This window comes from Saccostrea echinata, unplaced genomic scaffold (genome assembly GCF_033153115.1).
Source record: "Saccostrea echinata isolate AGI-Se365-2 ecotype Australia unplaced genomic scaffold, CSIRO_AGI_Sech_v1 ptg000023l, whole genome shotgun sequence".
Taxonomy (NCBI): domain Eukaryota; kingdom Metazoa; phylum Mollusca; class Bivalvia; order Ostreida; family Ostreidae; genus Saccostrea; species Saccostrea echinata.
Window position 1 is genome coordinate 919,172 of NW_026889772.1, and position 144,179 is coordinate 1,063,350.

The following is a 144,179-nucleotide window of genomic DNA, read 5'->3' on the forward strand; positions in this document are numbered from 1 at the left end:
AGATTGCTTGACTTGATCTCAAAAGACTGCATAGATATTGTCAATCAAAAACTAAAGCATCTTTTTTTAATATCAACCTCGCATTACTTGTGTGTTCAATCAGAATGTTTTAACAAAATAATTCTTGAAAAGGACCAATGACAAGGTAAGTAAATTTACGAGTTCCATTTTTAGTGAAAAAGCAGCTGTCTATGATGTCAAAAAACGTAGACTTTATTTTATCTTGGGGAATGGTTGTATACGGAAGCCGGTTGGTGCCAGGTAGAAAAAATATTTTATCTGGCGGCAGCCAGATAACTTTCTGGCGGCCGCCAAATAATTATCTGGCGGCCGCCAGAAACTTATCTGGCGGCCGCCAAATAATTATCTGGCGGCCGCCAGATAACTTTCTGGCGGCCGCCAAATATTTATCTGGCGGCCGCCAGATAAGTTATCTGGCGGCCGCCAGATCTTTTTATCTGGCGGCCGCCAGAAAATTATTTGGCGGCCGCCAGATAAGTTTCTGGCGGCCGCCAGATAATTATTTGGCGGCCGCCAGAAAGTTATCTGGCGGCCGCCAGATAAAATATTTTTCTACCTGGCACCTACCGGCTTCCGTAGTTGTATAACGTTGAAAAGTCGTATTTTTTTAATGTTAAATATTTTGTTAAAATTTTGTGTTTTCCAATTTTTAATTTGAAATGGAATAAGAAGTGATCTGTGATATCTTGCAATGATATCACATGCTTTTTACACTATGTGCCTTTAGTTATGTGTCTGAAGTTAATTGAAAAATCAAAATACTGCATAGGCATTAAAACCATGAAATTTTTCGAACGCCTACATACCGTCACGGTAGCTTAGTCGGTAGAGCGCTCGCTCCGTGATCGGAAGGTCGTGTGTTCGAATCACGGCCGCGACTGACCCAAGTCAAAAAAGGTAGCAACTGTTACTTCGCCAAGCGCTCGGCACTTGAGGGTCTTTCAGATGAGACCTTAAAAACCGACACCCCCTTGTCACGGTAGGCGTTTGAAGGATAAAGATCCCTCACTGCTCAATGGCCGAGTAAATGTCAAAATTTGAAGACCTTCACCGGTATATGGTATCGTCTCTATATGAGTGAAAAATTCTCGAACGTGACGTAAAACAACATATCTCAATCGAATGCCTAGATATCGATGTTTTTATATCCTAGAATTGATGCATTAATCCATGTTTCCTGAAAATATATTTGGGATTTTGTAATATTTCGAATATAATATGATTTACTATAATTATGAACTTTGAAGAAAAAGCATGGGTATATAAACATTTACTTTGTGAATTTAGTGACATATTTTGAGTATTCTCAATTCACTGCCGATTTTCTGATCTTGGGGAACGGACCATCTTAACTCGGATTATTCCGTAACGGTCGAACATCAACGAATGCAGATATAGCTCATCCCGCTTACATTGAAAAATATAGTGTGACTAAAAACGTTCATTTCATTCATCCTGTGTCAGTCAACAGCAAGAGAGGCCTGTGAGGCCTGCACAGCTCACCTCACACTAGATTATCTACCTGTTATACCGACAGTCGCTGTAGGGCTCACCGAGACCCTTCTTCATCAGAGAACCACCGTAGCTTTTCAGACTGGAGTTCGCCCTATTTCCTTTGGAACGATTTACAACAACATGCTTCAACACTGCATTTTACATCTGCTTCAGTCTTTGGGAATACTGGGGGTGGGGGGGGGGGGGGGGTTCCCAGTGTTGAACGAGTTACAAAACATGGCAACCTTCTGTCTTGTCCTTCACATCCTGGTCTGGCTTCTGCCCAACCTACTACGCTATACACTACTTCCACAACCACACCTTACCATGACCCTTCGCCTTACACTCCCATACTAGGGGTGAACACGTCCAACCCCCACAGCTTGACCACACCAAATCTGTGTTGTTCCGATGTGAGTGTGCGCCTACCACACACTCCAGTATGATATGCCTAGTGTATTACAGCATCCTGGAGTCCCCGTGTTATTGACTTGTAGTTACGTCTATCTCAGTACTACGGCCTGCCTTTTGGGAAGGAATGGGGAAGGGATAGCACAATTGTAGCCAAATGTTATGAACCTGCTCAAATGGGACACTACGCTTGTCAGTTAGTCCCGACCAATAAGGCTACCCACTTCAGCTCGCCAACACATTACGGCTCACTTGGTTACCTAATACCTAGATACTTCAGAGAACAGCGGCGGGGGAATAGTTGGGATCAAACCTAGTTTTAAGGACCTCAGGTATGATAGGAAGTCAAGCTGAAAAGCATTCCTTCACAGGTTTGTGAGGTTGTCTAGATGCCTGCAGTGGACCGAGGAAAAGCAGCTTGACCAGTTTTGTGTCTCCCTTGAAGGAGTAGCAAGTGAACACTATGCCCTGTTGTTAGAAACAAGCAGTCACTTCCACCTTGACAATATTCTGCAGAGGTTTGAGAAGCGCTTTTGTTTCTCTGCACCAGACCTCACCCGTCAGCTGAATTTCCAGTCTGCCGCCCAGAACCCGGGAAGTTGCACGGGCCTCTTTCACTAACAGGTGCTGAGGTGTAAAGACGTGCTGGGACAGCAGAGGAGACGAGAGTCGGTCCATGACCAGAAGCTAAGGATTTAGTGTATTTCTTGTACTAATACTAAATACTGTAAATAAATAGCTGTTATACCAGACGGATATTTTGAAATTAAATGTTGTGAAAATGACACTTGTCAAAAACTCCAGGGGGGATCCGACCCCAAACCAACCCACCTTCTTCCTAAATCTATCACTGGAAACAATATGATAGTCTTTATTTAGAGTGGGGCTCATAACAATTACATTTGCTCTATGAGCTATTTGCCGATTATTATATTATATTAGTAATATTAGCATATAGATATTTTTTATCTTTTCATTTTGCAGAAAAAAAGTAGCAATTAATGGAATAGTGTTCTAAGCATTTCATAAATTTCTTTGAACTCCATTAGAAATATTCTCTTTTTGCGAAAATGAAAATAATTATTTTAGGATAAAAGACAAAATCTTTTGTGTACAACGGTAAGATTTTGAAATGTGTGAAAAATTGAGTATAAACACGTTGCTACAAATGAAACATTTTCATCAGAAAGGTTTAATAGTTCATGTAAATTCACTTTCACAAAGTCGTTAACAGACACAAGGTTTGGATCATGATAGAGACAATGGCTAGTAAACAAAATTGTATTGGGAAAACCGCTTCTCAACAACAACGTGTGGGCGTCTACGTGCCTTTACTGGCAAAACAAAATTTTGATATTGTGTGTTCAATACTAAATATAGACATTACCAACGCTCAAATTATTTGACTACAGTCATGTTACAGCTTGTGTAATGAAATTCTCTCAATGGTAAAAATACACACTGGCAAGAATTGTCAAAGATATTTCCTCTGAAAAAGAAAAAATTGCAGCAATATGTCAAATACTTCTTTTTGCAGGATAAGAAAAAAAAAACATGATACGACAGGCATAATTCCTTCTATTTATTCATAGTAATTCTTCCTGTAAAACAGCATTCCCTTGTTTATTGAATTAAATTCTAATTGGAAGCTTAACATGCTTGTCGAATGCAAATTTTTTCAGCTAGGTAATATATAGCATTAGTGTAACTCCAATCAAATACTGCCCTCTCCAGAAAACTGTCATCTCTAGCTATATGTGAAGTTATAAACAATCTGTGAAAAAAACCATCTTGATATATTATCCGGAATGGGAGACGTTTTAATGGACTTTTGAGCTTGAATACTGTTCGTTATCTCCATATATTTCATTTTTTGAAAATTATTTTCACAATAATGATATGAGCTCTCGTGGGAAAATAAGATCTTGTACATTTGGTAAATGTTATCACGACATTCATCCCTAGAATTAGCACAAGTTTAGTTTCTTGCAACATATTTAGACATGTTAGAAGTACATTGTTTAAACAAGAAATTAAAGGATGCTCATGTAAAAATAAGGCTAAAGACATGGAGTAGGTGAATCTTGATAATGATTAATCACGATGCAATTATTTGTTAAGAATGTATTTTGTTTTAATAATTGTTATATTTCTATTATATTCTTTAAAAGTAAAAATTAAGATTTTTCAATTATGATTAAATTAAATAAAAAATTTATCTCTAATGAACTTGATGAAGTATCAAATTTTAAGGCTACAATAAAACAACAGTCAAAACAAGTATAGACTTTTATTGACATTAAGAAAGTAAGACAAAATTGTAATTGCGTGACCTAGTAAAGCGATACATCAAGTATGACAAAGCTAACATCGAACACATTATGATTAACGAAAGACTGCTGAAAATTCTTGGGGTATCCATATCATTATTGTCATCATAAAGTAAAAGAATTTCATTATCTGATTTTAAATCGCCCTCTATACACTAGGAGATACACAGTTAAATTTTATTATGTCCTTTAAATGTCATTCAATATTTGCTGATTCCCCACAATCGTGAAGTCTTGAATTTCCAATATCCTGAATCATTTCTATTTTAGTAAAGCTTTTTAGTTCACCTGAGCCGAAGGCTCAAGTGAGCTTTATCTCTTGTCTGTCGTTGTAAACTTTTCACAATTTAATCTTCTTCTCAAGGATCACCGGGCCAATTTTAACCAAACTTGGGTGTAGAAAATTCAAGATTATTCAAATGAAAGGCCATGCATGTCATCTTTCGAGAGGAAATATTTAGAAATTATGAAAATTAAAAGGCTTCGAAGTCTTTCAAAAATATTTTTCTCAAAAACCACCAGACCAGAAAAGATAAAATTTAAGTGAAAGATTATCTACATAATGTAATAATAATAATAATAATAATAATACTTTATTTATTTATTTATTTAAAGAAGGTAACCTGATTAGTGCAAGCACTATTCTTCCCCAGGGCCTTCTGTCAATAAACATTATAAGGTTAACATAGTTATACACATACAAACATATAATAAATATATACATAAATACACAAAGACAAATATGAATCACAAATTATTCTGATATTGTTTTACATAATGTTTTACTTGTTTCTTGAAAGCATTAAGAGTTGGTGACATTTTTATATGTACAGGTAAATCATTCCATAACACGGCACCAGAGTACTGGAAGGAATTTTCAAAAAGTTTACATTTATGAATTGGCACACACAAGTCAACATTAGATTCAGATCGGAGATTGTATTGGTTATTACTTTGAAATTGGAACATGTCATTTAAATAAGTAGGGCAAGAATTAAAGAGGGATTTATATAGTAATACATATTTATTTACAGTAAGTTGTTCATAGACAGTTAGCCAATCAAGTTCATCAAAAAGAGGTCGTGAGGGTGCATCAGGGGGAGCATCTAAAATATACCTTGCAGCACGTTTTTGAAGCTTATGAACTCTGTCAAGATTTGATTGGGATGTATTGCCCCAAATTGTAAGGTAGTAATCAATAGTAGGCATGATATATGCATTATAAAACAGCTTGCGTGTTTGAGTGGGAAGATACTTTTTAATTCTTCGGAGGGTAGAAATTTTATGTGACAGGGACTTACACACATGGTCGATATGTACATTGTACTGTAGAGAGTTATCTAAATATACTCCAAGAATCTTCTGATGTGTTACGTTGTCTAGCTTCTGATTTGATATGTAAAAAGAAAATTCATGCTCTGAGAATTTTTATCTCTTCTGATGTGTGCCTATTAACATGCTTTTAGTTTTTGAAGCATTAAGTACCATTTGATTCTGAGAGCACCATTTTTCTATACAAGCAATGTCCATTGATAATGCATTTACAATAAATTGGGAATCTTTGCCGGGGACATGTAGAGTGGCATCATCTGCAAACAAATCTATGTTTGAATTTTTAATATTAAGTGGAAGATCGTTTATGTAAAGTAAAAACAGAAGAGGCCCTAGTATAGATCCTTGTGGAACTCCCGCTGTGACTTGCTGATAAGATGATTGTTTGTTAGACAGATGGACACTTTGAAGTCTGTCACTTAAATATGATCAAAACCACTGTAAAGTTATTTCATTAAAATTATAACACTGTAGCTTTTTAAGAAGAATTTCATGATTTACTAGGTCAAATGCCTTACTGAAGTCAAGAAAGACAGTACCAACAAGCTTGCCTTGATCCATTTTATATAACCATTCATCTTTAATTTTTGTTAGGGCTGTTTGACATGAGTGCAGTTCTCTGAAACCTGATTGAGATTCTATTAAAAGATCAAAGTTTGAAAATAGAGATTGGATATGTTTTTCTATAATTTTTGATAATGTCGGTAAAATAGAAATGGGTCTGTAGTTATTTGGATCTAGTTTGTTTCCCTTCTTAAAAACTGGTGTAACTTTGGCAAGTTTAAAACTCTTAGGAAAAATACCAGTTGTAATACTAGTATTTATTATGTGGGTCACAGGTTTATGTATTATTTGTGCAGTAAGTTTTAATAGACGTGGACCAGTGGTATCTACACCTGATGATTTACTAACGTCTAGCTTATTAAGTAAGTAAAGCACTATACTGTAAGTAAAGCACTATAATGTATATTCCAATTTGTTCCAATACACACACACACACACCTACACACACACCCTCACACACACACACACACCCTCACACACACACACACACACACACACACATATATATATATATGTATATATATATATATATATATATATATATATATATATATATATATATATATATATATATGAAAAGAACAACAAGATCATAGTAACCCAGGTGAGCATTGCTGCCCATGGACCTCTTGTTTTACACCGATTCCCTCATGTTTGTATATACAGCATGTGGTATGTAGTGCTAATTTTAGAAATTACAATACAAACGTCAAGACTATCCACAGTATTTTCTCAGATTAGATATTTTTTTTTTCTCTACAAATTACATCTTATCGATAGCAAATGTATAGCTTGATTTCCCTCTATTTTCATTATCTCACCTGAGCTAAAGGCTTTACTGAGCTTTTGAGCTATTTTCTGTCGTCCCTTTTATACTCATAGTTCCACACTTAAGACCTTCTCTAGAACCACTTGACCAAATTCAACCAAACGTGGTACAAAGCATTCTTGGGTAAGGGGAATTCAACTTGTTCATAAAAAAGATATATGTTTTCTTGGAAAAGGAGATAATCAAAAGCAAAGATACGTCGCCTGTCTTCACAAATCTTTTTTTCAACAATCACTGGGCCTAGAAATATGAAACTTACACTGTACGTAAAAGACTCCTGACGTAATGTAGATTCAAGTTTTTTAACCCCCCCCCCCCCCCCAGGGTGATTAAAATTTTAAATGCAAAAATGTAGGGAAAATGTTTCAAAATCTTGTTCTCAAGAACAGCAGGGTGACTATAAGAGGAGTTAATGTGCAAGCATCCTCAGACTTTAGATTGTTCAAATCTTTGTCCCCAGGGATAGCATCCTCAGACTTTAGATTGTTCAAATCTTTGTCCCCGAGGATAGCTTCCTCAGACTTTAGATTGTTCAAATCTTTGTCCCCAGGGATAGCATCCTCAGTCTTAAGATTGTTCAAATCTTTGTCCCCAAGGATAGCATCCTCAGACTTAAGATTGTTCAAATCTTTGTCCCCAAGGATAGCATCCACAGACTTAAGATTGTTCAAATCTTTGTCCCCAAGGATAGCATCCTCAGACTTTAGATTGTTCAAATCTTTGTCCCCAAGGATAGGGTATTAAATGTTTTCATGTGAAAATAAAGGGGAAACAATCTTTAAAAATCATCTTTTCAAAAAAGGTAAAGTCATGATAAGTAATATTAATGTGCAGATATTCTCAGGTAGTACAGATTTAAATGTTCAAATCATTGTTTCTGGAGGTAAGGTGGATAAAACAGAGAATCAGGTTTTTACGTGAAAATTCATTGGGAAATCTTTTTTAAAAAAATCTAACGTAGCAAGGCCACACTGAACCATGTTCATATGCGAATATTAAAAGTTGTGAGGATACTTTTTTCCCCAATTCATTGATCCTGGAGCTAGTGTCGTGCTTTAATCTGGTATCAAATTTTAATACATGAATAGAGGAATAAAAACATTTTAGAATTTGCTTTAAACTAGAACAGAAAGGCCATTTAAGTGATATTGACATCGAATCATCCCGATGTTGTGTGGGGTCACTATGCGGGATCAAAATTGTTCGTGGGAATAAAATGGACACTTTTTTCATCTTCTGCAGAACAACAGGACCAATGTGACTCAGGCGAACGTTGTAGCCTATGGGTCTCTTGTTTATTTTTTGTTTTATTTTTATCTATAAATATGCTTTTACATTAAAAAGATTTCCTTCATTTATGAACATGTTCTATAGCAAGTGTCATTGAGAGGAATTCTTTATGATAAAGCTTAGTTCTCTCCCCTGAATCACACATTTTCTACTTAAACATCAGTAATAACTTACTCTTAAAATTTCAAAACTTTATTGTTGAATAATATTTAAATAATTAAAGTGAGTAATATGAAGTTCATAGTCTTCAATTTTTCGTTGTTTTATACTTTGAAGAATTTGAATTCAAAGTTTAGGGAACGAGAACCGTTAGTTATAAATTTAGCTATGCCTCTAAAGTACTGACATACGATAACAAGATACCAAAATCAGAAATATAGCATGACATAAACAGAAAGTAAACCCAGGAAAGAATTTCAAATTTGGATTTCATTGTGTTTATCTTCAACCATGCAATTCGCAGTTTTATTTTTTTTTTCTTTCCGGTTATGACTTTGAAAGAGTTCTTTAAATTATTATAACCAGTCACACAAGAAATTCCTCGCATGTAAAGAAAAAAATCATCTAATGATACCTTTAAATGCAGAAATATTAAGGAGATGTTTAATATTTTAATCAGTTATTTATTTTCTATTTTTTTTTTTAATTCTTTATCAATTAATTAATTTATTTATTTTCCCCCATTTTAATGACTCCTGACTAAATATTAAAGTATTGAAGTACGACCGCAAACACTGTTTGTATGATAGAAATAGTCGCATGTTGTTTTTATTTATTGGTTATTTCATGCGAAATTGGTATTTTTATCATATCCAATTTCATGGCAGTTATTGACACTTTCGAAGTTCTCTATGTACATAAACAACGTCGCGCAATCTGTCGCCATGGAATCTTTAGAATTGGAATATCATAGAATTTGTAATTGATACCAAATGAATTGTTTGTAAATGTGACAATTCTCATCAGCTCTTGTCTTTTGTTTTTTCTTATGTATTAAATTTTAATCATTGTTCTAGGACACAAAATAGTGTTTGGAATAGTTGATGCCTAAATATAGTGTTCGGTATTTAAATTTTTATGCAGACAAGTTCAACAAAAGAAAGTGTAATCTGCGTAGCTTGGCAAAATACTAAATATAAAAAATTGATGAAAAAAGCTTTTCATAAATCTGAAACATTTTTTCTCGAAATAAGGACAGGAGAATTTGGTTACGTTTAAGTCAACACAATAAAATTATTTGCCAATCAAAATAATTACATGGAATCTTTTTGTTGTTTCTTAAATTTTTTCCCCCTAACTTTATTCATAGGCACAGATTCGGATGTTTAGGCATTAATTCTAGCTAGGACAACAAACGAAAGTCTGATTTTCTTGGTAAAGGGACTACTGAATTAACTGCACTGAGTATTAGACATCATGCGTATTGATTGAAATAAGCGCTATTTATCTATTCACTGCTGTTTTAAATAGTGATAAAAAGCATCTGAATTTAAATCAAATATGGGAAAGAACAGGTGCCCGCCTTATCCGCGCGCTATGCCTGATACGCGGTTATCTTTGCTATGAATCAATATATAAGTACATGGGAGAATTCCATCCGTATACATGTATGTTACAGTAGATGGTGAGGTGTAAGGTGGATAAGGACAAGTTTTAACCCCGTTTTGGATGTCATTCACAACTACTGTAAAAATTCAAATCAAACACTAGTTATCATTTGAATCCAGAATTTTTATAGAAAATCTAGGATTTGCCTTGCACCGTGTGTTTTTTTAAAGAAAAAGAATCACAATTTTCCTTAATTTATTTCATTCGTTCTGAATTATTACCTGATTGACTAGTTATTGAATGCAAGGCTGTAGCAATATTTGTTTCAGTTTCAGCGATGTTGTGTGTTGTTTAAATTCTCTTAAATGACCCTGAAATCGTGACAAGGTCGAGCAAGCAGGTTTTCAGGTGTGCTCTGCTGCTTTATTTGGGGAGATCACAAGACTAAATTATGGGGAAAAAAATTATGTTATTTCTGAGCCTAGGTACAATTCACAGACATGATAACTCATCATAATAGGATCAAAATACATGATATGATCGAAAAATATTTCATAGCGCTATTTCAAAATTGCAAATTATTTATTCCTTTTTTAATTGGTAAACGATTTCGTTTTTACTGTTAAAGTTCCTCATAATCGTGAAAACGATCCATTTAATAGACAAAAGATAAAAAAATGTTTTTTTGTCAGCATGTTTCTGGTTTGCTCAGTTCTGCTCCCCGGTCATTAACAATGACATAGGAGGAGAATGCTACTCTTTAAACGTATGCACCGGGCACGTTAAGTTTGTATTGATTTCATTGGACAGCGCCTCTATGTGAAAAAGATCACTGAGTAATTATTTTTGTGAATCAATTTAACTTTGTGCTAGAGGAGTTATTTCAGTTTCATGTTGTATATTCAGATCGCTGGTTTTTGTCATGGGAAAATAAGGTAAGCAATTATACAGAAATCCCAAAGGATCGAGAAGGGGAAGGGGTGCTTTATAAATAATAGTAACAATATAAGATCTAGAGATAGATAAATAAGGATGATAGAAAAATCCAGATTTCTCAGATTTATATCTAACCTGATGTAAACGGTAAGCAGTTCAAAACGAGAATCCAATAGTTTTTTTTTCTTTTCTAAACATGTACAAGAATTCCTTTCATTTCTCTTTGATCCTTGAGGTTTCCAGTACAGGTATGATTTTAGCCGATAAAATGAATTTACTCATTTGAATGAAATTTGCAGTTTATCTGCAAAAGTGCATTTTCAGTATGTTCATACATACCCCCCCCCCTCCCCTTCATACAGTGATGACTTAGAATTCAAATATTCTACCTCTCTGTTCTTGTTTACGTTTAATTAAGGAATAAATATAGGATCTCCCATGATTTGTAGTTGGATATGATTTTTATCCAACGAGTTGTGTGTTTTTTTTATCCCCGAGCCTTGGCGAGGGGATAAAAACGGTTGAGGCTATCTGGTACCGCTTGCAGGGTGGCTGGCAGGAGTTATCTCTCCGTAAGTGCGTACGAGTTATCTCGCCTTACAACGGTGATAACCATGGATTTGTACCCTTATCAAAAAGTTCCACATCAATCGTTTTCTAGAAAGATTAATGTTTATTTATATGTAAAAAGTAATAATTAAGAGAGAGAAAGGGAAAGAGAAATTTATGTTTTCAAATTGTTGATCTTAAGATCTTATGAACTGGGGGTGGCAAGGGGGAAGGGATGGGTCGTCACAATAATTTTAACATTTATGATTATAAAATGAAAACAAAGGTGTTTAACAGAGCTGTGCCCCCCCCCCCCCCCCAAACATATATACACGACGAAGTTTATTTACTTAAATATTTAATTATTTAATTTATTTATTTATTTACAATGTATTTAATTCATATATTTTGGCTTCTAACAGGAATTTCTCTTTGGTTGTGTCCACAAACTTTTTAATTAATATTGCCTAGAGAGCACAGTCCTGGATCAATGGAGAGCCGCGATTCCCAGACCAATAAATATCTAACCTCCCTCCCCTCCCCCCCCCCCCCCACACACACAGAAACACCCGCCTGATGCATGATGTGAAATTTTATGAACAGGATGCGTCTTGATATAAAATAAAGCATTACCAAAAAAATGTACATAGTTTAACGGGATAATTCTATGTATGATATTCCTATTTTAGAATTTATATATTTTTGCTGATACAAACAAAAACTTTTCATTCTAACTGATCGATATTTTTCAGTGAATAATTCTTCATTTCTTTTTTTATGCTTTGGCACCATTAGTCATTATCAAATGCATATAAAAAAAACCTAAGAGACATATAGACAAAAACATCGATTTATTTCATATCATTCGATATATTGGTGGTAAAGAGTGCTTGTGAAAGCAGAGAATGATTTAATGGTCAGAGAGCGACAACTATCGATTACATTCCCGCATCAATATATTCAAACTTTTGCACGCAGTAACTGGGTTAATGATATACTATATCCAAATAATTTAAATGCTTCAACTATTTATATTAAAGTTTATATGAATTTGGCACTCTGAGAAATGTGGCCAAACATGAGATGATTGTTTTGAAAAATTCAGACATAACTGAGCAATCAACCCCTCATGCATTCTACTGAAATTAAAACAAAACATTAAGTAGGAAAAAAGTATCGAGAACTGAATAATTTTGAGGGTAATTTGGAAACAAATATTCGAACGGTATAATAAATATGCAAAAAACAAAAATAGGATAAGACATTTACGCAATATGATACAAAGATAAAAGACTCTACCACTAAGTGATAGCAGAATATGATGCTACCTATCTCTAACAGGTACCAGTTTTTAAAGCTACCTTCCTCTAACCGGTACCAGATTTCAAAGCTACCTACCTCTAACAGGTACCAGATTTTAAAGCTACCTACCTCTAACAGGTACCAGATTTCAAAGCTACCTACCTCTAACAGGTACCAGATTTCAAAGCTACCTACCTCTAACAGGTACCAGATTTCAAAGCTACCTACCGCTTACAGGTACCAGATTTTAAAGCTACCTACCCCTAACAGGTACCAGATTTCAAACCTACCTACCTCTAACAGGTACCATATTTCAAAGCTACCTACCTCTAACAGGTACCAGATTTTCAATCTACCTATCTCTTACCGGAACCAGATTTCAAAGATACCTACCTCTAACAGGTACCAGATTTTAAAGTTACCTACCGCTAACCGGTACCAGATTTCAAAGCTACCTACCGCTAACAGGTACCAGATTTTAAAGTTACCTACCTCTAATAGGTACCAGATTTCAAAGCTACCAACCTCTAACAGGTACCCGATTTTAAAGTTACCTACCTCTAACAGGTACCAGATTTCAAAGCTACCTACCTCTAACAGGTACCAGATATTAAAGCTACCTACCGCTAACAGGTACCAGTTTTCAAAGCTACCTACCTCTAACAGGTACCAGATTTCAAAGCTACCTATCTCTAACAGGTACCAGATTTCAAAGCTAGTCAACAAATAGACTTGTAATAAACCAATCTCTGATGATTAGAAGTATTATTTTTTGCTCAAATGAAAGGCTACGCTATCTTTCAAGGGGAAATAATTCAGAAATAGTGGAAACATGGTTGGATTTCTCAAAAGTTATTGTGCCAAAAAAGTTAAAACTTATATGTAAGGTTAGACAGTGTTGATTCAAGGTTATTTAAAGTTTGATAATTAGGGATAGGTTTGAAAACCAATACAGAATCAAATTTATACTACGAATTTGTACTTTTTTTTCTTTTTTTTTTTTTGTGTGCAAAATCTTGCTTAAAAGACCAGCAGAACTATGAATAGACATATAATATGCAAACATCTTCAAGTAGTGCATATTCCACTTGTTCATAGCATGGCACTCAGGAGTAGGTATGGGGCTGCAATAAGATCCAAAAGAAAAGGTTTCAATAAAGCTGTATTTTGGCCCATGGTTTTTTGCCAAAAATGAAATTGGATTATCCACAAGTTTACATATTTTCATTATTTTCAACATGTCTAATTTTGTGCTGTATATTTTTTGCGAGAAAAAGTTAGGATAATATTGGAATAACCGATGGAAGCATGGTACCCTCAACCACTTTAACATTGAGTATAAGGGAAAATGTTGGGGGGTTATGTTGTTTAACATTCTAGTACACCACGTGTTGCATTGAGAAACAAAACCATATTTTGATAATTGATTACTTATATGTACAGGAATATTATACAGGAATATGGTTGTGGTTTGCAATGCAACACACACTAAGATACATGTACTAATGACTTTGCTAATTTTGCAATTTGTTGAGTTGTGGTTAAATCATTTAAATATTTAAAGTGATTGGTACATATCCATAACATGGTCCAATTAATCAAACAGATTAATTGTACCCCCGCTACGAATGCGAGGGGGGGGGGGGGTAAACTGTTTCACCCTTATGTATCTGTCTGTTTGTCAGTCTACATAGCTGTGTGTCTGTCCGTAACAAATTTTCGTCGCAGTTTTCTCGGCAACTACTCATAATAGATGTTTGATACTTTTAGCACACTCTTCGTTTAGGCATGTCATACGGTGGGATTCATTTTTATATGAATCCAATGTCAACTTCCTGTGCGTCTGTCTGTACCAAATTTCCGTTGCAGTTTTCTCAGCAAATAGTCATTGCAGATGCTTGAAATTTAAGCACAATCTTTGTTTAGGCATGTCATGTAGTGGGATTCATGAAAGCCCGTCAGAGCGGGGTATTACTAGTAAGCATTGGCTTACAGACGTCTTGTTATGCGTTATGATGTCAAACGTGGAAGAGAAATTTATCCTATTTATCATAACATGCCTGTGTCTGTCTGTGAGAAAAACCACAACTTTGACATTAGAGACGGTAGGTGCCATATGTAAAGATGAAGCTCAGACTTATAGTTTCACAGTAAACAAAATAATTGTTTAATGAAAATCCAGCTCAGTTTCATGATTTGGGTACGTTCATCACAGATTTAACGTACGTCTTTTTTCTGTAACGAAAACCAAATGCAATCAGTAGCCGGCTCTTTTCAACTTAATGTGAATTTGAATTTTGTAAACAAGATGTTGTTTATGATGTAGTTTTTACCTCGATCAGTCTAAAAGCTATTGCTCATATGACCAGTGGTCTTATCTATGCTTGAGTCAGTTGTATTTTTGAAAAAAGAATTGCTGAAAGCCCCTACTATAAGCTGTTTGTCTCTCCCTGGTGGTGAATTCGCAAGAAAGAAATATTTTCTGTACATTTTACACCTGGTGTGCAATCCAACGCGTATCTTGAGTGTTGCAAAGAGTTTTGTGATCTGCGACTGGAGGAGCACCTCAGATGTCAGGGGAGATTTTCTGAATGGTCATCCCTGGGACGTTGGTTTTGCAAATAAATTATGAAATATAACAGAGGAAACATTACTAGACATTACTAATCAAATTAATTTAGAATTCATTATAGGCCAAAAAATAGCCTTATGGAAACCTGTCCTTTTACACGAGAATAAAACTGAAAAATCTTCAATATTCTCAGAATCAACAGGAGTAACATAATCGGCATTATTGCGCATTTATCATCACCCCTTTGTGTAGGATGGGGGGAAGAGAGGGGAATAACATTTTCATGGGAATATACAGAAAATTTGTACAAAAAAGTGTAATTGGAAGAATAGCAAGAAGGATTTATATCTTATTTATATGCCAACAATCCATTACTTTGTAAATTAAAGATTTTATTAGATCATTGGGTCCCCTGAGTCATCATTTGTTTTATGTCCGTTACCTTCTGTCTTGCATCGGTCAAAAATTTAAACATTCTCATGCTGCTTCTTCTCATGAATGGCTGAATGAATTGCAATTTCAGTATAGAACATCTAGGGCAAAGAAAAACAAAACTTTAATAATTCATGGTTTGTTCTCCCTGGGGCCTAAGAGGTGGGGTCAAAAGAATAAAAAGGAATACAATCTTTAAAATCTTACTCTTGAACATCAAACAGTCAAACTGTTGGTATGATTATATCAAGCAATAAGATCAAGGCCGTAACTAGGCTCAAATTTTAGTGAGGTAATGGTTCGGGTAGGGGGGACACCCTATTCCTAAGCGGGTCCAGGGTAGTGTCCTGACCGGGAGGGGGGTCCAAACCAGGATTTTAGCAAATTAAAGACTTTAATCTTCGAAAGTTTTCAGATGCATTGAATTCTTTTTGTTACATTCCTCTTAAACTATAATGAAGCACCTGATGTACAGGAATTGAAACAAAAATTGAAAGTATTAATTTAGTACAAAGACAAACATTATTACAGTTCAAAGTAAGCTTATTCACTTCTCAGAAAACTCTAAAGTCTTAGTGAGGCATTTGGCTCACTGGCCTAAATGGTACATGTAGTTACGGCCTTGAGATCTCAAGTAAAACTGTGGAAATCACGTCCCTAGGATCAGGGGTTCTGTCTACTCTTGGGTCTATATAATACATACTAAGTGCTTAGTTATGATAAGCAAGGGTACCTCTTCCTAAATTGTGAAATATATGGCCTCTGGATCAGGGTTTCCGGTATTAGGGTTAGGCTCTATTGACTATTTGCTGGTTCAGTTGATTATTTAAAGTGACTCTATTGATTATACATGTATAGTGAACCTATAGTAAATCTCCTTCTCTACTCCTGTGCATCTAGGGTCAAACAAAGTACAAAGTTGTGATGAGTAACGGTGTTTTGTGAAGATTTGTGAAATTCTTGGCCACTGGGTCAAGCTTTATATTGCTAGACAGGACTGTGATGGTCAGGGACGTAGCATCGTTTTTAAAAGGGGGGGGGGCAGCCAAAGAAAAAAAACTTATCTGAAAAAGCTTGACAAGCAAAAAAAAGGAATTTAAATTGACAAAACTCGAAAATCCTAGGGGGGAGGTAAGGTTCTTTCAGTACCAATTTTTATTCATACCAATACTACATTACCCTTAACTGACTTAACTACAACAAAAAGGGCGGGGGGCAACCAGCCTTTTCATAAAAATTTCAATAGTTATGCTGGGAAAAAAGTGGGGGACTAGGCCCCCTCTGTCCCTTCCTGTTGCTACGTGCCTGGTGACGGCACATATTGTCATTCTGTACATATTGTCGTCAGCGACAATATGTACCTACCCTCACTTGACGTATTATCGACTATCGGTACATATTGATGCGACAATATTTACCGAGCCTTTTTCCATCCTGCATAATAGACGACAAAATGTACAGTCGAGCATCGGCACATTTTGTCGTCGGCGACAATATGTACTAGTTGTGAACATTTGCACATTTTGTGGCCGATATATTGTGTTGAGGAATATTTACTTAGGTTTTAGAGAGAGAGAGATTAACAAACACACACAGACAGAAGGATAGACTAAATGTACGCAAGTTAAAAAAGTTAACAATTTTCATAACTCGCAATACAGTTAAGGGAGAAAATGTTTTGTTCAGAAAAATTGTGTCCAGGATTGATGTACATTATGTACATCACTATATGTCAAGATACCGTAATTCTTGAGATATTTGATATCTGATAAACAGCCTATTCTTTTTTCCTTGCTATATATACTTGGAAATTGAAAAAAAGTTTAAGTTCATTAGTAATGTTTATCCGGAAATTATTTTTTGCGTTATTCTTATACAGATGTTCTGAAGTTATTGGTGTTTGGAGTCGACACTTTTTATACATCAGTGAGGCAAAAGTGATGTAAATTCTTTTTTGACAGAAAGCGTTATTTGATTGAAGTTTCGGAGAGAGAGAGATTCCTGGTCTTTTTTGATGAATTTATATAATATCATGTTATTTGCACTCGTCACAATAATACAAGTAGTTTGTGTCGCCGGCGACAATATGAACTGGACGACAATATGTACCTTGACAATCGCACTGCATAAAATAGGCTTTGACAGATATTCTTGTGTGATTTACACAACAATTACATTAAAAAAAAACTACAAAACACTCTTACAGGTAGGTAGCTTCATAATCTGCTACCTGTTAAAGGTAATGAGCTTCATAATATGGTACCTCTTACAGGTAGGTAGCTTCATAATCTGCTACCTGTTAAAGGTAATGAGCTTCATAATATGGTACCTCTTACAGGTAGGTAGCTTCATAATCTGCTACCTGTTAAAAGTAATGAGCTTCATAATATGGTACCTTTTATAGGTAGGTAGCTTCATAATCTGCTACCTGTTAAAGAGCTTCATTATATGATACCTCTTACAAGTAGGTAGCTTCATAATCTAATATTAGAGGTAGATTCATTATCTGGTACATAATAGAGATTAGTGGCAGTAGTAATAAAAGATAGTTTTGCAATCTGGTACTTGTAAGAGATAGGTTGTCCTGTAATCTAGTACCTGTAAGAGGTAGGTTGTCCTGTAATCTGGTACCTGTTAGAGATAGGTTGTCCTGTAATCTGGTACCTGTTAGAGATAGGTTGTCCTGTAATCTGGTACCTGTTAGAGATAGGTTGTCCTGTAATCTGGTACCTGTTAGAGGTAGGTTGTCCTGTAATCTGGTACCTGTTAGAGATAGATTGTCCTGTAATCTGGTACCTGTTAGAGATAGGTTGTCCTGTAATCTGGTACCTGTTAGAGGTAGGTAGCTTTGTAATCTGGTACCTGTTACAGGGAGGTAGCTTTAAAATCTGGTACCTGTTAGAGGTAGGTATCTTTGAAATCTGGTTCCGGTTAGAGGTAGGTAGCTTGAAAATCTGGTACCTGTTAGAGGTAGGTAGCTTTGAAATCTGGTACCTGTTAGAGGTAGGTAGCTTTGAAATCTGGTACCTGTTAGAGGTAGGTAGCTTTTAAATCTGGTACCTGTTAGAGGTAGGTAGCTTTTAAATCTGGTACCTGTTAGAGGTCGGTAGCTTTGAAATCTGGTACATGTAAGGGGTAGGTAGCTTTAAAATCTTTGAAATCTGGTACCTGTTAGAGGTAGGTAGCTTTGAAATCTGGTACTTGTTCGAGGTAGGTAACTTTGAACACTGATACTGTTAGAGGTAGGAAGTATCATCACTTGATATCTGTACATGCTACAGGTACAAGCTACGTTATGTAGTACCTGTTAGAGGTGGCCAGTTTCATTTTCTGGGGGTCGTAACATAAAGGGTACTTAAGTCTAACACCATGCTTAATGTACAGTGTTTAACTTAATACCGTAATTAAAAGCGTGCTAAGACTTGACAATCTTAACAAAACTTAGGCGATTAGAATATGATGACTAGAAAGCTAACAAAGAGTGTCTGAAAATTAGATTAAATGTAGAACACAGCAAGCACAGATTGAGGCAGGGGTTCACTACCGTCAGAGAGAGAGAGAGAGAGAGAGAGAGAGAGAGAGAGAGAGAGAGAGAGAGATGGAGAGATATAGACACAGAGAGAGAGAGAGAGACAGAGAGAAAGAGAGAGAGAGAGACAGAGAGAACTGTTAATAACTTGGAGACATTCAAAAACAAAAACACTTCCTTTCGACCCTTGATTAAATTGTAAATAAGTATATAATAAAAGGTCTATGTAGAGTCTTTGCATACCGGAATTTGCTGATACATGGAGGGGGATTCAAAATTCTCTAATTTTTTGTTCTTTAATTTATGAGTTTCAATTTCAAGAAGAAAGACGTTCAGTTATCGTGCGATGTCTGCGAAAATGAAAAAGTGAGTGAACATTTGTCAAAAGAAAAGAATAATAACAAAAGGTAACTGAAAACATCGCAGTCTCGAGTGATAAACAAAAGGTGTGTATTTACAAAAATAAATAAATAAATAAAAATAAATATGTACATAAAATAATATAAATATATATAAATAATTAAATAATTTAAAAAATAAACATAATCATACATTGGGGGAGGGGGGGGGAGAGAGAGCTCCGTAAGACATCTTTCTTTTCAAGTGAATATGATATAATATTTGATAGAATGTTGTTGCCAATGTTTATAAAACTGTGACGATACCCCCCCCCCCCCCGCCCTCCACCCCCAAGTTCGAATGCACTATATGCTCCCAAATCAACAATTAGAGGACTTTAATTGTCTATCTCCCTTTCTTTTTCTTAATTATCAAGTTTTACATATTATAAACATTAACTTTCTAGAGAACGATTGATGTGGAACTTTTTAATAAGGGTATAAATTCATGGTTATCACCGTTGTAATGCGAGATAACTCGTACGCACTTATGGAGAGATAACTCCTGCTAGCCACCCTGCAAGCGGTACCAGATAGCCACGACCGATAAAAACACACAACGAGTTGGATAAAAGTCATATCCAACTACAAATCATGGGAGATTCTTTTTATCCCTTGTTTAATACTTCACAACCAATGTTTTACACTGTTTTATATAGGACTCCACTTTATTTTACTTCATCACGCTAACGCAAAAACCATTGTGACGTCACAACTGCACTTAACTGTGGATTATGAAAAATTTATCCAATGAGTCATATCCACGGGATAAAGGGGTAAACATGGGATAAAATAAGGTTCGGTACACCGAACCTTTATCACTTTCAATACATCAATACATTTCAGTATCGGAGAAAATAATTACAATCTTAATTCAAAAATAATAAGCGCTAATATCAATTAAGCAGTTTCTATTTATATTAGAAATTAGATGGAGAATATACCTCTGTCAACGTTAAATCCTATTATTGACTGGGTCTTTATTGTAGAAACACGAGTCTTATTTCGCAATTCTTTAGTTATTGCTTCATTTTAGGTCTGAGTGAAGCATAAATGGACAATTCTTAAAGTGACCTAACAATATATATATTAATTATAGTACATTGTTCCTAATTTTCACCAAAGAACAGTAAAAAACGGGAGAACCCCCGGAAAAGTTTCTTGTGTTTCTTACTTCAGTCAATTTTTAGGAGATATGTCTTCACTTTTATCAATAAAATCCACTTAATTTTTTTTAATAAAACAAATTCTAATCGCACATCAACTAATGATTTAATACAACATAATAATGCCTGCAAGTTCGAGCAGATTCGTGAGAAAACTTGAAAGTGATGAAGTAAAAATTGATAAATTGTCTGATTTAAATAAATAGTACACAGAATCCACGGCCATTCTCGTATACGCTTATTGAGCGTATAAGCGTATCCGAGATTGGCCGTGGGTTTTCGACGATGACTTCACAGACGTTTTTTTTAATAAATTAAACCTTCAAACATTTGCTTTAGTTAAACCTCATAAAAACCTGAACTCGCCCAAAAAGGGATAAAATTCGTCGTTTTTTTTTTGTTTTGTTTTATTATGTTTGCCTTTTTTTTTTTAATTTATTTATTAAAAAAAATGAAAAGCACCTTATTACCAAGAATTTGTACTTATAATTTATATTACCTATCAAAAATATCAAAAAGTCTTTGATTTGGTTGTGTACACAGTTTTTTTTCCTTACTTATTTCATTCTTCTTTTGTCTGATTTTAGAATTAAGGTAGTACACAATGGATAGGCCAAATTTTCCTACAAATTCAATTTTTTTGAAACTTTGCAATTTTGATCTAGGATACAAAATCCCTTTTTATATGTATATGAAGGAAATTTAATCACTTATTTTTTGCCCACATATTTTGAAATATGGCCTATCGGACCCCTGTAAGAAAAATCTGAAATCAGACATTTCACTTGAGTTTGTGCTATATTCAAAAATTACCAATCTGTCTATTGCGAATTTGTGTGATGCTGTTTTTAAATACAACCTTTTCTGTTACTAAATTTCAGTAAATTATATTGATACCGGTATATTTGAGTAAAATATGATGAAAAATAAAATATATACATAGCCCAGGAATTGGAAATTAAAACTCAGATGAAAATGTGTCAAAACGAGGAAAATTGAATCGACAGTTTTAGATATTTTGGCGATTAAAAAAATATTCAATGCAAAAAAATTAAAAGAATCACTAGATGATGTCACAATATTTGACCTTTGACCTTTTAATATGACATCGACCTTTACTATTTATAAAAGATGGAGACTCCTTATGAATATTTCCAAATATGAGGTCTCTACTGTATATGGATCAAAAGTTACTTTGCATTCAATAACAGTCGCCCGCTGGCGCAGTGGTTAGAGCGTCTGCTGTAGATCGAGTCGCGGAGTAAGGAGTTGATCAATACGTCGCGTGTTCGAGTTCCACTGCGGGACGTTGAGAGTTGTCCTTCGGATGAGACCGTAAAAAGCGAGGTCCCGTGTCGCAGTAGGTGCTGGCACAAAAAAGATCCCTCGCTGCGCAATGGCCCTCAGAGCCGAGTATAGGTCAAAATTTGTAGCCCTCCACCGGCAAATGGTGGCGTCTCCATATGAGTGAAAATTCTCGAGAGGGACGTTAAACAACAAACAAACAAACAAAAAAAAAAGCATTCGATAACAGACTGTCATATCTCATGTAGATGGCATAAACACTTCTAAAATGTAGGCTCCCGAATGACCAATATATAAAATATCTCTAATTTTTACAAAATATGGCAAAAACATATCACAGCTTTTTATTTTTCTAACAAAGATCATTGATTATTGACATTATAGTGATATTATTCTTTTTTCCTGGTGTACTTAATAAGAAATGAGTTAAAACAGATTTTATGGGTGTTTTGTACTACCTTAAATGCTTACTTTTCCTAATAAACTACAAAAGGGTCAAAATGTACAGGCCCGTAGAACGCGGGGGGAGGGCGCACATTTTTCTGAGTACTGTATTCTGCTATAGTAAATGTTCATTTAGATGATGGTTGTGCCTCCCCCCCTCCCCCCACTTTTGTAACTGTAAGGTCGAGCACTGTCAAAATTCAGGATTTGGACAGTTAAGGAGGGTTTTTTTTTATTGTGTCAGATTTCCCTCCACTTTTGAAACTGTTGCTACGGGCCTGATGTCATTGAACATATTATTAAAAATTGTCAAAATGTAATACATTATCATGAAGGATTGTTTATGCTGTGTATCATGATCTTCTAAATGATTTTTTTTTTTAAATTTCCTAATTAATTATATTTTCTTGTAGAGATGGGTCCTCTGTTTGTTCTGATATTCCTCAAATTCGCCCTGTTCGGTGAGTAGTTATTTAATGCTGTTTTAATCCGGAAATACACTTGATTTAGCGTATGAACTAATAAAAATCAAATGTAGGCTATATTAAGTTTGAACAGTTAGGTGTTTTAAAATACAACTGAGTCCATAAGGTTGGGCAGTTATCAAAGTAATTATTTCAAGGAATTTTTGCATTGTAACATTTTATTTATAACATTTCTTTGTGTTGAAGTATTACCGTTTCTGCAATAATACAACTTTTTTTTTACATTAAAAAATCGTTGAATACTTAAAAAGGTACAAAATAGATGTATTGAAATAACTATGACATTTAACTTCTAATAAATTTTAAAAGTGACACAAAATTGAATAGGTTTCATAATCAATTTTTGATTTTAAAATTTTTCATTACACAATACGATAATGTTAAATATAGCTACAGGACTTGTCTTTCATGTGTTAAAAAATTATACCTACTGAAATATTTAAAAAAAAGAGGAAAAATAGGAAGATAGGAAAACATTGGTCGCAAACTAATTTTTCTTTCCATACCTTTAAGCTTTTTTTTTGTTTGTTTCTTTCTTTCCATTTTTTCTTTTTTTTTCAACTGGAAATGTTTAAAAAAGAAGTAAATATATTCTTATGAAATAAAAGATATCATTTAAACTTAAAACCATTAACCTGTATAAATCTCTTGTCTTACTAGCAACCATCCTTAATTTTTAATTATACTCTTTTATCTTACTATGTTTGAATCTTTTTGATAATATGGTAGCCTAGAATAAAGTTGTAATGTGTTCTTAACAATGAAAAATATGCATATTTGCGAAGGTTTAAAAAAGACAACTCAAAGTTTAAAGGGATTTGAAGCTCATATTTTCTAAAACTTTCCAAATAATATCATGACTTATAAGTTGTTAGAACATTTCATACCGAGATATATTAAAAGAGTGTTAAAAAAAATTCTTTTATCTTGAAATTATTAAAAACTACGATTTTCGGGACGCGTTTGATTGACACATATCCTTGCTCTTTTACAAAATAAATTTAATTCGTAATACTTAAGAAAGGTAGAAATCCTGTTGTGTATCAATGAAAAATATGAAAACTTTAATCTACAAAGTTCACAGTAGAAATACTAGAAAGCAAAACCAACCAATTTACCAGTATTTTCAATCCGTGCTCAGTGATGTGTGCAAACTAAACAAATTGAACACACCCGGTTAAACATAAACACTAACAATAACAGAGCTAGTGCCCAATGTACAAACACATGTGTTTGACGTAATGCTATGAAGAAAGCCGTTGTCATTGAATTCCTATAATATTCATGAAAGTTCAAATCATTAAACTGAAGTTATTTTTGAATAAAATTAGACATTTAAAATTGTAAACAATGCAGCTGTGTCCAGGCCCCTTTAAAAAAGAAAACCGTTTCATAGAAAAAAAAATGATTAAGAACAACATTTTCAAATTGAAAAACTTTATTTGTAGCACAAGCACAGATATCATCAAGCTACAGTGAAAGTACAGGTGGATTATACACGGGAAGCAGTGATTACAGTACAGAACAACAAGGATATTACACCTACAGTAGTCAATACTATCACACAACATCGAGTAGCTGTACTTATTACACAGACCACTTTGGATCCACTTTCTCTGGAGGATCTTATTCTGTAGGACCATGTACCGATACAACCTGGTACCCAAGCAGTTCCTATCCCTATACCGATAGCAACGGGTTCACACAATGGACAACCACCAACGGCGTATATACAGATACCAATCATTATCCATACACCTCAAGTAGTAGCTGTACTTATTACACAGACCACTTTGGATCCAGTTTCTATGGAGGATCTTATTCTGTAGGACCATGTACCGATACAACCTGGTACCCAAGTAGTTCCTATCCCTATACCGATAGCAACGGGTTTACACACTGGACAACCACCAACAGCTTTTATACAGATACCAATCATTATCCATACACCTCAAGTAGTAGCTGTACTTATTACACAGACCACTTTGGATCCAGTTTCTCTGGAGGATCTTATTCTGTAGGACTATGTACCGATACAACCAGGTACCCAAGCAGTTCGTATCCTTATACCGATAGCAACGGGTTCACACACTGGACAACCACCAACAGCTTTTATACAGATACCAATCATTATCCATACACCTCAAGTAGTAGCTGTACTTATTACACAGACCACTTTGGATCCAGTTTCTATGGAGGATCTTATTCTGTAGGACCATGTACCGATACAACCTGGTACCCAAGCAGTTCGTATCCTTATACCGATAGCAACGGGTTCATACACTGGACAACCACCAACAGCTTTTATACAGATACCAATCATTATCCATACACCTCAAGCAGTAGCTGTACGTATTACACAGACCACTTTGGATCCAGTTTCTCTGGAGGATCTTATTTTGTAGGACCATGTACCGATACAACCTGGTACCCAAGCAGTTCGTATCCTTATACCGATAGCAACGGGTTCACACACTGGACAACCACCAACAGCTTTTATACAGATACCAATCATTATCCATACACCTCAAGCAGTAGCTGTACTTATTACACAGACCACTTTGGATCCAGTTTCTCTGGAGGATCTTATTCTGTAGGACCATGTACCGATACAACCTGGTACCCAAGCAGTTCGTATCCTTATACCGATAGCAACGGGTTCACACACTGGACAACCACCAACAGCTTTTATACAGATACCAATCATTATCCATACACCTCAAGCAGTAGCTGTACTTATTACACAGACCACTTTGGATCCAGTTTCTCTGGAGGATCTTATTCTGTAGGACCATGTACCGATACAACCTGGTACCCAAGCAGTTCGTATCCTTATACCGATAACAACGGGTTCACACAATGGACAACCACCAACAGCTTTTATACAGATACCAATCATTATCCATACACCTCAAGCAGTAGCTGTACGTATTACACAGACCACTTTGGATCCAGTTTCTATGGAGGATCTTATTCTGTAGGACCATGTACCGATACAACCTGGTACCCAAGCAGTTCGTATCCTTATACCGATAGCAACGGGTTCACACACTGGACAACCACCAACAGCATTTATACAGATACCAATCATTATCCATACACCTCAAGCAGTAGCTGTACTTATTACACAGACCACTTTGGATCCAGTTTCTATGGAGGATCTTATTCTGTAGGACCATGTACCGATACAACCTGGTACCCAAGCAGTTCGTATCCTTATACCGATAGCAACTGGTTCACACACTGGACAACCACCAACAGCTTTTATACAGATACCAATCATTATCCATACACCTCAAGCAGTAGCTGTACTTATTACACAGACCACTTTGGATCCAGTTTCTATGGAGGATCTTATTCTGTAGGACCATGTACCGATACAACCTGGTACCCAAGCAGTTCGTATCCTTATACCGATAGCAACGGGTTCACACACTGGACAACCACCAACAGCTTTTATACAGATACCAATCATTATCCATACACCTCAAGTAGTAGCTGTACTTATTACACAGACCACTTTGGATCCAGTTTCTATGGAGGATCTTATTCTGTAGGACCATGTACCGATACAACCTGGTACCCAAGCAGTTCGTATCCTTATACCGATAGCAACGGGTTCACACACTGGACAACCACCAACAGCTTTTATACAGATACCAATCATTATCCATACACCTCAAGTAGTAGCTGTACTTATTACACAGACCACTTTGGATCCAGTTTCTCTGGAGGATCTTATTCTGTAGGACCATGTACCGATACAACCTGGTACCCAAGCAGTTCGTATCCTTATACCGATAGCAACGGGTTCACACACTGGACAACCACCAACAGCTTTTATACAGATACCAATCATTATCCATACACCTCAAGCAGTAGCTGTACGTATTACACAGACCACTTTGGATCCAGTTTCTCTGGAGGATCTTATTTTGTAGGACCATGTACCGATACAACCTGGTACCCAAGCAGTTCGTATCCTTATACCGATAGCAACGGGTTCACACACTGGACAACCACCAACAGCTTTTATACAGATACCAATCATTATCCATACACCTCAAGCAGTAGCTGTACTTATTACACAGACCACTTTGGATCCAGTTTCTATGGAGGATCTTATTCTGTAGGACTATGTACCGATACAACCTGGTACCCAAGCAGTTCGTATCCTTATACCGATAGCAACGGGTTCACACACTGGACAACCACCAACAGCTTTTATACAGATACCAATCATTATCCATACACCTCAAGCAGTAGCTGTACTTATTACACAGACCACTTTGGATCCAGTTTCTCTGGAGGATCTTATTCTGTAGGACCATGTACCGATACAACCTGGTACCCAAGCAGTTCGTATCCTTATACCGATAACAACGGGTTCACACAATGGACAACCACCAACAGCTTTTATACAGATACCAATCATTATCCATACACCTCAAGCAGTAGCTGTACGTATTACACAGACCACTTTGGATCCAGTTTCTATGGAGGATCTTATTCTGTAGGACCATGTACCGATACAACCTGGTACCCAAGCAGTTCGTATCCTTATACCGATAGCAACGGGTTCACACACTGGACAACCACCAACAGCATTTATACAGATACCAATCATTATCCATACACCTCAAGCAGTAGCTGTACGTATTACACAGACCACTTTGGATCCAGTTTCTATGGAGGATCTTATTCTGTAGGACCATGTACCGATACAACCTGGTACCCAAGCAGTTCGTATCCTTATACCGATAGCAACGGGTTCACACACTGGACAACCACCAACAGCATTTATACAGATACCAATCATTATCCATACACCTCAAGCAGTAGCTGTACTTATTACACAGACCACTTTGGATCCAGTTTCTATGGAGGATCTTATTCTGTAGGACCATGTATCGATACAACCTGGTACCCAAGCAGTTCGTATCCTTATACCGATAGCAACGGGTTCACACACTGGACAACCACCAACAGCTTTTATACAGATACCAATCATTATCCATACACCTCAAGCAGTAGCTGTACTTATTACACAGACCACTTTGGATCCAGTTTCTATGGAGGATCTTATTCTGTAGGACCATGTACCGATACAACCTGGTACCCAAGCAGTTCGTATCCTTATACCGATAGCAACGGGTTCACACACTGGACAACCACCAACAGCTTTTATACAGATACCAATCATTATCCATACACCTCAAGTAGTAGCTGTACTTATTACACAGACCACTTTGGATCCAGTTTCTATGGAGGATCTTATTCTGTAGGACCATGTACCGATACAACCTGGTACCCAAGCAGTTCGTATCCTTATACCGATAGCAACGGGTTCACACACTGGACAACCACCAACAGCTTTTATACAGATACCAATCATTATCCATACACCTCAAGTAGTAGCTGTACTTATTACACAGACCACTTTGGATCCAGTTTCTCTGGAGGATCTTATTCTGTAGGACCATGTACCGATACAACCTGGTACCCAAGCAGTTCGTATCCTTATACCGATAGCAACGGGTTCACACACTGGACAACCACCAACAGCTTTTATACAGATACCAATCATTATCCATACACCTCAAGCAGTAGTTGTACGTATTACACAGACCACTTTGGATCCAGTTTCTCTGGAGGATCTTATTCTGTAGGACCATGTACCGATACAACCTGGTACCCAAGCAGTTCGTATCCTTATACCGATAGCAACGGGTTCACACACTGGACAACCACCAACAGCTTTTATACAGATACCAATCATTATCCATACACCTCAAGCAGTAGCTGTACGTATTACACAGACCACTTTGGATCCAGTTTCTATGGAGGATCTTATTCTGTAGGACCATGTACCGATACAACCTGGTACCCAAGCAGTTCGTATCCTTATACCGATAGCAACGGGTTCACACACTGGACAACCACCAACAGCTTTTATACAGATACCAATCATTATCCATACACCTCAAGCAGTAGCTGTACGTATTACACAGACCACTTTGGATCCAGTTTCTCTGGAGGATCTTATTCTGTAGGACCATGTACCGATACAACCTGGTACCCAAGCAGTTCGTATCCTTATACCGATAGCAACGGGTTCACACACTGGACAACCACCAACAGCTTTTATACAGATACCAATCATTATCCATACACCTCAAGCAGTAGCTGTACTTATTACACAGACCACTTTGGATCCAGTTTCTCTGGAGGATCTTATTCTGTAGGACCATGTACCGATACAACCTGGTACCCAAGCAGTTCGAATCCTTATACCGATAGCAACGGGTTCACACAATGGACAACCACCAATAGCTTTTATACAGACACCGATCATTATCCATACACCTCAAGTAGTAGCTGTACTTATTACACAGACCACTTTGGATCCAGTTTCTATGGAGGATCTTATTCTGTAGGACCATGTACCGATACAACCTGGTACCCAAGCAGTTCGTATCCTTATACCGATAGCAACGGGTTCACACACTGGACAACCACCAACAGCTTTTATACAGATACCAATCATTATCCATACACCTCAAGTAGTAGCTGTACTTATTACACAGACCACTTTGGATCCAGTTTCTATGGAGGATCTTATTCTGTAGGACCATGTACCGATACAACCTGGTACCCAAGCAGTTCGTATCCTTATACCGATAGCAACGGGTTCACACAATGGACAACCACCAACAGCTTTTATACAGATACCAATCATTATCCATACACCTCAAGCAGTAGCTGTACGTATTACACAGACCACTTTGGATCCAGTTTCTCTGGAGGATCTTATTCTGTAGGACCATGTACCGATACAACCTGGTACCCAAGCAGTTCGTATCCTTATACCGATAGCAACGGGTTCACACACTGGACAACCACCAACAGCTTTTATACAGATACCAATCATTATCCATACACCTCAAGCAGTAGCTGTACTTATTACACAGACCACTTTGGATCCAGTTTCTCTGGAGGATCTTATTCTGTAGGACCATGTACCGATACAACCTGGTACCCAAGCAGTTCGAATCCTTATACCGATAGCAACGGGTTCACACAATGGACAACCACCAATAGCTTTTATACAGACACCGATCATTATCCATACACCTCAAGTAGTAGCTGTACTTATTACACAGACCACTTTGGATCCAGTTTCTATGGAGGATCTTATTCTGTAGGACCATGTACCGATACAACCTGGTACCCAAGCAGTTCGTATCCTTATACCGATAGCAACGGGTTCACACACTGGACAACCACCAACAGCTTTTATACAGATACCAATCATTATCCAGATACCTCAAGTGGTTTCTCCAATGTATTGTTTTCCTCACATGCACAGTCATCTACGTATCTTACAACTATGGGGTCATTTATATCTTCTTTTTTCGACCAATCATATTTGACCACGTCTTTGTATAAGTCATCCATTTCCTCCTTTAACATTCATTCATCGATGACCTCTGATTCTAGTTTGAGTCTCATATCTGGGACTTCTTCTCAATATTTCTTGTCTAGTTCTAGCTTTCAATATTTAACGTCAGCAGCTCACTTGTCTTCTTTTTACACTTCTAATGTTCATTCACTCGTAGCCACATCTTCTATAGACTTTGTTCAGACATCCATTCAATCATCTTTAAATGTTCAATCAATACTACCCACAACATCTCCACAGTCATCCACAATATCTACTCCCCAGTCAATCTCATCCTTTATCCAATCATCTACAATGTCCTCTGCTATCCAGCCGTACACGACTTCTTCTATTATGCAATCATCTACACTGTCATCTGATATCCATTCTTCCATGCCTTCTATTATGCAATCATCTTCAATATCCTCTGCTTTCCATTCATCAACGACTTTTTCTCTTCAATCGTCCATTATTTCTGCTATCCAATCATCGGTACCCACTTCCATTCAATCAACCATGTCTTCTTCATCTGTTCTATCTGTTGTAACATCTACGACCCAGTCACCTATCCAGTCAACAAGTTTTCTCCAATCAACGATGTCTTTATCTCCATTCTCAACAGCAACATCAAGCTCTATGATTCCAACATCATTTATGCTTTTATCCTCACCGTCCACGGCTCCGACTAGTTCATCACCTTCTTTGATGTCAACCACCACGGCAAATATAGTGGTAAGTACACAGAGTCTTACACTTCTGTTTCATATTTCAATATTTTACTAGAAAAAGACCTTTATGATAACCTAACAACCAAGCTTTATGACAATATACCCTTATCACCTGCATATGGGGTTCATGTCTCTCAGCTGATTCGATAATAAAGAGCATGCTCAACGTACAAACAATTTCTAAAACGAGGCAAGCTATTGACAAACAAGTTGATGAAACAAGAACATAAACAATCTAGTTGAAAGTCATAATTTCGAATTTTATGGTCGATACAATAATCTTCTCAGCAAATACAATATATTATTAAGTCAAATGGTGACTGACGTTATTCATACTAATTGTTAGGCCATTCTTTACACACTGAATTGTCTATGGATTTTTCCGTTTTTCCCGATCATGACAAGGAGCAAGCGGGGAATGTGACCGGTCGGCAGGGGATGCTCTCTCCTCTATGGCACCTAATGGACTTTTGAGCTTGAATATTTCACTTGACACCTTACCTATATATTATTTCAAGGTTTTTATATATCATTTCATACCGGGCAAAACTTTTGAAATACTTACTTTATATGACATTTTACAAAAGTGGAGCTTGATAAGCTAACCCTAGCCCAATCGTCCAATAATTATTATCATCATTTTACGAATTAGTACAGAGATATAATACTTCAGTCAATAAAGATGAATTTGATTTTAGAATTGGTTATAAAAAAGCAAAATCTTTTGATACTATGTTTTACATTTTTGTTGTTGTTAATTTTGATTTTTTTTCTTTATAGACATCAACACCTGCGATAGGTATGTAGTGTTTTTACTTTATTTTTTTACTAGTAAATATGCTTTACCCCATGTAAATGCTTTTGAGAAATACGTTTAAGTAATTACTATTATATTTTTTCATGTTACGTTTGAGTTCACGTATTCCTTTTTGGATGGAAAAAGGAATTTTTTCTAATGTTGTTATCTACTTTTTCTCATTACCATGAAAATGAAAGAGTAAATTCATATATGCTAGATATAACTCATTCAATGAAATTTTTATCCAGTTATAAAGAGATCAAAAACGAAGTGTGGAAATTTAACTAAATATGTGAAAAAGAACACCATGTCTGTAAAAATAATCATGTTTTTACGGGGACATGCTTTTCAATATCTGTATTCTACTTGATTTAATTAATTAACATAAGGATAATTGTAAACATTCCTATTTTAGCTTGCTTTGAGGTATTATATTTCTGTTTTCAAAACAGTTGCTTGTCGCGTAACTACCAACACATCTTGTATTCAAGCTATTAAATATTCAAATGGAGGAGATTTAGATATCAGAGTGATCTTTATAATTGATCAAAATATAGAATGAGATAAAATGAACAGTGGAAACCAAGCAGGTTTTCCATATTTGTTATTCATTGTCTAAAATATTTAAAAACTTTTCTCGATAATTCAGATTGTTGAAGCTATTGCTTGACTGTTAATATTGTCTTGATGTAAAGGATTCTGTAAAGGATAATAACATTTAAATCGTCAAACATTGTCTGATGACGAGAGCTCAAATTTCACATAGGCACGCTTTAAATCTCTAAGTCTTCCACCGATTGCAAAATAATTTTTGAAATGCTTCGCTACCTAATTGAGAAGCAGTGAAATATGAGAATTAATCAAGCTATTCCTGTAAAATATTGAGAAAATTGTGCTTTTCCATTCATAGACCTCGATTATCAAATACATACATGAAAAACAGTGCATGAAAATAAAAATAAATATTTAATAGAAGGTGCGTTAAAAATTTTAAATGTTTGGATGTGTACATTGAAAATTATTCATTTCACTTGATATATATTTAGGACTAAACATGACACAGATTTAAATACCATAGCCACCATTAATCGTTTACTTGGGGATTTAAACAGTTTAACCGATATTTCTTAAAATCAATATGTTAATTGACGATGCAACCCTTGGGGCGTTTACAAATGTGAATTTAAAAAAAGAATAACATTTACTTTTAACTTACTCTTTAACTGCTCTTTAAAAAGCACGAGGCATTTGGGAGTACTTGACTGTGACGTTGCATGTCACTTGAATTTCCATAAAACAAGCTAACTTTCTTTTTTTTATTTGTGAACTTTTGTTTGGTTATCACGAGAACGAAGTTTGGGCAGCCATATGCAATTTATTGAGTATTGTGGGTATCGAATTTCATGAAAAAAAAATATCAATGTGCAGACAGTCCGAATATTCTCTTTTCTCAGACGTTGCTTAAAGAGCTCGAAATGCATCTATTCACCAGGAGCATCACAGATTCAATTGAAGTAATCTTATTAAAGTAAAACTAGTGTTTACATGTCTTTGAGTCTGTAATTATCCTTTTCGCAATTTCTCCAAGAATGTCTTAATTTAACCCAACATTTTAGTCAAATACATTTTATGCCTCCGCCATAAAATTTTCCTTTAAAAATTGACTAGTTTTTATGACTTTTGGGGCACTTTTCGTTAGCTTGGGTTTTACAAAGGTCGATCCTTTAAATTGGGCGACCCCCACGGTTCTGAGATTAGAAACAAAAGTACCGACCTATACCTCGTAAATTACGGTATGTTTGAGGTTGGAATTGCATATGCAGATATTTTACCAGAAAATACAGGTCAGGTTCGAATTTGGTCACGGTCCGATGATTGTTGACAGAGTTATCCCTCTTGAACTTGGATAAAAATAAGAAATTTTCAGTTTCCAGTCTCTAACTTTTACAGTGATGTATGTATAAGATTGAAATTGGATATGCAGGTATTTTACCAGATAATACAAGTCAAGTTTGAATTTCGTCCTGGTGCAAACAAATTTAAAACTTAAAAATGGCATTTGAAATTTTGGCTGCCTGCGGGGACATTAGTGGCGTTACGACACATCTAGTTATGTCAGGGGGTATTCATAGTTGTCACAGAAGGATCAGTGAAAGGATATTCAGTTTGATGACAGTTGGTCGCCTAGATAGAGCTCACAAGGAGTCATTCATCAGTTGAATTTCCTTTTGACTATTAATTACCTGCGTGGTCTCTAATTTTTTCCCTTGCTTTCATTGTAAATTCTTGGAACATCTGCTTAAATGCTAAATTAATATGTTGACGGTGCGGCAGTTGGGGCGACCGCAGTTGACCACTTTATTTTTACTCGGAGCTCCTCGCACACTAACCTCGGACGTGAACAGTGTTTTACAATTTTGATAATTCATCATATGATCTAATCCGAAATTCCTCCAAATATTATTCCTTTGAAATCTGAGTTACTTTCTGGCAAGCCCAACACTATGTTTTTGCTTTCAAGGATTAATAACACAATGTTGTAATCAAAGCCAATATACATGAAGAATTAGCTAAGACAGGAAACTCTTTTTTTGTGAACTTATGCAGTGCAAAACATGAAATGGGTTAAAAGGCTGCAGAGAAATGTATCGATTTGATGCAAATTCCTGCACCAATCACATCCAAGGTTTAAATGGAGCGTAGTGGAGACAATCCGAGGATTGCCGATTGCTCAATTTTAAGATCCGCCTCTTCAAACCGCACGAGGCATTTGGAACGTCTAGTCTGTGAAGTCACATGACGTCGTATGTTATCTGCATTTCTATAAAAGCGAAGTTTGAAAAGTGCAAAAAAAATCTCAAAGAACGTTTAATCTACTATTTGTATGCATTATCCATTAAATCAAGATATTTTGTTGTTACCGAAAAACGAAGTTAACAGCGAGATCCATAGCGCTGCATTTTGGTCTCGGGGTAACTGCGGAAAAAATAATTTGGATCAATGTTCAAAGTCCGAATTTTCTCTTCGCCCAATCGTTGTCGATGGAGCTCGCTGTGCTCGATATAATATAAAATACAATGGAATACAAACAAATAATGTGTTGACGGTATGACCGTTAGGGCGAGCGCAGATACCTCTTCAGTTTAATATAGATCAGGCTCTTCAAACCTCACGTGACATTTGGTACTTCTAGACTCTGACGTCACTTGACGTCGTATGTAATTTGCATTACCAAAACAAAGTCTGAACAGTGCTAATTAATAAAAAAAGTAATCTACTATTAATCTGTTATTTGTTTATTAAATCAAGGTTAGTTTATTTTGTTCTTGGAACTTCTGGGTACCACGAGAACGTAGTTTGCGGCGAGATGCAATTCGCAAAGCATTATGGGACCACAGGTTACTGCGGAAAAAATTCATTAAGATCAGTGTGCAAATTCCGAATTTTCTCTTTGCCCAGGCGTTGCTTTAAAAGCTCGCAGGAACGAGCGGCACTTCGTAATGTTCTCTGCGCTCGCTTTAAGTCATTTATAAAAAATGAAAGAAGAAAGGTGATTATTTTTCTATGGAGAAAAAATAAAGTGCAAGAAAATTCATGTGATTTTGATTTGAGAAGAACAAGAAAATATGTGTGATTTTGAATTGATAAGTGCATAAGATTTTTACTGGATTATTTTTCAGTAACAGTGGACCCGCCAACCCTTAGTTTGACCCCGCAAGTTGTGGCCACCAGAGATTCCTCAACAAGTGGGACCAGCTTGGAACCTGTGATGAGATGTCAGTTTCCGCAACCGGCAGATGGCTCTCTACTTTATAACATACAGTGGTACATAAACAACAACCCCCTGGCTAATGCCACATTTACTAAAATAGAATACAACAATTTGAACATCAGCACGGCCTTAAGACCCAACCACTGGACAGGAACTTACAGACTGAACATGAATGTAAGTAGGAAAAACTTCAATGATGTCATCCATTGTAATTAGTTTACTTATAATTCAACTATTCAATCAGTACTAATTGGAAATTCAAATATCTGAACTGTGCATAAAACACATACTATTACATTGTGGTTGGGAAATAGGCTGGAAAAGTACAGAAATAGGGATGACCTTCGAATTGGACCCATGAAATAATATTCTGCGGCAGGAAGCGAGTGACATTGTAGAAAATGTGCTAATAGTTTTAAAAGTGATGTGTATGATTTCAAATTTATCATAGTAAAGCGAGAGAAACAGAGAATGGGTGCATTTCTGTTGAAATACCATTGGATACGTATTGAATATTTTGAGTAACGGCAAGATTATAATGGATTTTTTTAAAGTATTCATAAAAGCATCTGAACACGCATCCGTATCGAAAAAAACTGGTATATATCGATCCCTGTAGCTTAGATAGACGCAAGTTCATAACACGTTTTTATTTAATATTATTGGTTATGAATTAATACGACAAGATTATGATGATAAAAAAAAAAAAGAAAAAAAAGAAATCATAATCTCTTGGATATTTTATTCATTATTTTTTGATACCGTAAATAGAATCCGGAGATTCAGAACAATTTCTTTTACAAATTCAGAGACCACTAAATAATTATTATAATCATGTTTACACTTCTTTTCTTTCAGTCTCTCATAAAATTTAAACATATATTCATAAAAAAATACAATGAAAAACGCCCTAATTCACATGAAACAGCACGATTTGATGCCTTTCTATGTAAACTCCCCCCCCCCCCTACCGTCACGGTAGCTCAGTGGTAGAGCGCTAGCTCCGTGATCGGTCGTGAGTTCGTATCTCGGCCGCGACTGACCTAAGTCGATAAAAAATATGTGGCAAGGTTCCTTCGCCAAGCGCTCGGCACTTTGAACTGAAAGTTGCGGGTCCTTCGGATGAGACCTTAAAAACCGAGGCCCCGTGTCAGGGCAGACGTTGGCACGATAAATATTCCTCACTGCTCAATGGCCCTGAGTGCCGAGTAAAGGTCGAAATTTGAAGCCCTTCACCGGTATATGATGATCATGACGTCTCTATATTAGTGAAAAATTCTCATATGGGACGTAAAACAACATAAAATCAATCAATCAATCAATCAATCTATGTACCTTTAGTATTTCCTTATATAACATGTTTTACGGTGTAACCGTTGGGGAGAATGCAGTTGTACCATCAAAAACCTATACACAGCTTATATTGTAACGTTGATCCACCTCTTCAAACTTCAAACCGCACGAGACACAGTCTAGACTGTGACGTCATATGACGTCGGAATTTACACAAAAAGCCGAGCGTCTGGTTGAACGAGAATACATATCTTGTGCAATATTAAACGAAATACGTTGTAGAGTAGATGCAATTATTTTTTGTTTCTTTTAAACTTTCTGCAAAGAAAGAAAAGTAAACGTATCTCTTAGTAAGAAACATTTGTATGTTTTGTAATACTTTCGCATGGAATACTGGTTATTCTGGGAATGTTTCACAAGAAAATTTGCCTGACGAATGTACAGATTTCATTCCGAATTTCCTCTTTTCTTAGACATTAGTCTATTGAGCTCACTCGCTGCGCTGGCTATTAAGGAAATTCTAAAGAAGTTTGTTCTGAAGACATGAAATTAAATTGAATCACATTTTATTGTATGAAGATACTCGTTTACAAGTGTTATCAGTACAAATATATTGTCGGTTGTTCTATGATTTTTTCCGTCGCCCGCGTGGCGCAGTGGTTAGAGTTTCTGCTCTAGAGTCGCGAAATAAGTAGACCGGTCCTTCGGATGAGACCGTATAAACCGAGGTCCCGTGTCACAGTAGGTGCTGGCACAAAAAAGATCCCTCACTGCTCAATGCCCGTAAGTGCCGACTATAGGACAAAATTTGCAGCTCTCCACCGGCAAGTGGTGGCGTCTCCATATGAGTGAAAAATTCTCAAGAGGGACGTTAAACAAAATACAATCAATAAATCAATCATCTATGATTTTTCCTAAGCCCAGATTGATACTGACAGTAGGTTATTCGACTCAAGATAATTATCTTAAGAGGTTTTATAATTATTTAAGGCCTGTAAATGGTTTTCCTGAACAACGTGTAACACTGAGACCTCTATAACTGTATTGATATGGTCATTATATTTATACAATGATGTAATAAGTGAATAGCCCTATTCTTTGGTAATTTTTCCATTTTTAAGTAAAATATTAAACAGTTTTGTAAGAACTTCTTAAATGGTATTGTTGTTTGCTTTAATAAACTCATTTAAATTAAGTCAGGCCCAGCACTTTTACCATTTTTCAGTTTCAAAATGCTTTGTTTTATTTCATCTTGAGTAAACAAGAAGTCTATAGGATTTAGTACCTTATTTTGGTCAGTATACTTGTATTTTGAGGTCTTTGATTTATTTTCTTTCATCTTATTCAAGAAGGCTTTTGGGTTTTATGGTGAAAGTGATTCAATTTCTTCCCCAGTACGGTGATTATTTTAAAATTAAATAAATATTAATGAATATTAACTAAATAAAATTATAATACATGTAAATTATAATAAATTCTACATGCAAACAGAAGTAGAATGCATGGTAGCAAAATGATGGATCATATTAAAGGAAATAAATGCCATCAGCAATTTCTTTAAATTTACTCTGACTTTGACCTTTGACGATCAACTTTCCTGATCAAAGGTCAAGAGTTCCTTCACAGGTGCTTTCATGTTTCTTCGACTCTTCGTTTAGAAGTGAAGAAAGCCTTTCAAAGAACTTGAATCTACCTCTTAAAGCTTCTGCCATAAATTGTCTCGAATCACTCTTGGAGGAACGTCAGTGATTAGCGTTATTAGCACTTTTATTGCGTTCACCCCAAAGGTGGGCTAGAAAAAATTTCTTGTCATGAGATAGCATTTATAAGTATTCTCTATTTCTAGATAATTACTGAACTGAACCATAAGACATGTATAATGAAACGCAAAAGAAACGCAACATCCTATTTTAGGGGGAAATATTATATAATGGATATAATTTTGCATCTAAAAAGTAAGGACATGTTCAACTTTGCAAATATCGGTAATTTAACGGTTGAATGATTTTCAAACCATTACCGGAAGTTAAGTTTGAGTCCGCTAAACAGAAATAAAAAATTACATGTTTAACAAAACATTTGGCAATAATATGGGGTTTTAAGGGTTTGTGTCTGTCTATCATAAGTAATGCAGCAATATTCCGATAAATAAATTCCCCTGTCTTTTCCGTAAGCGATGCCAAGGCTTCCTGAAAATGACTTAAGTACGCATTTCCATTGCTCTAGCTGGAAAATCTTAAAATAAAGGCGATGGAGAGTTGCAGATGCAAATATGCACTACATCACGCCTCAACAGGCTCTTACGTATCATTAGCATGAATGACAGTCCTTGGACCGGAAGTCCAATTGTTACCACCTGCTCTAGGCTAGAGAAAATTCGACCTTATCATCTGAAAAATATGCATTTAAGGACATACGCAACGTAGTTTGAACTTTATTGTCTTTTCCCCTGGAGTTGAAGAGTTCCAATACTTAAAGGAATTGTGTGCTACATTTGTATGTCTATATATGCTGTTGTACACTTCTTCTAAACAAGTTTGGACAAACAAAACATCTAGAATATGTGTTTAGTAATTTTTGTGTATTTTTCTTTGAATTATACAAGAATTTTCATCAATTTATATCTTTTCAAAACCCCTGGTAATGCATGCTGATTTTTTGTCGACGAACATCTGATGGCACTATAACCTTAAAGTAAGAATATCTTGAAAAATTATCAGTAGGTAAGGTACGTTGCGTATGTCCTTAAAAATGGCGAAGAATATTCCTTCTCTCAGATCTCGAGGTTGATGAACCTATTGCATCGTAGAAATCAAGCTGCAATTGTTGTGCATGGCAGTCTTGCACGCTGTAATTGAATGGCCGGGGCGGGGGATGTTTTAACGTCATGAGTTACTTTCTAAAGTTAAATGATAATCATTTAACATTTTTATCAAATCTCTGATGTTTTTAAATCGAGTTTTAACTTACTGCATTCATTTTTGAAAATCATAAGATAAAAAATTCAAATATTTGTAGATTACTGCTTGTTGCGTTTCTTTTGCGTTTCAGTATATAATCATATAAATAAATAATGTTTTAAAATCAATATTTATGTATCGAATACTACAAGATATAAAATATTACAAAATAGAATGAAATGTAGTAAGAAAAAATTTATAACTACCAGAATTATGTAATATTTGCCGTGAAAACAATTTGAAGGATGTAAACTATTGAAAATCAATGAAACTGCTTATAAATAAATCACTAGAAAGAGGCTTGCATTTATTGAATAGGAGATGATAGTAACATCGTGCTTGTTGGCTTTAGATAAACAAAAGGGAAACGTTTATTAATAAAGAAAATTGATATGAAATGTGCCTCTGTTCAAACATATTCAGGGTGTATTCAACTCGATAAAATCGGTAATTCTGCGTATTTTCTGAAAGGTTTTGTACGTTAAAAAATAACATTTTATTTTAAATGACTTTCTCGAGAAAATTCTCATTAATTTGAACACATTTCCACGCTTTGTTTTGGTTCTCGTGTAGGTAGTCCAATCTTCAAATCCTGAAAATCAGGAGTTGGGTAATTGAAAATGACCAAAAAATATGTCTTCGAATTTTCAAAGTAATATATATTAAACATGGTATTTCAACAAAATTCATCATTTACATATTATCATACCATGTATGGAAAATTATCAAATCTCAAATATATTTTCAGGAAATGCGAATAAAAGCACCCACTATGTATTTTCTAATTGAAAATTCATCAACAAATATATTTAAGGATAAAAAACTATAGGCATTTGGAGAAAATTGCATGTTTTTTTAATACTTATACGGTACTTTAGTTCTTCTGTTTACTACAATTGTTATATTATATATATATTGTGTAAAACGTTTGTGCTATCATTGTGAGACTTCAAAGAACACTTCTAATTTCATATCAAGTAATACACATTGGTATATAAGGCTAGATTCAAGGAAATTCAATTTCTCTTAAATGTATTTATTTTTGTACTTTTATGGGGTTTAAATATCAACATTTTACAATATTGTTTCCAAGGCTTCAAAGAACCTTGGATCTATTGAGATGCATAAAATGAAAATTGTTGCACGAGACGATTTCAATTTCAAGCTTCATTTTGAGACTTTGTTAATTACATACTAATTTTAAGAGTTATCCTTCCTGGCTGAGGAGCGATATCCTTAAATTATTTTCTTAATTTTTCATTCCATTCACCATACCATTATAGCTTTGACTTAGAGAAAATGCATCTAGATGCCAAATATATTTTACCTTTCAAATGCTCGGAAGGATATTACGTACGTATCACTTATCTCAGAAAACGTGTAAATAATTAAAACATGAATTTAATTTCCCGTCAAATACTAATGATGTACACGGAAACTTGATTGACAATTTTCTTGGTTTCACTTTATTTTCACTTTCTTCTCCTTAGGAATAGACTTTGTAATAGATATGATTAAATTTCGACAGTCTATTTGTACGTTAAACAGGAATTTGTTTACCTGCACCGAATAAAGATTTTGATCTAAACTAGAGATGGATTCTTTTTAAATTGGTAAAGTGGTAATTGGAGCTGATATAGACTTGTCATCAGAAAATGTTTTCTGTTGGTTTAAGCAGCTTATCTTAATTAAATGCTAATCATACAGGAATTTTTTAATCTATATATTTTATTAATTAGTTTATTTTCTTTTTTGTTGGACAGGTGAATTGCAGCGTTAGCGCCCAGTATTCTAACAGTGTACCTGGTTCAACATTTACAAGCCCTAAGTTCTTTGCTGGTGTCAAGGTATTCATAAAATCCATCCGCTTAATATGTTTATTTTCTCGAGATTTTACAATGCAAGTTTTAGCTTTTAAGGATTCTTATCATAATTTGTACCGGAGTTTATTCATTTAAATTCGTAATAATTGAGAATGACTTTCAAAATTTGGTGTTGCTGGTTATTTTATATACTATGGAATCATTAATGTTCGGGGGGGGGGGGGCAATGTTTGTGGATTTCGTGGGTCATCCTTATCCACGAATTTACATCCCCACGAACAATTATTTTGTTAACATATTTATTTATTGAATCTTCTGTATATACAAGTTACCCACGATATATTACGTCCCCACGAACCAACAAAATTTTGCTTGCCCACGAACATTGACCCCCCACGAATTAAAATAATTCCACATTACCTTTAAGCTCTGAAATTTTAATACCACGATAGAAGTTCTTTAAATATAAGTAATTATTACATGTATACACATCTACAATGAACTTAAATTTATGTATTGTACATCTTTTTCATATTTTTGTGAAAATCTGTTCTACAGAATATGCTCAAATTTTAATCTTATCTCCTAAGCAAAAGTTGAATTGAAGTTTCTCTTGTTATTAGGTAAACCAGACATTTGTAGATGTAGACGAAGGTCAAACAGTAGCCATAGAGGTCACTAGCACACTTCCGGTTGGTTGTAGTGTATCATTATCTGAGTCTGAGAAGGAAACTAATTGTAAGGGGACTTTGTACATAAGAACTACGGAGTATTGGCCGTGGTGCTGGAACGGAGTTAAATATCTGTCGGCAGCATTTCCCGACAATGGATGCCAGCTACATTTCTCGTACAAATATTGGTACGAACCTGTCCAATTAAACATTACAGGATATATGGACGGAATGCGAAACTGGTGGTACAAGTCGACTGACATTAAGCTTGAGCCTGGCACTGACAGCAATCACCTCGCATGGGGGAACATGCAGTTTGATGATACCATTGCTGTACGAATCTTATGTTAAAATATGATAAACTAGAGAATAAAAACATATACAAATAGGTTGATTTTAAAGGTTATCGACAGCAGCAAACTCTATCAGTTAAGAATTTAGTACTGGATCTTCCTATTTTTTGTACTTGTTTTTTCTCTAAAATATTACAGTTTGAAACATAGAAATGTGTCAATCCCTTAATTGTTCTGAATTACTATAAGGATTTCTTGATTTCATTTTAATTGAAATTTATCATTTCTTCAGGTCAGAGTGCATGACAAAGACACGAGTGGGGGAGGTATATGTAGCTCCTATAACGATCCTCATATGCAGACATTTGACGGAATATACTGGGAAAATCAACGCGTGGGAGAATTCGTCATGTATAGACACAAGTCTAAGCCTTTCTCGGTACGTACATGTAACTAGAGCTTCTGTTTGAGGGATTTAAATTTGAGATTAATTAACTTTACCTTAATTAACCAGTATATTCTACTCATAATCTTGTTACTTTACTTTTCTTTATAGTCTTGGAGTGTGAGTTTTAAAAAAATCACATTCTGATGTCAATGGGGGGTCGTGGTAAAATAACACACCCGAGTTTATATCTATTTTCTATTTTAAAGACATATTGCATTTTTTTAAGATGATATAGATAATATGTGCCCCCCCCCCCCCCAATAAAACAAATAGATTTTTTTCGGCATATGTATGTTCTATAATAGACGTTTTTCAACACAGCCCCAACATGGACGTCTGAATACGAATTTTAATACCCATATTCAAAGGCGATATAGGGTTGTTTAGACTCGTTGAAAGGTAAATAAAGTAACAAAATTATGAGTAAAACGTATGGTTTATTAATGGATACCATGCTTTTCACAGGGGAACGCATATAATACAAGAAATAATACCTGAAGCGAGCGTAAATCGAAGGTTTTTACAATGCTTGTATCTGTAGCTCTCCAGTTTTTCTGTCTGAGTTTTCTCAACCAGAGAGCTACAGTTCTGCAACTAAAAAATTATGTATAATAATATATTCATCAAGAATGTCATCTTTAGGCCAATATTTCTTTTTAATGATTTCTGAATGTTGAAATTCAACCGATCAGTGAACTAAGAATCATTCTTGAAAATTACAATAGACTGTTTCGAACATAATGACTACAGTATCACAGGGCAAATTGATTAGGGCTGTCACGAGTACCCGAAATAACCGAGAACCGCGGTCCAAGTTGTTCGGTTCGGTTCCGGTTCCATTTTTCCGGATTTCGGTTCGGGTCTGGTTTATATATTAGAGTCTGTTCAATACAAAAAATGGCGTCGAAATCAAAGGAATGATGACGATAACAGTGAAAAATAAACATCACAACTGAAATCTACTTCATTACATGACAAAACACTTGTCACGGAAGTATTAGATAATTATCAAAACGAGCAGGAATGGTCAGGTTGTGGCTAATAGTAGGCCAAGTCACCGATGTCTAGACGTTCGCATGGTTAAGACTTGTTTTCAATGTAAATTTAATGTAACAAATAAAGATTTTTCAAGTTAAATTCCTGAAATTAAGGTTTAAAATAAATGTAAATACACGACCCGAAAAACCCGAAACCGAACCGAAAATTTACAGAACCGACCCGACCCGAAAAATTTTGGAACCGTGACAGCCCTAAAATTGATACAATAGTTGTTTGGCACATTTTTGTAGGCAGATAATTAAATGACTTTTATTAAACAATCTACATGTATATTGGTTTGAATTGGGTTTTTCATCCTCAATACTATATAAATTTTAGGTCCATGCCTTATTTTCTGCCTGTGTCCCCGGATTTGCAACCTGTAACTGCGGAGTAGCTGTCAAAAGTGGGAATTCACTGTATGTCGTTAGAACCTGCACTAGAGTGTCCGCCAGTCGGGTCCAACTCCTAAGTGTTCCGTATGAACTAATGGATGGATGCGATCCCGACGCCATTGCTGTGCAGAAAACCGGAAGTAGATACCGGGTTGGTTCCATTATTATTAATTATGATTTCTTATCATTTAATTACGAGGGATAGAAAATATGTTATATTGTCTTCAAGATATTTTTTATAATAACATCCTAAGAAGCATCGAAAAAGGCACTAACACGATATTTTCTAAGCATGTAATGCTAAAAGAAGACTTTTTTTGATTGAGAAGAAAGATTTTGGGTTACATATTCATTTATTTTTTGCCACGAAATAAACTTTTTCGTCCAAAATGATTGACAGGTTACTCTCCCTAATGGTGTAGAAGTGACATTCGCCTTGAGTGGTTGGGATAACTGGATCTCGTACGTCCAGATTGTGGCGCCTTCGTCTGATTTTGATAAAACAGAGGGATTGTGTGGTACCTATAACGGGGATACCTCTGATGATTTCATTCCTAAAGGTCAACAAAGCCCTGTAGCTGACGAGAAAACTTTCGCCGTGTCTTGGAGGTAACTTGTATATAAAAATACAGATGATAACAAAGAAATAATAATTTGTTTACTTATATACAATTATTCTTTATTTCATATTATTTGGATTTAACCAGATATCCCAGGGCCTTACAGTCAGTTGAGTATAATACAACACAGTAATGGACCCATAGAAGTATAACATAAAACAGGGATGGGCACGATTACTGACAAATGTAATCGATTAATAATCGATTACTCAGAGAAATTTTGTGTAATCGATTAATAATCGATTACACTCATTTTTGTCCTGTAATCGATTGTAATCGATTACTTTGGAAGATGTAATCGATTAATAATCGATTACTTTCAAGTTTTTATCCCTTCAAATATCGAAGCAATATTTTAATGGTATATATGTTGATGATATCCACTGAAGTTTGATGTGTTCCTGCAGTTTCATTTCAGATTCTTTTAAGGTTTTTTTCTGGTTTGGTTTCATATTTTAGACCTAGCATTCTCACTAAATGCCCAAATGAGGAATTCTCTACCATGGAAGGTGGAGAAATGATTCCTACAATAAAATATGCCAAGGAATTAATTATTCCTTTCAACCTTGGATCTGAACCTCCATATTTATTGACTTGTTGCAAAAAATATTTAATATTTTATTGTGAATTACTTCATAAGAAGTATTTGGGCTGTCTGTATGTTGACAATATACATTAAACATTCCTGTACGTGTCTTTTTCCAAAAAATAATTAAATTAGAACTCTTAGTAATAAACATGTAAATGAAATGTGTCTTAAGTAATTAAACTAATAGCACAATTTCATTCTGTATTGAAGTAAGTGTTTTGAGAGCTTTTAATTGTTTTAATAATATTGTTCGTCTTCAATGGAATGAAAGTTAAACACTAGCCAGGTAGTTCACAGTTTACACCTCATTATCTGCAAATCAGGGATGTCTCTGTCAATTAATTAGCCAAGATAAGCAAACACAGTGACACTTACTCCCTCTCTTACAGACACTTATATAACCTCTCACTGATATAAAAGCAACCTTACAATTTTGAATGAAAACATGAGAATGATTTTGCAAATTTTAAAGTTACTAAAACACAAGTTTGAAGTTTTTAAAACCTTTTCAGATATGAATAAGTGTTTCCATCTTCTTTTTTTTTTTTGGAGTACAATGTAGTTTACTTACCAAATTATTTATATTTAATACAGCACTTAAATCTGTTTTTGCTATTTATAATTTTTATTTTCTAATACAAGACAAAGTTTTTCAACATTTGCAATGTGAAAAAGGATATATGCAGCAAGAGGACAGTGGGTCAGATGAAAAATCTGTATATTTTATTAATAAATGGTTGAAATACACTTCTGAATTATTTAATACTAGACCAGATGGTCTATAATGCAAATTTTATTGAGAACATTATTAAACTTATGATAATAAAAGTTAGGAAATATAAACATTACACCAGCTGGTTTATATTTGATATTTATGTGTGACTAGCTGGAAATAATTCTCCAAAATAACATCCATTTATGTATAAAATAATCGAAAGTAATCGAAAAAGAAATTATAATTACATTGGAAATTTTAGCTGTAATCGATTAAATTACGATTACAAGTAATCGAAAATCTCTTCGATTACAGATTACTGTCGATTACTTGAAAAAAAGTAATCATTACAATCGATTACGATTACTCGATTACGATTACCCCATCCCTGACATAAAACAAAATAAACTGATAGATGAAGATATGCTACCCAAAAGCAAGTGTAATAGGATGATCGGGGACTAACAATATAGTCTAGTACTCAGTTGTAAATCATAAAGTAGATCTAACTGTATAATACAGAGGTACAGAGAAAAAGATTATCAAAGAAATATTGCATTTTCACTATATACTCAATAGAGCTCCGTCCGGAGTACAGCAAGAATAAAATCATTTTAACCCCATATCCAACTCCAGTTAGATTCTACCCTATTTACATCCAAAAATCATGCAACTTGTTAATACTTCAAACAGAAACATTGCAAAGATGCACATTATCTGAGAATCATTGGACATAAATGAGGACTATGATCATGTTTCAGTAATTATTCTCCGAAGAATACTAATGAGAACTACCAAAACGATTTGCTGGTCAACGTATTACAAAAATTAAAGTTGACTTTGAAAAAGTTTCAGATCTTGTTTCAGGTGATAGGTTTCCTCAAGAAAACATTACCTTTTTTGCTGTTTCTAGATACTGTTAGATTCATTCGTTGTAAACAGCCTTGTACAATGAAATACAAGCAGACGAAATCCTTCTGGAAGGCTGGTAGGAATTTGAATATTATTATTCCATAACATTTATTTATATTTTATGGGCGGACCAAGGTCTATAGGAGATGAAGAGGGACTGATCAAAAAGAAATTTCTTATGCTAAATTTTGCAGTACCTAACGAAACAATTTTGAAGAACTTTTCGTTTCCCAAAGCGAATAAATACAGGGTGCTTTTCACACATTCAGTGAGTCATATCAGTTGTGTGCAGATGTCAAGAGGGTGACTTCCGGGCTAGACAAACAAGGAGACGTAGATGTGTAATATTGGATATGAGAATGGAGAATGGAGAAATCCTTCGTTCGAAACAGGAACCTTTTACAATAGAAATTAGATGATGTAGAAGTTGTGAAAGGTTTGTGCTTCGATGATGAAGGCATTGCGAAGAAAACTGAATTTAGTACCAAGCTAAATGAGGTTATTGTATGTCTTAGGATGAATATTCGTAGGATGAGGGAATACAAGAAGGTGATATCTATACACGAGTATGGATTGCAGAAATTTTTATCCCTTGGTGAAATTGATTGGAGGAACTCTAACCATGCATATGCCATAAGTTGCTTACGTACAAACATATTTGATTCAACTGTAGCAGCAAATCAAAAACAACATCGTGAAGTCTTTATCCTTTGTCGGGAAATAAATAGTATTTAGAATCCCCTTTGTATCTTCACGAAGAAAAAGTGATAGTGACAATCAATACAAAATTTAGTTCGACTTACAGAGTGGACCGACGATTCTGATCCAAAAGAAACTAGGTTCATAAAGCAAAGATCATCTCTGTTGCATACACATTTTACTTGTGTTACAAGTAGTTCATACTCAATCCATTATGACTTCGAGGTCTGCAAGAACAGAAGAATATAGAGAAAAGAATATAGAGGGAAGTTCATGTCCAATTTCCTCTGATTTAGAGAAAAGGTTTACACATGATACAGAAACCTACAAAATAAAAATAAAATAATAATAATAATTATAATAAAAAAACAAAAACAAAACCAAAAAAAAAAAAAAAAAAACCCAAAAAAAACAAAAAAACAACCCCCCCCCCAAAAAAACAACAACAACAACAAAAAAACAACAACAAAAAACAAGCTATAGCTACTTTGATTGGCAAAATATTATCGATGTAGTTTCTATCTGCAAGCTTTGTTTAAAAGGGATGTTACCTTGTGAAAAGTAAATATGTAACACTTCTTGAATTGTCGCCTAATGGTAACATCCGAGAAATCGAACAAAAGAGCCCTTATTACATAGAAAATGTATTGCCGCTGTTGAGATAAAGTATCCTTCTCCAAACCAAGGAGAGACCTACACTCATTATTTTTATGCTTTTACCAGTCGACTTTGGGATTAAAATGAGGTAGAAAATTCTCTTCGGAGTTGGAAATGGGGATGAAATTATTTTATTCTTGCTGTACTTTTTTTCTTTTAGCAGTTCTATTGTCAATTTTTGCCTTTTTCTTGACTATTTGGTATTCCTTGATAAAAAGTAAGCAACAAATAATTTTATTGCCCACTTTAATTATGTTTTAATTATCCAACAAAGTGGCTAAAGATACGATAGATAAAGATTAGTTGCATTATGTTACTGATAATGGGAGTCGTTGTATCATACGTTACCCCTAAAAACCCTAATTAAAAGCGATAAAATAAATAACTTCATTACAATTCTAGGGTGAAAGGGGAAAATAATGAATTTTCATCACGGTGAACGTGAGTCAAATGCTGACTGACGTTTTTCATACTAATTGTTAGGCCATTATTTACACACTGAATTGTCGACGGATTTTTCCGTTATTTCCCGATCATGACAAGGAGCACACGGCGGGTGTGACCGGTCGGCAGGGGATGCTCACTCCTCCATGGCACCTGATCCCACCTCTGATGTTTGGAGGTCCGTGTTTGCTCTGCTCCTATTTTGTATTGTTTGATGGACTTTTGAGCCTGAATACTGTTCCTTATCTTCATATATTTCTTCTGAACTTGTAACTTGATTGGGAAAAAGCTATATGAATAAACTTCTAAGCCTTTTTATCATGAAAGTGAAAAGAGTTTAAGAAAACACTAGACATTGTATTTTGTATCAACAGATGTCTGTGGCATTCCTATAATGCAACTTCTAACACATTTAGGGCTAATTTGCCTTAAAGAAAAACAAATACAACATTAACTTACCTTGGTCAAATTTTCAAACAAAACCCCCGTAAGGAATCGTTTGATCATACGTTTCGGAATAGGTGCATCACAGTAATGCAATGGCACTGTGATTTTTATCATGAAAAAAAAGGTGGAGAAAACGATAAGTGGTCGAACTCGATAAAAAGTACAAGTAAAAATCTCTGAATAGGGCTTTAAAAAGAACCCCGGGAATTCCAGAGATGGGATCAGGTCCCTAAGAGAAATAAGCATCCCCTGTCGTCCTATGATCAATAGAACCCTATCCTATCTACAGAACCCCTGATCCCGAGGCCAAGAATTTCATAATATTGGTAGAGGACTCAATGATTATAACAATTATCAATAACTGTTTGATGTCCAGGAGTAAAGGAAAAGACTTTTAAAGACTGCATTAATTTTGATGGTTTTAGTTCCACCCCTCCGACCCGGTTCCATGAAATTCATATTTTTAGGTGCTATGTAACAAAATTGGTTAAAACGGGTTCCAGAGAAACTGAAAATATTCAAATGTAAACACGACGCACGACGACGGACAAAAACAGATTGGATAGGTCACCTGAGTCACCCAGGTGACCTAGAAAATGTATTTAATTTGTATACCATAACTCGTCGTGAAGAGAACACAACTGTAATTAATGAAAAGTGTCAGAACATGTCAAATGAGCTTTTGAAACTAAAATGCATTACTTACATTTTCCTTTTTGAGACACATGGCATTGTCAACTTTCATATAAGCTTGAGATGGTGCCTTCTGACTGCAATTATATTACTCCTCGTCGGTTGTAGTTCATAATTACATTTTCAAAGCATTTTGTTGAAAAAAAAATATGCTTGCATTTTACGTAAATATTTTATGATGGAAATTGCCCAAAGTTCAGTTGTCTCATTAGTCATGAAAATGTTAAAGATATTTAAATTTTATAATCAAATATTATGTATTGTATTATCAATGTAGCTTTCTATAGAAGATACTTTTTTCATCGAACTTGATAAAATCAGTACATAATATGGATTTAACGGAAATTACTATTTAATCAATGTAATGAAATTACTTACAGAGTGGCTCAGGGCTCATCGGACAGTCTCTTCATAAACAGTCCAACCCTCAGCAGCTATTCATTGCCGTAAGTAAAAGTAACGTTTTGGCAGAAACTCGGATTTAAACATTTTGTCTTTACTAGATACATACTAGATGTTTTACTCCTCTCTGTAGATCTACCCCTACCACCACTCCTGCTACCCTCTATTGTACATGCTCCTCCTACCAATCTGCCAATCAAAATCCTGGTTACGCCCACTGCCAGCTGGAGTCTCCAACGGAACCATGTTCTGAGTATAAGAGCCAAACTGTTAGTGTGTGCACACAGAGTAGAAGAAAGAGGAGTACTTCCGGGACAGATGACGTCATAGATACACCAAGTTTCTCTTACGATCCCGACTATGATCAGGAACTACAGGTTTGGTTTTCATAAATATTCACAGTCCATTACCACTACTTGTGTAAGAAAGCTCAACATTCCTGTAATATGGAAAAAAGAACTAAAATTCCCACTCTGTTTAAAGTTCACAATGAATCATTATTATGACACAATTCCTCACAGATAATAAATATCTTTACTCATGATTATGAATGATGCTTTTGGATAAGGTGGCTACCTGGCGAAATGGTTGGAATGAGAGTGCTGCCACGGATTATTGCAGCAATGCGTTCACTAAGGACCCTGCTGTCACAGTCTGCATAGAGAAAGTCAATACCAGCGTAGCAGAATACACAAACAGTTGTATTACTGATATCAAGGTAACTCAACCTACAACCAAATTTGTTTTTTTTTTGTTGTTGTTGTTTTTGACAGTTAGACCTGTATAATAGATTCAGAATAAACAGCAGCTTAAATTCTCTCAAAGAAAGAATTTATCATGCTGAAGAGCATACTGTAAACCAACTTTTATGCGAGAAATATTCGCGACTTTCGCGATCTATTTTAACTCGCGAATATCAATCGCCGCGAACTATTTAATCTGCTTTGTATTTGTAGAGAATGTTTCCTTAGTCACGAAAATTAATCGTCGCGGATTGATTTCAAACCGACTTATCGCGAATAAAAGTTGACGCGAATAATAGTTGGTTTACAGTATATTTGAGTACTTTTTGGGATATGTAATTTCGCCGAAGTAAAATTAGCGGTTGAAAATATAGAGCCATTTTATGTTGTGCTACCCTAGCACTGATTTTTTAATGTTAGAGATGACTTCTCAAATGGTCACTGCATTATATTTTTTTATTTATTCTTTTTTTTATTATCTGAACAGCTCCAAGGTGACACTGACTTCTTGAAAGCGACACTCGATACTCTAAAGAAGAAATGCATAACAACAGCATCACGTGACGAAAGTTTCCAGCAGACGAATACAACATCTAATGGCGTCAGCGTTTTAGATACTCTTTCCAGTTTAACTTGTCCAAATAACTGCTCAGGTCACGGGACGTGCGCTAACGGTGAGTACAAGTAACTGCCAACAAAACACCTAAGAGAGTCAAATCTCATTCATAATGAACATACACATCAAGAGATTAATAGCGTACTTCGATCGGACAACCCACGTTAACGCTTGTAGGCCAGATTTCTATTATTTTTTGTCCCTTAATACAGGTAGTTTAATCCAATGACAAAAAAGCACATGCACTAGAATGCAACAAGAGTTACTCTATTCAACCTTGATTCAAGGCAGGCTAAATCAACTAAGGATTAAATGTCAAATTCAACCTTGATTCAAGGCAGACTAAATCAACTAAGGATTAAATGTCAAATTCAAGACTGAGTGTGTTCTATTTTTCTGTAAATTATTTGACTTTGATTGGGAAGTGTAATCCAGGAAAGACTTTGACCGCGATTATTTAAAGAAACTGGTTTCATCTCTGTTTAATGATTAATATGGAATAAATGTTTTTGAAAGTCTCTGTCTAATCATGAATGATGTTGCAACCTCGGATAATTGATAAGATATGTACACCAATGATCCTATTCCTTAGAAAACTGTATAGTTATAGTTCACCACCAAAGTGCAAAAATATGGCTTGTTTGTCTTAAATTACACCTCCTGCTTCTATAAGTATGATGCCTGATGTCCAGTCTAATTATTTAAAGAGCGTTTCACATGATAAAACATTGTTTTAGAGACCTGTAGTTGTGATTCCAGTCACATTGGCGAGGATTGCTCACATGACTTACAGACTCCCCCAGCAGAAATCAGCGTCCCTAGCCACGGGTTATGTGACACGAGAAACCGGCCTTGTCTGACACAAAACATCGTGGGCGTTTTCCATATAGCACCCTATGCCCTGGCTCAACATTTTAAGGTAAGAGGGGTTTTTTTTTATCCCATAGTATCTTATTCTAAACATGACCAAAAACCAAACAGATGAATTTCTTTCCTAAGGATGCTGATTGTACGGGGCAAAAATCATTCATTTTATTGATATTGGTTCTAAATACTATGATTGAAACACATTGCTAAACACTATGTTAAATAACCCAGATATTTTTTTACACAAAAGTTTTATCAATATATAACATGTCAAATAAATGGTAGAGAACCTAGCAGATCAAAATATAGACCAAATAAGATCTTTTTTCATCATTTCAATATATTGTTGCCAAGTGACTCTCATATTTGGTATATAGCCTTATGGAAATGTAGTGAGGCACGGGGGAGTCATCAACAAAAATAAAAATTAATAAATGTCAATGATTCCAGGGTTTTTACCTGAACATCATTTCACTTCTTCATTGTCCCTGACCTTTGCAATCTGACCTTTTGTTAGGGCATTGTTTTCACACTTACTATGACTACGGCTTACTACGTTTACATGATCAATACAGAAATCTTACGGCGGATGTGACTGGTCGACAGGGGATGCTTACTCCTCCCAGGCACCTGATCCCACCTCAGGCATGCTTACGATTCTTACTGTTTACAAGATTTAAGAGATCGATCTCATCTTCACCTTTTTAACCTCAGACATTTACACACGTACAATTAAACCAACTATCATTCACGGTTAACTTTTATATGCAATTTATCAGTTTGAAATCCATCGGCTATTATTTATTTATTTCTACTAAGGAAACATTCTACACAAATCACAATTAGATAGTTTTTTTTTACCAGCGATAATTATTAGCAGTAAAAGAAGGTCATGAATCTCCTGGATGTTTCTCGCAATAAAATGAAAGTCAAACCCCGGTCGATATACAGAGAATTATGACAAAACCAATATATATAACTTAACCGTGTTTGAGAGTTATAATAAATATAAATAAAGTGAAATAAGGGAATTTATACAATAACTCAATCTTCTACAGGCAACAGAAAGTGGTAAAGAGTACAGTAATTACAGCGTAATGGCGAACGTGACGTTACGCCAGCTGAACCTTCTGACTGTTACCATACCAACCTATCCCACGTCGTCAAGGAGACGACGCTCCACAGACGGTTCAATACATGGTTGGGATTTAAGCTTTAGTTACGACAATTCTACCTTCAGCAACTCTACTTCCGTTGTTGTGTACAATGGCGCCTCCGAATCGTGCGACTACACAACCTATACATGTACCAAGGTATAATTACAATCATTTAGTGTGGAGCTACACGTATTCACTTGATGCTATTAATTTTCAAGGTTCTTTTATTTTATCACTTTTGGGACAATTTCTACTTAATTTGTACAGAAGAAAATTGTTCAAAAGAGATTGACATTTATTTGATTTAAGAACCTATAAGATTCTAAAACTTAACGAAGTCTAAACATAGCATTGAACTATAGTTGGTTATTCATATCAAATAATATATGTATGTGTGCATGAATTTGGACTATATGCTTTGAATAAATATGAAAAAGCATGCAGATCTCTACATCATAGTATTTTTTCATTGTATTTTGTTCATATTTCAGTTCACATCCGTTCAGGAGGAGTCAGGTAAATTCCACTAAATTCAATATATAATGTATATAATGGTACTATTAATTATTTTCATTTTCAAAATGTATACCTTTTAAGAACTTTAAGAACACTGAGTGATTGAATTCAGGAAGCTTGAGTTCTCAATATTGAATATATCATTTTTTTTTTACAATTTTAATCCACCTTAATTCAAAAAAGGTTTATCCATTGTGGATTTCGACTCTTCCTATGAAATCAGTACAAGTTCAAGCGTGAGTATATACTAGTATTCATTGTGTTATCAAAAGCAGTCCTTTGAATCGCAAAAAAAAACTTTTTGTATTTCCAGGCGACAATTCAGTTGCGGCGGCAGCAGCAGGTGGCGCTGTAGGTGTTGTGGTTGTCTTGGTGATCGTGGGAGTTATTGTTTATTATTTTAAAGTCATCAAAAAGTAAGACTTGAATATAATATTTATAATTATTATCATTATTGATTATTATTAATATTGGCTCATCGGTTGTTAGTGCCTGTTTCCAGTTAAAATAAGAACTGGACTAGCATTATTCATTAATCAAAAACTCCGCGCCTTTTTGACTGTTGAACTGATATGGCCCAGAATTTTGTAAATACAATGTATTTGAAACTATAGTTGATGTATGTTGTAGTTGAAATTTCGAAAAAACAATAATTTATTTAGAAATCTGCATAAATTTATCACTCACACAAACATATTTTTGTATACAAATATTACATAGATATGTTTTATTGAATTTGAATGTCCACACTTGATAAGGAATAAGTAAAACTTTAGCATGACATCTGTTTTACAGTTTGTTCAAACCTGATCTTTTTCAGTAAAAAGTTATCCCTTTATAACTAGAGTTGTTGACACCGCTCACATTTAAGTAACTTTATTTCATTTTTTCCCTTTGAGGCACGAGTTTCTTTTAAGCTTGTAATTATCAAAATTATGTTTGATAAGTTTGGTGAAGATAATAATATAAATACGTTGTATGCCTAGTAATTTTTTCTGTCAGTGAATGAACCGAGTGTTACAATGAAAAATCAACTGGGATAAATTCTATTAACTATTTCCAGCAAAAGACCATCATCAGCTAAGGTTGGTAGCAGTGACAGGGAACTACTAAACTTAAAACAAGACGAGGAGGAGCCTCCCCGACCACCGACCGTCAACTCGTGGGTTTCAAATATGAAGAAATAGCTTATGATGGATATAAAAGAAATAGCTAGAGATGGATATTTAAGAAATAGCTAGAGATGATTATTAATGAAATACCTAGAGATTTAAGAAATAGAGATGGATATGAAATTACCGTGTGCTCAAACAAGATATTCAAACTAAGCACTTAAATCATATATATGTTATTCTGTCCCTATTATTCGAATTATTTACTTTAAGATGTTTCTTTTTAATGTTCAATGTATTCTAATTATTAAACTCTCCCTCTCTCTCTCTCTCTCTCTCTCTCTCTCTCTCACACACACACACACACACACACACACACACAATTACAAAATGGTATCAATAAAAAAATTATCATTCAATGTAACTGCACCATGAACTGCAAAAACAAGGTTTAAACAATCATAGGAACGTTTAAACAAGAACATGTAAATGTTTCATCTAAGGTCCATGAAAGAAAAAAAGATCTTGAATCTCCCCTCCCGATTTGTTCTTTTCTGAATTGGATGTGGACTGAAATGAGAAACTATATGTAAACTTTCTAATTTTAACAGATTCTTTAAAATTTTGGCCGTGCTGATTTTTTATGAGATGTATTTGAAGGGTGGGGAGTTGATGATTATGTCATACGCTTTATTTTCGAGCACCTGGTTGACTTCAACGAAAAAAAAAAAGCTTGCATGCATTGTTGAATGGCTGTGTGTTTCTTTATCTCTTGTTTCTTCTAAGATTCAAGAACTGTTTTACAAGATCTGAAAAGTCGTAGTAATTAATATCCACTAACTACAGGTGAGCAATTTTAGTGAGAATATAAAGTAAAATTCAATACTGTACTGGCACCCGTGACCTTAGTTACTTTTTCTGTATGCTTCTAGTTAATATTTTTTTCTTCTAAAATTCATCTGGATGCATCATTGTAAAAAGTGTCAATCTCTGATTTTGTGTAGCGACTCGGTAAACACTTACCTCGATAGCCTTAAGATTTTCATTCAGTGGTGTAAAGCGTTAATCATTTTTGTGGTTTTTTTTTTTTTTTTTTTTTTTTTTTTTTTTTTTTTAGAAATGCACGATTGGATGTAATCATCATTTTCATATCTTGGTAAAATATACACATTTGGTAACATGATACTCTTACTTATCTGCATTGTAGGTAGTTTTATGACAATTTGTAAAGGAGGGATTTTTTTTAAATTAAAATGCATTTGTTTTTGTACAACGTTAATTTTTGTTTTTGAACCGTCTTTCTCTTTCCAATGAATGACGGTAATATTTTAACTAAATGACGTCTGAAAAAGACATTTGTTGATAACTAAATTACGTCTGAAAAAGACAGTTGTTGATAGATCTAATATAATTGTATTATATTTCAAATGCAATGTTAATAAAATGATATCAAATTTTACGGTGCTGCTACCGGTGAATTGTCACATCGGGACATCCGTCCTTTGTTGGTTGTTACTCAAATTAAAGGCTGAACATTTCTGTTGTTAATGTAATTTGATGCATCATTATTAGACAAATAATTTCTGATGTTATGTTTGTTTTATTGACATAATTTAAATATATGCATTATATGTGACAAAGCAACTATTTAATACCTTTATCCGTCCTTTTTTTAACTGTATATATGGGAAAAGAGTATTATTTTATATTTGTTACTGTTTCTCTTAAAACGTTTGAAACGTTTATTTTATTTTAGATTTATTTTTATTTGAAACTGTTTATGAATAAACTTCTAATATATATTATAAATACTTCGTACAGCTGGTCTGTAATGATCACATTCCTAGTGTTGTGCTTGATTTTTATCTTATGTAAAATATAAAGGCACCGTGAAGGAGATAGGCAATACTGTTATCTTTTTAAATCTAACTCTCCGTGAAAATGCTAGTATTAGGAAGTATAAAATTGTGTATTTTATAAAATATAAGAAAATTTATTAATTGTCGAGTCTTTTGTATTTATTCATTTTGTCAATTTGTTTTAAGAGTTTTATATATGTTAATACTTCCTTACAAATAAAAATTTTCTATCAAAAAGAAAACTAATAAATGAAACAGCTGGAACTTGTTAAAGCCTTTGCGATTGGTTATCAATAGAGTATCAAACTTATGAGAAAAATAATGGATTAAAGAGAACTACTGCTGAAAGAAAGAGTTAAATTCCATAAAAAGTGGCGTTTCAGTGAAAGTCTTGCAATATCCCGATATTACAGAAAAAAAAAATTAAAGAGAGAGATTTAGCAGAAGACTGAATGACGTGAAGATAAAAAAAATAGTTATGCTCAATTGCTCAACGCCCAGTGAAACAATAAAGTTGTGAGCAGAGCAAAAACAGCACTCTGAAAATTTTCAGATTTGGGATCAGGTGCCATGGAGGAGTAAGCATCCCCTGTCATCCGGTCACTTTGCCGTGTGCTTTTGGAATGATCGAGTACACAGAAAAATCTGAAGACAATTCAGTATGAAAATTAATATGAAAGACATCATTCAACGTTCAGCCTATTGACAGATCCATCCAGTAATTTGTCAATTTCCTGCCTCTTTTTAGAAATTGTTCATAAGAAGAACAATCAACTTGGAGACAAAAACTTCATGTGCAGGTAATAATGATATATTGCTACATGATAAATAAGGGAAGTTGACGAAAGAAGAGTTAAAGTTGGTTTTAGTATGGTTATATATCTGTCCGTCAGTTTGTCGTAAAAAATGCGTATAGTTCACAGCTCAAACTCCCGTAATTAGAACACTTCAAGTATTCTATAAATGGAATATTTATGCATTTTTGATCTTCTACACAACTTTTGCGAGGTTTTCATCAATTAAAAACCCCTTTTTTCGAATTACTTATATTTTTGCCTTGCAAGTGCTTTTTATACAAGATGATATGTAATTAAGCTACCTATGGACATGTATTTGTTCTCCGGCACTCAATGGATGCAATCTACTGTTTGATAACAATAACAGCTGAATAAAATCGCTTACTTTCTAATTAAATAATGTTAGAATATCATGACAAAGTTGGAGATAACGAACAGTGATCGATCTAAAAAAAAAATACAAACAATACAAATCTGTGAACAGGGCATATAAAACACGGAGCTCGGAAAATCTAGAGGTGGGATCAGGTGCCTAGAATGAGTAAGCATCCCCTGTCAACCGGTCACACCTTCCGTGAGCCCATTGCATTGATCAGATAAACGGAATGTCCGTAGTCAAAGGATGATTGCACTTAAGGACATGAAAATGTGTAAAAAAAAAAAAAAAAAAAAAAAAGTAAACTTTCAAAGCAAGCATTTTTCCTTTAATTGCAGGAGTGAACCAATATACAACTTTACGTAACTTCATTAAACAGTAATATATCTGTTTTCGTAAAAGGGGTCACGATTTACGATTTCTTTACTGACATTAAAACACATAGCGCATTTTTGTCTATTGTTCTCTGTATAATTGAAGTTGTATAGTTGCATCAAAAGGAGTTTGATAGACAATCATGAGCTCTTAGTTTACAAGAGAAGAACTGCTTCTTCTTACAATTCCTAGCTCTTTGTTGTAATGAAGGGTTGTGACATGTTGAAAATTATAATTTACCAATTGATCTCGTACTTCAGGAAACTTTGTGAATACTAAATTACGTCACGTGACTTGTGAGGTGGCATGTTTTGGACTAACGATGGCATTGTGTTTGAACAGTCAGTATTGATTTAAAGTAGTCTGTACTTACATGTACGTGGCCATATTGTCATTTTCGTCTAAAAACCTTTGTACAAAAAGAAAGAGTAGAAAGGGATCGAGGAAAGCGTGATCACGTATTTTTATACATTTCATTGTTATTTATGCTATTCTAAATTAGACCCATTCTTATAATGTAAACTCCATCTCTCATGCATACTTTTATCAAGCTGATGTTCAATAAAGGTCAGGTAAATGTCATTTTTCTGTATTTGGAAGCAGTGAGGACAAAAAAAAAAAAAAAACAGAATTTATTTATTGTATCACAGTCTAAAATCATTTTACATTTGAATTTGGTTTCAAATTGAAAAGATTCTTTGATAAATAAACAAAACTGAAATTAGCTTATGATATAAAAGCAAAATAAGCAACACCAAAAAACAACAAAAAAACAACAAAAAAACAAACAAACAAACAAAACAAAACCCGGCGTTAAGAGCAGTCATCCTTTAGTATAAAAACAAAAGTCTTACAATTGGTATAAAATATGTCAGACAAAATATGTCACAATGATAGATTATATTTACTAACAAGGTCATAATCATGACCATAGAATTTACTGACTTTAAACGAGGTTGTTGAAATCCCCTAAATCAACTTATTTGTCAATAGCCTGCCTCTGATTTAAAATTGATCGCACTCAGAACATGCTATTGAGTATCGAATAAGTTGAGAGACATAAACACCATATGCAGGTGATAGCGGAAATTACTTCATAAATAAGTGAAGTTGGCGATAGAAAAGTTAAAATCATCTCGTTTATAGTCAGTAAAACATCCAAATAAGAAACAGATGTGACAGACTATGTGGTGTCTTTTATTTCGAGTTCACTGGGATATATCGAGTCGACATATAAATGGAAGTAACTATTGGTAATTGATAACACGTCGTCGACATATCTGAATGTAAAGTTGAAGACCACAACAAGTTTTTTTTCTTCTCATGTAAAAGTTTCTGAATAAATTTCTGCTTCATAGCAATATAAAACATGTCGGCTAATAAAAGAACACAACTACTGGTCGTCGTTATTCCAACAGTTTTTTGGAAGACCTCTCCAAAGACTAAATAGAACTACAGCATTCTTTTAATATCAACTTCAGAGTACTTGTGTGTAGAATCACTGATTTTTAACCACGTAATTTTGTTGATGATCAATCACAAGATATGAAAATTTCGAGTTCCGTTTTTATTAAAGTCTTTGATATCAAACAGACATTTGGAAAATTTGGTGATTTTAAATTTTCTTAAAATTCTTTGAAGTTTTGAAGAATCCACATCTGATTTATATCACTTCTAGAATACACTGTAGCACAGGACATTAACATATGAAGTTTCTCCAAAACAGCAGTTAATATTTTTGTAAGGAGAAAAAGTAGGGGCTAGGTAGAGCATTTGTTAGATCGACAATGTATCTTTATTTGTTGGAATTTTAATGAAATTAGAAATCCTGTATAGGTAGGATAATTCGAACTCATATTTGTTGTCTGGAATGTTAAAAGTATTAAACACTGTATCGTGATTTTGAAGAATATCATCCTTAGAAAGTAAACTGTGGGTAAAGTTTGATTTCAAAACGTAGAATTAAAAACCAAGTTTGTCTAAAATACAGTTATAATAAAGAAAATATTGTTGCAAGACTTGTTTGCTGGAACCATAACATATTGTTCATATAGTCTTTTTAATTCTTTTATGACCTCCGATTTAATGAAAACGGAAGGATAGGCCTTTTAACTTTTAACACGATTCTTTAACATATTCCTGAACATCTAATCAATTCTGACAAAGTATTCAGGTCTTCTCCTTATTATATTGAGCCCCAACGTCTTGCATAATCTTCGACAGAATTCAAAACAGAAATGAAGTTCTGTCGCCAGTTAAAAGAACGAGGCTCCCTGAATTTAGGACCTTTAAGGTTATTTCTTTTAGGTCTTCATTTTCAAGTGCATGTATATTAAATCCCCGTTAATTATATGTCCAGCGGGACTGTAGTTGAAAGAAGAAGAAGAGCAAGGGCACTTAAGAGGATTTTGTTTTATATGTTCAATATCAAGGAATTGTAATTTTTTTCTTAATAATTGAAAAGTTTGAAAGCAAGAGTTTGGGAATATCTGTAGGAATTGCAGGGTGTAGATTTCGACTTGAAATGTGGTGGAATGCAAGATTGAACTTTTTTTATGATTAAGAATGTTACTAATATTCATAGCATCTATTCCTTAGTTGGCAAATTTAAGTTTAAAGAGCCGATGGGTTGAATCAGAATTCGGCGAAATATATATATATATCTCGTCTTTGTCGACTAACCAAGGAGTGCACCCGTATCTTAAATTCTAGTTGGTCTGCAGTTACGTAGACTTTAAAAAGAATTTCAATAAACTCATCTTGAGTTTCAATATTCAGAAAACACAAATAAATTCTTCATTATTCAATCAGGTAATCGCGATCCAACAGGGAGATTGGATCAACTCCCAGACGTTATGTTGTTCGGAAATTAAATGGTCAAGGTAAACATTTCAAATTACTGAATTTAATTTTGTTTTCCAAAACAGACTTATTTTATTTGATTTCCCACTAATGTACATAAATTTGTCGTGCTTTCCTTACTCCCATTGTAATTTAAGAATTCTCTAATTCACTCTTCTTCAATGAACTTTTGTATCAGAATTTTGGAAACTGATAATTTCTAAAATCCAGATTAACTTAATTTTGAAAATATCTACAAAATATCTACGAGTAAGATGAAGTTGTATGAGCCTTACTAATTGCTTCTCACTATTCGTTGACCATGAATTGACAGTGTGACTGTCTAGTCTGTTAAAAAGCATTAAAGCTCATGTTTCTTATTATTTGAAAATTGTGCGACTATAAATAAAAATTATTTGTAAACTTACTTACTGTGTAGAAGTTTGACGAACAATTATGTCTTTTAAGAAAATAATTGGGAAACCACACATAATTATGGAAATGATACTTATATCAGGGTACAGAGATTTTTACTTTCAGCAAGTTTTCCTATCCATGAAGAGTATAGTAAAACTCCTTCAGTACGAACTTGGATGTAGAGAAGTTTTTTTTTTTGGCATTCCTCGGCAAAATTCTAACAATTTCTTGTAAAATTTTACGGATATAACGTATTCGGATATAGCGAATTTTCGGTTATAACGAGCTGATTTTTTGTCCCCGATAAGATGAAATTAACGAAATTTACATTTCAATGGCGAAATTTCATAGATCTAAATTTTTTTTTAATAAATATTGAACTGACACATTAATTTTGTAAATTTTGATATTTGAAACTCAATTCATCTGAAAACTTTTGAACTCCAAGGCGCATTTTGTATTTTATTTTTCCCTAAATACATTTGGTAGTCATACTTGAATGAAAAATCTATATTGCGAATTCGCTATGTATGCTTTAATAATTCGTTATACGGATATAACGATTTACGGATATACCAAAGTAAATTCGCAGGCCCCCTCTCAATCTACATTCATTAAGTTAAAATTTCTTTAAATTAATTTGTTGTCGTGAGTTCTTTGTTTTGAAACATATTAGATATATATTTGATACATATTTGTCAAATTTCCTATGCCTGTAGATGAGCATAACGTGATTTATAGATATTAAATGTATGCTCCTATGATAAATAGTATTAAACATTATTGCTTATCCTAATTAGAGCTGTAAATTTACAACAAAGTCTTAAACATTTCAACTAAAATATTTTTTATTTTGTGTCTGATTGTGATCTTTTCCTCCGCGTGAAATCATAAGGTCAGTACAGTATATGTATTCATTTTATTTAAAACCTGTTAAATTTAAAGTTACAATAGAGAAGAATAAACACTCAAACAAAATAATCCATCTCCTTTTCCTGTCTTTTTAGTTAATTTGGATTGGGCTTATTTATGTATTTTCCCATTCAATACCAGGTTTTTAATTCCAGATAACATGTTTACCATAAGATGGTTGGTCGTTGTCTGTCTGTGCCTTTTGAGTTGTTGCCAATTCACAGGTAATTAACGCAGAGAATATAAGCAATTGATACCATGTCATTATTATCATTCAAAAAAAGAAATAAGTTCTTAAGAAGAACGACTACATTTTGAATACACATTAATAAAGAAGTCACAATGCACGGCATAAGGCGGGTTCTTAGATAACATTCTTTTATGTATTGTTTATCCTATATCAAGCAGTACAAGGAATTTATTATTATCAATGATATAATTCCAACATCATGGCACCTACATATCACAGAAAAGCTGCAGAGACAATTCAACATAAACAGAATTTTTAAAGAATTTTTGATTTTTAAAAAATATATATAATGACCTTATTAGCAAATATAATCTGTCATTAAGTCGAATGCTGACTGATTTTTTCATACTAATTGTTAGGCCATTTTTTAAACACTGAGTTATATACGGATTTCTCCGTTTGCCCGATCATGATAATGAGCAAATGGTGCGTGTGATCGGTTGACAGGGGATGCTTACTCCCCCATGGCACCTGATCCCACCTCTGATCTTTTTTAGAGGTCCTTGTTTGGCCTGTTCCTGAATTTTTTCTTTCAATGGACTTTGGAGCTTGATAACTGTACTTGATAACTCTCCATATTTCCTATGAGAATATAACAGGAGAACCTAGCGTACAATAACCAAGGAGTAAAACAGTATCTAATGTTAACTCAAAGTGATAGATTCTACATGTTTCTGCATTTTTTCATTGTCTTCTGACCGGTTAATTTTTGGTCATATTTTATTACATTCTTCAAAAACAAAGTATTTTCACCTTAAATAGACGTGGACTACAGTATTTCTAACTGAACCCGTATCTAATTTATTTTTACAGAAACATCATCAACGATAGATTACTTTACAGTTACAAATGCAACAAGTCAAGAAAACACAACAGAGATAATTTTAGATTCTACAAAATCAGATTACGCAACAAAAACGCCTGATATAGAAACAGAACAAACGGCATTTAAAGATGAATTATCTAGTATAGACTCTGTTACCACAGATGGAATGACAAAGATGACTAATCAGTCTGATAGTTCCACAGTGACTGAATATACGTCAACTGAATTTACGCAACGTATAGCTACAAATGCCTTATCATCATCTGTCACAGAGAACTCGAACACAAATATCAGTCCCTCAGCTTATGAATATACAACAGAAACGCCTACTCAAACTGACGATGAGTCAACGAAACATTCTACAGACTATGCAACGATGGAAGAATCAACTACTGTCGACCAAGCAACATCAGAGGTTTCAATCGTTACCAGTGAGGTAACAACGAAAACTTCAACAACTTATGGCCATGCAACAATAGAGGATTCACCAACTACTAATAACCACGCAGCAACAGAATATTTATCATCTAAAGACCACACAACAACAGAATATTTATCAACTACAGATCACGCAACAACAGAATATTTATCATCTACAGACCACGCAACAACAGAAAACTCAGCTACTACTGATCATGTATCAATAAAATACCCCATCAATACTGAACAAGCAACGACAGAATATTCACCCAATATTGATCATGCAACAAGAGAATATTCAACCGCTACTGATCATGCAACGACAGAATATTCAACCAATACTGATCATGCAACAAGTGAATATCCAACCACTACTGATCATGTAACAACAGAATATTCAACCACTACTGATCATGTAACAACAGAATATTCATCCAATACTGATCATGCAACAAGAGAATATTCAACCGATACTGACCACGCAACAACAGAATATTCATCCAATACTAATCATCAGACAACAGAATATCCAACCACTACTGACCATGTAACAACAGAATATTCAACCAATACTGATCATGCAACAAGTGAATATCCAACCACTACTGATCATGTAACAACAGAATATTCATCCAATACTAATCATCAAACAACAGAATATTTAACCAATACTGATTATCCAACAACAGAATATTCATCCAATACTGATCATCCAACAACAGAAAACTACAATCAAACGGACAGCACTAGAGGAGATCATAAAACCACGGACTACACACCGACGGAAAATAACGAAACAACGGAACACAATACAGCTGAAAACACAACCAAGGAAGATAATCCCACTGACTTTACAATGACAGAAGAATATAACTTAACTGACTACACAACAACGGAAAACTATAAAATCACAAACTACAAACTGTCAGAAGATTATAACACCACAGATAACAAAACCACGGAAGAATATAACACATTAGGTTACACAACGAGGGAGGATTTCAACGTTACAGATTACATAACTGCAAAATATAACAAAACAGACTACACAAGCACGGAAGATTATCAAACAATGGACGATACAACGACTGAAGATAATAACATAAATCATCCAACAACGGAAAATTATATCGTAACGGACAATACAACTGACGATTACAACGTCACTGACTACAGAACCACGGTAGAATATACCACAATTGACAACACAACAACAGATTATCACGATACCAACCACACAAAGGAAGGATATAACACAACGCACTTTACAACAACGGAAGATTTCAATACAACGAACCTGACATCGACGGAAGAGTATAACACAACAGATTACACAAAAACGGAAGATTACAATACAACAGATTACATGTTAACGCAAGGAAATAATTCCACTCAATACACATTGGACGAATTATACAACATTACGGACGACACAACCAGGGAAGATTATGGAACAACAGACTATACATCGAAAGAAGTTTACATCTCATCGGACTACACATCGACGGAAGATTATAACACAACAGTCTACACATCCACGGAAGATTTTAACACAACGGACAACACATCAACGCCAAAATATAACAGCACAGACTACACATCAATTGAAAATAGTAACACAAATGACTACACAACGACGGAAGTTTATAATACAACAGACTACACAGCAACGGAAGATTATAACACAACGGACTACACATCGATGAAAGATTATAACACAACTGATCACACAATGACGGAGCATTATAACACATCGGACTATACAGCCACGGAAGATTTTAACACAACTGACTTCATATCGACGGAAGTTTATAATACAACAGACTACACAGCGACGGAAAAATTTTACATAACAGAATACACAACAACAGAAGATTACAACACAAGTGATTTCACATCGACGGAAGTTTATAACACAACGGAATACACAACAACGGATGTGTTAAATGCAACTGAATACACATCGACGGAAGTTTATAACATTACAGAATACACAACGACAGAAGATTACAACACAACTGATTTCACATCGACGGACGTTTATAACACAACGGAATACACAACAACGGATGTGTTTAATGCAACTGACTACACATCGACGGAAGTTTATAACACAACGGACTTCACAACGACGGAAGAATTTAACACAACGCAATACACAATGACAGAAGATTACAACACAACTGACTACACAGCGACGGAAGATTTTAACACAACGGAATACACAACGCCAGAAGATTACAACACAACTGACTACACATCGACGGACGTTTATAACACAACGGAATACACAACAACGAATGTGTTTAATGCAATTGACTACCCATCGACGGAAGTTTATAACACAACGGACTTCACAACGACGGAAGATTTTAACACAACGGAATACACAACGACAGAAGATTACAATATAACTGACTACACATCGACGGAAGTTTATAACACAACGGACAACCCAACGACGGAAGAATTTAACACAACGGAATACACAACGACAGAAGATTACAACACAACTGACTACACAGCGACGGAATTTTATAACACAACGGACTACACAGCGACGGGAATTTATAACACAACGGACTACACAGCGACGGAAGGATTTAACACAACAGAATACACAACGACAGAAGATTACAACACAACCGGCTTCACATCGACGGAAGTTTATAACACAACGGACTACACAGCGACGGAAGAATTTAACACAACGGAATACACAACGACAGAAGATTTCAACACAACTGACTACACATCAACGGATGTTTATAACACAACGGTATACACAACGAGAGAAGATTACAACACAAATGACTACACATCGACGGACGTTTATAACACAACGGACTACACAGCGACGGAAGAATTTAACACAACGGAATACACAGCGACAGAAGATTACAACACAGCTGACTACACATCGACGGACGTTTATAACGCAACGGAATACACAGCCACGGAGGAATATAATGTCACGGACTTTACAACACATGACAACACAACAAACATTCAATATTCAACAACGGAAGACTCTGCCGGAAATTATACTACATCAGGCAAATTGTCTACTACTCTTGATGCACAAGGTATATGTATCTTCGGTATCTTAATTGAGCATCTTACGTTTTGCCAAATAATACAGTTCATAAGATTAACAACCTTTTTACCTTGATAATTAAGCAAACAAACGTTTGCATTTTAAGTGAATATTTTTTTTACATAGAACAAAATGACAACACATGAAAATCCTTATCAATAATTTTTTTATTCGTATCAATCTTTTATGTATCGCATTTATCCATGGATCTTTTACTGAATATTTCCGGTAAAGGATGATCGCAAGTTTTTACTGCCTTCACAAAGATATTTCATTTTATAACCACAGCAATGGTTGGGATACCATCAGTCATTCTATCACCTGAGGTTGTTGCCGAGCGACAGCTATCTGTAGACGGTACGAGATTCGAGCCAGTGATGCTCTGTCTTTTCCCGAAGCCCATGTCCGGCCTTTTTTACAACTTTAAATGGTTTATCAACAATAATCTATTAGAAAAAGCCTTATTTGATGACGTGGCAGAGGCAGACATCAACACCACTGTACTCCGCCCTTGGCACTGGGCATCACGATATAGCATGAACATGAATGTAAGTGATGAGAAAATTAAAACTTAAGATAGCATGGCTTCAATTCCCAGAAATTATTCATTTCTAGTAATCTTTAATTTCACAAATAATTCTTGGATTTATTTTTATTTTTAACGTGTTTCAGTTGTTTCTGATAATTTATTTACCCCTAAGTTAGGATGGATATTTATTTTTAAGGTAAGATGTTCAGTGAGTGCCCAGTACGTGAAATGCAGCACTGCTGGTGAATCATTCAAAAGTCCAGCCTTTTTTGCAGGCATAAAGGTAAGCTACATCATTTAGCAAAAAATACACTAACTCATTTTTTATCGACCTAACTTTCTAAACATTCGATTTTATATGGAAAAGACTGATTTACCTTAAACAAATTAAATGTTTGGCGTGCATTTTATCGATTTTAAGTTTGGAACAACATGGACCTCTGTTGAAGAAGGAGAAACCGTTTCGGTGTCGGTTACCAGTACGCTTCCGGTTGGCTGTTCTGCCTCTTTGACCGATTCTGATAAAGAGGCGAAATGTAAGGGAAATCTACACATCCGCTCCCTGGATTGGCGTTGGTGTTGGAATGGCATCAGCAATTTGAATGTAGCATTTCCTGATAATGGATGCATGTTGTCCTTTCCGTTCAAGTATTGGAGGGAACCAGTACTCCTTAACATCACTGGATACGTAGATGGAAGACGCAACCGGTGGCGGAGATACGGAAGAATAAGGCTCGAATCTTCCACAAACCCGACAGATGCCTCTAACGCTTGGAAGAATATCAATGTTCCGCAGACCTTATGGGTACAACCATGATCTCTGTATAAAGCATTTAGTTTATATTTTGAAATTGCAAGCACTTGTTCAAAGCAGATAACAGTTTCAATTTTTTTTCTTGAATATGAATGAAGAGAAATTGCATTTGGTAAATGTATAAATTCATTCCGCAGGTCTCTGTCTATGATAAATCTGACTGGGGAGGACACTACTGCTACTCCTTCAGTGATCCCTATCTCTACACCTTCGATCGTCGTTTTTATTCCAACCAGAGAATTGGCGAATTCGTCATGTATCAGCATAAAAAGTTGCCTTATTCTGTAAGAGTCAATTTAGAAGTTCCAGATAACTCTCAAAATGGACATTCATTGATTTGATTAGCAATCATGGTTTTTCTCTATTGTATAGGTCCATGTTTTGTACTCTTCATGTTTTCCTTGGAGGAGAGCTTCCTGTGCATGCGGTGTTGCAATTAGAAGCGGAAGTAGCTTGTATGTTGTTCGCACATGCGTAGAAATATCATACCGACGCAAAAAACTCCTGAGTATTCCTTTTGAAATGTACAGCGGCTGCAATGAGGACGAATTGGTTGTCCGGAAGAGATATTCCTGGTACAGGGTAAGTTTACGTTATATTTCATTTTATTCAGATATATAATTTTCTGTTGCAAAACTTTGGCAAAAAAAAAAAAAAAACGCTATAATGAGATGAACCAACCAAGTCCATACTGACAGATATAAAAATGAGTACGTTTCATCTGCGAGCTAGCACGTTTACTAGGGGCATTTACCCGTGACGATACAAATCCCCGTGGCTTGTTCTGATTCTAAACAGGTTACAAAGAGGTTAATCGCATAATAAATGAAGTCAGCGAAAAGATTCAAAGTCACAACAATTCTAATTAGAAAACAAAGAGCATAAAGTGTTCAGCAGAAATATTTTCACTCAACCTTTATACATATGATATACACATTTTATTTCGAACTCGACTCAGAACAAACCTGTGCTCGGTGTTTACGAAAGCTTTGAAGTGTGCACCTGTCACTGATTTCTTTTGTTATTCATGACCAAGGGACCACACCTTCAAAACACAGCTTCGTAAGTTGTCCATTAATTTTGTTTGTTTGTATGTTGTTTAACGTCCCTCTCGAGAAATTTTCACTCATATGGAGACGCCACCACTTGCCGATGGAGAGCTGCAAATTTTGTCCTATACTCGGCACTTACGGCCATTGAGCAGTGAGGGGTCTTTTTCGTGCCAGCACTTACTGCGACACGGGGCCTCGGTTTATACGGTCTCATCCGAAGGACAGGTCTCCACGTCCCACAGTGGGATTCGAACCCGCGACGTAAGGATCAACTCCTTACTTCGCGACTCTAGAGCAGACGCTCTAACCACTGCGCCACGCGGGTGACCGTAAGTTGTCCATATCTATTGTTTGACATTTTCAGATGTTGACTCAAATAATAAAGACATCAGTTAATAATATAATTTAACTCTTAAGGATTTTAATAGAGGTTCAAAGTTTGACGAGTAAGCTTTAGACCACAGATAAAACTTATCGATGCTGCAATGAATTTTTCGCCATATTTTCATTAAATATGTCCTGTTTTTGCTTTGATACGTCCTGTATTTCGGCATCTTCCCAAGTCAAGGGTTTCTGATCCACTCTGCTCCACATAAATATTTGACCGAATAGACTGACTTTGATGGAGTTTACAATCGCGCCATCTAGTGAGATTACACATTTTGAACTCTATTGACCTCTGCTATTGACCAATCAGAGTAAGCGATTTAAATAGAGAATGCGAGGCAATATTGAAAGTCGGTTAAAAAATTCAGCTTAACTTTAAATCCTTGACTTGGGAAGATGGTGTTTCGGGCAATAATATATTTATTGGCTTCAACACGTGAAGTAATTCTTCTTTTTGGGGATCAACAAACTTTCCTTTCCTTGGCGCGATGAAAAGGTACATATTTTTATTACAATGTATTTGATTTTATTTGGGGGCGCTACAGTTTTCTACTTTATTCTAGAATCTTCTCCGTTGATGTTCATTATATGACATGAGTATGATTAACTAAAGGATAATGAAATCATTGATGTGTATTCTTTTAACATATGTCGACATTAAGAACCACTACAGAGAGGCTAGGAAATCAAAGTACCATCGTAATTATACTTCTAGAATTTTTTAAAGATCTAAATGAACTTTTGTTACGAATTCGATGTGTTTGCTCCGGACCATGTATACATGTATTTTAGGATTATCTAGGTAACACTGGGAAGTGGAACTGAAATAGGCTTCTACGTCAGTAGATGGTCCAAATGGATCACGACTATTCAGATTGTGTCCTCCACCCTGGATGCCCAGAATGTAGAGGGGCTGTGTGGGAACTATAACGGCGACTGGTACGACGATTTTATTCCAAGAGGAGAATCCAGCTCAACTTGGAACAAGAATAAATTCACTCTGTCCTGGAGGTACGAGCAAATGTCAGTCTAAATTCGAATCTCCTATGGGTTGTGGTTTGATATGATTTTTTATTACATTTTCAACAGTGAAATATTATAATCTATTATTAAGTAAAACTGATATTCTGTCACAGAGTGAATAAATATCAAAGTGATATACTTTCACGGTGTGACAGAATTTAAGAGGTGCGTCAAAACTCTCTGTTTTCCTTCCCTTCATGAAGAATGTAAAATAAAATACTCCTTGTAATAAGAGTGAATAACCCATGCTGACAGCGATGATATATGGAGATAACAAACAGTAATCAAGCTCAAAAGTCCATTGAAACAATAAAAATAGAGAGCAGAGCAAACACGGACCTCTAAAAAATACCAGAAGTGGGATCAGGTGCCATGGAGGAGTAAGCATCTCCTGTCGACCGGTCAAAACCGCCATGTGTTCCTTCTCATGATGGGGCAAACAGTTCAGTATGTAAATAATGGCCTAAAAATTAGTGTAAAAACGTCAGTTAGGATTCGACTTAATGCTAGATTGTACTTGCTGACAAGGTTATCGTATCCACCATAGAACATACGAAATGTCGACTTTAAACGAGACTGTTGATATCCTTGTTTCATCACCTTGTTTGTCAACAGCTTGCATCGTTTTAGAAATTGTTCGTACCTGGAGCATGATCTTGTGTATCAAATCAACTGGAAGATATAAACCCCATAATTAGGTGAAAAGAGACTAAATCAGCCAAAGTTTTTTTTTATTCCAAATACACGTTGTAGAAATCCATTTTTACAATTCTTTCAATCTCACAATCGTTAAACTATGGCTTCTCAAACCCTCTTCTATGACGTCACACCTATATATGACACTGTGCTACAAAAAGACAGAGGCAAAGGGAAAATCAAAGATATGTAATAAACAGAACATTCAATGTTTTGTACTTGAATATAGAATTTATTGCACTCGTGAGACGAGATTATTTAATATTTTCATTCGTGCTTCGCACTTGTAAAATTATCAAATAACCTTGTTTCTCTTGTGAAATAAATTCCACATCCAGCTTCAAGACATTGAATATCCTCTATTATCCAACGAGTTGTGTTTTTATCCCCAGGCCTTGGCGAGGAATAAAAACACACAGAGAAGCCACATGCTTCACATATAGCTATTTTATGTTTTACACTGTTTTATATATGTTAATCCACAACATTTGACTTTATCAAATTCACATAAAAAACATTGTGACGTCATCACCGTGGATATGAAAACGATACCCTGTGAGGTATATCTACTGTACAAAGAAGTAAACATGTGACAAATAAAGCTTATTTAATGCTTTAAGCCAAAATTATCCGCTTCCGCTAGTATGATGCTACTTCCGGACGCATTGATCTGATTTTGAAACAGCAAAGGTGGAATCACGATAAGGATCCGGATAACTAGCAAACCAGTGTTGGGAATTTGGTATTTCTTAGCTCCTCATGTCTCTTTACGATGAAGCAATAAATGTATAATATGTATATACATTCTAATGCTATTTCAGAGTACCTTGGAGAGACAGTCTTTTTGCAAAGAACCCAAAGGCTCTTTCTGGAGATGGATCGTATGTGTCTTTTTTTTTATTTTAACAAATGAAAATTTTTGCATAAATATTAAACAGAAATACATTATATGTTATTTTACCGCAAACTACTCTTTATTTTAGAGTAATTAAGACTGATCCTGTTTACCATACAAAATTTTGTACATGTGCATCGTACTGGAGCGTTCGAAGTTCTTATTACCGAAACTATGCCAAATGTAACCTGGAGGCTCCTACAGAACCCTGCTCCAGTCGCGTCAGTCAAACTGTTAACGTCTGCTCACAAAACAGGCGAAAGCGAGACACGGTAGACTCTGATGACGTCATGGATGACGAGGAATTTGGCTACGACCCAGAATATAACGACACAATAGAACTACCTGTGTGTCATTTTGTTTTTTATGTTTAGACATAGCAAGTTGGCCATAACCTTAAATGTTAATCACATCAATTCTATAAGTAAAATTTTTTATAGAAGTTTCCAAAATATCATCAATAAAACCACTTTCAGAATACATGTAATTTAGTAAAATTCTGTAAGAATCACCTTTTTTTATCTGTGCACTGCGTGAAACCGACTTTGTATAACAGGAGGCCACGTGGACAAACGGTTGGAACGAGACAGCAGCCACGGACTACTGTAACAAGACTTTTGCCCTGGACCCAGTGGTATCCTTCTGTATAGAACAAGTAAACACCAGCATCACCAAGTATGTCAATGGCTGTATAAGTGATATTGAGGTAAGCAATTAAAGAAAAGGAAAGTATATCAATGGCTGTATAAGTGATATTGAGGTAAGCAATTAAAGAAAAGGAAAGTATATTAATGACTGTATAAGTGATATTAAGGTAAGTAATTAAAGAAAAGGAAAGTATATCAATGGCTGTATAAGTGATTTTAAGGTAAGTAATTAAAGAAAAGGAAAGTATATCAATGGCTGTATAAGTGATATTAAGGTAAGCAATTAAAAAAAAGGAATTTGTATATTGGAGGGTGGTATTTTAAGTTTCATTTGTAGACATATGTATATTATTACAAAGTTTAAGCAGGTGTGTTAAAAGATGTGTATCCTAAAGTTTATCAGATAAATAAAAGGTCTGAGACCTTTTGTGTCTGTATCTGTGATATGTAATAAATTATTTTTATCACTAATTGAATTATCTTGTGTATTGTACAATACAGTGTAGGAACTTATTAAACATAATATAACATATTGATTATCATTATTAAACATGTCCAGAAAATAGGAAACACAGACTTTGTGGAGGCAACACTGGATACTCTGAAAAAGGAATGTGTAACGACTGCGTCACGTGACGAGAGTTTCCAAAAGTCTGATAACTCTAGCTCTAACAGTACAGATGGCGAGAGTGTTAGTATCCTGGATGTGTTATCAACCATGGTTTGCCCAAAGAACTGTTCACAGAAAGGGGCCTGTGTCAATGGTAGGACTGCAAATGTCTGATGATTTACTTGCATTATGTATCAAAAAATGACCAACCTTTTATGGCAGGTGGTCATAAAATAAAACGATGATTCTTGTTAATTGCACACTGAAATAATATTTCTCCTAGAACGTTTGAGAATGTATTACTGCTATATGACTGATAATAAAAGAAAGGTACGAAGGATAAACAATGTAACCATAAAAGACAAGTTATAATTCACATTACGTATTTGATTTTTCCTGACAGAGACGTGTCTGTGTAATGAGGGGTACATAGGGGATGACTGTTCCTCCCAGCTGTCGGTCCCTCCCTCAGACCTCTCCGTCCCCGAGCACGGGCTCTGTGACACCAGTAAACGGGCATGTAAGAAAACAAACGTGGTGGGAACCTTTAATTCCGAACAAATTATTGCCAATTTGATATACTTTCAGGTAAAAAAAATATGAATAATATTTATATGCAGGAAGCACGTGGAATAAGTTGACATAAATAATTCAATTGTTTTATGAGTTAAAGACACATATTTCTTTAATTTCAATATGAAAACCATGTAGTTAAGGTATTGTGTATTTTTTGAAACTAAATTTTTTTCGTTTTTGTTTCATTCATTGAATAAAGTTTAGAATTATGCTTTTTAATTGAACAATCAGTTTTTATTTGCATCATTTTACATTCGTATGCTTTGGTAATGAATTCGAAAGTAGTGTTAAAACATATTTATTCGCTCTCTAAATTTCATTGTTGTTTACTATAATTTTAAACACAGTTATACAAAATTGTAAAAAAAAAAAAAAAAAAAAAAAAAAAAAAAAAAAAAAAAAAAAAAAAATTAATGAGATGTGTTAATAATAGTTTTGAAAAAATACATAATAAAGGAATTCAATTTTCTACAAAGTCAACTAGAAATGGTATGGAAAGACAGGACTACTCCGTGTCTACAAATGTCACATATCGACATATGAACCTTGTTACTGTTTCACTTCCGGATTCCCCATCTTCACGCAGGCGCAAACGATCTGCTGGAAGTAACATATATGGTTGGATAATCCAGCTAAGTTATGACGGAACTTCGTTTGGAAACTCGACCACAATTCTTCTATTTAACAGTTTGACCGAAAGTTGTGAAGCGACTACTCTGATATGTACAGTAAAGGTTAGAAAAACAAAACGTGTGTATCCCAACATGTATGGCAAAAGAAAGAAAATTATTATAAGGCATCTATTCTGATATGTATACGATAAAGGTAAGAAGGTCCTAAACCGTCCAGTATAAGTAAAAAAAGATAAGGCGTCTACACTCTACGTACGGTAAAAGAATGCTCGTATAAGAGTCTCTTCTTAAATGCTTGGTTAACATAAGAACGCTATTATAAGGCATGCATCTACTCTGATACGTGCGGAAAAGGTATAAAGATATAATAGAGAGAATATTCTTACATGACAAGGAGCACACGGCGGGTGTGACAGGTCGGCAGGGGATGCTCACTCCTCCATGTCACCTGATCCCACTTCTAACTTTTGAGGTCCGTGTTTGCTCTGCTCCAAATTTGTATCGTTTCATTGGGCTTCCGAGATTGAATACTGTTCGTTATCTTCATATTTCATGTAAGGTAAACGTAAAAAAGTTGTGAGGCGACTCAGTTTGTAACGTAATCGTTAGAAAGCTGTGGGGTTCTATATTTATTTATTTCAGATGTTGGTCACTTGTTATCGCTAAATCTGATTTTGTTGGAGAAGAAAGTTTCGTTTATATTTGATTTTGGATTAAATATGTGTATTTTTTTCTTCATTTTTTAGCCTGCTTCAGCAAATGATACAAGTTTGCCACAGACAGGTAATTATCTTATCAAGCTTGTTTTTAATACTACAACCATAGAGGAAATCGATTGGACTGTATGTTGTCAATGTTAGAATCGAAATTTTGAATTATATTCATCTCTCTTTTTTGTCCTTTGTAAACTTTTCTTTGAGGATGATGTTGATCTTTTTTTCAAAAGATTAATTTTCAAAAGATAGTGTAGTAATATAAATCATTTTTTTTAGTATTTAAAATATTTTTTTATCTTATAACACTTCTCACTCTTGGTTACAGAGGCAGACAATCTGTTGCTATACACCGGTATATCTGTAGGAGGCGTGGTTTTCCTGATCATTATAGCCTTCATATTGTATATTAAAACACGGAAAAAGTAAGTTTTTATCTCAAAGCGCAAAAATGTCTAACAGTTCTTATAACTAACAAATTTGAAAAATTAATGTATCTCACATGTGATATTTCTATTCCTGTATACTAGGTCGTAGGAACCGGGAAGACGTTGGGCCATATCTCCCAATAATTTTGCCAGAGTATAAGGGTCCATATAGTAAACTAAATAGTAAACTAAATCTAATTTACGAATGCGCTCCTCACTAAAAGCTTGATGACATTTTTTTTCTGTCAGAGAATTTCAATCCCCCGCCACCCCCTTAGAGTTCATATTCACCTGTGATTAGAAATTATTGTGTTCATATTGTATTTAGACTGATAATGTTCGTATTTTGTCATATATAAAATTAAAAAAATCATTACAATGAAAAAAATTAAAATGAATTGTTTTCAGAGAGCTGCATCATAAGAGAATTAGTAGAGTTTATCCGGAGGAAGGTTCCGGTCTTGTGTTTGAAAGAAGAAAGCCTCCTGAAACAGACCCAAGACCATTCGACTTCTCTTGAAACAGAAAACATCAGGAAAGAGACAATTGGTTTCAAAATAAATGTTTGACAGCAAAAGCGTGATTTTATAAACCAACGCAGCCTATTTTTGGCTAAGAATTGAGTTTTAATGTCAAAATGCTCTGACGTTAAGAAAGTTAATTGCTTTTTACTTTTTTAAATATTTTTTACCAATCAGATTTGTTAGATTTTGAAACTGTTTTTATGTTATCAAGGTAAAAATATGAGTGATTAAAGATTTGTTGAAGTTGGAAATGTGAATTCTTGCTCGTCTGAATATCAGACTTTCAACAGCAAAACATGTCAATTTAACAACACAAAATAATACCGTAAAATATCTTCTTTTTTCCTTCTAAAAGTTTCAGCTACATTAGATATGTAAAAATAAGCACGAAAAACAGCTATATAAGCAAGCATTTTAAGCAATGTCATCAAATAGATATTTGTATACAATTAATGTGATTTTCGATCGAAGCCTCCGGTGTTAGCCCTATAATGTATGAAGTTCAAGTCAATCACGGAATAAGTATAAAATAAAACAATGGTATAAGAATTAGTATGAGACATGTCAGTCAAAACAGGTTTTAGTTTTAAACAGTCATGTTGATAAACAGAGAATTTGAAAAATGCTGACTTTAGAAAAGACTGATGAAGATCATAAGACAGCTACTCAGAAGCCTGCCTCTGTTAAGGTATGTCACTCGTGAAATTTGTTATATCAAGGATTTTTTGAGAAGTATATTTTGGATAAGTACTCATATAGTATGACTCAAAATCGCAGAGAAAATGGGGGGTCAGTGTGCATCTAACTGAGCTACGGTACAATTAAGTTGACCTTTTTGCACTTAAATTGTAACTCTTTGGTTAATCACTTTAACCGTTATCATATTTTATAAGATGTAACCATGGCAATAAACATAATCTCATTTTACGTAAAATAGATTGAATAATATTTATCATTGAACAAATCATGCAAATTAATGCGCGTAAATTATTGTGTGACCTTTTTGCACTAAAAAAGTCTCATATTTGGGGTATTAAAAATCTAAATAGGCAATAGAATATTTTTATGTATCAAACTTTTTACGACTTAAGTGCTGATCGGTCAAAAGTATCAAGTAGTTTAAAATAATGAAAGAAAAAGTTGGGGTCAGTGATGTAAATTTTGAAATATTGGTCAAAATATGAGATTTTCAGGCAAAAAACTGCGTAAATTTTATCTTGACTTCCCTGATATATCTTCATTTCTTGGCAATGTTTGTTGAGCCAAGGTGTAAATTTTGTTATAAAAATATAAATTGAGACCTATATTTAATATTCCAGGCATATCATAATGGAAAATATTCTCTGAGTAAAAGTTTGTGAGGCTAAAGTGCCAAGACATTAAATTTAATAAATGTGTAGATTTGCAGAATTTTCTGCTAAATATCTTTCCGCCACAAGAAATAGTCCCTTATAAATCTTGCTTCCTTGTGAATTTTTGAGCAGTTTTTTAATTGAATGTTGAACATTTTACATTGTTTAATTTAAATATGTTATAAAGATTGAATTGTAATAAATAGTTTTTAAGTAAGAGGTTCTGACTGAAATTTTCTAAAAGGCTGACGAGTGACATACCTTAAGGTATAAATTATACTCATTACCTCGCTATTGCCGAAACGATTGAGAGACAACTTTATGCAGGTGATAGTAAAAATTACAACATAAATAGGGAATAGAAAAGCCTATGTCATTCCGTTTCTCATATAGTTTAGTCGTTGGTTGGCCATTTACATCTATCATCAGTAATTCATCCAAATATGAATCAAAAGTGACTCAATGGTATTTTTAGTTGACCTGCCCTTCCATTCAACATTTAGATATATATCGACGACGTTTTATAAATTAGCAATATTCATTTTTATTCTTACGTTGATTCGATAAATCCCTTTGAACTCGAAATAAGAAGTTATCACAGACTATTGACACACTTGGATATTTTACTAGAAAAAGACGTTAATGGTAACCTAACAACAAAACTTTATGATAAAGGTGATGACTTCAAACATTTCTATCGTCAACTTCCTTCATTTGTTTAGCAACTAACCCTTTTCACCTGTATATGGGGTTTATGTCTCCTGCTCTACGTATGAAGAATTTCTAAAACGAGGCAAGCTATTGACAAACAAGTTGATGAAAAAAAGATACCAACAGTCTCGTTTATCCCAAGTTCTATGGTCGATATCATATCCCAAGTTCTATGGTCGATACAATTACCTTTTCAGCAAATACAATCTATCATTAAGTCAAATACTGACTAACGTTTTTCATACTAATTGTTAGGCCATTATTTACCCATGAATTGTCTACGGATTTTTCCTTTTGCCCGGTCGTGACAAGGATCACATCCCGGATGTGACTGATCGACATGGGATGCTTACTCTTTCACCTGATCCCACCTCTGCTGTTTGATCTGCTCCTCATTTGTATTGTTTCATTGGACTTGTGAGCTTAATTTTTGTTCGTTATCTTCATATTTCATATACCGAGTGGACATAAGAATGTAAAAAAATTGCTAATTTATAAAACGTCGTAGATATATCCAATTGTCGAATTGAAGGCTACAGCAAGATTTTTTCTCCTTCAAATTTAGAAGTTTTTAAATAAATTCTGATTCAACAAAATAAAAAAAAAAAAGATAGGCCTGCCGGCAAAGGAGCACAAAAGTTGCCCATCAGAATTGTTTGAAGACATGATTTTCTAAAGACTTCATATATATTGTCAGTGAAGAACTCCAGCATCTTTAAAATGTCAATTTCATTGTACTTGTGGGTAGAATTGGAATGATTTTAACAAAATAACTTTGTAGATGACCAATTACAAGATCTGAAAATGTCCGAGTTCCATTTATATTGAAAAAAAGCAGTTTTTCATGATGTTCAAAATCTTAAGCTTAGTCTTTAACTGATCGCCAAGAGTGGTTGTAAATAGCATTGAAAAGTCATAACTTTATAGATCATTAATTCGGGGGGGGGGGGGATTTTGAATTTAAATTTTCTAAAACGAGCTTTGGATTTTTTGAGAATCCACATTTGATCTTTCCCGAACAAAAATACTACAGCTAAAGATAGTTTACTAAACTACAGTAAAACCCGGATATAGCTAAGTTCTGGGGACCTACGAATTTACTTTGCTCTATCAGTAACTCGTTAAATTCCGTAAAACGTATTCTTTAAAGTACATGTATGTATCGCGAATTGTAATATAGTTTTTTTTTTCTTCAAGTGTGTCTATCAAATGCATTAAGGAAAGTATTAAATACAAAATCTACTTTGGAGTTCAAAATGTTTTGGAAGAATTGAGTTTCAAATAAAATTCTTTAAAAAATTATGTCAGTTCAATATTTTAAAAAATTTAGATCATTGAAAATTCGCTATAAAATATGTATCTTTCGTTATTTTTAACTTCTAGGGTACACAAATTCAGTTTGCTATAACCATAAATTCGCTATATCCGAGTCCGTTATATCCGTAAATTTGCTATATCCGTGTTTGTACTAAACGAGTGTTATTGTATAGTCTAAAGTTAACTTTAGTTCACTATAGCATTCACGTTTTTACTGAAGTAAATCAAAGTTTTTACCATAGTAAATCAAAGTTATTTTTCTAACGAACAGTATCCAAGCTCAAAAGTCCATTTAAACAGTACAAATCAGGAGCAGAGCAAACACGAATCTCTAAAACATCAGAGGTGGAATCGAGTGCCATGGAGCGTCCCCTGCCGACAGGTCACCCCCACCCCGTGCTCCTTTTCATGGTCGGAAAATAACGGAAAAATCTTTAGACAATTCAGTGTGTAAATAATGATCTAACAATTAGTATTAAAAAGGTTAGTCAGCATTTGACTTAATAATAGATTGTATTTGCTTATAAGGTCATTTTATCGACCATAGAACTTACGAAATGATGACTTTGAACGAGACTGTTGATATCTTTGTTTCATCAACTTGTTTGTCAAAAACTTACCTCGTTTTAGAAATTGTTCATACCTATATAATGCTCTTATTTATCGAATTAACTGAAAACCCCGAATGCAGTTGATAATGGTTTATTGCTACATAAGTAAGGGAAGTTGACAATTAAAAAGTTAAAATCACCACGTTTATCATTAATCTTAGGTCTTAGGTTACCATTAACTTCTTTTTCTAGTAAAATATCCAAATATGAAACAAATGCATCTGACTCTGTGGTATCTTTTATTTCAAGCTCATTGGGATATATCTTGTCGACAAATGAATGGAAATGACTATTGTTAATTGATAATACGTCGTCGATATATCTAAATGTCGAGTTGAGGGCCATCGCAGGTATTTTCTTCTTCTCATGTATAAGATTTTGAATAAATTCTGCTTCATATGAATAGAAAAGTAGGTCTGCTAATAGCAGGGTACCAATGGTACCCATGGGAATTCCAACAGATTGTTGGAAGACCAGATCTCCAAAACCACATAAATATTGTCAATTTCAGTTTGTTATATTTTATATTTTAAAGTTCATTCATGCACATTTTTATATCAAATGGAACTATTACTAGTATATTTAAATATTATTTCCAAATTGTCCGTTACAATGATTAAATTAATCAGATTTTAAACTTTGAAATCTCTAAAAGAGTTTTATAGTAAAGTTTTATGGTGAATCAGAGTATTTTCTTTAGTTAATATAACTATAGTAAACTTAAGTTTACTTTCGCAAATTATTGTTAAAGATATACCCATTCTTGTATATGTTGTAGCACAATGCGCCTGTGTTTTGGATGTTTTGATAAATGCGCAATATACAGGATAGAAGGGTATGAGTATTAGGAGTAGATGGTAGTAGGCATATTTCCACTGCCTTTTGAATACCACAGCTAGAGTTATCTTTCTCTGTCCGCCTCTGCAAAATTAGCTGCGTCGGGCAATATTTCATACATTATGAGCAGAGCAAACATGGATCAGGAGTCATGATACTACGCATAGTATGGGACATAGCATGAAAATTTAATTGCGTGCACGTTAAATTGATTTGCTAAGTTGGATATGTTCAGAAGGTCCAGGACATATATCAATATCATATATACATTTGTTTTTATTTTAATGCTAATATCACCGTGTGAAATTGACTGTTTTATTCATAATTCATTTTGGACTCTAAATGTTATATTTAATTTTTGTTTTAATGTGATATTTATGTCCTGAAATTATTTGGTTTTAAAATTTGCATTTTAGAAATCTTTCTCATGTTAAGTTATTATGATTCATATGATTGCTGAGTGACACTTGTCGGCTGACAAAGGGGCAGAGTGTTAATGCCCAAGGACCTTTTAATCCCTTATACAAACATTATGTAATTATTTAATTATCGGTGTTCTTTATGTCCATGCTATCAAAGCATTTCATTTATTGTTACCTGTATCACTTTTACTCATTGTCAACACCTGTCATTTTTAACTCCCATTGTCAAATTTTACTTAACAGTTCGGAGGCCGGGTGTACTACCGGCCACGTCCGAATCGTTCCCCATCATGTTCTAACTATTTCTACTTTTAACAGTTTGGAGGCTACCATGGCCATATCCAACTAGTTACTGTTTATTGTTGTTCCATGTTAATCATTTCCATCGTTGGGACTTGTTAATAAATTCGGAAACCAATTCCTCGTTACTTTGGACTTTTATATGTGTTTTCGGGAAGAGCCCTAGGAATACGGCTTTACTACTTCCGGCCCATAGCGCCACTCATTTCCCTGCCAACATTCCCTCTTGCCCGATCAGCAACACATCTTTTTATACCCAAACTACGCGGTAAGCAAACGGCGCAGGGATTCAAGAAGAATAAAGGAATATTATGACAGACTGCAGCTAGTGAAATTGTTACCATTTCAAGACCTTGATTCTGAGGACGTCCGCAATTTATTTAAATCAACGGGCCTCAGCAACCAACTAGCTGCAATGCAGACTCAGAATAAAGCCCTTAAGACAAAAGTCAGTGGACTAATACGGAAATGTGATAATCTTCAGACCGTGGTATCCACTCTTGATCACAAACAAATCTTAAAGTTACAGAACAGACCAAACGAACTAAGACCATACGACTCAATTAGACGTGTCGACAAACAACACCTTTTCCTCCCGCTACCAACCCCAACCAAGTGTTACTGGTACCAACTACTCATTGTTCCACAAACCAATCCACGGTGATTCCTGAGACGAGGACGTCTCATTTTTCAAAGCGAGAGGGAATTATCACGGTGTAAATTTTGATAAAAACAATTTTAGTGGCATGTTTTAACTGTCTTTGAAATATACTTTTAATCTATCATAATTACTTAAAACAACATGAAAGACTTTAATTATGCTAATTACCATGTAACTCAAAATGTGCCAATTTAATCAATTTACTCAACATGTCATGAGTTATTCTATCTAAGCCATCTGTCACTCATGCTCAGAATTGTGCTAATTATCATTGTTATATTTTATTATTTATATGTTACATGCATCATTGTTAATCAGTTAAGTCCTAGGCTTCCGATTATTCGGGTGCAATTTTTGGATTTTCAGAATTCGCCCTACCGACCTAAGTTATAATAAAGTGCTATTCCATCGTTAGCATTTTTATGTTTCATTGTTGCCGGAAAGTTTTTACACTTATTTTCCCCGGTGATACTAACTTGAATAAAAATTGAACGATGGATACAACAATTAGTTAGATGTATCAGTATTATACACAACTTCAAAAATACTCTTAGAAAACGCAGAGCGTCAAATAAATTTCAAAGCTTTTGCAAAATAAATGAAAAACATGTTTCATACTGAAAATGTGTTAGATAACAAATATTACTTAGAAGATTGATAAATAGTTACATGGCAATTAGTGCGTATGGGGATTCATATAGGATACTGAAAACTTTTTGTGCTTTCTCTGTTTATGGGCTAGATTAGGACACTTTGAGTTATGTTTAAGAGGCGCAGTAACGAACTTAATATGCACATGCTTCAAATATCTGATATTTCTTCTATTTATTTTTGTTTAAAAAATATATTAAGCAGAATACAAAAATATCTCGTATTTAGAATCTTATACAACTTTTATGTTTTGGCAAATAACTCTAAGGACCTTTCAATCTGAGAAATCACCTCAACATGAACGTGTTCTGGGAGATGAGGCATGACATTGTTTTAAAGATTATATCAGATGTGTTTATTCATGCATTAAGTATATTTTCACTATTCGATAATTTTGATATGCAATTGATGTGTTAGAACAGGTCATGCTTCTAAATATTCATTTATCGAGCTTGTTAAATTTCCATTTTAACACTAGTAAAGCTCTATCTATTCTTAAATCTTTATGCTTATTTGACAATCAGTTTTAATTATAACCCACAATCTATCCTGTATTAATAAGTTACATATTTTTAATGCTGGTATGCATATTTTTACTCTTTGGAGATGCCATAAAGGTTGAAACTTATTGTTGCGTAATGGTATCGATATTCCAGCACTTGACTGACAATAAGACAAAAAGGGAAATCATCTGTTAAAATGTTTCCGAATGCAGAATTCTATGAAAATAGTCACCCTCATTTTCTCGGGTTTAGTCAAAATAAACATCGATAACGGTTCTTTAAAAAAAAAAACGATTCTTTTGTTACACAAATGAAAACCAAAATTAAAATCAATCTATTTTATCTTTCAAATTCATTATATTTTAATTATGTTCAATGAAACCCATTATCATATTTTGAAGGATATGCTATTTTGTGTTTTTGGCTAAATCCTTGTAGTGCCGCTCCTCCTAGAAACTAATGAATAATTAAATTCAAATATTCCAACTGTTTGAAGAAGCCATCTAAAGTTGAAACAGTAAATGATGTTGCGTAAAATTATTGGTATTACAACACTTGATTGATAATAACACGGAAAGGGAAATGTCCTTTTATGAGCGCAGTGTGATTAGAAATTGATACCATTTATATTCATTGGCTTAATTTAAATTGTCAAATCAATTGTAAAAGGATCCGTTAAATACATCATGCTTTCAGTTTCTTTTCAATCCATGTTTTTATCTAGCGTTGATGTGTTGTTACAGGAAATAAATAAATGATATTTTATTTGATACAGCAGCAGGGAAAAGTAATTTAGTCATACATTATGATCTGTTTATCAACACAATATCTGTCTGAACTGTGCAATATGCTATCCCTCACACTGGAATTAATTAGTAGGTATAAATGTTGTCAATGCAGGTTTCAAGGGGTATATTGATACATTTTTTTCTCATAGTTTTAATATTTTATTTTGTTGACAATGAATGACATTGTCAAAGCAAATCATAAATTTGCATAAAGATAGAAACATGATCCTCCATTTCTTATTTCATCTATTTTTTTCAGACTATCTTCCCTTAAATCTTTAAAGTTTCTAATAACTAATGTCAATTAATACCTGCAGATATTCACAAAATTAGCATCAAAGGCAATTTATTTGATAAGGTTTTTGAAAAATTACCAAAGACATAAATGTTATTTATACCTCTGATTTTATTTAACCTAAAAGAAGTTTGATTACATCATTTGTATGCACCCCCCGTTACAAATTTTACATATATATTTAAATCTTCTAGAAAAATATACACAAATTTCAGATTGCTTCAAAAAAAGGAATCGAAAGACATGGGGATTTAATAAGATGGAAAATATTTAAGCAGTCTTTGAAAAATATTTTCATTTTTTTCTAAAATCATATCGGGCCAAAACCATATTTTATTTAAAATTTAAAAAAAAAAAACTAATTTAAAAGCCATGGTCCCATGGTCAGAATTGATCCGAGGAAAAAGGCCCTTGCTTCTTTACGTAAATTTCTCAGGCTATGACCAATCTCAGACTAGAATTGTGGACGAAAGTGACATAAATTTTCATTTATCACATTGCATGAAGTTTGTTTTGTTGTTTAACGTCCCTCTCGAGAATTTTTCACTCACGCGCCACCACTTGCCGGTGGAGAGCTGCAAATTTTGACCTATACTCGGCACTCAGAGCCATTGAGCAATGAGGGATCTTTTTCGTGCCAACACCTACTGCGACACGGGATGTCGGTTTATACGGTTTCATCCGAAGGACCGGTCTCCATGTCCCACATTGGGGATTCGAACCCACGACGTAAGGATCAACTCCTTACTCCGCGACTCTAGAGCAGACGCTTTAACCACTGCGCCACGCGGGCGACCATTGCATGAAGTAAGTTTGATTGTTAAATGTTCAGGCTAAGAAGATGTATAAAACATATGATGCAATTCTATGTATGTACAAGGTAGTTCCACCTTTTGATCCTTGTTGTTAAAAATAATTTATGAAAGGTTCTCACCATCAGGTAGCTTTTAATTTCAAGGAAAAGAGAAAGGCAACATGAATTTTATTAATCATACATACTAAGATGTCATTGATGGAAGACTCTTAAACTTTACTGGGTTTTCAAATTGTTTTAAATCTTCTGTAAGAATAACCTTGCCACAAAATTTTTGACTTAAGTCTAAGATTGTTTCACGATCCTAGGAACTGTAGGTCAAAGGTTATGAATTTCACATTTTAAATAGACTGATCAATATCCCAGTAGAAAACATTTTGCCTGCTTAATTTTCAAGCGTAATAAAAATTTTCAAAGGTTTTACTTTCAGCATATTACTAACCTATGAAAGCACAGCATATCACCAACTTATAAAAGCAAAGCATATCACCAACTTATAAAAGCACAGCATATCACTAATTTATAAAATCACAAGGACCTACAGCAAAGAAAATGTCTAATACATTAAAAACATTATATCCTTAAGAACGATAGCAGTCTCTCCCTTGGTTTTTCTTGTCACAATATGTTTTGTTACGTTTTAATTAAGGTTTTAAATTCAATTCCTTATATTGATTTTATCATACATTGTGTGGATCTCTCCTTCAGGGTGACGTGTCCTGTTTCCCTACTTACTTTTCCGGTTCACCAAGCGTCTAAACACATTTATCGTAATAGACTGTTTAAAATCAAGGCAAATCATTTCTTCAAATTAATCACATCAGTAAGGCTTTATATTATATCAATTCTTCATTAAGATGTCAAGCATGCAGAAAAAAATATTTGTCTTTAGACTAAATGTTGACGAAGAATTGGTCTTAAAGGTGAATTGAAACCAGGTTCAAATAATAGATATGTATGTATATCTTAAGTATGAAATCATGATCTACCGATAATGTCGGAATTTGAAATATTCATCGTCACCCAGTGTTGCAGTGGTTAGACCTGTTGCTCTAGACTATCGGTGTAAGGAGATTTTCCTTACGTCACGGGTTCGAATCCATTGTGAGACGTGGAGACGGTGCTTCGGATGAGACCGTATTAGCCAAATTCCCGTGTCGCAGAAAGTGCTGCCACGAAAAAGATCCCTCACTGTGCAATGGCCCTGAGTGCCGAGTAAAGGTCTAAAATTTGCAGTGAAATTATAAAAGTGGTGGCGCCTCAATATGACGTTCTACAGTTTGATAAACTGAATATTGAAGCAGTAAACTGTATTGGTTTATCAAGGTAATGCTTTCGAATTTTGAGGAATTGTATAATAATATATTACCAACAATTTCAAAATTTTATTGAATGTATTTTAATAAATAATAAGAACAAAAAAACACGACCAATCTTAAAGAAATACAATCACATGTTATAGAAATATATGGAGATAACGAACAGTATTCAAGCTCAAAAGTTCATGAAACATTACAAAATTGGAGCAGAGCAAACACGGACCTCCAAACATCAGAGGTGGGATCAGGTGCCATGGAGGAGTGAGCATCCTCTGCCGACCTGTTACACCCGCCGAGTCCTCCTTGTCATGATCGGGAAATAACGGGAAAATCCGTCGACAATTCAGTTTGTAAATAATGACCTAACAATTAGTATGGACAACGTCAGTCAGCATTTGACTCAATGATAAATTGTATTTGCTGACAAGGTCATTGTATCGACCATAGAACGTATGAAATGATGACTTTAAACGAGACTGCTGATATTCTTGTTTCATCAACTTGTTTGTCAATAATTTACCTCGTTTTAGAAATTGTACATACACGTACGTAGAGCATGCTCTTGCGTATCGAATCAACTGAGAGATATAAACCCCGTATGCAGGTGACGAAGGTATATTGCTGCATAAGTAAGGGAAGCTGAGGATTGAAAAATTAAAGTCATCACGTTTATCATAAAGCTTGGTTGTTAGATTACCATTAACGTCTTTTTCAAGTAAAATATCCAAATATGAAACAGATGTATCAGACTTTGTGGTATCATTTATCTCAAGCTCACAAGGATATATCGTATCGACATAAGAATGGAAATAACCATTGTTAATTGACAACACGTCGTCGATATATCTAAATGTCGAGTTGAAGGCCACAGCAAGTGTTTTCTTCTTTTCACGTGTAAAATTTTGGACAAATTCAGCTTCATACGAGATTGTTTTCTTCTACAAAAAATAAAATGATAAAATAATTGTGACAGCCCAGTCCAAAACCTAACTTGAATAATTACCTGATAGTTATAAAGATTCAGTAATCAATTTAGACTTGTAAAAACTCTAAATATTCTGAATGGAGGACTGATTCATACTGGGGAAACAAAAGGTTCACTCAATAAGAGAATGTCGGAGCATAGGTTTCAAATAAATTATTAGGGGCAACAACATCTTTATAAACATTTCTATTCGGCTGGCCTCTGTATTCTTTCGACCAGGATTAGAATTTTAGAAAAAAATATATCATATTGATTCATTACTACCTTATGAAAATAAACAGTTAGGTCTCCATCACATTTGCACCAAACGTTACTCTGTCCCTTTGAAAGTTCTATATGGTCTATTTGAAAAGGTCAAGGGAAGTCCATATTTGGATTTTTCGACACCAGAATACACGCAGGTATGTTAAGGCTACACCCAGATATCCTACTTGCCTACACAATATGACGTCATAGTAAGCTGTATGACGTAAACTTTAGAGGTAATGATTTCTTAATGTCTATATTTAAAGTCTATTTTCAGGTCCAAGAAATTAATGGAATAATTCAAAAACATAATATAAACTAAATCCTGTCATTTTTTTTGGTGGTATAAATAGCTAAGAATTTATCACGAGGGTTAAATACCAAACCCATGACGTCATAACTATTGATCAAATATTTGCCGAGTGAAATTTAAACGTGACAAGAATTCATGTAAACAAATATATGAAATGAAAGTTTTAAAGCATATACCGTGAATGTTATGTGTGATTCATAAGGAATAAAAGATAAAAAATCAGATACGCTGATTTATGCTTATCATATTTTCTTCTAATGAACACAGGCAGTGCTTTTAAATCCTGATCAGCCTTTTCTCTATCGTTCTAACAACAAAGATGCAAAAGTTCAACAAAACGCCGCATACTTTGCAATATAAGTTTTGTTTGTATCGAAAACTTGTATTCTATAGTACTTGGAAAGTGCTGCTAGAATCGTACAGTTAACATTAATTGATGACAATTCCTTGATCGTATGTACAAAATGTAAAAAATTTGGTAAGGATTCATGCGAAATTTTGGAGTATTTTTTTCTGTGTCAGGAGAGTAGGATTCTAGCAGCACTTTTCATGACCCAGTGATGTTTTTACATAATTATTTTCACAAAAAGAAATAAAATATCCCCGGGGTAGTGTTGAACTTTTCACTTTTTCATTAAGGCAATATTTCTATCTATAGACGTCACGTGATGACGTCGTAGTGGAGTGCTTCTTTTAGCCTAAGACTCAGTGACGTCTATACAATGGATAATAATATATAAATAGTGCACGTTTTTGAGGGTAACAGTTGAAATTGTCACCCCTCGGAAAACCATTGTCAACCTCCGCTGACGCGTCGGTTGACAATGGTTTTCCTTGGGGCGTCAATTTCAACTGTTACCCTCAAAAACGTGCACTATTTATTTTATTATACTGAATGTCTTATTGATTTCGGATGTCATAAAAAAAATTCGGAGATCGTCGTTAAGTTCACGCTTAGAAAGCTTTCAAACTCCTCGCTTCTATTTTTCTCAATAAGAAAGCTTCGGAAAAGATTTACCAACCTCTCTATTGTTTGTTTGCTACTCAAAAAGTCCTTTATCATCTAAAGTTTGCACTCGCAAGGATGTTTCGTCTGTCGTTTGTTGTTTTCAAGTAAACTATATCGGACGCAAGCTTTTATTGACGTCGTTTATTCGGCTTCTTTCAAACGCACAACCGACGTTTTGAGAATTCTACGGTGAACCGTACGCGCATGATTTGAACGCATGTGATATTTTCGTAATGTTACCCGTTGTCAAGTGTGTTGCTAACGCTGAGGGTAACATTACGGATTGTTAAATGCGTTTAAACCAATCAGATTTTAGTATTAAACATGAAAGTATAATAATTGTAAATGTTTTATCTATGGCTTTCCCGATTTATCAATGTTACATTTTACGAAAAAAGTCTAAATTCGCCGAAATATGATCTGGGTACTGCCTTAACATACCTGCGCAGCCTTGGATCTGTGATTATGGATATTGCAAATCATAGGCTTTTTAAACCGCCACGTTTTACGGAAGATAATACTGCTCAAACAACCCGTTTGTTCCTTAAACATCAATTTGCAAACAAAGGAATCGACGCAGTTAATATGAGTAATATTCTTAATCACAAAAGGGTCCAGTATTGTATTCCACCAAATTTCAAGTTGAAGCCCACACCCTGTATTTCTTAAAAATTATACATCGACTATTGCTTCCAAACTTTTTAATTACAAAAAAATCTACAATGTATAGATATCGAACATCTGATGCATAGTCCTCCTACGTGTTCATGTTTTTCTTCACCCTACAACTATAGTCCTGCTGGACACGTCATTACTAGTGATGTAAACATAGTTAATAATGAGAACCTTAAATCACTTATTTTAAAAGGGCCAAAATTTAGGGAACCCCGTTCTTTCAACTAGCGTCATAATTTTAAAAATATGAATTCTGTGGAAGATTACGCCAGGCGATGGGCCAAACACGCAAAAGAAGACCATGACACTTTGTCAGAATGGATTAAGTACATCAGATGGATGTTGAAATCTCGCATTAAGCGATTGAGGAGCTGTATGAAAACTCTTTATCCTTCTGTCTTTAATAATTCAGAAGTGAAAAAGGAATTAGACTACACGATCAGTATGTACTGATCCCAGCTGACAAAGCTGTTAACAACATTGTCTTTGTTTGTAAGGCTCATCATTTGAATTGTATTTTAGAGAGCTAGGATTTAATTCTGCAGGTTGAAATCCAACTTACACCCGTAGCTCCCCTTGTAAGGAGGAAATTCTTCACAATCATATGTCCGTTTTAGATATTTTAAATATTCCCAACAATCAAAATGAATTTGATTTACCATATCTTTACTGGATTCCTAAACTTCATAAAAATCCTTACAAACAAAGATATATAGTGTGTTCAAGTAAATGTTCTACCGAGTCTCTTTCTTTATTCCTAAATAAAATATTAACAGAAGTGAAGGAGAAACTTCAGGAGTACTGTATACAACAGTATATTTGAGAAGTGGTGTAAATCAGATGTAGATAATTAAAAACTCCAAAGAACTTTTAGAAAATTTGAAATCAAAATTTTACCAAAATTAATATCAAAACATACGACTTTTCAACACTTTATACAACAATTCCTCACGATAAATTGAAGTCCAGGCTTTTTGAGATCATAGATAGCTGGTTTTTCAATAAAAATGGAACTCGTAAATATACTTACCTTGTTGTTGGTCATTTGCAAAATTATTTTGTTAAAAAGTATTCTGATTGTACACACAAGTACTCTAAAGTTGATAGTAAAAAGATGCTTAAGTTTCTGATTGACAATATCTTTGTAGTTTTTGGAGATCAGTCTTCCAACAATCTGTTGGGATTACCGTGGGTACCAATGCGCCCCCTATTAGAAGACCTATTTTGTATTCATATGAAGCAGAATTTATTCAAAAACTTCTACATGAGAAGAAGAAAACACTTCAGCGGCCTTCAACTCGACATTTCGTTATATCGACGACGCATTATCTATTAACAATAGTTACTTTCATTCATATGTCGACTCAATATATCCCAATGGGTTTAAAATAAAAGATACCACAGAGTCTGACACGTCTATTTCATATTTAGATATTTTACTAGAAAAAGACGTTAATGGTAACCTTACAACAAATCTTTATGATAAACGTGATGATTTCAACTTTTCAATCGTCAACTTCCCTTACTTATGTTGCTATATACCCTTATCACCTGCATACAGGGTTTATATCTCTCAGTTGATTCGATACGCAAGAGCATGTATGATCTACATATGAACAATTTCTAAAATGAGGCAAACTATTGACAAACAAGTTGATGTAACAAGGATATCAACAGTCTCGTTTGAAGTCATCTTTTCGCAAGTTTTACGGTCTATACAATGACCTTGTCAGCACATACATGTACAACCTATCATTAAGTCAAATGCTGTCTGATGTTTTACATACTAATTTTTTAGCCATTACTTATGCACTGAACTGTCTACGGGTTTTTCCGGGGGTTTTTTATCATGCCAAGGAGCTCACTGCACGTGTGACCGGTCGGCAGGGGATGCTCACTCCTCCATGGCATCTGATCCAACCTCTAAATTTTGAGGTCTGTTTTTGCTCTGCTCCAAATTTGTATCGTTTTATTGGACTCTCGAGATTGAATATTCTTCGTTATCTTCATATTTCATCATCCAACTAATAGTCCTCCATTTCGTAGATAACGAGAAGAATACTGGATCTAGAAACTAGGCACAACCTTTCCGTATTGTGTGCAACGACCACATTTTTCTACATTTCAAGTTGAAGTCTACACTCAGCATTTCCTATAATTTCACGACATTATAGTTGAAAATACAGACCTAAAAGCAATTAACCTAAATACAGGGAGCCTCGATCTTTCAGTGGGCGACAAAACTTCATTTCTTTTATGAATTCTGTCGAAGATTATGTCAGACATTGGGCTTAATATGAAAATGAAGACTTGAACAGTTTGTCAGAACGGATTAAGTGTTTTAGAAATATATTAAAGAATCGTGTTAGAAAGTTAGAAGGCAAAGTGCGAACTATGATAGTCTATCCTTCTGTTCTCACAAAATCGGAGGTGATAAAAGAATTAGAAAGACTACATGAACATGAAACCAAAATTTTCAAAAGTTAGCAGCATGAAAACTTCCGACTTATCTAGAATTTATACAACCGATCCTCACGATAAATTAAACTTAGGCTTTTGACATCATACACAATGGAACTCGGAAATTTTTGTATATTTTGTGCTTGGTCATCAGCAAAACTACCTTGTTAATAGTCATCCTTAGTCTAGACACAAGTACTCTAGTTGATAATAAAAGAATGCTGGAGTTCTTCACTGACAACATTTATGTAGTCGTCAGAGACCAGGACGTCAAAAAAATTGTTGGAATTTTGATGGGAACTAAATGTGCTCTTCTACATGTATTAGCAGAATTTATTCAAAAACTTCTTCATAAGAAGAAGAAAACATTTCCTGTGGCCTTCCACTCGACAATCAGATACATCGACGACGTTTTATCAACAATAGTTACTTTCATTCATACGTTGACTCGATATATCCAAGTGAACTCGAAAAAGACACCACAGGGTCTGCTACATCTGTTTCATGTGTGGATGTTTTACTGGCTATAGACGATAATGACCAACTACAACTACATTGTAGGACAAAGGAGATGATTATAGCTTTTCCATCGTCAATTTTCCTTATCTATATGTAGTAATATTCCGGTATCACCTGCATTTGATGTGTACATCCCCCAGCTTATTATTCACAGCATGTTCTCTCTACGATTGATTTTTAAACCAAGGCAGGCTACAGACAGATAGGTTTATGTTACAGAAATTTCAACAACCTCGTTAAAAGTCAGCATTTCATAACTTCTTTGGTAATTATAATGACCTTGTTAGCAAATATAATCTATCAATGGGTCGTATTTTGGCTGAAATATTTCATACCAACTGTTTGGCCTTTGTTTTTATACTGAATTTGACTACGGAATGTTCCGTTTACCTGATCAATACATAGTGCTCACGGCGGGTGTAACCAGTCACACCAGTCACAGTGGATGCTTACTCCTCCTGGGCACATTATCCCACCTCTGATATTTTCGGGGGTGCGTGTTTTATGCCCTGTTTACAGATTTGCATTGTTTGCAGATTTTTTTATATCGATCACTGTTGATTATTTTCACCTTTTCATGTTTATGAGCTAGTCTGCACTCTATTTGTCAGAAGGTGATTTAATAAAGGACCTATGTGTTCAGGGTCTTCTGTTGTTTTTTTTTAATCGTGGTAGAAATTCTGCGCCTTGTTTGGCCTGATTATCCAAAAAAGTAAAGAGGTGAGGAACTGTACTCAGTATAGTATTTAAAGGATATGGCTTTGTTTATTTATTTACAATAATTTTAAGTAAAGATGGTCTTTTTAATCAATAAAATACTACAAATCAGTTTAACTATGTTTGGAATACAAAAGGACAAAAAGCATGTATAACGAATTTTATATTGACGGTTTTGCAGGTGTGAAAAGTACAGGTGAAAGTGGTGGAGCGTGACAGGCAGAGGTGCGAAACATAGATGGAGAGAGCTGCAGAATTAGGCAGGCGCAAGTGTCAGAAGTACAGGGGATAGCTGAAGGCTGTGGTAGATATAGGCGTGAGAGGTACAGGGAAAGACACAGGATGTGGCAGACGCAGTGTAAGAAATACAGGGGATAACTGCAGGATGTGGTAGACACAGGTGTAAGAAGCACGGGTTGAAAGCTGTAGGGCATGACAGACGAGATGTTACAAGTACAGGGGGTAACTGCAGGGTGTGTTGAAAGCTGTAGGATGTGGCAAGCGCAGGTGTGAGAAGTTGGAAAGCTAAATGGTGTGGTAGACACAGATGTGAGTAGTACAGATAAAAAGTAGGGCATGACAGACACAGGTATTAGATATACAGGTGGAAAGCTTTAGGGTATTGTAGACGCAGGTGTGAAACGTACAGGGATAATCTGGGGTGTTGCGAGATTAGATAATTTAAGAGGCCTTTTCATTGATAACTAACCCTGATAGAATGTCAAGCTCTATCTATGGCATGCAAATATTCATTGCATTGTCAGTAGAATTTGCAATATACAGACTTTTAATGAGATTGTTGAAAGCCTATAAAATCAATTTATTTCAGTAGTCTGCCTCAATTCAGTAAGTGATCGTATCTTGCGTACCTGAATAGTCGGGAGACGTAAACTTCATTGGCAGATGGTACTGGAATATTACTTCATAAATAGGTAGTGGAAGATGGGAAAGCTGAAGTCATTACCATTAATACAATTTCAAAATTAGTAAACTATGTTTAACAACTCTTAACAATACTAAATGAAACTAAAAAATATAGATTCATGAAAAGTTAAACATCAATTAATAACTCTTTACTTTTGTAAACAAATGTTAAACGAATGTTAGTTATAGTTTAAAACTAAGAATCTACATATATATCAATAAAAATATTGTTAACGTTTATTCACAGGCAGAAAAACTTCGTTTAGCAATTGTAAAAAATAGCTTTACATTTAATAAAGTGTTACATATCAAAATTGTAGTTAACAAATCCTTTTCTTTTTTATATGTTTCGTAAACTTAAGTTTACAATGGTTAAACCTAGTTTACCCCATTATCAACTTATTTATTCTTATTCTTTGAACTTTTTCCCCATGTATATTTCATTTCAACAGTTTATCGAGTAATATCTTAATTGTATGTTAAAGCAACTTCTTCAGAGTCATGTTCATTTCACCAAAATAACACACAGGTCCATAACTAGTGCTCGTTAGTGACAGGTTTTTCTCAAACTCGTTCCTTAATTTTTCTTGATTTCCCTCGGCATCCCTCGTGTCTCTTGAAATAAAAAAAAATAAGGAATTCGGATTTTTGGAAAATCAGTTACTAGCGAGCATTGGTTATGGAGCCAATATTTATCAACTTTAAAATTACGATTAACCATTTTAATGAATTTGGCGAGCCACATCTATCGGCTAAATACTTTATGTTGCATGTCCCTTATGTCTACTAGTATAATTATGCTTGTCGAAAAGATTTTCGTTTATAATTCAATTTTTGTATCTTCATTATATATCATGATATTGTATATCATTGCTAAGAATAGGTAGACCATATTTACGATACACCAAATGACAATGAAATATATTGAGATAACGAACAGTATTCAAGCTCAAAAGTCCATTAAACAATACAAAATAGGAGCAGAGCAAACACGGACCTCCAAACATCAGAGGTGGGATCAGGTGCCATGGAGGATTGAGCATCCCCTGCCGACCGGTCACACCCGCCGTGTGCTCCTGTGTCATGATTGGGAAATAACGGAAAAATCCTTCGACAATTCAGTGTGTAAATAATGGCCTAACAATTAGTATGAAAAACGTCAGTCAGCATTTGACTCAATGATAAATTGTATTTGCTGACAAGGTCATTGTAAACAAAGTATCGGCCATAGAATTTGCGGGATTGTTGATACCCTTGCAAAATCAATTTATTTGTCAGTGTCTGCCTCGGTTTAGAAATTGATGATACGCAGAAATCCTCTTACGTGTCGAATCAACTGGGAGATGTCTTATCCTCATAATAATTCTATATTGCTATATAAATAAACTTGACGAAGAAAAGTTGACGTTAGAAAACTTGAACTCCTCTCTCGTTTATCATAGGTTAGTTGCCATCAATGTCTTTCTCTATTTAAACAACAAAGTGCGTTTTATTGATTAAATGTATGTTGTTTCACGTCCCATTCAAGAATATCTCACTCATATAGAGACGTCACCATTAACCGGTAAAGGGCTTCAAATTTAGACCTTTACTCTGCACTCAGGGCCATTGAGCAGTGAGGGATCTTTATAGTGGCAACGCCTGCCGTGACACGGGGGCCTTGGTTTTTAAGGTCTCACGAAGGACCCGAACCGAGTACGAAGTAGAATGTCAGAATATGCGGTGTCTTTCTTCGAGTTCTATACGATGAAATATGGAGATAACGTACAGTTATCGAGCTCAAAAGTCCTTTCAAACAATACAAATCGGGAGCAGAGCAAACACGGACCTCTAAAAATCAGATGTGGGATCAGGTGCCATGCAGTCGACCGGTTACACGCGACGTTTGCTCTTTGTCATGATCGAGTAAACGGAAAAATCTGTAGAAAAATCAGTGTTTAAATAATTGCCTAACAATTAGTATGAAAAACGTCAATCGTACATCAAATCAAGATATGGAGAAAAGTGAAAAATATTTATTGATAAAACGTGATCCGTATATATAAATGTCGAACTGAAGGGCACAGAAAGAGAGTTCATGCAGAATTTGTTTAATAAATTATCTTCACCTGTTTCATACTTATGTTTACCTTTATCCTTTTCAAAATGTCTTTATGTGGATTCCAGAAAAATATCTCAGTCAGTTGATTAAAAAAACCAATTGAAATATTTGAATAACTTATTGAGTGTTTACTGGTAGTTTTTAGAAATGTCTGACATTTAGACAAAATTTTTATTTATTTTGTCAAGGTACCCTTCTCAATTTAAAACATGAATTAAAACAATTTTCTTCTAGGATTCCACAACCTGTTGGAACGATAGAACACACGGCTTCTGATTAATCGACCGAGTTTGGTTCAGAATTATTGTAGCCAAAATTTAAATTTAGTTTTTCCTGAGGAAAAATAAATTTTATTGCATTTTTATTGCTTTATTACATAGAGTTTATTGGGCTCGTTTCAATGTGTACAAAACACGAAGTCGGTAAACAGAAGTATTTATAATATTCATGTTTAAACTTGAAATATTATGAGCTATTCTATCCAGCTTTTAAATATGTGGAGACTGAAATGCATCTATATATGTAGCAAGGTCCTCTGATTCTTATTGTTGTATTGTATTATCTAATATGTCTTATTTTATATAATGCATAGGTACATTTATATTGTTATAGAGAAAAGTTACATGTAACTTTAATCGAAAGTTAAGCTGAACTTCATGCAAATACCACATGCAGATGTAAACTGCATGGTGACTGCACAGGTGTTCGCTTGTCTGTTAAAAGTTCTTTTTTTATGAATTAGTGATTTTAATCTTAAATTGCTTTCCAAAGTTCTCTCTTGTGAATTTTTTTCTTACTTTATGAGCTGGTACTTAATGTGTAATTAAGCAGACCTAGCCTTATGTTCCTATTAAAACAAAACACACAAAGTCCGCATCTAATAATATACTAGTATTCATTCACATTTAAGAACGTCTTTTTATAAAAGTATAACAATTATTTTTTCAATTCTCCATCTTTTAATGCAAATATTATCATTTATGACTGATTAAATCGTTTTCTTAAACCGTTTAAGATGGATTCTATTTCCAATCAGAATGATGTTGCTTGGATTTGCTTGCATTTGTGATTAATTGCAAAAGCCTCCTTATGAGGGCAAAAAAGTAGGCACGTCGCAAAGCCCACTTAAAAGAATGTGGAATTTAAACAAAACTTGTCAAATGATCATTTTGTTGCAGGTTATGACTGATGCTAGCTACCAAAATGCCCCTTTATGACACGTATTGCATGATAAAAAAGCAATTTTAAAACATTTTGACATGGATAATTGCAATATTTGTTTAATTTTCCATAAATATTGAAGAAAACTACTTAAACATCTTAACTCTCATTGAGGCAATACATGTCATTTAAATACGGTTAATAGCGTCTTGGATTACAATGATTTATTTCGTTCAGACTTTAAGATCCGGTTTCTGCCCTTAAAGTAGAGAATATGTATCTCTTTGTTACATCCTTATAAACTATTGACAATTGTCAATCAGCTTTGACGGGGGCCGTTATTATGTCTCCCGGTGTAGGTATAAAGACATTAAAATAACATCGAATTACCGTAAGGATCCACAATAAACAATCGGGTTGGTTCTGATTTCATGTCCTTTACAGTCGAGAAGCGACAAATTTTTTCTCAGTTTAAGAGGAAAATAATCATTTTATCAATGATGCTTTTAAGATAAACGATATTTCTTGTCCTTTCAAATTCTGTTAAAAAAAGATGTATTAATCTTGAGCAAATATCTTTCACAACATTTATATGAGTAACATTCTATTATTATCAAATGAATCTTAAACAATCCCTCCACAGAGGGTACATATATTTATAATTAAATCAATATTGCGAAAACTGATGTGAATGAAATTCTCACTTTAAACGTTAATTTTCGATTGTTTAATCCACATAAAGAACAAGGTACGGTTGCATTGCAATTCTTGCCCTGTAATCTTCCAAAGTATGACATTGATGTAAGAAATCAATTAAAATTTGATGCATCAAGATCATACAGATGGTTTTTTTCTCAGAGATTTTTCTGAGATCGATCACTGTTCGTTATTTTCACCTTTTTCATTTGATACGGTGAGTCAGTAAACCAACCAAGTACGAAAGAGATGTTGCACACTCTTGAGTTGAGAGGTCTTACTAACTTCCTCTTATACCTCTGACTTTTTCCAAACATTTTTTTACCATTCGATTCCCCCTTTTTGTGGATACGTTTTGTCCTCCTCATGAGTAACTCATGATTTTTAACCATTCAACCCCCTCCCCTCTTAACCTCATGATTACTGCCCGATTTTTTTTAAAACATCCGATCCCAATTTGTGAGTACGACTTCCAACATAACTGCTATATTTGTATTCTTTTTGGGTAGTCATTCAATATAAATTCAAAGCTTGTTACCAAATATTGTTCGTTGTATTAAAACCAGCTTACTTGGAATACCAAATAATTTATCGAAAGTCTTTGAGACTTAATATTCTTGGCAACTTTTACAGATCAATTAATACAATTAGGTCTGGTACATGGTCATACCTGAAATGTACAATTAACGCACAAACAAGTCATTTATATACCATTTCTTGTTAGGTCTACAACTGTAAATTTTTTTTTTATTTTTCATACACAGGACACAGACACTTCACGTTATTTTGTTCTTCTGTCACTCCCCACCTAATCTATCATTTTAATTAGGAACGGGTTTTATTTTGTAATGAGGAAACAACTTCAAATGCCTGTTGTGTTAGAAATTGAAAATTAATTTTTTTGTCGAACAGAGAGGAATTTTCTTATCTACACATTAAAAAAAGAGACTTAATACTAATTGTTATCATGTTATATACTAAATGAAATAAACAAATACACGATGGCACAAGTATGTTGCAAAATATACCAAAATCCTTGCACTGGGCTGGAATCAAATGTTATACTCTGCAACAGTCTAAGACTTTAATGTATGTCACCATTTTGTGTGATCTTCATACATTCATCTAGTATACTTCATATGAGCTTCTATATTTGACTCCATTTAAAGTATAAAAAGCCCCATATATCTAAATAAATTTAGTACAAGAGCAAGAATAGACGAGAAATAATAGCGCATCCCCCCGAAGAGGAATTTGATCTTATCAACTTCAGATATGCAATTACCTGTCTTAATAATCCGTATCATGTGCCCCCTTTATCTGGAAAATCTAAGAGGGATGTCATGCATTTATTAAGATTTTTTTCTTACAGAAATAGTTGTTTATGCGAGTTTTCAAGTTTTCAATTACTAAGTAAAGGGGAATGGAATTTTTAAAATCAAATGCAATTGTTTCGACATCCTTTTCAAGATGTTATAAAATACTATAATTTTTTAATTACTCAATTGGATTCAAAATCAAAAGATATGAGGAAACAACGCATAACCACAAGAAAATAGTTTTTTAATGCGTAATCTCCTTTAACTTTGTTTTCAGATGCGTAATTTACTGCCATCCTGCAATGGTGCCCATGATATTCATTCATTTATTCTCTCAAAAACCATATGAATGGTACAAGAGGTACATATATACATATTTACAATAATTATGGACGAGCAGAGATTACAGGAGGACAGACTGTCAAAAATTTTGATGACAAATATACACAATTTTCTTAAGACTGCTGGGTCAGTATTTGTCATTAAATTACAGAATTTTATAATATTTGGATGTACATAGTATTTCTTTAACAGAAAATCTTTTCGAATATTACAAAATACATTACATTCCAGTAAGTAATGAAATTCGTCTCCAATTTGATTATTATTACATAAATAGCACACTCTTTCATTTCTTTCAACATTATTCCATCTACCCACCTCTATGGGAAGACGATGGTTACTTGTTTTGAATTTTGAAAAGATATTTCTAAATTTTCTTGGTAAAATAGTTAAGTATTTTTCACATTCAAACTTTGTTTTAAAAATTCTATATGTAATACCTTTACTGGAATTATTCATATCACTATACCATTTTTGTAAAAATTGGTCTTTAAGCTTTTGGTTTATTGCAGTCGCAATCCATTTAACACTATGAAAATTTTGATCATTCCAAACATTACATAGTCCTGCAGTGTTAAGAATATTCTGTATGCAAGATATCCATGGATTACTGATTCCATTTTTGGTATATTTATTATAAAGGTGTAAATAAATAATTCTACAAATCTTATTCTCATTTCCATGTAACAGTTTCCCCCAGAAAGATATCATTGTTGTATAAATGCGTACGTACATCGGGTAACGTCCAGTCTCCCCGTATACCATAAAACTCGGTGTACTAGATTTTAGGTTTAAAATATATTTCAAAAATCTTAAATGTAGACGTTTAATAATATCAATATTTTCAAATCCCCATATTTCGCACCCATATAACAAAACAGGAACAACAACTTTATCAAATAGATCTAGCTGACAATCAAAAGATAGATTATATAAACGAATTTTTCTTATAATTCCGTACATTGCCTTTTGTGCTTGATTACATAAGTGTTTCTTAGCCTTTGAAAATGACCCTGATCTTGAGAATAAAATACCTAAGTAATTGAAATCTTTTACAGTTTCTAAAACATCGTTGTTGTATTTAAATGTATGTTTGGGTGATGGTCCTTTTGAAAAAATGACAATTTTTGTTTTATTAACATTAACATGGAGTTTCCATGTTTTACAATATGTAGAAAATTCATTTAATGCATGTTGTAGATCATTTGCAGTCTCAGACAAAATAACAGTATCATCTGCATAAAATAATATAAACAGTTTGATAAAAATGGTAAGATCATCTTCAATCTCTTTAGACAAATTCTCTAAGCCATTAACATTCCTTTCTGTAAGATAATTTTCTAAGTCATTGATATACAGAGAAAATAAAAAAGGTGATAGATTTTCGCCTTGTCTGACCCCGACATTGCAGGTGAAATATTCAGAAGACACACCATCCACATTTATTCTTGATTTTATGCCTGCATACATATTTCTAATGAAAGAAGAACATTTCCCACTAACACCATTTGAAAATAATTTATACCAAAGACCACCTCTCCAAACAGTATCAAAAGCCTGTTTAAAGTCGATGAACGCACAATATAACTTTTTTTTTGCTATTTATGAGTGCTTGTGACAGAAAATGCAAAATCAATATATCTAATGTAGAGTACCCTTTTCTGAAACCTGTTTGACTTTCGTTAATCAGACTGACATTTTCTGCATATATTTCTAATCGTTTTTTTTTTTTCAAAATACTAGTGAAAAGTTTCCCAAGGCAGCTCAACAATGTGATCGGGCGATAGTTCTCGGGTTGTGTTGGGTCTCCTTTATTTTTGTCAATAGGTTTTACAATGCCTATAAGCCATTCTTCCGGTACTATCCCAGAGTTAAAAATGAGATTAAACAGTTTCTCGTATAGAGACAGAAACAGTGAAATAGTGGTACTAATATGTTCATTTAGAATATGGTCACTTCCGGGAGATTTGTTGTTTTTTTAGGTCTTTTACGGCGGCCAAAATTTCATCTTGCGTAATTGGACAATCAAGTATTTCATTATATCTACTTTGTTCAGTGATGTTGATTTCAGAATCAGTTTCCTCTAAATCGGCTTCATTAATATTTTTGAAAAAAGTATACAGATTATTTAAATCAGCTGTACATTTGTTATTTTTATTTTGGCTATTTAATATTTTCCAGTATTCCTTTGTGTTGTTTGTTCGCAATCTTTTAATTTTCTGAGAGAGATCTTGTCTATAGTCGTTTATTGATGAATCCATTACATTTTTATACTCTTTGCTAGCTATTTTTAGATTTTCTCTAGAATCTTGGGTTTTAATTCTATTATGCATACGTTTAGCTAAGTGAAATTTTTTTCCTCGCCGTTCTACAATAACGATTAAACCACAGTTTTTCGGGTTTTTTCTTTGTGCTTTTTATTTTATGTTTAATCCCAAATGATTCTTTGGCTGCGCTTAAAAACACATTGCAGATTTTTGACATTACACTGTTCAAATGCTCTTTTTCCAGACCATTTTCTAGATTCATTAGATCCCCGATTTCTTCTTCAATTTTGGTGGTTGTAGATTCTAGCTCGAAAATCGTCTGCTTTGTTCGCACACCATAACTTCACACTTGATTGATCTTTACTTCCTACCTCTGTATGGTTACATGGAGCATTTTGAGATACCGTTACACTGAATGACAGACGATTGTGTGCGTCAGAATATAAGTTACAAAAATCTACAACATCAAATTTGTTTAAAAAATGAAATAACTGTACACTAGATATCACATAATCAACCGTACTTCTGTTCTTGCATGTAAGAGCACCTGTAGATTTATCACTTCCGTATCGACCGTTAAGAATAAAAAGATTGTTGTTGACACAAAAATCTACTAATTTGTAACCAAAATTATTGCTTGTTACATCTTTGACTGTTCTGACCAGTGCAATACCAAAACTTTCTAATAAATTAATATCTGTATTTACACTTTGAGTAACATTATTACAGTTTTGGACATTTGCTAAAAAGTCATCAGTTATAACATAGTCTTGTAGTTTTCCAACCCTGGCATTAAAATCTCCTAATAAACAAACATAATCGCTATTTTTAGTTATTTCATGCAATTCTTGTTCAACTTCCAAAAAACAATCAGGAGACGAATATTTGCTGTTTTCGGGTGGTATATACACAATTCCAAAGTAAACATCTTGATATGATAGTATGGAAGGGAATTACCGTCAAAAGTCTATTTATCTTGCTTTTATTCTTATTCTGCCTACTTCTTTATTAGGGTCTTCCGTCTTCAGCGGAAGACCCTTCTATTATTCTTCGGTTTCTTTTTCACTTTTATTAGGGTCTTCCGTCTTCAGCGGAAGACCCTTCTATTATTCTTCGGTTTCTTTTTTACCTTTATTAGGGTCTTCCGTCTTCAGCGGAAGACCCTTCTATTATTCTTAGGTTTCTTTTTTACCTTTATTAGGGTCTTCCGTCTTCAGCGGAAGACCCTTCTATTATTGTATTGTTTCTTTTTCTTATTATTATTATTATTTTTTTTCCTACACCGGTATCTCAGTAACGGTTCGGTGGATTTTTATGAAACTTTCGGAGATGATAGGGAACGATGTTCCCTCGGGACGTTTTTTTCATTTTTGATGATTTCACTTCCGGTCGCGAAATATGACGTATTTTTGACGTTTTTCTGCAATTCCGGTCTGTCCTACTCCGAAGAAACTGCGCAAAATAGAAATTTGAAATTTTCAGGAATGATAGAATTGAGACCTTGACATGTGCACCTGACTTTTGAAATTTTAAGAAGATGTTTAAATTTTTTAAATTTTAAAGTTAAATTTTTCAGAAAAATTTTTTTAATCGAATTTTGAAATTTTTTATATTGTAAAATAGATCTTGGCGAGAACTTTCCAAAAATGTATTTGTTTTGCATTTGAGTACATTAATAAACAATATATAAGCTCAGGTGTGTTAGGTCACTTGAGTGCAAGTGTACTTTAAGAACTTTTCTTTAAAAAATCATTACTCTTTTATTTCTTGACCGATTTTAAAACTTTTTACACCGTCAAATAGATCTTTACGAGACCTTTCCAACAGTATATTTGGTTTTATTGTAAGTGCACTAATAAAGAAAATATGAGCTCAGGTAAGTTAGCCTTTTGTTTTGACAGGACATGTCAAAATCATTGTCAAGGACACTTGCGTATGACCGTACTCTTTGATCTTTGGCAGATATCCTTTGATTTCTTTTAAAAAGCATTACTCTTTTATTTCTTGACCGATTTTAAAACTTTATACACCATCAAATAGATCTTTACGAGACCTTTCCAACAATGTATTTCTTTTGTTTGTAAATGCACTAATAAAGAAAATATGAGCTCAGGTATGTTAGCTTTTTTTTGACAGGACATGTCAAACTCATTATCAAGGACACTTGTGGATGACCGTACTCTTTCATCTTTGGCGGATATCCTTTTATTTTTAAAAAATCTCTACTCTTTTATTTCTTGACCGATTTTAAAACTTTTTACACCGTCTGATAGGTCTTCCTGTGACCTTTCTTACAGTATATTTGTTTTGATTTTAGGTGAAATTTTTAAGAAAATATGAGCTCAGGTGTGTTAGAGAATTTTGACGGCCCATGTATAAGTTATCGATTTTCTTCAGCGACGTTTAATACACAGTGACCTAGAAGAAAGCAAGGACATTCAATTAAGTCGGAAATAGTGATTTCATAATGTACCTGTGATTATGAAAATTTGCGTATTCAATTTAAATCATTGAAAGTTTTGAATACTGTAATTTCAAATTTTAAAACCTTTAAAATCGTAAGATTTTGATATATCCTCTAATGTTGAAAGCGGTAAGCTCCTACTTGATGAATTTTTATTCCAGCATTTAAAACTTCAAAAATTTTCAAATTTGGAATAATTTAAAAGCCTTTAAATATGAAATCAAGGACATCTAAAATAATGAGAACATGAATGAGAGTGATTTGGAGTCTATTGGAGGTCAAAAAGAGTGAAATTTAAACGATTTAAATTTTTTTTAAAAATTCAAAACTGCTTCCAAAGATGGAGAACATCATACAATGAGGTGAAATCTCTCAAAGGTCAAAGAAAGTAAAATTTTATCGATTTAATTTTTTTCAAAAAATTTAAACTGAATCCAAATGTTAAAACAAGGACTGTCTCTGTATTTTGAAAGATGTAGAACATCAAACAATGTGTTTTGAATCTCTAAAAGGTCAAATAAAGTGAATTTTAAACGATTTAAATTTTTCAAAAAATTTAAATTGAATCCAAACGTTAAAACAAGGACTATCTCTGTATTTTGAAAGATGGAGAACATCATACAATGTGTTTTGAAATCTCTCAAAGGTCAAATAGACTGAGATTTAAACGATTTAAATTTTTCAAAAAATTTAAATTGCTTCCAAATGTTAAAACAAAGACTATCTCTGTATTTTGAAAGATGGAGAACATCATACAATGTGTTTTGAAATCTCTCAAAGGTCTAATAGAGTGAAATTCAAACGATTTAAATTTTTCAAAAAATTTAAATTGAATCCAAACGTTTAAACAAGGACTATCTCTGTATTTTGAAAGATGGAGAACATCATACAATGTGTTTTGAAATCTCTCAAAGGTCAAATAGACTGAGATTTAAACGATTTAAATTTTTCAAAAAATTTAAATTGCTTCCAAATGTTAAAACAAAGACTATCTCTGTATTTTGAAAGATGGAGAACATCATACAATGTGTTTTGAAATCTTTCAAAGGTCAAATAGAGTGAAATTTAAACGATTTAAATTTTTCAAAAAATTTAAATTGAATCCAAACGTTAAAACAAGGACTATCTCTGTATTTTGAAAGATGGAGAACATCATACAATGTGTTTTGAAATATTTCAAAGGTCAAAAAGAGTGAAATTTAAACGATTTAAATTTTTCAAAAAATTTAAATTGCTTCCAAATGTTAAAACAAAGACTATCTCTGTATTTTGAAAGATGGAGAACATCATACAATGTGTTTTGAAATCTCTTAAAGGTCAAATAGACTGAGATTTAAACGATTTAAATTTTTCAAAAAATTAAAATTGATTCCAAACGTTAAAACAAGGACTATTTCTGTATTTTGAAAGATGGAGAACATCATACAATGTGTTTTAAAATCTCTTAAAGGTCAAATAGGGTGAAATTTAAACGATTTAAATTTTTCAAAAAATTTAAATTGCTTCCACAAACATAAAAAACGCAACAAATGATTTTCTCTTCCTTCAAAATATGTAAGTTGACTTTTGTTTAATATTTCAGTGCAATTTAAATTTTTTGAAAAAATTAAATCGTTTAAATCTCACTCTAATTGACCTTTGAGAAGTTTTAAAACACATTGTATGATGTTCTCCATCTTTCAAAATACAGAGATAGTCCTTGTTTTAACATTTGGATTTAATTAAAATTTTTTTAAAAATTTAAATCGTTTAAATCTCACTCTATTTGACCTTTGAGTGATTTCAAAACACATTGTATGATGTTCTTCATCTTTCAAATTACAGAAATAGTCCTTGTTTTAACATTTGGAAGCAATTTAAATTTTTTGAAAAATTTAAATCCTTTAAATCTCACTCTATTCGACCTTTGAGAGATTTCAAAACATATTGTATGATGTTCTTCACCTTTCAAAATAAAGAGATAGTCCTTGTTTTAATGGTTGGTTTTAATTTAAATTTTTTGACAAATTTAAATCGTTTAAATTTCACTCTTTTTGACCTTTGAAAGATTTCAAAACACATTGTATGATGTTCTCCATCTTTCAAAATACAGAGATAGTCCTTGTTTTAACATTTGGATTTAATTTAAATTTTTTGAAAAATTTAAATCGTTTAAATCTCACTCTATTTAACCTTTGAAAGATTTCAAAACACATTTTATGATGTTCTCCATCTTCCAAAATACAGAGATAGTCCTTGTTTTAACATTTGGATTTAATTTAAACTTTTTGAAAAATTTAAATCGTTTGAATTTCACTCTATTTAACCTTTGAGAGATTTCAAAACACATTGTATGATGTTCTCCATCTTTCAAAATACAGAGATAGTCCTTGTTTTAACATTTGGATTTAATTTAAATTTTTAAAAAAATTTAAATCGTTTAAATCTCACTCTATTTGACCTTTGAGTGATTTCAAAACACATTGTATGATGTTCTCCGTCTTTCAAAATACAGAGATAGTCCTTGTTTTTACATTTGGAAACAAATTGAATTTTTTGAAAATTTTAAATTGTTTGAATCTCACTCTATTTGAACTTTGAAAGATTTCAAAACACATTGTATGATATTCTCCATCTTTCAAAATACAGAGATAGTCCTTGTTTTAACATTTGGATTTAATTAAATTTTTTTTAAAAATTTAAATCGTTTAAATCTCACTCTATTTGACCTTTGAGTGATTTCAAAACACATTGTATGATGTTCTTCATCTTTCAAATTACAGAAATAGTCCTTGTTTTAACATTTGGAAGCAATTTAAATTTTTTGAAAAATTTAAATCCTTTAAATCTCACTCTATTCGACCTTTGAGAGATTTCAAAACATATTGTATGATGTTCTTCACCTTTCAAAATAAAGAGATAGTCCTTGTTTTAATGGTTGGTTTTAATTTAAATTTTTTGACAAATTTAAATCGTTTAAATTTCACTCTTTTTGACCTTTGAAATATTTCAAAACACATTGTATGATGTTCTCCATCTTTCAAAATACAGAGATAGTCCTTGTTTTAACATTTGGATTTAATTTAAATTTTTTGAAAAATTTAAATCGTTTAAATCTCACTCTATTTAACCTTTGAAAGATTTCAAAACACATTTTATGATGTTCTCCATCTTCCAAAATACAGAGTTAGTCCTTGTTTTAACATTTGGATTTAATTTAAACTTTTTGAAAAATTTAAATTGTTTGAATCTCACTCTATTTGAACTTTGAAAGATTTCAAAACACATTGTATGATATTCTCCATCTTTCAAAATACAGAAATAGTCCTTGTTTTAACATTTGGAAGCAATTTAAATTTTTTGAAAAATTTAAATCCTTTAAATCACACTCTATTTGACCTTTGAGAGATTTCAAAACATATTGTATGATGTTCTTCACCTTTCAAAATACAGAGATAGTCCTTGTTTTAATGGTTGGTTTCAATTTAAATTTTTTGAAAAATTTAAATCGTTTAAATTTCACTCTATTTGACCTTTGAAAGATTTCAAAACACATTGTATGATGTTCTCCATCTTCCAAAATACAGAGATAGTCCTTGTTTTAACATTTGGATTTAATTTAAATTTTTTTAAAAATTTAAATCGTTTAAATCTCACTCTATTTAACCTTTGAAAGATTTTAAAACACATTGTATGATGTTCTCCATCTTCCAAAATACAGAGATAGTCCTTGTTTTAACATTTGGATTTAATTTAAACTTTTTGAAAAATTTAAATCGTTTAAATTTCACTCTATTTAACCTTTGAGTGATTTCAAAACACATTGTATGATGTTCTCCGTCTTTCAAAATACAGAGATAGTCCTTGTTTCAATCAAAATGACACCTCATCGAAATCGGACGGAAGACCCACTCGTTGCTCGCAACGAGATCGGATCTAGTTATTATTATTATTATTATTATTATTCTTTTTTCTCCTTACAAAATTTGTGCAGAGGATTTCTCGGAGATGGCTCGTTCGATTTCATTCAAATTTTCAAGGTAGATGCGTTGACATCTGAAGTTAATTCCGGCAAGTCCGTGAAGGGATATTTACTTCCGGTCGAGAGTTATCGCCCTTTTATTAAAATTCAGAGCACCTCCTTGTCTGCGATGGAACTCAAAAACGGCTTAAGCTAGAGCGCTGAAATTTTCAGTGATGATAGAGGACATGTTGCCATATTGCACCTGGGTTTAGATATTTTCCGGAAGTGCCTAGTATGGAAGCTCGGTAGGGGTCGAAATTTAGGACACGAATCATGAGTGAATTTTTGAGACATTTTGTATCATATCTTTTAAAGTATAATTATTTTGTTAAAACATGTTGAACAATATTTGTGCAGAATAAAAAGATCTGTAACATGATATCAAGAAAAAAGGGCTGAATCATCACATTAGGGGCCGAAAGTCGTTAATCGATAACTCTTAAACAAGCAATATTTTTGTATACATTACTGAAGCAAAATTATTTATCTTAACAAACTACAACTATATATTATGATTTTTACGTCATATGTTACATAAATAAGGGCCACAAGGGGCCAGAATGCTTAATCTTTGAAGCTTTATATCTCGAAAAGGGGAAACATTTTGAAAAGCAATATTGAACAAAAGTTGTTTAGAATGATGATCTGAACAATGTGCATCCTTTGAATTTTTCCTAAACAGCCCCTATAAGGACTTAAAGAGACGGCCCCTAAATATTTCAAGTCTACATATCTCGAAAACGAAACGAAACTTCTGAATAGTTGTTGAACAGAAAGTCTTCAAAATTACAAGACCTTTCAAGTGATATCAAGAAAAAGGGGCTGATCCCTCAAATTAGGGGCTCAGAGGGGCCAAAAGTCTTTCATCTATAACTCCTTAACGTTAAATATTTTGATATTAAATATTGAAGCAAAATTGTTCATCTTCACAATCTGCAACTATATATCTTAAAATTTTCTTCAAATATTACGTAATTAGGGGCCATAAGGGGCCAGAATGCTTTATCTTTGAAGCTCTATATCTCGAAAAGGAGAAACATTTTGAAAAGCAATATTGAACAAAAGTTGTTTAGAATGATGATCTGAACAATGTGCATCCTTTGAATTTTTCCTAAACAGCCCCTATAAGGACTTAAAGGGACGGCCCCTAAATATTTCAAGTCTACATATCTCGAAAACGAAACGAAACTTCTGAATAGTTGTTGAACAGAAAGTCTTCAAAATTACAAGACCTTTCATGTGATATCAAGAAAAAGGGGCTGATCCCTCAAATTAGGGGCTCAGAGGGGCCAAAAGTCTTTCATCTATAACTCCTTAACGTTAAATATTTTGATATTAAATATTGAAGCAAAAATGTTCATCTTCCCAATCTGCAACTATATATCTTAAAATTTTCTTCAAATATTACGTAATTAGGGGCCATAAGGGGCCAGAATGCTTTATCTTTGAAGCTCTATATCTCGAAAAGGGGGAACATTTTGAAAAGCAATATTGAACAAAAGTTGTTTAGAATGATGATCTGAACAATGTGCATCCTTTGAATTTTTCCTAAACAGCCCCTATAAGGACTTAAAGGGACGGCCCCTAAATATTTCAGGTCTACATATCTCGAAAATGAAACGAAACTTCTGAATAGTCGTTGAACAAAAAGTCTTCAGAATCACAAGACCTTTCAAGTGATATCAAGAAAAAGGGGCTGACCCCTCAAATTAGGGGCTCAGAGGGGCCAAAAGTCTTTCATCTATAACTCCTTAACGTTAAATATTTTGATATTAATTATTGAAGCAAAAATGTTCATCTTCCCAATCTGCATCTATATATCTTAAAATTTTATAAAAAATTTCGTAATTAGGGGCCAAAAGGGGCCAGAATGCTAAATCTTTGACGCAAGCTCGTCTAGTAATTATTAATTTCTTTAACCTTTCTGAGCAGAAATCTCTTGAAATGCCTCTGTTTATTGGATCTTTCCACCTATCTGTATGTCCTTGACCTTTGACCTTGAACTTTGTCCTTGATATATGACCTTGACATTAAGGTCAGAATGTTTACTGAGGAAGTGGAGAGTTGATTACAACTCCCAATGTGTAACAGGCTAAGGATTATTATATAACCCCCCCCCTTTTTTCGTGGAAAAAAAATGACAGCAGTTGCAACATGCAATATCTCTCTAGAATTGAATTCACACATCGGATCGACACGAAACTTTAGAGAACTGTAGCTGAGACTCCAAAGTAAGTTCCTGTAGAGTTTTATGGTCTTTCTCTAAAAAATGTAGAAATTACATTTTTTTTTCCGGAAAAACTTCAAAGAAAAAAATCATCCCGAGAGCAATGTGAAATCTTTCTCTTAGTTTCAAATCACACTTCAGATAGATATAAGATTTCAGGGAGTTGTAGCTAAGAACCTACTGGAACTTTCTTAAGTTTTATTGTCCTTCTCTCCCTCTCTCCAAAAAAAAAAAAAAAAAAAAGAATAATGAAAATTATCGGCAAACATGACTTTGGGTTAAATTTCAAACTAAGGACATGCATCCAGCTACAGTAGCAGGTTAAAACATAGAACGTCAAGATTTTTTTTTTAAATGACCTTGACCTTTGACCTTGACCCAAAGGTCACAATCAAGCTTAAGGATGTGGAAGTAGTTACAATTGTTAGTTAAAAAGAAACATAAAATAAATAACTCACCCCCCCCCTTTCTTAAAAAAAAGTCACATCAACAACAACGTAGAATATTTCTGTAAAATTCAAACCAGACCTCGGATCGACACCAAATTTGGTTCCAATTGAATATAGACCTCAGAGAAACTTTCTGGAAAGTTTTACGGTGAGTTTTATAAGTATATAGAAGTCATGAAGCTTCACGGCAAAAACTACAAGTTCTGTTGTGTTTGAAATTAAAGTGCAGGTGAACGAAGAAATGATCTTAACCTTTTATTGGCTATTTCTTCAGATGTCGTTAATAGCATTCGATTCTCCTGATATGATATGACATTTTAATAACGAGCATTCTCTCTTTCTTTTACATGTGGAATTTATTTGATTTTTATTTAGAATTAATCAGTTTCCAGAAATAGCGATTTTCGATATATTAAAAACAATTCTCGCTTTCATTGTCCTGTTTCCCTTCTAAAAATGCATGTTGGGAGTTTAATTTGTGCTACATATATTTAATATAACCCAAAGAAATGCTTATTTAAATGTTTCATATCTATTTCAGGATATTCAGTCAGAAATGCTAAAATCCGAACCCGATCTTTAAAGCTTTCAACAAAGCTACATGTATTTACAAAAAAATCAGCATGCTCACAATATCGATGAATCGGGCCACAGTCCACTAATTCATTTTCATTAGGGAACAGTGTTAACGTTTTCTCACGCAGCCCGTCCCTTCTTATTTTATATACTGCTTGCAAGTTCAGGAACTATTTCCTTTTACGGAACTTCTTTCTTCCCCTACCGATTCTAAAAATACGCTTGCATCTATTCTATAGTCCTAAACATTTTAACTTGCTACTGTTGTCGGAATGCGTGGCCTAATGGTTTGCGCACCTGCCTTTCAACCCAAGGGTTTTGAGTTCGATCTCTGCTTGAAGAGCAATTTTTTTTTTAAATAGACTTTTACGGAAACATCCAAAAATGTTTAACGACTAGTAATTTGTCTAGGAGAAATGATTTCTCTTATGTTTTATCAAGGTCTTTCGTCTTCAGCGGAAGACCCTTCTATTATTCTTCGGTTTCCTTTTCATTTTTATTAGGGTCTTCCGTCTTCAGCGGAAGACCCTTCTATTATTCTTCGGTTTCTTTTTTACCTTTATTAGGGTCTTCCGTCTTCAGCGGAAGACCCTTCTATTATTCTTCGGTTTCTTTTTCACTTTTATTAGGGTCTTTCGTCTTCAGCGGAAGACCCTTCTATTATTCTTAGGTTTCTTTTTTACCTTTATTAGGGTCTTCCGTCTCCAACGGAAGACCCTTCTATTATTCTATTGTTTCTTTTTCACTATTATTATTATTTTTTTTTTCTGTCCAAATTTTGTGCAGACGATTTCTCAGAGATGGTTGGATGGATTCACTTGAAATTTTCAGAGATGATGTATCATGATGTAAACCTAATACATTTTCTTTAATTTTTGGAAATTCACTTCCGGTCGGATGTTATCGCCCTTTAATCGAATTTTTAGTGACCATTTTGTCTACACAAAAACTCAAAAATGACAAAAGCTATAGTGCTGAAATTTTCAGTGATAATAGAGGACATGTTCTAGTTGTGCACCTCAGTTTTCAAATTTTCTGGAAGTGCCGAGCATGAAAGCTCGGTAGGGGTCAAAATTTAGGACATAAATCAGGAGTGAATTTTCGAGACAATTTTTATCATATCTTCAAAACTATAAATATTTTCTTAAAACATATTGAACAGAAATTGTGTAGAATTACAAGATCTTTTATATGATATCAAGAAAAAAGGGCTGAGTCATCACATTAGGGGCCAAGAGGGGCCAAAAGTCTTAAATCCATAACTCTTAAACGATCAATATTTTGATATACATTACTAAAGCAAAAATGTTAATCTGAACAATCTACAACTATATATTATGATAAAAATCTCATATGTTAATACAAATGTAATTAGGGGCCATAAGGGGCCAGAATGCTAAATCTTTGACGCTTTATATCTCGAAAGTGGGAAATATTTTGCTAAGCAATATTGAACAAAAGATGTTCAAAATAATGTGCTACACAATATGTAACGTTTCAATATTTGCTAAGCGTCCCCATTAAGGAGTTGAAGGGCCGGCCCCTAAATATTTCTTTTGCATATATCTCGGAAACGAAAAAAAATTTCTGAATAGTTGTTAAACAAAATGTGTTCAAAATCATAAGAGCCTTAATGTGATATCAAGAAAAAGGGGCTGGCCCCTCAAAATCGGGGCCGATAGGGGCCGAAAATCTTTCATCAATAACTCTTTAACGATCAATATTTTGTAAAATATTACTGCAGCAAAAATGTTTATCTGAGCAAACTACAACTATATATTATGTTATTCACATCATATGTTACATAATTAGGGGTCGCGAGGGGCCGAAATACTAAATCTTTGACGCTTTATATCTCGAAAGTGGGAAATATTTTGCTAAGCAATATTGAACAAAAGATGTTCAAAATAATGTTCTGAACAATATTTAACCTTTCAATATTTGCTAAACGTCTCCATTAAGGAGTTGAAGGGCCGGTCCCTAAATATTTCTTTTGCATACATCTCGAAAACGAAAAAGAATTTCTGAATAGTTGTTCAACAAAAAGTGTTCAAAATCATAAGAGCTTTAAGGCGATATCAAGAAAAAGGGGCTGGCCCCTCAAAATAAGGGCCGAAAGTCTTTCATCAATAACTCTTTAACGATCAATATTTTGTAATACATTACTAAGGCAAAATAGATCATCTTCACTTTCCTTAACTATATAACATGTTGGTGGCATCATATGTTACGTTATAAGGGGACATTAGGGGCCAGGATGCTAAATCTTTGACGCTTTATATCTCGAAAGTGGGAAATATTTTGCTAAGCAATATTGAATAAAAGGTGTTCACAATAATGTTCTGAACAATATGTAACCTTCAACTTTTGCTAAACGTCTCCATTAAGGAGTTGAAGGGCCGGCCCCTAAATATTTCTTTTGCATATATCTCGGAAACGGAAAAGAATTTCTGCATAGTTGTTGAACAAAAAGTGTAGTAGGGGCCAAGACGGGCCGAAAGTCTTTAATCTATAATCTTTAATGATCAATTTTTTGTTATAGATTACTGAAGCAAAATTGGTCGTCTTAACAATTTATTTATATCATTATCTTTGAACGAAAGTCTCAGTCAAATTCTTATCACATCTTATCAAAAATCGGACGGAAGACCCACTCGTTGCTCGCAACGAGATCGCATCTAGTTTTTATTATTATTCTTTTTTTTTTCCTTACCGATTTTGTGCAGAAGATTTCTCGGAGATCTCTCGATCGATTTGCTTCAAATTTTCAGGGTTAATGTGTTGCTATCTGAAGTTTATAACGCCTTGTCAATTTTTGAAAAATCACTTCCGGTCAGAAGTTATCGCCCTTTGATCGATTTTTACATAGACCTTGTGTCTGCACAAAAACTCAAGAACGACAAATGCTAGAGTGTTGAAACTTTCAGTGGTGATAGAGGACATGTTCTAGATGTGCACCTTGGTTTTCAAATTTTCCGGAAGTGCGCAGTATGGAAGCTCGGTAGGGGTCGAAATTTAGGACGTGATTTATGAGTGAATTTTAGAGACATTTCTTAAAATAACATTTTAAATAGAAGTATTTTGTTAAAACATATTAAACAAAAAGTCTTCAAAATCACAAGACCTTTTCGTTGATATCAAGAAAAAGGGGCTGACCCCTCAAATTAGGGGCTCAGAAGGGCGAAAAGTCTTTCATCTATCATTCTTTAATGATCAATATTTTGTTATAAATTATTGAAGCAAAAATGTTCATCTTAACATTCTGCAACTATATATTATAAAATTTTGATCATATGTTACGTAATAAGGGGCCATAAGGGGCCAGAATGGTAAATATTTGACAATTTATATCTCGAAAAGGGGAAATATTTTGATAAGCAATATTGAACAAAAGATGTTCAAAATAATGTTCTAAACAATATACACCCTTTTAATTTTTGCAAGACATCCCCATTAAGGAGTTGGAGGGCTGGCCCCTAAATATTGTTATTCTATATATCTCTTAAACGAAAGGAAATTTCTGAATAATTGTTGAACAAAAAGTCTTCAAAATCACAAGACCTTTCATTTGATTCAAGAAAAAGGGGCTGACCCCTCAAATTAGGGGCTCAGAAGGGCCAAAAGTCTTTCATCTATAACTCTTTAATGATGAATATTTTGTTATACGTTATTGAAGCAAAAATGTTCATTTTAACATTTTGCAACTATATATTATAAAATTTTGATCATATGTTACGTAATAAGGGCCATAAGGGGCCAGAATGCTAAATCTTTGACACATTATATCTCGAAAAGGGAAAATATTTTGATAAGCAATAATGAACAAAAGATGTTCAGAATAATGTTCTAAACAATATACACCCTTAAAATTTTTGCAAGACATCCCCATTAAGGAGTTGGAGGGCTGGCCCCTAAATATTGTTATTCTATATATCTCTTAAACGAAAGGAAATTTCTGAATAGTTGTTGAACAAAAAGTCTTCAAAATCACAAGACCTTTCATTTGATATCAAGAAAAAAGGGCTGACCCCTCAAATTAGGGGCTCAGAAGGGCCAAAAGTCTTACATCTATAACTCTTTAATGATGAATATTTTGTTATAAATTATTGAAGCAAAAATGTTCATCTTAACATTCTGCAACTATATATTATAAAATTTTGATCATATGTTACGTAATAAGGGGCCATAAGGGGCCAGAATGGTAAATCTTTGACAATTTATATCTCGAAAAGGGGAAATATTTTGATAAGCAATATTGAACAAAAGATGTTCAAAATAATGTTCTTAACAATATACACCCTTTTAATTTTTGCAAGACATCCCCATTAAGGAGTTGGAGGGCTGGCCCCTAAATATTGTTATTCTATATATCTCTTAAACGAAAGGAAATTTCTGAATAATTGTTGAACAAAAAGTCTTCAAAATCACAAGACCTTTCATTTGGTATCAAGAAAAAGGGGCTGACCCCTCAAATTAGGGGTTCAGAAGGGCCAAAAGTCTTTCATCTATAACTCTTTAATGATGAAAATTTTGTTATACGTTATTGAAGCAAAAATGTTCATCTTAACATTTTGCAACTTTATATTATAAAATTTTGATCATATGTTACGTAATAAGGGCCATAAGGGGCCAGAATGCTAAATCTTTGACACATTATATCTCGAAAAGGGAAAATATTTTGATAAGCAATATTGAACAAAAGATGTTCAGAATAATGTTCTAAACAATATACACCCTTAAAATTTTTGCAAGACATCCCCATTAAGGAGTTGGAGGGCTGGCCCCTAAATATTGTTATTCTATATATCTCTTAAACGAAAGGAAATTTCTGAATAATTGTTGAACAAAAAGTCTTCAAAATTAAATCACAAGACCTTTCATTTGATATCAAGAAAAAAGGGCTGACCCCTCAAATTAGGGGCTCAGAAGGGCGAAAATTCTTTCATCTATAACTCTTTAATGATGAATATTTTGTTATAATTTATTGAAGCAAAAATGTTCATCTTAACATTCTGCAACTATATATTATAAAATTTTGATCATATGTTACGTAATAAGGGGCCATAAGGGGCCAGAATGGTAAATCATTGACAATTTATATATCGAAGAGGGGAAATATTTTGATAAGCAATATTGAACAAAAGATGTTCAAAATAATGTTCTAAACAATATACACCCTTTTAATTTTTGCAAGACATCCCCATTAAGGAGTTGGAGGGCTGGCCCCTAAATATTGTTATTCTATATATCTCTTAAACGAAAGGAAATTTCTGAATAGTTGTTGAACAAAAAGTCTTCAAAATCACAAGACCTTTCATTTGATATCAAGAAAAAAGGGCTGACCCCTCAAATAAGGGGTTCAGAAGGGCCAAAAGTCTTTCATCTATAACTCTTTAATGATGAATATTTTGTTATAAATTACTGAAGCAAAAATGTTTATTTTAAAGTTCTGCAACTATATATTATAAAATTTTGAACTTATGTTACGTAATAAGGGGCCATAAGGGGCCAGAATGCTAAATTTTTGACACCTCGAACAAGGGGAAATATTTTGATAAGCAATAATGAACAAAAGAAGCTCAGAATAATGTTTTAAACAACATGCATCCTTTCACTCTTTACAGACGAATATCTCAGTCAAGATCTTGACTAATCTTATCCAAAATCAGACGGAAGACCCACTCGTTGCTCGCAACGAGAACCATCTAGTTTTTATTCTTTTTTCTTCTTACAAATTTTGTGCAGACGATTTCTCGGAGATGGCTCGTTCAATTTCATTCAAATTTTCATGGTAGATGCGTTGACATCTGAAGTTAATTCCGGCAATTCCGTTAAGGGATATTAACTTCCGATAGGAAATTATCGCCCTTTTATCCAAATTTAGAGGACCTCCTTGTCTGCGATGGAACTCAAAAACGGCTTAAGCTAGAGCGCTGAAATTTTCAGTGATGATAGAGGACATGTTGCCATTTTGCACCTGGGTTTGGATATTTACGGAAGTGCCTAGTATGAAAGCTCGGTAGGGGTCAAAATTTAGGACACGAAACATGAGTGAATTTTTGAGACATTTTGTATCATATCTTTTAAAGTATAATTATTTTGTTAAGACATACTGAACAATATTTGTGCAGAATGACAAGATCTTTAATATGATATCAAGAAAAAAGGGCTGACTCATCATATTAGGGGCCGAGAAGGGCCAAAAGTATTAAATCAATAACTCTTTAACGATCAATATTTTGGTATACATTACTGAAGCAAAAATGTTTATCTTAACAATTTACAACTATTTATTATAATATTTATGTCATATGTTACATAATTAGGGGCCATAAGGGGCCAGAATTCCAAATCTTTGACGCTTTATATCTTAAAGCTATGAAATATTTTGATAAGCAATATTGAACAAAAGATGTTCAAAATAATGTTCTAAACAATATGCAACCTTTCATTTTTTGCTAAACGTCCCCATTAAGGAGTTGAAGTGCTGGCCCCTAAATACTTCCTTTGCAAATATCTCAGAAACGAAAAAGAATTTCTGGGTAGTTGTTGAACAAAGTGTTCAAAATCATGAGAGCTTTAAAGTGATATGAAGAAAAAGGGGCTGGCTCTTCAAAATAGGGGCTGAGAGGGGCCGAAAGTCTTTGAACAATAACTCTTTAACGATCAATATTTTGTAATGCATTACTGAAGCAAAAATGTTCATCTCAACAATTTACAACTATATATTATGATATTCACATCATATGTTACATAATTAGGGGCCATAAGGGGTCAGAATGCTAAATCTTTGACGCTTTATATCTCAAAAGTGGGAAATATTTTGATAAGCAATATTGAACAAAAGTTATTCAAAATAATAACCTAAACAATACGCAACTTTTTGATTTTTGCTTTACGTCCCCATTAGGGAGTTGAAGGGCCGGCCCCTAAATATATCCTTCGGATATATCTCGGAAACGAAAAAGAATTTCTGAGTAGTTGTTGAACAAAAAGTGTTCAAAATCATGAGAGCTTTAAGGTGATACCTAGGAAAAGGGTCTGACCCATTAAATAAGGGGCTGAGAGGGGCCGAAAGTATACGATCAATAACTCTTTAATGATCAATATTTTGTAATATATTACTGAAGCGAAATAGTACATCTTCACACACTTTATCTAAATAACATGATGTTGATATCATATATTACGCAGTAAGGGGTCTTTAGGGGGCCAGATTGCATAATCATTGGCGCAATATATCTCGAAAAGGAAGAATATTTTGATAAACAGTATTGAACAAAAGACGATCAAAATAATATTCTGAACAATATGCACTCTTTCAATTTTTGCTAGACGTCTCCATTTAGGATTTGAAGGGCCGGCCCTTAATATTTCTTTTCCATATATCCCGAAAATAAAAAAGAATTTCTGAATAGTTGTTGAAAAAAAGTATTCAAAATCATGAGAGCTTTAAGATAATATCAAAAAAAGGGGCTGACCTCTCACATTAGGGGCCAAGAAGGGGCGAAAGTCTTTAATCTATAACCCTTTTATGATCAATATTTTGTTAAACATTATTAAAGCAAAATTGTTCGTCTTAGCAAATTATTTATATCATTATATCTGAACGAAAATCTCAGTCAAATTTTTATGTCATCTTATCAAAAATCGGACGGAAGACCCACTCGTTGCTCGCAACGAGATCTCATCTAGTTCTTTGTTATTATTGTAACTATATGTCACTTTGTTGTTTTCATATTCGTCTTTATTACATTTCACTTTGAACTTTTTTCATGCTTCATTTTGTCCTTACTTCTATGTTGCTTTATTCTTGTAAATTCGTTCTTCTTTCTTTTAAATTGATACAGTTTCTTTAATAAATAACTATGATCATCTCTATTACAAATGTAAATTCAGTCACGCAAACCAAGAAGCGCATTCAACGAAGACGAATACAAGTAGTGTAAATTTAATGCGGCATTATAACGCTAGGTGGCAGGGTGTTCGCTGCGAGTGTTGGTAAAATTAAGTACGCAAACCCGGGCCGAGGTTATTCGAGATTTTTCAATTTTCTTCCTTAATATTTTATCAATCGAACCCAAATTTTCAAGTTATGTTAGTTATAGGTTTATTTGTATACGCGGTAAAATTGCCCCGAAATGCTCAATATTTTTATATTTTCTCGAAGATACTTGATTTCCAAGTTGGTAAAATGGGAAGGCAGTATCAAGTTGACATTTTTAGTGTTTTTTTTTTTTTTTTTTTTTTTTTTTTTTGACAAAAAGCTAATAAATTTATAAATTATTCTGATGTTAAACATTATGTTTTAACTAGTTATAAGCATTTCTTCTTTCAAATGTGTTTTTTTTTTTAAAAAAACACGTTTTAAGAAAATCTGGATCATTAAAACCGGACCAATTATGAAAACTCCAAAATAATTGTGTATTTTCTGTCACCTGAAAAATACATGTATAACTCTATTCAAGTTATTGTTGGATGATTGAATTTCAGTTTAATTGATATAAAAAAAATTAAATATTTTGATAATTACAAGTATACCCTTATAAATTGAGTTGTTTTTCTGGACCCCTATATATTCTTCCACTGAACTGACATTTCTTTATTTCAGGATAATAACTGTTCATGCGCAGTCGCGTGATTCTGGCACCGGGGCTAGTCTGGTTTCGGCGAACCCATAATGCTCTGCAAAGTAGTGCGGAACGTCATGGGTAGGCGTGGCCGGTACCAGGCTAGACCGGGGCATACTAGAAACTTCCTCCGTTTTTTTTTTTTTTTTTTTTTTTGTTAAAAATATGTATTAATTTTTTGTATAAAAATAGCACTTTTCAATAAAGAAATAAATATCTCTAGTAAGCACACAGTGTTTGACATCAGAATAACTCAAAAAATTAATTTGTCAATGTCTCGTTTGGCAAAAAATACGTAAAATGTCGGCTTGATATTGCCTACCCATCTTAGCAAATTGGAAATCAAAAATCGCCAAAAATAATCTAAAATATTGAGATTTTCAAAATATAAATACATGAATATACATATTGGCAATTTTTACAGCGAATACAGATAAAACTTAGAGACGTAGCATTGTTTTTGAAAGGGGCAGCCAGAGAAAAAAAATAACTTACCTAAAAATCTTGACAAACAAAAAAACAAAAACAAAACAAACAAACAAACAAAAACAAAAAAAGAGGAAAAATCTTCAAACTCGAAAATTCTATTTGGGGGGAGGGGGGTCCATCTTCTTTCAGTACCAAAATTTACTCATACTTCAGTACGTACATGGCCCTTATTTGACTAGACTTCAACAAAAAGTGGGAGGGGGGAAAACCAGACTTTCATTGAACATTTTCAGTAGTAAAAAGTTACGGCTAGAAAAATGTTTGGTGGCCAGCCCCCCCCCCCCCCCCCGCTACCGGTGTTATATAGTGAGACTTCCCCCATAGTGAGTCTTCCCCTCCGGGGTGGGGGTGGGTGGGGAATGTCTATATAGTGAGCCTTCCGCCCTAAACGACCAAAGTGAGACTTCCCCTTCCGTGTTTGGTTTGGATTTTATTTACATCGACGATGTATATATTGCATATTTAGGTAATGATCTTGTATATATATATATATATATATATATATATATATATATATATATAAGATGTATCGTTTCAAATGAATCAGTATAAAAGTGCGCAATAAAAATTTATCGTGCACAGCAGATTATTGTATTGTTCCGAGACGATTCATATCAAAAGAAAAAAGACATAATTAGTTTAACAGTAAAGAGGTCATTACCCATAGAAACGTGCGGTTTACCTATTTTTACCTGCATGATTAAGATGTTTTAACTATAAAAATCACTATTAAAATGTTTTAATTATTTATTCATATATTTATTTATTCATTCATATAGGACGGAGAACTTTTATCCAAACACTGAAAACTTCAGTATAAAAACATTGTTTTACAATAAAAAAAAATATTTGGAAACTAAATTAAAGGGGAAAGTTTCGCTATGAAGGTGGAAGACTGACTATATAGTGAGACTTTCCCGCGAAGACTGGCTATATAGTAAGACTTCCCCTGGAGAAGTCTCACTATATAGCTAGTCTTTCGGGGAAGTCTTACCATCTAGCCAGCCTTCAGGGGGAACGATACTGGGTACATGCCTGAACCTATAACATACATGTACATCATTTGAAAATTTAGGTTCGATTGATAAAGTATTAAGGCAGAAAATTGAAAAATCACTGATAACCCCAGCCCGGGTTTGCGTACCTAATTTTACCAACACTTGCAGTGAACACCCTGCCACCTAGCGTTATAATGCCGCATTAAATTCACACTACTTGTATTCGTCTTCGTTGAATGCGCTTCATGGTTTGCGTGACTGAATTTTCATTTGTAACAGAGATGATCATAATTATTTATTAAAGAAACTGTATCAATTTAAAAGAAAAAAAGAACGTATTTACAAGAATAAAGCAACAGAGAAGTAAGGACAAAATGAAGAATGAAAAAAGTTCAAAGTGAAATGTAACAAAGACGAATATGAAAACAATAAAGTGACATATAGTTACAATAATAAAGAAGAATAAAGAAGTAGGCAGAATAAGAATAAAAGCAAGATAAATAGACTTTTGGCGGTAATTCCCTTCCATATGATAGGAGGATAGCAATCGATGCGTGATAGGGCAGTAAACTAGGGTTACATGACTTCACAAAGCTATAGCGTGACCCTTACAAAATTTGATTGTTTTAGTTTATTTCAAAGGGTGTGTATTTTTCTTAAAGACAAGCAAACAAACGATATTTGATATGACATTTAAAATATTCATGGTTTAATTATATATTTTGTTTATCCCTTTAATCTATAGCTATGGCAATTGAATAAACTTCCTTGATTTCAAGTTAAAGGGACGCTGGAGACTGATGTTAACGACATTGTAGGGCGCACTTGTCGATCGCTAAAAGGCAGTTGTCATCTGAGGTATGTGATTTTTAAGCATCCATGGTTAATTGTTTCAGATTAGGTGTAAACCAAACTGTCGTCATACTTAATACCTGTAACTCACTGGACATATACTCCAATATTACATTCCGTCTGATTATTTTTTAAAGAAAATGTTCATGAAAATAAAAATATATTTTTATAAGAATTTATAAACTCATTTTAATATTAGCGGTAAACATGGTTATATTTTCAGCTACAGTGAAAATTAATTTCGGTTGAAGGCCAATATGTTTGTGTTGAAAGCTAACTCTGTAATATATTACTTGACTTTTTTCTTTTTTTTCTTTTTTTTTTTATTGATTTATTTATTTATAATTTTTTGTTAAAACTGTAAATCAAACCTGCTGACTAAAAATGATATAAGAATTATTTATGTTTGACTTCAACACAGTACAGAAAATTTTCGGAAAAACCTTAGAGATAATCCTATGAAAAATAAATTTTGATAAGATATAGTTTTTTTTAAAAAAAAAAAAATTCTATATAAAAATGTACGTCGGAGGCTTGTATACTAGAAATTTAAGTCACTGATTTTTTTTATGTAGGTTGTAAACAAATTTTACTAGGCAGGTACGTAGTATCGGGGGGGGGGAGGGAGGGGGAACTGGCTCCCCACTTTTTTCCAAACATTTTTTTCACTATTGAAAAAGTTTATTGAAAGGCTGGTTGCCCCCCCCCCCCCTTTTTCGGCGCAGCTTAGTCGAATAAGGGTAATGTGGTAATGTTTGAATAAAATTTGGTTATAAAAAAGTTTGCTTGTCCGAGTTTTTTCAGGTAAGTTCAATTTTTTTCTCTGGCTGCCTCCCTCCTCCTTCCTACTATCAAAAACGAAAATATGTGCTTGCTAGGAATTCAAAATTAACGCCAATAAGTAAAAAAAAATCTTCAACTAGTCTTTGAACCTTTTTGCATACTATCTGGGCGTATATAAGTACATAAGCGGCTACGTACAAGTCATTTTATTTCTATTTTATTTTAAAAAGAACTAAACGAAAACATGTAATACTTGGTTTAAATGGTTTTTATTTACAACAAGCGCATGTTTCATTGGAACACAAAATCAGTTTTGTTTTAAGACAGGTGCGTACCAACTTCACGAAATGTGATCATTAAAGTCATATCAACATAATAATTAAGGCAATATTGACATGACTATCAAAGTCATATCAACATGCTATTCAAATTCATATCGAAATGATAATTAAAGCAAAATCAGCATGATTATTTAAGCATTGTTAGCATTCATTCAAAACACCATAAATTCTACTTCAATATTTTAGAATAATTTTTTACAGTATCTCAAAAAATATTAAATTCAAAGAAGGGTAGTTTGAATACGTGAGAGAGTGTATACATAAGATTTTCATCATAGTCCTTATTTCTTTTTTTTTTTTCTTTTGAAAATATAAACATGATTATTAAGGCGAGATCAAACGTTATCACAAGGGAAACAATTATTTGGAAGCTTATGTCTTATTAACGATTAACAAGTCTGTTATTCCTGTGTCTATTTAATGTATGAACTTTTTTTGAGTGAATAAATGAGCTGAACTGATCCGAGCATTGATTATCAAATTTTAACTGTAACTGAAGCTACTTTATAAAGGAAATGAAACACGCAACAAAGGATACATCTGTTTTTCATACACGATATAGCGATACATTATTAATGAGATTTTTTATTTTTGACAATTTATCGGCAATTTATCGAAAACATAAATGAATCGTTCAATTAACAATTTCATACATTGAAAACATCAATGATAGAAGTACATCATATTCTCTTTTGCTATATAACAAGGCATCTTAAAATCATTTGTGTATAATTTTGAAGAAAACAATCTTTGGTTTTCGGTGTTAACCTACTTGACTGTTTTAAGGTCCCTTTAAAATGTTTTTTTTTTTATTGTCAATTTTTATTAAACTTCAAATGACAGTTTTAATATTTAATTCAGCCGTATTTCTGTTTGGTATATTATATGATATGAATACATAATCAATGTGTATGTTTCTTTGTCTGAAAACTCAAAATTTCATTAAACGTCGAGTGTTTCTAATCTATCGAATGCCACAGTGTTTGTATCTTCAGGTACACAAAAATGATCCCAAATTAAGTTTAGAACTTATTATCAAAATCAGCTTTACGTATTGTATTTCAGCATCTTTTAACTAAAAGTCATTACATTCAAACAACGGGACCATTAAATGATCCATTGATCTTGAGCTAAGACAAAGTAAACATGTCTAATATTACAGAATTAAAATAAATAGTTAAATTTCGTAATAAAATAGGTACAGGTGTATTGCCGGTCATCTATCTTTTTTTTCGTTTCGAAATCCTGTTCCTAATCTATTTAGGGAACCATGGAGATTAAGATCTTATAAACCCCCAAACAGAATAAAATGGTCCGGTTATTTAAAATATTCATTAGCAATACTGTAAAATACCAGCAACTTTGTGCAAGCCCCGGCGAGAAGTTTGTCTTTTTGCACTTTTTCCTCGTAAAGGAAGAGAAAAAAGTGTTAACAAAGAGAAACCAAACCCTTCTTTGTTGATGTTCATTTAGATAGTGTAGCTCAAAAACAGTGATTTCGCTGAAGTTCTTTATTGTTTTCCTGTGTAGATTATTTGTTTGTTCTTGTAGAATGTGTTTCTTTCAAATATCTGTTTTCTTGTTTTATATGAAAAGATGTGCAATGTCTTGAAAAAATGCAGAATTACAAATTCTGGAAAATGTTCTAAATTTTGGTTTCCATTGATCTTTCTGCTTTCTTTTGCAAGCCAGCTCATTAAAAAAAAAAACAAAATACTGCATCAAGAAACATTTCTAAGACATGAATTTCTAATTTCAACTAGAAGTTTCTACAAAAAAAAAATGCTTATTGTTTCTTATTAACTGACTTTCTGGTTAAAAATAAACTATGTATAAATGTGGTGTTCACCAAGATGTGCTGAATTCTGTTTTGGTATATCTCTTTCTAAATACGAAAAATATTATATAATTGCAATCAGTATTGACATATTATCCTTCTCTGTTTGATTATAGGTCTATTCCTCGGATAAAAATGAGTATAAAAGGGAAAGTTACATGCCTGTTTTGTGTGTGTGTGTGTGTGTGTGTGTGTGTGTGTGTGATTACGAGGGTTGTCCCAAAATTCCGCAGACAAGCGTTGTTTTGTAGGAACCCGGTGTCATATATTAATGAATCTTTGTACATATATTAAACCAACAATCACTAATCAATTTTTGGACAAATATTGAGTAATTAAAAGATTAACCCCATTTAAATGAAATATTTCATTTTCTGGTGTGGGAAGGCGGCACAGTACCCTAAAATTGCAATGAAAAATCGGTATGTAATTTCTAAAATCCTACAAAGAAGTATTTACTTCAAAGAATTTCGAAAATAAAATTGAAAATTCTTAATATTGTATTGTTAACCACCTTTCCTGAAATGTTGGTAGTTTACAACACCAAAAATACACACATTCATAGTATAAACTCAAAGTCAACACAGTTGTATGTTCGGAACTACATGCTAGGATGTCGGAATTACCTACTTACATATATAGACTATGAAACTGATACAATTAAAAGTTTGGATTTACAAACTTACAAGTTTGGATTTACAAACTTACAAGTCTGGATTTTTAACACGATTACCCTCCATAAGTGTTCTCTTCTTTTCATGTATACGATTTTGGACAAATTCTGCTTCATATGAATATAAAAAAGGTCTGCTTATAACGGGGCGCAATTGGTACCCATGGGAATTTCATCTTGTTAAATAAAATAAGACGAGCTAATAGTTGTAAGCTCGCAACATAGAGAATATTGATTCTCTTTGACAAAATACATTGTCTCAATCATTGACTTATATTCGAAAGCATACAGCTTAATTGATCGTGGGGAATGATTGTGTATAAAGTTCAAAAGTCTTAAGTTTTTAAGCTGATGATTTTGGTAAATTCTTGTGATTTCAAATTTTCATAAAGTTCCTTAGAATTTTTAAGTATCCACATCTGATTTACATCACTTCTCTAATATATTGTTGCACAGTACTCTTGAAGTTTCTCCTTCACTACGGTTAATATCTTTGTGAGGAGTAAAGAAGGAGGCTTGGTAGAACATTTACTGGAACCCGTTATGTATCTTTGTTTGTAAGGATTTTTATGAAGTTTTGGAATCCAATATAGATATGGTAATTCAAATTCATTATGGTTGTTTGCAATATTAAAGATATTCAAAACTGACATATATGATTTTGAAGAATTTCTTCTTTAGAAAGGGAACTATGAGTATAAGTTGGATTACCACTTGTAGAATTAAATCCAAGTTCCTCTAAAATACATTTAATATAATAAGCCTTACAAACAAAGACAATGTTGTTACCTGAGTTGTCACCAGGGACCAGTACGTACTGATCATATAATCTATTTCTTTTTTCACTTCTGGATTATTGAATACAGAAGGATAGATGGTTCTCATATGGTTCTCAATCTTTTAATGCGCGATTTTAACATACATCTGATACATTTAATCCATTCTGACAAAGTGTCAAAGTCTTCTTTTTCATATCTGGCCCATCGCCTGGCGTAATCCTCTACAGAATCCATGATATTTAAGAAATTTCGACGCCAGTTGAAGGATCGGGGTTCCCTATATTTAGGACCTTTTAAAATTAATGATCTAAGGTCCTCATTATTAACTATATTTACGTCACCAGTAATAACGTGTCCAGCAGGACTATAGTTATAGGGTGAAGAAGAACATGAACACAATGGAGGATTATGTTTCAGATATTCGATATCCAGGCCCTGTAAAGTTTTATTGTAATGTTGTTACCCTATTCCGTCCGTCTGTCACATTTTTTCTTCCTCAAAATCCTCTTATATTTTAAGCAGTAACCAATCAGTCTTTTGGAATATGATAGGCGGTGTCCTGTAGGTTTGCAATAAGGCTTTGAAATTTTCAATTTTACCCTTATCACCTGCATATGTTGTTTATGTCTCTCAGTTGATCCGATACGCAAGAGCATGCTCTACGTATGAACAATTTCTAAAACGAGGCAAGCTATTAACAAACAAGTTGACGAAACAAGGGTATCAACAGTGTCATTTGAAGTCATCTTTTCGCAAGTTTTTCGGTCGATTTAATGACCTTGTCAGCACATAGAACCTATTATTGAGTCAAATGCTGACTGACGTTTCTCATACTAATTTTTTATGCCATTATATATACACTGAACTTTCTACGGATTTATCTGGGTTTTGTTTCCCGATCATGACAAGGAGCACACGACGGACGTGACCGGTCGGCAGGGGATGCTTACTCCTCCATGGCACCTGATCCCTCCTCTAATTTTTCCGGTCCGAGTTTGCTCTGCTTCAAATTTGTATCGTTTCATTGGACTTTTGAGATAGGATACCGTTCCCAGAACTCCTCTTACATTTAAAATAGTATCCTAATCATCTTTTGGAACATGGTTGGTGGTGTCCTGTATGAGCATTAATGTCACTAGTGACCCTGGGGTCAAATGGAGGTCAAAAATGCAGAAAATTCCTGGTTCCTAGAACTCCTCTTACATTTTACACAGTAGCCTCATCATCTTATGGAAGATGGTTGATGTGTCCCGTAGATGTGCAATAAGGTTTTGGAATTTTCATTTTCACCCTTAGGGTCATATGGGGTCGAAAAATGACGTTTTTATGCAAAAAGCCCCTGGTTCCCAGAACCCCTCTTACATTTTTAGCTCTTCTGATCGAAATTTGTCCGTTGTCTGTCGTCGTTGTCGTTGGCGTTGTCGTAAACTTTTCACATTTTCATCTTCTCCAGAAGTACTTGGCCAATTTCAATCAAACTTGGCACAAAGTATCCTTGGGTGAAGGGGATTCAAGTTTGTTCAAATGAAGGGATAATTAGAGAGATAATTACAAAATAGCAAAAAATTAATGGCATTATTGAAAAAACTTCTTCTCAAGAAACAATGGGCCAGGAAAGATGAAACTCATGTGGAATTATTGTCAGATAGTGTAGATTCAAGTTTGTCCAAATCATGACCCCCGGGGGTAGGGTGGGGCCACAATGGACAATCAAAGTTTTAGATAGGAATATATAGGAAAAATCTTCAAAAATCTTCTTCTCAAGAACAGCAAAGCTATGATTGGTCATATTTATATGGAAGCATCCTCAGGTGGTGTAGATTCAAGTTTGTCCAAATCATGACCCCCAGGGGTAGGATGGGGCCACAATGGACGATGAAAGTTTTACATAGGTGTATATCGGAAAAATCTTCAAAAGTCTTCTTCTCAAGAACAGCAAAGCTATGATTGGTCATATTTATATGGAAGTATCCTCAGGTGGTGTAGATTCAAGTTTGCTCAAATCATAACCTCCAGGGGTTGGGTGGGGCCACAATAAAAGTTCAAACTTGTAGAGAAAAAAGTCACAGTCAAAAAATTATGTAAGCATCCTGAGTTAGTGTAGATCTTATTTTGTTCAAATCATACCCCCACTCCCTTTTAGGGGTAGGTTGGGACCATTTATGCATTCAAGCTTTTCAATACTATACTGATTTTTGCTTTTTTCCTAGCCACAGTGCTCGGGTGAGCGATGTGGCCCCTGGGCCTCCTGTACACAGTAGCCTAATCATCTTATGGAAGATGGTTGGTGTTGTACTGTAGATGTGCAATAATGTTTCGGAATTTTCATTTTCACCCAGGGGGTCAAATAGGGATTCATGAATCCACCTAGAACATGTATAAATTCAAGGTTATCTCGATTCATCGGATATCTCAAACTTTAATAGTGGTCCCATATAGTTTGAGATAATGAGGTTTGTCTGTATCTACCTTACTAACCATGACAACACTGTTCAACTAAATCTCTTTAAAGAAGATAAACAGAATTATGTATCTTAGTATAATCTACTTGTACAGTCTCATTCAAATTAGATAAAACGGTAGGAGGAGTAGTGCTTTGTAAGAACAATTTTGATTCCACTCTATGTAATGAAGCTATCACAATAAGTTTCCATTGCTCTTGCCAAGTGGGTCTTGAAAAGTTTTTATTTCTTATACGTTCCAATGTAAAACTTTAATTGCCTCTTATGGCCCCACTCTATCCCTGGGGGTCATGTGTGGACAAATTAAATCTACACTATGTTATGAAGCTTTCAAATAAATTAAACTCTTCTGACTCAGTGGTTCTTGAGAATAAGACTTTTGAAATTTTCAGTCATCTTATATCTCCTTAAAATGAGCTTTACCCTTATTTGAACAAACTTAAATCCCCTTTATCCAAGGAAACTTTTAGGCGATTTTGTTTTAACTGGTCCAGCAGTTCTTGAGAAGATAATATTGTAAAAATTTTACGCCAAAGACAACAACAACAACAGAGATTTTAATCAGAATTGAAAGCTTATTTGATCCGTCAGATCAAATGAACTAAAAATAAAGGCTGGTGGTTGTGGTGGGGGGGGGGGGGGGTGCAACACTTGCTTAACAAAATACTCAATATAAAGCTGTTCCCAAAATTTTGCATTCATAGGATATGTATATGTTAGCAAACTTTTTCAAAGTGCCATGAGATTTGGTTCGACGCAAGGAAATGGTTTAACAACATACAAAATATAACGTTTTACATAGAAATTAACTCTTTGTTTCTCTATATATTTTATCACACCTCTTGTGTGTTTCTTGTTATTTTGATTAGAATAATGATGATTAATTGCTGCCTAGTCCAATTTTGTACAGGCCCATATGGTAATTATACCCTGTTTACCCGTCTGCACAAGTCTGGTGAGGGTCTATGTGAGTAATTTTCGAACATAATTTGGTTCATTTTTGCATACTCAAAATATGAAAACAGTCATGTATTTTGTAATGGATTTAAGCCTTGAACTCAGTTGTAGTTTTCTTTGCGACCTGGATGGAAGAAAAAATGGTCAAGAAATTTATTTTCAGAGGTTTTCTATAAACTTGATCACCATCCTAGAAAATAAATGTTTGATCCAGGTAGGACAAACGGGAGAAAAAATAAACCCTGGACAAGGATTGTACAAAAAGAGTTTACTTTGACCTTTCATCTATTAAAATTAGGAAGAACGTTTGCTCAAGACAAGTGTATGTTGATGCAAAGAGATTTTCTGACCTTCACCTTTCATCTAGAAAATTGATTCAATGTCACCGCAAACCCTCTAACCAAGAGGACTCTATGTATAAAGTATGAGCTCAAAGGAGCCAAGCGGGGAGAAAATATGCTCTGAAAAGGATTGTACACAATGAGGTTTTCTTTACCTTGACCTTTGTTTGAAAAAAATGGCATTGAACACCCTCCGTCCATGGGTACTCTATGAGTAAAGTTTGAGCCAGGTAAGGCCAAGGGGAGAGAAGACATACTCTGAACAAATTTTTCTTATGCAAAGCTATTTTCTGACGTTGATCTTTCATCTAGAAAATTGATTCAAGGTCACTGCATAAACTCTACCCAAGGACACTCTATTGTTTGAAAGAGTTAAATATCAGCTATTATCAACCTTGCCTTTCAATAGTGCATTCAACCATGACTGAGGCAAAATAGGGCTTTCGTTTCCCACTGTCACATTTGGGTTGAAGGGGTACCATTAAGTAGTGTTAACGTTAAGGTTTGGGACCAAATTGTTAGCATTTTTTTTCTTTGTCATCTTTGGATAACATTTAAAATAGCACTGCTATGGGTAGGTATTCTTATTTAGTATATCTTGTCAACTTTTTGAGGGATCTCCGGCTCTCTGGCCCTGGAAGGGACCAGTAGACTATACCAAACTTTTTTTCACATTGCATTGTGAGATGAAGTTAAAAAAACACTACTATCTCCCTTACCTTTGAAGTGTAAAAACAACAAAGTTCAGGTTAGCTTACTGGCCGTTTTTCTTCCCAGGGACCCTTCAAAAACCTGACGAGTTGTTCTTCCTTTGGTCCTTAACCTTTCACTAGTGTTACTTAGTTCTAGTAGCCAAAGATGCTTTCAAAATGAATGCTTAAATACGCCCCCACCCATGGCACCACTTGGTGGTACCACTACAGCCCCATTTTGATAGCGGGAAATGATAGTCCTAGGGGCCCTCTACCTTGCCCCAGTAATGAATTGAAGCACACTTCAAAGATAAGGGGTATAATAGCTGACCTTTAACCTGTATATTAAAACACAAAGTGAAAAACAACAAAGTTCAGGTTAGCTAACTGGCGCCTTCCTTATCCAGGGAACCTTCAAAAACAGGCAAATGGTTCTCTCTAAGGTCCTTAACCTTTCACTAGTGTTACTTTGTTCTAGTAGCCAAAGATGCTTTCAAAATGAATGCTTGAAATACGTCCCCCACCCTTGGCACCACTTGGTGGTACCACTACAGCCCCATTCGGACAGTGGGAAAAGATATTCCTATGGGCCCTCTACCTTGCCCCAGTAATGATTTGAAGCACACTTCAAAGATAAGGGGTATAATAACTGACCTTCAACATGTATATTAAAACAAAAAGTGAAAAACAACAAAGTTCAGGTTAGCTTACTGACCCTTTTTCTTCCCCGGGACCCTTCAAAAACCTGGCAAGTGGTTCTCCCTAAGGTCCTTAACCTTTCACTAGTGTTACTTTGTTCTAGTAGCCAAAGATGCTTTCAAAATGAATGCTTGAAATACGTCCCCCATCCATGGCACCACTTGGTGGTACCACTACAGCCCCATTCGGATAGCGGGAAATGATAGTCCTAGGGGCCCTCTACCTTGCCCCAGTAATGATTTGAAGCACACTTCAAAGATAAGGGATATAATAGCTGACCTTTAACCTGTATATTAAAACACAAAGTGAAAAACAACAAAGTTCAGGTTAGCTTACTGACCCTTTTTCTTCCCAGGGACCCTTCAAAAACAGGCAAATGGTTCTCTCTAAGGTCCTTAACCTTTCACTAGTGTTACTTTGTTCTAGTAGCCAAATATGCTTTCAAAATGAATGCTTGAAATACGTCCCCCACCCTTGGCACCACTTGGTGGTACCACTAAAGCCCCATTTTGATAGTGGGAAATGATAGTCCTAGGGGCCCTCTACCTTGCCCCAGTAATGATTTGAAGCACACTTCAAAGATAAGGTGTATAATAGCTGACCTTTTACTGTATATTAAAACATTAAGTGAAAAACAACAAAGTTCAGATTAGCTAACTGGCCCCTTCCTTTCTCAGGGACCCTTCAAAAACCAGGCAAGTGGTTCTCCCTAAGGTCCTTAACCTTTCACTAGTGTTACTTTGTTCTAGTAGCCAAAGATGCTTTCAAAATGAATGCTTGAAATATGTCCCCCACCCATGGCACCACTTGGTGGTACCACTACAGCCCCATCCTGATAGCGGGAAATGATAGTCCTAGGGACCCTCTACCTTGCCCCAGTAATGATTTGAAGCACACTTCAAAGATAAGGGGTATAACATCTGACTTTTAATCCATATATCAATAGACAAAGTGAAATACAACAAAGTTCAGGTTACCTAACTGGCCTTTTCTAATCATTGAAACCTGTCAAAAAGTTGACAAGGGATACTCCCTAATTATGGCCCTTAACTTTTTTCCAGTTAAGTGTTAGTTTCTTCTAGTGGTCCACTATAGTTGAAAAATGAAAGCTTGAAATATGTTCCCCACCGTTGGCACCACTTGGTGGTGCCACTACAGCCTCATACCGATTGCGGGAAATGATAGTCCTAGAAATCTTCTATCTTGCCAGAGTAATGATTTAAAACACACTTATAAGATAAGAGGTATAATAGCTGCTTGAAATATGTAACCCGCCCTTGGCACCACATGGTGGTACCACTTCAGCCTAATTTTCATGGCCGTATATAATAGCACTGTGGATCGTTTACCTTGTGCCAGTAATTGTTCGAAGCACACTTCAAGGATCATAACTTAAAATAGATTAAATTACCTTCAAACCCTTATCAATGTAAATGTTAGGAGTAAGCAAATTTCAGGTTAGCCTTTTGGCACCATCATATTCCTGAGACCCGTAAAAGAGCTTAAAAAGGATTCTCCCGGAAGTACTTAACCTATTTCCAATGTTGGTTTGTTCTTAAGCGATCAAAGGTGGTGACATTTTCTTTTCTTTCTTGTTTGTTTGTTTTGAAACCGCATAATTTTCCTTATGCAGGTGAGCTAAACTGCCTCCAAGTGTTTGAATTATTAAATAATTAAGTGTTGCATTAATTATCTAATTATTAATTATCAATTGTCGAAAATGAGCCATTAAACAGTATTGCGTCAGAGTACTCTCAGTCCTTTGATGAATTTCCTTATTGGCTGCTAGCTTCTACGGGCTTAATGGCTGCTGTTATTGGCTGCTAGCTTCAGTCTAGTTGTAACTTTTGTTAGTAAATACACACACTCTGTTTTAATTTCAGACATGACGGACCCCCATTCGTTTATTTGTGTTTTCCTGCTTCTTTGCAGCATTAATGGTAAAATTTTCTTCTCTCTTTCGAAAGTAAAGGAAACTTTTTTTCATCAAGTTTTTGAAGCAAAGAGAACAAAAAAGAGACCTATAATCGTGAAGCATACTTTTATTTGTCTATATCAGGAATAAACTCTGCTACCACCACGAGTGAAAATCCAACGACTACTGAAACAACAGAGTCAACAGTAGAAGCAACTACATATATACATACTACAACAACAGAAACACCAACAACGATAGAAGTACAGACAACAACAGAAGTACAGATAACAACAGATGTGCAGACAACAGAGCCATCAACAACAACAACAGATGTGCAGACAACAGGGGCACAAATGACAACATCTGAGACACAAACAACAACAAATGCACCAACAACAACGGAGACATTCACCACAACATCAACTGAAACACCAACAACATTAAAAGAAACAACAACAATGGAAGCATTAAATACAACAGAGGCAATGACGACGACTAAAGATAATCCCACAACAACAGAGACAATGACAACAACCACCGAAATTCCTACAACAATCATCAGTCACGCACAAACAACCACAACAGTAGTGACAGAGTCATCATCACCTAAAACAGTTGAATCATCCTTTACCAACACAACTGATCTACCGACAACAACGACATCTTCACCACAATCAACAACTACTACAAGTGAAACAAACCAGACAACTTCTGTATTACTTGACACGTCAACGACAATACCTCCAACAACACAAGCGACAAGCTCGCAAATGAATTCAACGTCCATGGCTGATACCACGACAACAACCATGAGAGCAACAAACACTGAATCGACGACAATGAGAGCAACGAACACTGATTCACAAACCACCATGTCATCTGCAGCACCTGATGATAACCGAACAACAACAACAGTAATGTCAACAACAACAAACAGAGATACGTCAACAGAAAATTCTACTGATAAACCGACAACAATAATGTCAAGTAATAACCAGACTGTCGTATCTACTTCCGATACCACGCCAACTGCTAGTATGTCGAGCACTGTCTCTGTGCCAGACACAACGACAAATTCAGGTATTATTATTTAGGGCTCCTTTTGCATTTTAGAAAATACCTGGTCATTATATTCATCGTAAAATACCTGGTCATTATATTCATCGTACACATTAAGTTCAGCCATGGAATCGTTGATAAATATAAATAGGCAATCAATTACTGACCGATCATAATTTGATCATCAATCAGCTTTACAACTTCTTTTCAACATTCTACATCACCATTGCTCTTACAGTGGGAGTGCCGAATGTGACTTTGAGTCCAACTGTGGTTGCCATCCTTGGTATGTCGGAAGACAACTCCCGCGATGAGCCCCACATGGTGTGCGTATTTGCAGACCCTGGCGGTAATCTATTTTTTCTTGTTAAGTGGTACATCAATAATCAGCTATTATCAACGACTACGTATGGAGCTGTGAACCACCAGAACATCAACACAACAGCAGCCCTCAAACCTAAGCACTGGACAGCAAACTACAGCATGAACATGAATGTAAACACTTTTGAAATCTAAAAAGTTTTACAGTTTCACACAGATTTTTAGCAAACTTCTTAATCATTCAATGCATTATAACTTTTTGAAATCTTTTGACAATAAATATAACATATTTTATCCATATCATACATTGATTATAGGCTCTTGAATGTGTTTCGATCACAAAAAGATATGAGGTTTTATTCTAAAAAAAAATCTTAATTCGCCATATCTTTTATTTTTTCTATTAGTATAAGTTAATGGTATATCGTTTTCTTATCAATTGTAGATAAAGTGCTCAGTGCACGCGCAATATCTTGTAGACAGTGGCCAAGGTCTTCCCCACGAAAGTGCCAACTTCTTTGCTGGAATAACGGTAATTCAAAATATTCTCACTCGAATTTGCTCCATGTATTAAATAATTGTACAACGTAGGATTACTACGAAGTCCCAATTTTCAATTAACAAGTAAAAACTGAGTAATCGTCGATTTATATCTACAATCTGTCAGTATAAACAAGTAGAAATTAAGTAATCGTCGTATTATATCTACAATCTGTCAGAAGATGTTTACCATAGAAAGGTTTATGTTCTTAGATACAAGAAACAAATATCCAAGTCAGTGAAGGAGATACTACACAGATAACCCTCACAAGTTCTGTCCCTGTTGGCTGTTCAGCTTCACTCACTGCAGCTCAAAAAGAGGCTCAGTGCAAAGCTAATTTGCATATAATCACGAGTGAGTGGGACTGGTGCTGGAATGGTGTTAAATATCTAGGCGTTGCATTCCCTGACAATGGCTGTCACGTGTCTATCCCATATAAGTACTGGGACCAACCTGTGACACTAAATGTGACTGGGTATGTTGATAGTGTGAAGAACTGGTGGGACAGATATTCAAGAGTCAAATTTAAATCTACGACAAATCCAACCGATAGATCAGATGCATGGAACAACGTCACAATCGACCATATTGTGTCTGTAAGTTTCATGATGAAGGAACTTGTTCTCTTCCTTTTCTGCATTCCTGAAATGATCTTAAAACATTTGCGTAAACTTGGTGAATGGCCAAAGTTAAATTAATGTCATTGTTATATACAAAGTATATCTTAATGACCCATTTCATGCAGAGGAATCTAGAATTAGGCAAGCAATTTGCCATTGGATTTTACAAAAATGAATTGAACTTTTTCGTAACTTGCAAATTAGTAATGTAATTGATTATAAAAAGATTTTTCCCAGAAAACAAGCCTTTATTTGACATGAATTGATAAACAAAGTTTTGCCAGTGATCTGATTTCAATTTTCAAATTATCGAAAACCAAAGCACAGATGACATACATTGTACACAGATCAGACAGTTTATTTACATTCAATGAAACATATGTTTTGCAAACATATGTCATACTCTCAAAAAGTGAAGGAAATATATGTATTACGAAAAACAATTATTTAAGGAATGAGTATTTATTGTTTTTTGCACAACTTGGTTCCTCAGCAAAATATAAAATTCCATTCTTTTGTATCCTCGATCGGCTTATTGGTAACTTCTAAACGCCAAATATACCTGAACTCAATGTATTTGAAAAGGCTCTAAGAAGAAGCTGTTGAATCTTACAGGTGTCTGTTTCGGATGAAAGCTCCTATACCTCAGGGGGAGGAATGTGTGGGGGGTTCAATGACCCCCACATGGTGACATTCGACAGGAGGTATTGGGAGAATCAGAGAGTTGGAGAATTTGTTATGTACAAACACAAAACGAAACCTTTTGCGGTAAGAAATGCATAAGACCATAAACGTTTTGAGAAAGGGCACAATTTCTAATCATAATATAGGTATACACTAGTATACAGATCACTGCCATCAAAGACGTGGTGATTTTAAAACCTATACAAACACAGAACTTCTAGAACTTCACAGAACTATACAAACCCAGAACTATTCTAGTGACACGAAAAATACAAAATAATACCTCAAATAGTTAAGTATATATACGGCATTTGGGAATGGGACATGAACAGATAAATAAAACAAAAACAGAAAAGGTACTTTTATACCTAGGAATTAATAAATTACGATTTTTTCATGGTATTTCTCCAAAATAAGCTCAAAAACTAATCTCTGACTATGAGAATCAACTGTGGGTACAACAGAAGAAAATCAATCGTAGGTAGAGGGACGTTGTCATTTAGAAGTGTATATTATTATTCTAATCTTAAAGATCAACTGCCTGCCAATATAATGTTTAATTATCTTCTTTTTTATGTATACATTTAGGTGCATGCGCTGTACTCCACCTGTTACCCGTGGCGGGCGGCATGTAATTGTGGGGTAGCTATTCGGTCCGGGAAGAATTTGTACGTAGTGAGGACATGTATTGAGGTCTCCTTTCAAAAAGTTAATCTCCTCAGTTACCCGTACGAGAGATATGATGGATGTAGCCAGGAGGACGAAATCACTGTACAAAAACTCGGCACCAATTACAGAGTAAGAAATTTCAAATGATAAAATAACTTGCTGCAACACAAAGACATAAATCATACGTAAGCTGAATAGTTGGTAAATGATTTGAAGAAGTTGTATTGCTTTACTTCTAGTAATCGAAATATTTTTGTATTGCAATAAAGAAAACGTAGTTTTCGTTTAAAACTCATGAATACAATGTAGAAAAATGAACTGGTGCTTTAGTTCACTGCTGACAGTTGTACACGTTCATAAATACTGCTATCTTTATACCGAATACCTAGCAAGTAATACGTGTATATTTATAAATGAACAGGTGATATTACCCAACATGTAATACCTGCATCTTCATACATGAGCATATCCAGCATTATTATCCAGCATGTAATACCTGTATATTTTTACTTGAACAGGTGACATTAGCCAGCATTTAATAAGTGTATCTTTATTTCTGAACAGGTTACATTTCCCAACATGTCATACTTCTATATTTTTTACCTGAATAGGTGACGTTACCTAGCGGTACCGAGGTGTCTTTCTCCTTTAATTCATGGTCCCATTGGATCAACTATATACAGATCGTGGCGTCCCCGTCTGACTTTCAAAACACCGAGGGTATATGTGGCTACTACGATAATGATTATACCAATGACTTCATCCCAAAAAATAGCAATTCTCATACAAGTGACGAAAAGGCATTTGCTTTGTCTTGGAGGTAAGGGAGAAAACTTTAAACTTGAGTTGCAGTAATTAGTCATTATGAAATGATGTAATTAGTCATAACAATATGACCAGGAAGTTCTTTTTTATTATGGCATTCATCGATGATTTTAACTTTTCCCTTGAAAGTGGAAATAAAATCGACTGATATCAAATATATTAATGACTTTTCTGTTGCAAAGACATTTATTCCACGTACTGAGTTATACATAATGATTTGAAGGATAAAATCTACGGTATTAAAAATGTTAATGATTTTTCTGTAAAAATATAGTTGACTATCTGTATGATGCCAAAACCTTTACTATGACATTTATTCACTACTGAGCTATATTACGATTTGAAGGGTCGGCATCGGTAATTCAGATAGCCTCTTTAAGAAAAATCCTGACGTCATTTATGGGACTTCGTAAGTAGAACTTCAGATTAAATTTTTTTGCCAATGTTGTTTAAAATGTCTACATCGTATTATCAATCTAACTAAACTTGTCATTCAACTTTTAGATCAGGCGGCAGTACACCACAAAGCCAGGTGAGGTACTGTACGTGTTCCTCTTTTTACCAATTCTATGACCAGTGGTATAACGTTCCATTCGATCCCAACTATGCAACATGTAACCTTGAAGCCCCAACGGAACCATGCTCGGACAAGGCCGGTCAGACCGTTAACGTTTGCTCTCTGAACAGACGCAGGCGCAGTACTGCCGATTCCGATGACGTCATAGATGAAATAGAATTTGGATATGATCCGGAATTTAATCCTAGCATCGAACTTAACGTAAGAGAACTTGTCTTTTTAATGTAGACATATTAAGCGTTACTGAAAAAAATAATATTTACTGGAATTTTATTCCGTTTTATTGTTTTTAAGGTCAGCGATTGGATTAGGGTTAGGATTATTTTCTGGTATTTAATTCCTTTTATTGTTTTTAAGGTCAGCGATTGGGTTAGGGTTAGGGTTAGGATTATTTTTTGGGGGATTTAATTCCCTTTTATTGTTTTTAAGGTCACCGATTGGACAAATGGTTGGAACGAGGAAAATGCTACACAGTTTTGTAACGAATCCTTTACACACGATTTGGCTGTGGTGACGTGTATTGAAAAGGTCAACACCAGCGTGGCAAAGTACATCAATGGCTGCGTGGAGGACATTAAGGTTAGCTGACTGTAATGGGAAAAATATGATCTACTCGCTGTAGCGTCCTTCTACATAAACTTGTGGGAAAAATATAATCTACTCGCTGTAGCGTCCTTCTACATAAACTTGTGGGAAAAATATAATCTACACGCTGTAGCGTCCTTCTACATAAACTTGTGGGAAAAATATAATCTACTCGCTGTAGCGTCCTTCTACATAAACTTGTGGGAAAAATATAATCTACTCGCTGTAGCGTCCTTCTACATAAACTTGTGGGAAAAATATAATCTACACGCTGTAGCGTCCTTCTACATAAACTTGTGGGAAAAATATAATCTACACGCTGTAGCGTCCTTATACATAAACTTGTGGGAAAAATATAATCTACACGCTGTAGCGTCCTTCTACATAAACTTGTGGGAAAAATATAATCTACACGCTGTAGCGTCCTTATACATAAACTTGTGGGAAAAATATAATCTACACGCTGTAGCGTCCTTCTACATAAACTTGTGGGAAAAATATAATCTACACGCTGTAGCGTCCTTATACATAAACTTGTGGGAAAAATATAATCTACACGCTGTAGCGTCCTTATACATAAACTTGTGGGAGAAATATAATCTACACGCTGTAGCGTCCTTATACATAAAATTGTGGGAGAAATATAATCTACTCGCTGTAGCGTCCTATACATAAACTTGTGGGAGAAATATAATCTACACGCTGTAGCGTCCTTATACATAAAATTGTGGGAGAAATATAATCTACTCGCTGTAGCGTCCTTATACATAAACTTGTGGGAGAAATAAAATCTACTCGCTGTAGCGTCCTTATACATAAACTTGTTTGTTTCCTTATATCAACTGCCTGGGCAGAGAATGGTTAGAGGAACAAAAAAGAAACAAATTTTAGGGTTGCTTGTTAAAAGATCAAGGTCAAAAGTCAAGTTATTACACATTAGTGTGATGAATTAATTTGAACATAGACTTATACTTTCCATTTGAAGTGAAAGTGATCACAGAAAGGTAGCTGTAGATTTTTTGGGTCAACTTATCAAAGATAAAGATGTGGCTATTGTGATATAATATCATATTCAATAAATTTTAGAGAAACTTTGTCAAGGGTCATTATTTAAAGGAAGGACTAATTTTATACCTATTAAGAGACATCCGTATAAATGCATTTACGACACAGATAAACAATGAAAATTGAATCTATTTTATTTGCCACCTCGTCAACAAATGTCGGGATCAAAATAACTAAAATGGTTATTAAATATTCAGGCAATACAATATGTCAACAACGGATAGATGAATGTTGTATATTGTAAAGTTATTGTGTCAAAAATTAAGGTCAAACACGTATACTTTTCGATAAACAAATTTTCCAGTGCTGCACAAAACGTAACATATTTCAACATGTAAACTTTATAATAGCAACTTGATATATGTATAGAGGGTTTTTAAACCACTTGCTCAAAGGTCAAGGTCGTTGATATGAATATACTCCTTCTTTCTGCAGTCATGTTTTACATGTACTTATGTAACATATACTTTACTTTCTTAGATGATAGGGAACTCGGAATTTCTTCAGGCGACCTTGGATACATTGAAGAAGGAGTGCGTAACTACTGCCTCTCGAGACTCTCAGTTTAGTAACTCAACCACTGACGACGGGGGGAGTATCCTTGACCTTCTGAGGTCATTAGTCTGCCCTAATAACTGTTCAGGACAAGGAGTCTGTGTCAATGGTAACTCTTCTTTTTTGATGCTCATTATCAAATTTTAAAGATACTGTCGTATTTTTCAAATGTATACCCACGGGTGAAAAACCCGATCGCATGAAGCATACTGTGAAATTAATTATTGATTTGTTTCGTTTACAGAGACATGCAGCTGTAACACAGGTTTTATAGGAGAGGACTGTTCTGTAGAACTATCAACACCGCCAGCAAACATTACAATTCCTAAACAAGGAGTATGTGACACTAGCGTGCGCGCGTGTCAGAAAACCAACATCGTGGGGACGTTCTATAGCGAGAATATTATTGCCAAATGTAGTTATTTCAAGGTATAATTTAGTCTGTTGCTGAATTGTTAGGCATTTAATTGCACATGATGAAGACGTTATTGATCCGAGTTTGAGTTAAATGTAACTTTATCGGCGTCTTTAAAGTTTTGATAACAAATAATATCCCATGAGTATTGAAATTTCAAACATTTCAAAATCCCAAGTGACATCATATATGGATGTTCTATTCAAGTGTCGCTAATTTGGGTCATGCTTCATTATTTATGGCAGATAGTGACAAAGCACATGCAATCTGATGAACTTTATACTGGACTGATGTC

At 34.2% G+C, this 144,179-nt stretch overlaps 3 protein-coding genes across 3 annotated transcripts in view; all 3 read left to right on the top strand.

Annotated features, from left to right (window-relative positions):
• Positions 1-22,867: 22,867 nt before the first annotated feature.
• LOC133191573 (uncharacterized) lies at positions 22,868-30,142 on the top strand. Its single transcript, XM_061327321.1, is given in 6 exon segments — positions 22,868-22,913; positions 24,386-24,596; positions 24,981-29,161; positions 29,164-29,215; positions 29,349-29,946; positions 30,101-30,142. Coding segments are annotated over 6 exon segments (5,130 nt in total).
• A 3,558-nt stretch (positions 30,143-33,700) lies between these two features.
• LOC133191574 (von Willebrand factor D and EGF domain-containing protein-like) lies at positions 33,701-77,699 on the top strand. Its single transcript, XM_061327322.1, has 16 exons — positions 33,701-33,749; positions 35,586-35,851; positions 41,694-41,777; positions 42,377-42,757; positions 43,010-43,156; positions 44,543-44,749; positions 44,999-45,207; positions 50,755-50,820; positions 50,910-51,153; positions 73,910-74,059; positions 74,560-74,764; positions 75,014-75,198; positions 75,663-75,920; positions 76,565-76,601; positions 76,860-76,956; positions 77,368-77,699. Exons 1-16 carry the CDS (start codon positions 33,701-33,703, stop codon positions 77,477-77,479), a joined length of 2,697 nt encoding a protein of 898 aa, XP_061183306.1. The 3' UTR covers positions 77,480-77,699.
• A 58,236-nt stretch (positions 77,700-135,935) lies between these two features.
• LOC133191576 (uncharacterized) overlaps positions 135,936-144,179 on the top strand; it is a 10,359-nt gene continuing 2,115 nt past the window's right edge. Inside the window, exons 1-13 of the mRNA XM_061327323.1 lie at positions 135,936-135,990; positions 136,110-137,048; positions 137,266-137,522; positions 137,794-137,880; positions 138,102-138,485; positions 139,125-139,277; positions 139,782-139,991; positions 140,474-140,682; positions 141,034-141,096; positions 141,192-141,465; positions 141,694-141,843; positions 143,395-143,578; positions 143,714-143,898. Of these exons, the coding sequence (XP_061183307.1) occupies positions 135,936-135,990; positions 136,110-137,048; positions 137,266-137,522; positions 137,794-137,880; positions 138,102-138,485; positions 139,125-139,277; positions 139,782-139,991; positions 140,474-140,682; positions 141,034-141,096; positions 141,192-141,465; positions 141,694-141,843; positions 143,395-143,578; positions 143,714-143,898 (3,150 nt within the window). The remainder of the gene's footprint in view (positions 135,991-136,109; positions 137,049-137,265; positions 137,523-137,793; positions 137,881-138,101; positions 138,486-139,124; positions 139,278-139,781; positions 139,992-140,473; positions 140,683-141,033; positions 141,097-141,191; positions 141,466-141,693; positions 141,844-143,394; positions 143,579-143,713; positions 143,899-144,179) is intronic.

Excerpts from the sequence above, each read along its gene's own strand:
- LOC133191574 (XM_061327322.1), top strand. The coding sequence starts at position 33,701 with ATGTTTGAGGTTGGAATTGCATATGCAGATATTTTACCAGAAAATACA. Across the intron at positions 74,765-75,013 it reads GAAAGGGGCCTGTGTCAATG|AGACGTGTCTGTGTAATGAG; the intron begins GTAGGACTGCAA and ends TTTTCCTGACAG. Across the intron at positions 76,957-77,367 it reads TATATTAAAACACGGAAAAA|AGAGCTGCATCATAAGAGAA; the intron begins GTAAGTTTTTAT and ends AATTGTTTTCAG.